This window comes from Centropristis striata, chromosome 12, assembly GCF_030273125.1.
Source record: "Centropristis striata isolate RG_2023a ecotype Rhode Island chromosome 12, C.striata_1.0, whole genome shotgun sequence".
Lineage (NCBI taxonomy): Eukaryota > Metazoa > Chordata > Actinopteri > Perciformes > Serranidae > Centropristis > Centropristis striata.
Window position 1 is genome coordinate 35,480,587 of NC_081528.1, and position 144,179 is coordinate 35,624,765.

Sequence of the window (144,179 nt, forward strand, 5' to 3'; positions counted from 1 at the left end):
GATACATGCCTGGAATTCAGAATGTTCCACAAAAAAACATGTTGTGCAGGCAGACCACATACAACATCGGGACAATTAATAACTCTCCTTCAGGGGAGAAAATTTGGACTGTCCAGCCTCCCAGAAGACTGCACTGCTGCCTTTATTGATATCTGTGGCCAGATAGAGACAGGCCTGCCATCCCTAGGCAGCGTGACTCCACTTGGGCTCCACTGTGACTGGACTGTTATGAGGCCAACTTAGCCAGCCTGCTCCAATCATAGGAGCACAAACAAGCCCCTAACCACACTGAATGCTAAGCCAGATCAGTCTCAGGGGTGGTTTGTCAGGTTTTGCAGGGATAACATAGTATGAGATTATTTTTTCTCTCTCTCTCTCGCTCACTCTTGCCGTCCCTCTCCCTCTATTTCTATCTCTGCGTTTGTTATTTTGAATTCACATCTCTCATCTGAAGAGGAGAATGCCTTTTCGACACATGCTGACACGCACACACACTTGCATCCATACATAGTGGCGAAGACACAAATACGCCTGTGTGCTCCCACCCACACACACTCTCACCTCCTATCTCCTCTCGACACAAGCAGCCAAAGTGATCGAGGTCTCCATTTATACGGTTCAGATGTGGTTCAGCGGTGAAATTAAGATGAGGTGTTGACAAGCTAATGCGGAAATAACTAGAACCTACTAATTTGTGGTGAGCCTTATGGAGCCTGTGCCATCAAATGTTGCTCGAGCCTAGTATTAAGGTGATGAAGTGTACCATTTTAAACTGGCACAATCATAGGGCAAAGTCCTCATTACCATGAGAACACTGGTGGCATATTATGAAAAGCAATAAACATGACCCCCCCCATGCTCCTGCATCCATCATGCAGGCAACATATGGGTGCCTGCAGGAGTGGCTGTGCTTACCCGCCTGGGGTTTGCTAACAACGATGTCATGGTCACTGAAAAAGGAAATGTCATCTTTTTAACCAAAATCACATTTTTTACCAGCAGGATGTTTGTCAGTGTAAGACTATAATCGTTTTAGTTGTATAACCAAGGTTTCTGTCTTAAGTAGAATTGTTCAAAAGTGTTTCTCTAGCTGTGTTAGAGATAGAAAGCAGCAGTGGCAGGAAGAATGTGTGCGTGTGTGTGTGTGTGTGTGTGTGTGTGTGTGTGTGTGTGTGTGTGTGTTATGTGGAGGGAGGTTATCCTCTGTGAATATAACCTCGTTCTCTCATTTTACAGCACGCAGCCTGGTCAGGCTAGTCAGGATTTAGAGTATTACCACGGCTAAATCAGCCACAGCCGCTCAAAAAAAAAAAATCGCATATTAGATTAGACAGACAGATAAGAGAGGGAATAAAAACCCCAACAATATGTTATCCTCTTCTTGGATCCCTAGGTTATGAATACAAAAAAAAAATCACATTTACTTAAAACTGACATATGTTAACAACTTTAAAATGCTGCTAACCATGGCCAAGCATGCACCAATCCAAGAGCTGGGCGAGAGGCAGTGACCACGATGTCTCCGTTCACTGCTCCTCTCTGAGGGGGTGAAAGAGGTACACAGCCGCACTAATTTGTCTTGACGAGAAAACAGCTGTAAACACCCCCAAGGGGGGGCGGCGAGATAAGCACCGTGTTGTGGAGATGGTATCAGATGGCAACAATGTCCCACCCAGGCACCATACTACATTTTCAGGTGTTCTATGCACCATGTTGTGCCTATTAATCAGAGCTGACATTGAATAAACACAGCAACACAAAGCTAATTGACCGTACGCCAGGTGAACAGAAACTTCTGTGTTCACAGATCCTGTCTATTGTCTATTCAGAGCCTGGGGTATGTGGCTTTTTTGTTATTTTCTATTTTCTGCTTCTTTACCAGAACCAGGCCTCTAAACAAAGGCAACTGATTTTGCACAGCAGGATAATTAGATCAAAATGAAATCTCCGGCCTATCATTGTGTCCATGATTACGCCTATTGTGCTTCATGCTATGGAAACAGAGAGGAAATGTGAAATGTGGTGATTTAAACAGTCAAGCATTATAAAACATGCACCTTCAAAATCTGTAATCAATATAGCAGACTGGGTCCAAAACGCCTCAACTCAAAGAACATTTTTTACCAGCATGGGTTGCCTAAAGCATGCATAGCTACTGTAAAATGTTCGATTTCCCAATTCAGGTATATTTAAAAGAATGGTGTTTGGAGGTCAATCCTGTTCAGGGGGAAATGAAATGTGTTAAAAGCAGCTCTTTGGTGATTTGTGAGAAATACAACTGTAAATGGCAAATATCAAGAATGATGTGAGGCTCCAAACAATCTGTAAAGCTCTCTTTAAAATGGAGCCCCTGCAGGCAGAGAAGAGAAAATCAATGAGTGAGCCAAAATTTTCTTGGTGTGCCCTATACTATGGAGTTTTTCTGAATGCACGATTGTCTCATCAATCATGATAATGATTGACCATATTATATTCAGTTTATTCCTCAATGAACTGTTGTGCACAGGGATGCATATCTACATTTATTTTAGAGGAAAAATAAGACATGAAATGAGAAACTAGAAGGGCACTTGGAGAGCACGGACCTCCGCCAAGGCCAATAGTCCAGTCTCCTATGATATGCAAATCTGCAAACACAACCACTGTATATGCCATTAGAATATATATGCCAACTATTGGAATGATTCAAAACATTGTTATGCCTAGCTGAAGCCTCATCATCGCAGCTTTGCATTTTTCCTAGTACTTACACATTGGAAATATACTATAGTATAATGCAGCTATTCTCAACCTTGGGGTCGGGACCCCAATTGGGGTCGCGAGATGATTTCTGGGGGTCGCCAAATCATTTTGGAAGTCAGCTCTGTCTCCACTGTGTTAAAGTGTTCATGTGTTAATGTGTTTTAGTCTTTTTGGTAATTTAATGTCTTTTTTTGGTCATTTTGTGGGGTTTTTTTTGTCATTTTGTGTCTTTTTTTGGTCAGTTTGTGCCTTTTTTTTGATCATTTTGTGGTCAATTTGTGTCTTTTATTGGTCATTTTGTGTCTTTTTTGGTCATTTTGTTTCCTTTTTTTGGTCATTTTGTGTCTTTTTTGGTCATTTTGTTTCCTTTTTTGGTCATTTTGTGTCTTTTTTGGTCATTTTGTTTCTTTTTGGGTCATTTTGTGTATTTTTTTTATCATTTTGTGGTCAATTTGTGTCTTTTTTGGTCATTTTGTTTCCTTTTTTTGGTCATTTTGTGTCTTTTTTGGTCAAAGAGGAAGTACATGTGCCAAATTGATTTGAAATAGATTTCTGGTGACTATGAATATGGATTTTGATTGAATTGATTGAAGCATTGCATTTCTAAATGTAGCTGTTTTGTCACTATTGGACTTTACTACCACCTTCTGGATTTTAAGATCTCTGGCAAATCTCGCCAAGTTAACACAAGTGATAAATAGTTTGTGTATCAGATCCACTCCTAAATTTTATTGGTTCTTTCTTGGCCTGTGACACATTCTTCCACCAACTTGATCATGAAAATCAGGCCGGTAGTTGGTAATCCTGCTGACAAACAAATCAACTAACTAAATAACTAACTAACTAACTAACTAACTAACTAACTTAAAATGTATATATTTATATATTTTTTCTCACAAATGACTTTTAAGAAGAGATTCTATCGCATGATAATTTAAAAATTGAGAAAATGAAACCAGCAGAATTTTGAAAAATGTTCAATAAAGTGAAGTGCTAATGCTCTAAAACAGTAATTCCACTCTAAAGAGAGTACTTTAACAAATAGCCTTTTACAATTCTAATTGCTATTTATCATACAGATATTCAAAGAGAAACAGTGAGAGCATATTTGGCTCTAAACATGAGAGGATTGTACACAAAGTCTGTTAATTGCCATCTAACAGCATAAATAGCTAAACCAATTATGCACAAATACAACAAGCTTCTCTTAAACATGTTTCATTTCAAAAGCAAATGGGTCATTGGGTTACTAATTATTAATTGTTTTAACAACAAACTGCATATTAAATCAATGCAGCTCTTGATGATCAGGAGCCCCACCAACCATGCGACTTCAAACAGCCACATTCAACAATCCTTTCATTCATTTGCATCTGTATGCATCAAGGTCCACATCCATTTTAATACTGCACCATACCCACCCATTTCCTGCAAAGCAAGGCAAGAGCAGAGGGAGGCTATTCAGGAAACCTTTGACATTTCTACTGGAACACATCAAATCAAATCTGTGAAAATCAAGCGTGGCTCTCATGCTGGTAAAAGAAGACACATTTGTGCCCAACAAGTGCATCAGCAGCAGTCATGAGAAAAGTTTTATTCTGTGGTAACTCTCTGATGGATAAAAGAGGAGAAAGCCCCTAATAGGCACAAACACAAATACTTCCTCTTTTTATTTCCACTGACTGATTCACGGAGAAGAGACGGGGAGGAAAGGAAATGTTATTGAGTGGTATTAACACTGATTGAACAACACAAAGCCGAGCTGTACTCTCTCCTCCTCAACTCAACCACGATGGGGGTCCCAGGCCAGTGCTTTGGGGAAATTAGGATTAAAAACAGGATTAAATTAAAAGTAGCACAACAACGACCAAAAAGCACAACAAGAAAAAAAAAGTAGTTTGTTGAAAAATAGTTGAAAAAAGCCAATTTTTGCTGTTGAGTTGCACTTGCAGTCGTGTTGGTGAGGCCAGGGGACTCTGTGAACTCTTAGATGGATGGTGCGAGTTGATACTAATTGATGTATCATGGACAGGCACAGTGTGGAATGGAGTGGAGGGCGTATCGTCATTGACGAGAGGCCCATAGATTAAGCCTGTCAGTTCCCCTTCCTTTTTATGCCTCTGGCAAGGGGTGCTCAGGAGAAATCAATTTTTTGAGAAGCTGTATGGATGAGGACCATAATAATAACGTCATCTTCAGCTCCAGCCAAAATAAGCGTGGCCATCTTGCTCATTCGGAATCAATGTGCCGCTGTCTGTCTCTGCTGTCTTGTGCTAGCTCCTGTAAGTCCGTGTTTGTGCACGGGCCGAGTTCCAGTGCCGGGCAGGACATAGGGGTGATAATGCCAGCATCTGTCAGAGGAGCTTAGATATTCCTTTCCAAGCAAGCAGCAGGGACAGACTACAGACGTGTGCCATTCCTTGGCAGCAAAGAAAAAAATGATATGAAATAAAATCAGTCATTCTCTGTGTACTTTCAACTGCACTGGTTCAAGCTTTCCACCACAAATGCTTCAAAAACACGCTGAAAAAACCAGTGCGAGGTTGTGAAATTCCCATGGACTTAAATAGCCGAGCTCTGCCTGCTGCTGTCTTCAAGTTTAAGAAGGAGCCGCTACACAGCCTTAAAGCACACACAGTACAGGGCTACATGTATGTTAGGAAATACATTGAGACATTCATACATTCACAGTAAAGGAAGACATCTTGTTATGGTGGTAAGGATACATTTCTCTCTAAAATATATGTTGAGTTTGGACAACTAATAATTTACCATACATTTGTTTTGTTTTTTTACCTTTTTTTCTATCAACACCGATATGATCAGGCATGAATTACACAACATGGTCTCACAGGAATCCGTGAAATAGCTACCGGTTTGCTTAACTCAAAATCCGTGGAATAGCCACGGAATCACTCAAATTTCCGTGAAACTGACACGGATTTCGCTACAATGGATGGCTATTCCAACATACAAAGTGATTATGTACATTCACTGAGTGAATATTTAGAAAATAAAAACATATATTTCTCGCTAGAAATGTGATCAAAATCCATTTTTATGCAGAAACAAAGTCAAAATATTGATTTTTTTTTTCACAAAAAATTAGAGAACTGTCCGCCATGTTTTTTGTTCTGACCACCGGGACCTTGAAAGTCACGTGACTTGGAACAAACCAATAGGAACAAATATCCATGGAATAGCCACAGGATATGACTGTCATTGCATTAACTTTCATTGTAGCGAAATCCGTGTCAGTTTCACGGAAATTTGAGTGATTCCGTGGCTATTCCACGGATTTTGAGTTAAGCAAATCCGTGGCTATTTCACGGATTCCTGTGAGACCAGGTTTCGAAATTGCAATAACAACTCCTCAAAGGTTAGGTAAGATAAGATAGTTTATTGTCTCCAAGGGGAATGTCTGCTCAGGTAATAACGCTAATCAACTTAAAACAATATGTTGCCAACAAGACCGTACAGTTTTCAGGTTTGCACATCAGATATCTTGTCTTTGTGCTCTATTAATTGAATGTAGGTCGCAAAGGATTTGCAAATCATTGCATTCTGTTTCCGCTATTAGAGCGACCCTGCTTTTTTTGGTTGTGGAGACAAATATGTAAACACAAAAAATACTTACAGATTATAAAAGATTATCTAATATTGTGTAAAATGCATATGTTACAGTGGTGTTCCAGTAAGCTAAACAGCTCAAATAAATAATTATCGTAGTTCTTCGTTAAACATTAGACAACATCAACAGACATATTACCAAGCAATAAAATGAATCTGTGACAAAATATTATCAAAGAACATAACAAATGATTAATTCAATTGTATATGATTTTGTAGTTTTTACAGTTTATGTAGAATAAAGGGTAACGCTTTATAATAAGGTCCTTAATAACCATTAATTAACAAGTAATAAGGCATTGTTCGCTTTAGATCCGGGAGTTGCAAAAAGCATAGTTAACTTATAGTTAACTTATAATAGATGAGCAATAAAGTATATTTTAATATCAATAAGCAAACAAAATAAGATTAATAAAGGCATGGCAAAGACATAATGGGTGGGTCATGGGTGTTTGTAATGCCATTATTAACACTTATATAAGCTTATAAACACACAATAATGTTAATAAGCATCTTGTAAGGACATACAAGGGCCTTATTACTTGTTAATTAATGGTTTTTACAAGGTCCTTAATATAAAGCGTTACCCAATAATGTAATTCAATGTATTATTTTAACATATGTGACTTTGTTATATACGGTCACCCATAAAGTTAAAATATTTTTTTTTACCTCTTTCCATTGGAATGATTGTGACAATGTGATTTATTCTTGACAAATAAAGTGTCTATCTTTATTATTAACTTATAAATCAATCGCTTAATGAAACTGAAACTGCAATTACCTTGGAAACATTCAGATTGTGTCTGAAAACAAAATTATTCCAACTTTATGGGAGACCATGTAGATTGCTACTGATTATTTTATAAAAAAAATATATTTAAAAAAATCAAAGAATGAAAACCGTGTTGGCCATTGACTCACTTTTTTTTAAAGCAAAATGTAAGTTCTTCCTTGTACACAGGTGTATTTCCGAGCTGGAAATCTGAATCACTCACAAAGGCCCTATATTAAACCAATGCGTTAATGACAGTCATATCCAACGCTCATATCAACGTACAAAGTGATTATGTACATTCACTGAGTGAATATTTAGAAAATAAAACATATATTTCTCGCTAGAAATGTGATCAAAATCCATTTTTATGCAGAAACTAAGTCAAAATATTGATTTTTTCACTTAAAAATGAGAGAACTGTCCGCCATGTTTTTTGTTCTGACCGCAGGGACCTTTTTTTAAGCAAAATGTAAGTTCTTCCTTGTACACAGGTGTATTTCCAAGCTGGAAATCTCAATCACTCACAAAGGCCCTATATTAAACCAATGCGTTGTTTGCCCTCTCTGCGGCCCCCTACTACACCAGCCCCATTGCATCTGTACTGCCTGCCTGTCTATATTTACACCCCTGGTAGCTGTATCAGTGAATGTACTGTATCATGGTGGAAAAACATAATGTGTGGTCAGTCAGACACTCCTCGGCTTGAAGAACTGATACCAATACACAAGTAAACCGTCACTTTTCTTTCACCGACCAAAAATAACGGCAATGTAAATAAACAGTGATGCTAAACATTCAGTGCACCACCACTCATAAGAGGGAATTTAAGGATTTTAACGCAGCTGTAAAATCAATAAAGGACACAAAAGAATGCCAACAGCAGGAAGGATATTTAGATTGTAGCTCATAAATGAAATATGCCACCACTCTCTGAGAGAAAGAAATACATTGTGGCTAAATCACTGCGCCATAGTTTATGATCAACCCTGCAGCTCCGGGCAGTGCTGTTACTTTTCTCCCCACACTGCACTCCTAATAACTACAGGGGTAAAAAAAATCTACATGTTTAACCCTCTTAGCCCTAATCAGGCTCTGTAGAACTGCAAATAGGGCCCAAGGATGTTTAACCCTTCCATTATAGGGTTAACAGCAGCCCAACCCTTTTGACATGAACCAGTTCACTCTCTTAGAAAACAACATTAATCACATAAATACATGAAAAACACAAGGTACAATAATAAAAGCATGCTTTATTCACCATTTCTCATACAAGCAGTCTCTTGATCATTCTCATGCTACAATAAAAGTCACATTTTTTTCCTTTAATTGACACTGTTGCCAAGGAGAACTTTGCAAATCAAGCCGGCAACGCAAGCGTCGGTAACACTGCCTCAGACTGATAGAAATACAAAAAGTACTATGCACTAAGTTGTACATACAGCCATCAGAAAGCCCCGAGGAAAAAGAAAGTCCCCTGCAATTGCCTGCAGTTGTTTAACTCGCTGACATTAAGAATTTATGAGCTTAAAGATTCTTCTGTCGCTCTCCTTATGCGACTGCAACATGTCTTGAAAAGTGTTACGGAAGAGCAAACAAGTTGCTTTGTTGATACTTGCTTGTTTGTCAAGATGTGATTGCATTATGCAAGAGAAGTGGAGATATTTTCACTCAAAAGAATATCAAATCCGAGGCATTTAACAGTGACTCCTTTAGAAGATAGTGTGGCCTCCTCTTTTTTTAAATGTTTTATCTTACTACAGTGTTATTCAGAGATGCTGGTGAGAAGATGTAGCAACAAAGATCTTCATATACATTTATTTAGAATCATATAAACAGTTTTATATCCTTCTAGTAGCCTAAAACTGGCCCAGTGAAGCTGCTACTATTCACCCTCAAGTGTTTAATTGGCTGACACAGTTTAAGTATTGTAATAAATAAAACCATAAATAAATAAGGTGAATTACATGTCCATATTGCACAACAATGACCTTATTCTCCTTCCCATGCGCAGTTCAATCACTCTTTATTGATTAACAATGATTGGATATGGCTCAGAACTAATTCACCTCTTGGACAGCATATTAATTGTGGTCAAACTGCCGACTTCTCTTCCAATATAAAGAGGAAATTGATTTGTCAGTGTGTTTCATTGTTATTCTTGTGGCACGCTTATGTTTTTCATCGAGGGGGTGAAAAAAAAATAGTCTGGGGGTAAAAAGAAAAAGAATAAATGGACAAGCTGGAATCAGAGAATCGAGCGGACGCTAGGTGTCACCCTTGTGACTTTGAAACCGGCCTGCCCTCCACAGGATGTGATGGCGGCTGAGCGCGCTGGTGAGCAGGCAGGCAGGAGGACAGGCTGGCTGCATGGGAGGAGGGCCGGTGTGTGTGTGTGTGTGTGTGTGTGTGTGTGTGTGTGTGTGTGTGTGTGTGTGTGTGTGTGTGTGGCACCGGCTGTGCCGCTTCTATCTGAATGAAAAGAGTGCGATTTCAGGGAGGGGTGCAGACAGAATATGTGCAGAGCAACAAGAGGGAACTTCATATTCAAGCATGAAATGTTCACGTCATAAAGAGCCTCAATATGGTGTCGACCTGAGTTACACGGAGATAAGTGACGACTGAATAACGGCTAATAATTGATTTATTTCTTTTGTCATGATTATTAGCTGCAGGCTGGAGGTCACAGTCCACCCAGCTCATTATTAACCTTTATACATGTGACAAACACAAACGATTTAATTACAGTGAAGGCAATTTAGTATTTTTCATATGATGGAACATTTTTTTTCATTATTATTACACTATATTATAGGCTTGTGTTCATCCAAAAATATATATTTAAAAAAATAAAATCAGTGGTTGTGACGTTAAATAACCTGCAACCAATTATTAACTTAATTATAATTTTTGTATTCATTTTTTATCAGTTATATTTTGATATTATTATTATTATTATTATTATTATTATTATTATTAATTTAAAGGTTTATAGCATTAAAAAAAATCTAATATGTAATTTTTAACTCTGTGTGGCCCAGTATGATTTGATCATTTATAAGCAGGATTTCTTCAATATAATTTTTGTATACTTTTGTATTGGTTTCGCCCATGGCTAGTCTTCCTCCCAGCATGCTGCTACATGAACATCATAATCTATAATATCTATCCGTCATTAGGAATCCTCATCATGTTGTTTAGGTTTAAATGTGGTGCACGTAGCGCATAGGAGCGCCAGGTTAGTGTTTAAGTGATGTAACATAATGCGTACAGTTGCAAGTTAAAATATGCAGCAGAAGGAAGCAGAGGAATCTGTTTGCTTCTTGCTATCTGCTGTGGCACAAACTTTAACGCCTAAATTGTGAAACAGATCCATATGAGTCCACAATCACCTCCAGGGTCCCCATTGAGAAGATCTAAAATACGACTTGTTCCAAATAATTGGCTACAGTCAGAGACAAACGTGTGAAAAGTTATCCTTAGCATCTCCTCTTCGCCTCCGCTGGGAGAAATTATTCTTTTTTTTCCTCCCGTAGCACCCATGGCACCGTCTCAAAGACCCCAATGGGTCCCCAGACCCCACTTTTGGAAACCGCTGCTCTAACGATCATCTAATACACAGCTCCGTGTTTCAACTTGTACGCTGTAATTGCCCGTTGAGTCGTCCATCTGCAGGAGAACAGGTAGTTGGCCGTGTTTCATTGCTGTACTTTGCCCCACCCACCAGCAGCTCCCAGCCCTCCTGTGTAACCCCTGATTGGCTGAGGGGATTGCAGGTCCTGAGACTGAGCGCTCGGCTCGGAGCTGCGCGTCCGCCAGTGTGCACCAGTGAAGCGAGAGGAGCGCTTGTTGGAGTCAACTAGACAGCCTACTGGCAACGAGTGGTGAATTCTTTTTTTTCTGCCTCAACCAGGCTGGATTTAGGCTGCTGTGCTTATACTTTGCTGCAGCCCGACATCAGATGCGTTTGTACATACAGTAGCATCGTTTCCTCCCCACTGGCTTTTGGCTACATTTTCAACGGATTTTTTCTTTTTATGTTGCATGGACTTATTATCGGGATATGTGCAGCCTTTTTTTCCAAGTGAGGAAATTAATTAATAAGTAAAAGCTTCAAGACTTTCGGACGGGATGAGAGATTAAATCTGCTGGAAATAAATAAATAAAGATAATCGGGACTTCAGTGATGTGATGAGACATTCCTGCAATCGCACCCATGTTCTTTAGGCACAGCTATCCGGACTTAAGCTGTTGAATAATTTTGTGACTGCAGATCCTTTTAGCTTTTTAGGTGCAGTTTGAAAGCATATACTGCTTGTTATAGATCTCACAGAGCAAGATGTTTATCCAAAATGCGACTTAAATATTTGCAGGCATCAAGGCGGAGAATTGAACACGGACTTTTTTGAAGCCCATTCACTTAATCTGCAAGGAAGATTTCAACATTTTTGTGGACTTGCTCACAGGAATTCTCCTTTCAGCCCACTTGAAAATGGACAGTTCATCATATGAGTCATGTGTAAGAGCAGTTTGCCGCTTGAGAAGACCTGCACGGATTTACACGGCTAAATCACTGTTGTGAGGAGATTCAGCATGTTTTCACAGATCTGTCGTCCCCAATGTTTCGCCCGCTGCAGTAGACCGGAGGATGTGCTCTGCCTGAGAAGAGTGAAATAGGCTCAAGCACTTGTTACAAATATAGCTTTCACACCATGATATAATTTGCATACACAAAAGCTATTCGTCACCCAACACACTTTTCTGGACATTTGAATGAGATGAATCATTTGGAACATTTTTCCGGTTTTCTCTGACGCGCAATTCCTGTGCGTAATTATCAAGATCTTTATTAAGCAGAGAAAAACTCAACAGGTACAATGCACACCAAGGAAATGGAATTAATACAATTAATTATTGTGTTCCTGTTATTCTGGGTCGGGACTGAGGCTGTGATCAACCTGAAGTATGGAATAAACGAGGAGATGAAGCCCGGGTCAGTGATTGGAAACGTGACAAAGGACGCACTAAAGCAAGGATTTCAGATTGCGCCGCAGCCCCCGTATTTAAGGGTTATTTCCAATTCAGAACCACGATGGGTGGAACTCAGTCCAGCCGGAATCCTTACAACCCAAATGAAAATAGATCGGGACGTAGTTTGTCGACAGAACCCAAAGTGCATTATTTCCCTAGAAGTGATGTCAAACTCTATGGAGATCTGTGTCATCAAAGTTGAAATAGAGGATTTGAACGATAACGCACCCAGATTCCCAACGAGCCACATTGACATTGAGATTTCTGAGAATGCCTCCCCTGGTACCAGGTTTCCCCTAGAGGGGGCAAGCGATCCGGACTCGGGGATCTTTGGAGTGCAATCATATTCCATCACCCCAAATGAGCTTTTCGGACTAGAAATAAAGACCAGAGGGGATGGGTCCAAAATTGCTGAGCTTGTTGTGCAAAAATCGTTAGACAGGGAGACCCAGTCTCACTATACGTATGAAATCAGCGCAGAAGATGGAGGAGACCCTCCTAAGATAGGCGCGGTCCAGTTAAATATCAAGGTAATTGATTCTAATGACAACAACCCTGTGTTTGATGAGCCCGTGTATACTGTTAATGTGATGGAGAATTCCCCCATCAATACATTAGTCATAGACTTGAACGCAACGGATCCCGACGAGGGCACTAATGGAGAGGTTGTGTACTCGTTCAACAGTTACGTCACCGAGAAAACGAGGGACGCGTTTAAAATTGACTCCAGAACCGGGATCATCACCGTCAACGGGGTTTTGGATTATGAAACCACGCAAATATACGAGATTGACGTCCAGGCTAAAGATTTAGGTCCCAACTCGATCCCAGCCCACTGCAAAGTCACAGTGAACGTGATGGACACGAACGATAACCCACCTGTCATCAGTTTACTCTCTCTGAACACAGAGATGGTGGAAGTTAGTGAGAACGCGCAGCGTGGATATGTCATTGCGCTGGTGAGGGTGTCAGATAAGGATTCTGGGGCAAACGGCAAAGTGCAATGCAGGCTGCAGGGCAATGTTCCGTTCAGACTGCAAGAATATGAGAGCTTCTCCACTATACTTGTTGATGGCAGGCTGGACAGAGAGCAGAAGGACACATATAACCTGACTATCCAGGCGGAGGACAGTGGCATGCCTCCTTTACGCGCCACAAAGTCTCTGGTAGTGAAAGTCACAGATGAGAACGACAACCCGCCCCACTTCCTCAAACCGCACTATCAAGAGATGGTGATGGAAAACAACCTCCCCGGTTCGTGTCTGCTGGCGGTGTCAGCAGAAGACCCGGATCTGGGGATGAATGGCACAGTTTCCTACTCCATAGTCCCCGGTGAGATTAAGCACATGGATGTAAACACATATGTCAGCATAAACCCATCAGGCCGCATTTACTCCATGAGATCATTCGACCATGAGTACACAAGGACTTTTGATTTCAAAGTTTTGGCCCGAGACAATGGTAACCCCTCTTTATCCAGCAACGCCACTGTGCGTATTGTTGTCCTGGATGTCAACGACAACACACCTGTCATGACAAACCCTCCTCTAGTGAATGGCACAGCGGAGGTGTCCATCCCACGAAATGCTGGGGTGGGCTACATGGTGACCCAGGTTAAAGCAGACGATTACGATGAGGGGGAGAACGGGCGGCTGACCTACACCATCTCAGAGGGGGACAGGGCTTTCTTTGAAATCGACCAGGTGAACGGTGAGGTGCGCTCCACCCGGATGTTTGGAGAAAACGTCAAATCTACCTACGAGATCACAGTGGTGGCGAGGGACCACGGCAAGCCCTCCCTGTCCGCCTCGGCCTACATCGTGGTCTACCTCTCACCAGACCTGAACGCACAGGAGCCTATTGGACCCGTCAACCTGTCCCTCATCTTCATCATCGCTCTGGGCTCTATCGCAGCCATTCTCTTCGTCACCATGATTTTTGTGGCGGTCAAGTGCAAGAGGGATAACAAGGAGATCCGGACGTACAACTGCAGGTACTGACTCAATCGTGTGTGTGTGTGTGTGTGTGTGTGTGTGCCCGTGCGCGTCCCCGCGATCGTGCCTGAAACTGCGAGTTGTGAGTGCATTGCTTTTGTCATGCAGCATGTAGAGGCCTGAATGTGAGGACTGCAGATTTCTCTCCCCCCCCCCCCCCCCCCCCCCCCCCCAGCAGCTGAAAGTGAGGCAGGCTGCTTTAAATCAGAGCCATTCTGCTGAGGCCCACTGTTCCGTGTTAAGGAAACGTGATTGATTGATTTAATCCTTCCATTGTAACCAATTGACTCATAAATATGACGGTTCAACTGTCATGTTCAATTTGCGGGTGTGCTGCCGGACAATTAACGTCCCACTGGTTCAATAGCAGTTCCAGACATTTATTATTTAACGTCCACCATGGCTGATTGGCTGTTATCAGCTTTAATCCAGTGTGATTATGGACAGTCCTCCAGGATCACTCACATTTCCCTCTGCTTTCTTCTGCACCAAGGAACACTTGCAGCAATAGCATAAAAATGAAAACAAAAAATGTAAAAATATCCTTCAGAATATAAAAAAAGAAAATCATTAGAGTCACATCATTATTAAGTGTTCACCCAGTTTCCTGGAAGGAGCAGATTATTATTATTTTCTGGACCTTGCATATTGAACATTCTGTTTTGTTCATCAATCTGAACATCAGCTCTGGCTTTGATTTCCCTGTGCCACATTACCACTATAAATTTACATATAGATTGGATTTGAGAATTTAACCTGAAGCTATAATCATATTTTGCTCCAAACATAATTTTGTTAATTCGAAGTTAACTTAGGCCATTTTTCAAGCATGTAGTCTTGAAAACATCTTCCAAAACACTCCCAGTAGTGCTCAGATTATTTCTTTTTTTTCATTTGAGATTAGGAATATTTTTTTTAAATATTTAATTAGTATCCTTATGTACTATTTAGTCACCTATTTAGGTGTTTTATTTAACACTTTATTAATACACTTCAATATTAAAATAAATTGTTGTAGTAGAAAAAACACAGCTACTCCATTCACCTTTATGTTGTCAAAAGAAGAAACACATTTCTTCTCATCACCAAGACAATACTCTGAATATGTTTTATTCAAACCAGATTTGCTTCAGAGGGATCCCAATATTTTTGACAGCTTGATCACAGCAGCTACTTTATGCAATATCATATTTTAATGCCAGTTATATGTTTTTTTTTTCAGAGAATAAACAACAGACAACTACAAATTCCAAATTCAAAACTGCTCTCGGTACTTTACTCTCCTAGTGTGAGCCACTCTCCCTGCTGGGTGCTTTAATCAGCACTGATGTGTTCTGCTTCTCAGTCGCCACCTCGAATATGAGGAGCAGTTATCTCCAATTTATTGCTTGTCCTCTGTCACTCTGTCTGACTCTGAAGATTTCCCCTCCCAGATTTCAATTTGGGCACAGAGCAGAGAGACAACATGTTAAAATGATAAATGAAAAAGAGATGGAGTATTTTCTACTCTTGCAGCTGCCTATTTTCTTTCCTCTGAATCAAGGGGGAGCTAGAATGGGGGAGGGAGCTGTTTTGAAGATGCAATCTGAAGGAAAAATGAAAAAGACAAACTACAGTGGTGCGTCTTAGCCAGAGTGATTTTAGAAGCGACAGAGGATTAGAGATGCATTTAAGTGAGGAACAGAGGCCAGTGGGGGCTGAGGCGTTGGAGAAGCAGGAACAGAGACATTCCAGATATTGCAATTTCATGGGTAACTGTAGTTTTGTTGTGGGATTTAACAGAAAATAAACCATATGCTCCACGCTGTGAGGTTAAAAATGGCCTCTTCCAGTTTGAAGCAATGCAGATGGTGAAAAACATCACAAATTATATGGAATCTGTTTAGTGAAGTTTGTAGTCATCACTATAGAGAACGTAGCATCTGTTCTACTGTGGAAAACTGCAAGGCTGTGCGAAGAATGGATATTTCCCCCAGTCTGAGGATCCTTTGATAAAACATGGCTGTGCTGCTCATTTGCTCTTATTAAAGTCAAAATACTCAGTTCAAGTTTGCAGCAGCCACTGAGAGCAGCTAAATGAATTTGAATCTGCAGTTCTCGTGCACTCCGTGCTGCTAGTGGGCTCGCTTGATAATGAAAGAAAAAAATTAGTGTGGGTTGTGTGCTTTGAATATGATTGCATATACCGGTAGTGCTGCTCAGTACCAGTGTGTTCTTTTGCTTTGCCTCTGTGGTTTTGGCATGTTTACATATTGTCTGCCTGTTTGTGACATGTCGATTGTTGAGCATGCAAATGCAAACAAACAAGGGAAAACAGCTCCATTGCAGGCCAGGAGGTGGGGAGGTCACTTAAAGTGTGCTGTTCCACCTCTGGACACAGGCAATGAGCGCTTGTCTGGCACCCATGGTCCAACAGCGGCCTTGCTGATGTGGCTGGCGCTTTTTGACCATGTGGACAGGGGAGGGGAAGGCGGAACACTGCTTTATTGAGTCTGTTCAGTTTCTTCTACTTGCGCAGGGTGGCGGAGTACTCATATGGCAACCAGAAGAAGTCCAGCAAGAAGAAGAAGCTGAGCAAGAACGACATCCGCCTGGTGCCACGTGACGTCGAGGAGACGGACAAGATGAATGTGGTGAGTTGCTCGTCTCTCACCTCCTCGCTCAACTACTTCGACTACCACCAGCAGAGCCTGCCCCTGGGCTGCAGGCGCTCCGAGAGCACCTTCCTCAACGTGGAGAACCAGAACTCACGCAATGCAGCTCCCAACCATGGCTATCAGCACCCGTTCACTGGGCAGGGCCACCAGCAGCCAGACCTCATCATCAACGGCATGCCACTGCCAGAGGTGAGATACAATCCGCTGTGCTCTGTCCTAAATCCTCGGCTGGGCTGCTTTGGGTGTACAGGAAAAGGGGAGGTTTGGTTTGAAAAAAATACCCAGTCAGGTTTATTAGATTTCCTTTTCCATTAATTATTATTAATAGGTCTCCTTGGTCGTGCTGAATCTTAAGAATGAGCTGTAGAGAATCAATGCATCACCTTTCAACACATCTCAAGGTCTTGTGATATTTCACATTCCATCGTGCCACAGATTATAATGTCAGTGAAATGTCTCCCTGTTATTGATGGATAGCTGAGCTATTTAAAATGGCACGTGTGACATTCTGTCAGTCGATCTGAGTGGAATCCTTCAAGGCATTTCAAAGGGCCGAGACATTGAGGCTGACCTGTGACTGGGAGCGCTTTGCCAAGCAGAATTTGGAGGCCTGACAAAGTGGATTATTTGGCCTCTCTTACTCCACTTGTTTTTTTTTGTTTTTTTTTATTTGTCTGTGCTGAGCTACTGCAAAAAGAATATGAGCCTGAGCACCTGCCAGATGTATTGACCCGGCTAATCAGCTCCACCACACGTCATTTCAGGTGCTAGCAGAAAGAATAATCATTGCTTAAATGCTTTATCTGTGTTGTTGTCCATTTGGCTGCAGTATTACTGCATGCCCGCTCTGCACAGCCAGCCATTGAATTAGCCTGACATACCATGCATGGCTCCAGCACAGCATTGACGCTCTGAAGACTATTCAGCCTGACAGAGTGTATGCAGACCAGCTGATCTTTAGTTTATAGATTTTCTTATGTGCGAGCTGGTCTATTGGATTCTTTGGGAAACCTTTCTCTTCACGACCCACTTCTCCTTGATCCCATGGGAGGAAGGGGCATTTATGTTTGTGTGTGTGTGAGAGAGGAAAAAATGTACGTCGGTGTGTGTGTTTGTATAAGAATGTGTATCATGCTCTCTCCTATAGACAACAGCAAATAAGCTCCAGTTCCACACACACACACACACGCTTGTAATTGATGACTCCAATCTCCGTTTGACATTCAGTGCGAAGAAGGGGGGGTGTTTAGGGGGGGTTGGGAGTGCGGGCCTTAAAACAAGAAACACAAGATGGATATTGATGTATTGACTGGATGATCCAGAGAGATCCAGGCACCGGTGGATCCTGAGGGGTCAATGAGACCTACTTACAGGCATGCTGATTTACTGGGCCTGTCTGAGCTGGTTCTGACTGAGTGTGTGTGTGTGTGAGTAACACAGGTGGAAGGAATGAGAAATGTTGTGGGGGTTGTCCTGTGGAGTAATCTGGTCAGTGGAGGCAGAGGTGGGGGATTCAGCAGGTACACGCAGTGACCCGTATGCTGTGATTGTATTGGCTGGTAGGTAGTGCTATGCGGGTCACCACCAGCCTTTTCCCCAGCTCACAAGATAATGTGAGTCTGGCTGCACACAGAAATCAACTAGCGAGCATCCTGTCTCTGTGGCTTAACCATCCAATAAAAGCACATTTGCCGCAGGATTAGGAGAGCCTTTATTTGTTTCAGCTAATGAAAAAGTGGAGAGGGAGACAAATAGGGCTGAAGATTGATTCGGATGATTCCATATGCAAAGCTCGGAGAAGTCTTGATAGAGCTGTGTGAGCGCAGATCGAGAGATAAGCAGCAGAAGAAGAAGTGAGCGAGGGGTGAGTGAGTCTCATGCCAGGTGTCTGAGCTCCGACCACGTTCTCTCATTTGCTTAGAGGCAGTTGATTGGCTTGATAGAAGCCGGGCCTGTTTAGCATGCAGCTTCCATTGCTCTCCGCCTTGCACATGATGTTGACAAACATCTCTTTGACCCGGCCTTTGCATATTTTCCCTGGCCTGAGAAAAGAGAATGTGTGTGTGTGTGATTAAGAAAGTTAGTGAGAGATGGAGGCGGCGGGAGCGTGCCTTATACCCTCCGACAGAGTAACCCCAGCGCAACAACAGTTGTCTTTGTTTTCTTTCCTCCCCATTGTGACATTTGCAAGAGACAGAAGCTCTACAGTACGTACAAATGTTGCTCTTAAATAAAAAATGTTTCAGTGTAATTACAATGCCATTTATAGCACAAACAAACAGCAGTGAAATGACTGATAATTGCTTTGTTACAATGAGCAAGCTTGGGCTTGAAACCACTTGACTCCACAAGTCCTCAACCCATATCCCATTGACTGGCTAGGACACACGAGTGGCTGCACTGTTGTGATTACTAAGGCTGCTTTGTCCCCAAAAAATTGTTTTCATCCTGAGGGCAACCTCATAATTATCCATGATTCATTTATCCTCGGCGGAAGAGCTTTTTGTTTTTACACCAGGGCACCATGATAACTCTGTGTTTGTTTATTTTCCAAACACGTAGATTAAAATTAGCATAGCCATCAGAATGTGGACTCGAGGTCGGGTTAAGTTAGCTAACGGAGGTAAAGAGGATACGTGTCGCTTTGTAAATTATATTTCAGATCGATGTAGAGTTCTCCTCCATTGTTAGTTTTATATGGGGCAGTGAACATCCTGCTTGTGTCAGAGCAGCTGGAGTCGAGCTTTTCCTGCTTCAGACAAAGCACGCTGGCACACACACGTACACACACAAACACAGGCAGACTCGGCCAAGATAACAGTGACAGGTCTCCCCGAAGGCCTCATACCTGCTATTGCATTGTGTATATTGTATTCTCCCTTGTGAGAATGTGTACCAGCATATACCTCCCTGAACAACGCTGTCCATTGTTTTGAAAAGCATCAGCTGTGAGATGTTTGTTAGACCTGCCTGTGGTAGCACTAATATGAACGCTCACAGGAGAATAGAGCTGTCTTCCATGGCTTAATTATGGTGAATCACTTGGTGAGGGAGACAATTATACAGTAAAGGAATGGCCTTTGGCTAGAATGTTTTTTAATTTGTAATGTGTACTAAGGCTTCTCACACCTGTGATTCCAGATAATGAGCATAGCAGGAAAATTAGATATCTTACTTTATTGATCAGGAGATTTTTCTTTTGCACAGGTGGTAAATGATTCAGAAAAGCGTGATGAATGAATTAGAATAAAAGAAGATTCGTCTTTGCACCACATGGTGTAAAATGTTTGGAGAGTGTTCTTCACCAGTTTAGTTAAAAGAATAAAATGTAGAAGTTTTATGCTGAATGAATATAACTATGTTACTTATTTTGAGTTGTGTATTTAACATTATACATAAATGTTTCCAACAAATTTCAAACTTAGAGAAATCTGTCACTTTTGTCATAGACTGCTCTGTGTCTGTCACTTGTCACAGGAGTCATGCACATGCCAGAAGTTGTCATAAATAGACATTTGATCCAGTTTTAAGCCATATTCTTAAGATAACCTTTGTAGATTTTTTGTTGTTTATAACTTTATATGAAGGATGAATGAATTACCTTTGTCTGGATCTTAAATAGGGTTGGGCAATATGACAATCAATACCGTGCAACTGTAGAAATGTGTCGTCTGGTAGAGATTTGGCAATATGTTTTTTTCCGTGGTAGCTATTCTTGCATGATCTAATTTTTCCTCAAATGATTGTTATTTCGACACAGTTTCTTGAACTCGCAGATCCAGCTGTCTACAAGTAACATGATTTAAAAACACAGAGCAGGAGGTGAAAACCTAAAACTTGACAATTTTAGTTTTATTGTTTTGAGTCTTTTTCTTTTAACTTAAGTGTGGTCTAATGGGAGGCAGTTGTTTTTGACAATTCCAAATAAGAAAATAATCAAATTTGAAGTGCAGTATGGCCATATATAATAATTTCTTTATTGAATATATAGAACAAATAATCTACAATAATACTTACTGTTGATCTCAAATTAAATATACTGTTCTAGAAGATTTTGGCCATATCACCCAACCCTAACCATAAAGTTATCACTGAAACGAGCTGCACAATCATTAGTAGCAGTTCGACCGATAATTTGTCTTCCAGTTTAAACTTCCTGACTGCTGAAAACTGAAAGAATCCCAGCAGGGAGAAACTGACTGCACTGTAAAACCCAATGTTGCTTGTTTGTTATTATAACAAAATTTTCCTTTTCAATACAACAAGATTTGTGCAAAAAGTCATTTTAACCTAAAATATTGAGTCAAGTAGCAAGAATCATTTGAGGTAACTTCTTTTCCCTTGTTGTCTTGTCATAAAATTATTTCGCAGCACTGACACTCACATATTTAAGTTGAAACAATAAGTTGGGTTTTACAGTGTGCAGTGACAGCTTTGCTCTCTCTTTTTCTTATTGTTTTGACTGAGAAACCCTAACAGCAGAAAATTACACATTGCATTTTTTAATTGATAATCAATGCGGTCATGCTCCACATGCTCTCTGCACTGTCTCCTTAAAGATACTGCAGCTACATCAGCACTACTGTACTGTAGTGTACGCCACAGTGTCAGGTTCACATGCAGACAAAAGAGAAAAGGATGTACATTCTGTGTTTGTTTATTCACAGTCAATCAAAGGAACCTAAATGAGAAAATGAACATAGCAAAAAAGAAACCTGACATGGTATCTGAGCGCACCAGTCGTGCTGTTTTTCCCTGTTAGTAAGGAAGATGTTTTGATATTGATGTATGAGAGACAACGGGGAGTGGTTCCAGCGAGGCTGCACATCCCTCGCTATCACTTCACATCAGGACAATATGCATGGGAGCATTCAAACGTGTCATATTGAGCATGCAAAGTAGATGTCATGCTGTCAGCGCATACTACACATCTGTTGAAACTGCCAATCTCCCCCCACACACGTACTCGCGAATACACACTCACACACAATATTTCTTATGGAGTGTCACATTTATTTGAAATATGGGCTGTGACATTATCATTTACATCATTATGACCGACTCAGAGATCTCAGAGCAGGAGAAATGAGCGGCATAATCCGACATATTCGATAATCAAACACTGTTGTGATTCTGCATTTAAAGTACTCTTTTAATGTTGTTTTGATATTGTCATCATTCCCTGGTGTTGAAGACATGCACAGCTATAAATGTTGCTAATAAGATTTCCCTGATAGTTTCTGTCTTTGTAACATTAGATTTTATAGAACGGCTCTAATGAAAAACTTACATATTTACTGCAGTTACTAACTGATTTTCCTCAGTGTTGACAGTTTTACAGTATATGAAATAATTAATATTTTACCCTCATCTTAGCAGCTTATTAACTGTAAGAAATGTATTTTAAAGGCCGTTTAAAGAGGATGGTGCAGAAATTCAGTCTGTTAAAAGTCTCAGTCTGTATCTGCCAGAATAATTTAGCTTTTGTTTGTTGACTTGAACATGCTGTGATTGACAGAAAGCAGAGAACATCAACAATTGGTTGAAAGTGTAATTGGAAGATGGCAACACAGAAAGCAGAGAAGCACAAAGTGAAAGTAAAACTCGTCTCAGCTCTCACGTTGCTGCTGAATACACGCATTACCGCAACAGGAGACTGGCTGGAGCTTCTTTCAAAATGTAGAAGTTCATTGCCTGATTTCATTTTTGCAGCTTCTGTTTGTCAGCTTTGTATTCACAGTTTTCAATGCCATTTGGAAGTGAATAGAAGTGAATGAGTCTGACATTTTCAGCAAAACAAACCGAGAGATTTCACCTCTTATGGTCTACGCATTTAAAACAGGATAAATATTAGACTTACATAAAGAAATGAACCCTCCGGTCCTTTACACCTACGTCTACGCCAGTATCTCGAATAAAGGTGTAAAGGTTGCGATTTTGATTTAAAATTTAAAAAAGTAAGATTGACACATGCTCGTCTAAAGAAAAAAAATAATGACACAATGTAGCCTGCAGCTGCTGTTTTCCATAAAACATGGCCGCTATCTGGAGTCACAGATGCCAAAAAAACAACAGAACTGGAAAATTCTCCTCATGTAGGGGTCAGTCCCAGGTTCATTTATGTTAGAATATTGTAACTGGCAGCAAATGAAGGTTAAGGTTTTCACAATAAATAAAAATATTTAATGTACACAAATGTTTTCTCAAATGAGGTGAATTGTGAAAAAAGTCATATTCTGCATTTGTGCCATGCAAGCCCCATGTTGGATCTGCCTGCTCTTCATCCTCCAGTGCTGAAAAAAAAAATCTTGAATTCAGAAATTCAATTGAATTGTGATTTTAAAATCGAATCAAATTGTGGATTTGGAGAATCGTGACACCCCTACTCTAGAAACAAATCTCTCTTTACTTAATTTGCCAAACATTAAACATTAAAATGTGTTAATTTAATGATTAAATGATCCCTTTAATCAACCTAAGACCAGCAGCCAATGTACAATATATAGCCAATTTCTACTTGAAAAGACTTATGGGTAGAAAAAACAGCCAGACTCTCCGATGATGCAACACCTCCTCGGCTCTGAACAGTTTGTCAAAGAGATTGAAAGACTAATCTTGGTGGAAAGGAAACAATAATTGATATCCAGATAGATAGGGGAAATGATACATAACTGCTTGATCTTTAAAGCTGGTGTTTTAAAAAGAAAAAAAAGAAAAAAGTAATGCGTTAAAAGAGTGGGAGGTGTATGTTGCATTCTGAAAACTCTCCTCCTTTCAAAGGATTTGAGAAAGAATCGTTTCATCTCCAAAAGCTTCAGACGCGCGCTGATTGAGTGGCAGATGAACCTCTTAATTATTTAGAGAGGTTATTTGTAAGGCAGGGACTTCAGAAATGCTCTGCTTTTCAAGTGTCAGTGTTTATAAGGTGAAATAAAGCCTTGTCTGTCAGAAATAAATTAACAGTGATGTACTCCGTGCCCTCTTTATTGCGTTCCTCCGCTGGCTCCTCCCCCTCATGTGTAACACACGGCGCTGGTGAAGCTGTAGGCTGATTTTTGTGACATTACTCAACAAGATGGTTTTCACTTCATGCACAACCAGTGCTAGTTTTACACTTGGTTGGGTTTTTATAGCCTTGACCCCAACCCGCAACACCCCATCACTGCACGTCATTCTCGATGTTGCAGAGGTACAATGAAATGACATAACAACCCCAGGCAGCCAGTCAGAAGCAGCCGGGCCCGCCGGGTTGCCACCCTCTCGTTGGGATCAGAGCATCCAGCCAAAGAGCTTAAGAGTCAAAACACATGAGTGATGGCGTCTGATGTACACATGTCACTGTATGTGTCCTTAACCACATTTGACCGGTGAGGAGCATGCAGAGGGAGTAATAGCTGCTGTAGAGAGATGGCAGGGCCCTGGAAAAACCAGGAGAGGCAGAAAGGAAGAGAAGAGAAGAGGGGAGAGAGGTCTATTTATAGAATGCCAATGATTTTCCTCAACCTGTATTGCTGCTGCCTGAAACATGTTATTTTTCTCTGTAAAATGTGGTGTTAGGATGAGGAAGAGATTTTATTGCACAAACCATATCAAGCTCTACAGAAAGCAATAATGTCCCATTTCTATTGTTGGTACGAGATGTTTTTCCCCTGGAAAAAAAAACAAACATTATGATTATTTCAATGTACCTGCAGCATAGACGGCGGTATTAACAAAAGCCAGTGCTTTCAGTCGGCATTTTGCACCGACTCTATTTCCTTAAAATCTTGACAGTCCAGGATAAAACCATCAAATGGCTGAACATCTTGATAAAATCAGCAAAGTATATGAGCTACAGAAGGCGTTTTCAAGCTGTGTTATACACCAGAGACACACAAGCACACAATTACATCAAAATAAAAAAGTCAAATCAGACGGCACTAATCAACTTAATCATTCATCCATCTTTCTGAGATGATTTTACTTGGTTCAAGACGACAGCACTGAAAAGGAAAATATTTTTTAAATTACTTTAAAAGCTCTATCATGTGGAAAGAATTAACTTTCTTGTAAACCTATTAAACATCAAAGGAAGGGGATTTTTTGTGTGGAGACGAAGATAGGCACATAATGGCATTAGTGGTGCAACAATTTATGTTAAAAGATTTTTTTTACACGAGACGTACCTAAATGCAAAAAGGGGTATAATGGCATCGGGCTTATAAGTTGATGGGTCTACACGTAAATGAGAGAAGGCTAAATGGAGTGAAGGAAATGGACACAGTGATGATGTTTATCGCTGGGGAAGGGGACATCATTACGCACCTTGTTAAGCCCTGCAAGCAATGCTGCGTGGACGTAATTACCCATTTAAATGAGTTTCCCGCAGCGTTGTTTTTTTATTTCTCAAATTAAACTCTCAGACACAAATATGCAGCATTCTGTTTTCTGTCACGGAAATCCAAGTCCCAACACGGAGGGAAGTTAAAGTGTGGACCATCAAGAAAAAAATGGATTTATTAAGCCATTTTGAAGCAATCATACACTGTTTTTCACTCATTTTCTCACAAAGTTTGCATGTCAAAGCCCTGCAGTAGTTAATGTAAAGTAAAACTAAGAAGGAGAAAACAAATCTCAGGAAAAGCTACGACAAGGGAAGGCTCCAGGAGAATAAAATATATAACCTCATATCTCATTAATGCAGATTTTGCTGCCTGTGGTTGAAAATGCCTGTAGTTACATTAATATAGGATAGAAAAGGTCATGTTTAAAAACACAAACCCTAAGACTTGTTATGGCCAGGAGTGAAATCTATTTGCAGGGGAAGCTCACAATACTATTTGCTCTGTCATAGCCAGTGTATGTCAAGACAAATGTGTCCGCCTTCGTCCCTCTGGCTCAGAAATATTAAAACAGAATCATTTGTACAACGTGTATTGGCATACAGTGTACAAAAACATCCTTCAGTATATTCCTCACAGATAAGAATAACAAGGGACTCACAATCAGCCTCCTCTGTGGGGATTTTTTTTTTCTGATCTGTCTGCAGAACAACAAAACCAGAATGTTTTTTCGCCGAGTAAACGAGAAAAAAGTAATTATAATTTTCTATTAATGACCATTATGATTTGAGTGTGGCCAAAAACTCATTTCATCCAAATATGTAGAGAGAAAAGGTATTAATTAAAACTCATGGCTATCAGGCTTGTAATTTAGTTTTGCTTTGCTGTCTTAGCTGAACCCCAGGTTACAGGACTTGTTGCCACAGTGTTAAAAGACTTCCCAGGGCTTTTTTTTCACAATGCTTTTTGAATGACAGGGAAACAGAGGAGGGGGGGAGGGGTTTCTGTTAAACGTAACAATACTCATTGTGAAAGGAAACTTTTCCAAGCAGCCAGCTCTGACACCAGGGAAGAATGACCTTTCCAAGTGTCCTGTTTTTTTTTTTTTTTGCCTAAAACAAAGAGGGAGCAGGAGGATGTTAGTTAGCATTTCCCCCATCAGATTAAATGTCAACTTCTGCATGCATAATTGTAGAATGGAAAGGAGGAAGACTTGAAGTGAAGCAATTTGCTGCTGGATAGCCGAATCCTGAGCTTAGTTATTCACTGCATTGCAGATATTGTCACGATACTTTCAGTGACGCCTGCTAACACTTCACACTCTTTACTCCTCATGTGTTTGGAGCTGTACGTTAGCACCTGGCTCCACCGTAATTGCAACATCGGGTGAAACTTAATTCAGCTGGAAACAAAAGAATCCTCCCTTTGTGACATTTCTACCTTTTTTAAAAGAATTTCAAGAAGACTGAGCAGACAAAAGGGAGCAAACATCATTGTATTACACACACAAATGCTGCATTATACCTTTGTTGGGATTGCTCCAGTGGTTGAGCGGTCTTTCCTGTTTCTCCCCTTCCTTTCATTTCAGTAAATTCATACAGCGCTTTTGTTTCTAGACATAAACCTGGATGCGCATTAGGGAGCGCATGTATGGGATGTTTGATGAGCACAGAGGCTGTTGGCAGGCGAGCCACTATAGCAGCAATATCGGCCGCCTCAGAGCCATGCAGCAGTATGGCTAGAGGAGCAGCAGGGTAGCGTAATTGTGCATTGTTCATCCACAGAACAGAGGCAGAGCATGTAATGAGCTGTAGCATTTTCACCCAGCCAGCCTAATGGGCTATGACCGAGTATAGGCCTCTCAGAGCCCTCGTGTTCCCTCTGCCCTGTGCGGCCAGTGTCTTGGGCCTCTTCTTTTCTTTCCTCCCATTCTCTCCCTTTTCTCTTCCCGATCAGCGCCAACCATTCCTTCACCCCTGTTATCCCCCTCCTTTATATCCACTCCCCTTTCCCATTGTCCCCCTGTCTGAGGAGATGGTGGGACCCCTAATGTGTTCAGTGTGTGGCTCCTTTTCTCATTCATGATGTCTGTAAAGCTCTAAGCAGTCAGTCTGATTCAGGCTGACATAAATCAGAATAGCTCATTGATGGAGCACCGTGTGCAGTGTGATTACATTAAAAAACCAAACACAGCATACAAATAAAAGTTCAGGAGGAGAATTTGCTGATGTTAGGTGTAAGGGATTTGTTGTTAGAAGTCGGCTTATTTTTCTATCAAAGACTGTTTTGCATTTTGATTATCTAGTTTTCCTGAAAGCAATTCAGGTGGGCCTGTTTCGCTCAGGTTTGTTTTCCTGGGATTAGGGCTTTTCAGAAAGGGCCCTGGCCTATTATTTATGCCCATATCTAGTTTCTAGGGAGGCGGGAAACCATTTCTTTGCTCGAGTGATACCAGGTCAAGTTGGAAAGACAAGAATGTGTGTCAGGGAATAGATTAGATATCCACTCTGGGCTGGGCTCGGAGGATGAAAACACTACTAATGATAATAGTTATGATTGCCTTCCAAGGGAATTGATAACGACTTCACCCGCCTCTTTGTGCTCTCTTATGGCATCAGAAAACAATATTCGGGGTTCAGTCAGTGTCTGGCTGTGGAGCACAATGGGACGCCCTTTTTGACTTTCCCCTCACGTCCACCGTTTGACATACCACAGCATAGACGGGCCAAGTTAATGAATGAAAAGCACTTGGCCTGTGTCAGACTGCTCCGAGAGCAGTACTTTCCCCAGTAACCTCCTTAGTTCAAGATTACTCTCCTGTACCTGTTCTCCATTTGAGGGCTGTTTCCAGTTCAGTCTTATAGGGAGTCAATGAGAAAGGAAGGCAGTGTGTATATGTTAAAGGGAAGATTGCTTGTGATCTTTGTGCTTTAATAAGAGAGGTTGACTGCTCTGTTGGGGAGCACGGCAGGAGTCACTGAGTCACTGAGTGGCTTATCTAGTGCAGGAATTGTTACATCAAAGCAGGCTGTGGGGGCTGTTAATGCTCCGACATCTATGATACAACGCACACATTCACACATGGGAACACACACAGTTTTGTTTCCTTGAACCCTTAAAGGACTATTAATATGATTCCTAAACACTGCAATAAGAAAATATAGCAAATGTATCCACAATTTTAACAGAATTTTAGGAAAATCAGCAAAATAAAAATTGACTGAGTGCTTGTTTTCATCCACTTGTGATATGAGAGAAGCAGTAGGTGGCATCAGTTCTTCAGTTGGAACACAACTACACCATTGAATAAGAAGAGGGCGCAACAAGATGACATAATTAAATGAGCACCGGTCTCTGCTGCTAGTAGTGTTTCAGTTAACCTTCAGTTGGCAGCTGTAGCAACTGCATGCAGGTCAGTCAGTGCAAACACTAGTATCAGGGGTCACAGTAGGGTCAGTCCCAAAGCAGACCCCCGGTGCTGGGGTCTGTGTTGCTAAGGTCAGAGTCCCCAACCACGTTTATTCCCTGGAAAACATTTATTCACTAACTCTGTTTTGATTGCACTTTTTTTTCACTTCAGGCAAGCATAAATGTTTTTTTTTTGCTTTTTTGTTCCACTCAGGTTTTTTTTAATGCGAATTAAAAATGTGCATAGAAACCTATGGATGTATATGGAACTCATAAGAATTAAGAAATTAACTAATTTGCTTTTTAATGAATCAAGATGACAGGTTGTTCTTTGAGGTTTTTAGCATGGCGTTGCATAAACACTGCTAGCATAGGAAAACAGTTAGCTTCCCAAAACGTTTTTTTAATGCTACGCTACGCTAACTGTCTCTTGTCTCTTGCTTCGTATTTAACTCAAATATATCAATATCACTAGATTTCCTAATGATTATTATAACTATTCTTCTACATTTTTGCTTCGTACATTTTTTTCTTTGTTTCTCTCAGTTTTCAGTGTCCATCCTAAATGTTAATAATATGTGGCTGCCCCCGTTTTGTTTATGTACGATAGGACAGCAGACAAAATATCAAGGGTGGGGAGGGGGGGCAGACATGGGAGTTGGTGTTCTGACTTTTCATTTGTTCGCTACCCAGTAATGATTATTTTAGCCTCTAAGCCCCAGATTTGGCCTTGTTTTTCTGTGGGAAGCAGCATCAATGGGGACAGAGCAGCCTTGCCCTGGCTGAGAAGCTTGTCTGTGGCTAAGCTGGTTGGCAGCGACAGTCAGGTACACAGCACGGAAGACATTTTGAGTGCAGTCACAGGAGGTCAGCTGGGAAGTGAAAGCGGAGAGGAAGGCAGGATATTCAGTTTAGGTGAGGACGAGTTGGGCTTTTGCTTCTGATATTCTGTACATGTTTTCGCCTGGTGGCTGAATGAGAGCATTTTCTAATTATAGACCTCCATCGTTTGCCTTGTTAGTAATGCTGGTAACAAGCCAGTCGCCAGCTTGCATGAGCAACTGCAGAAAGCTGACTTTTGGTTTAATTTGGAGGACTAGCTATAATCCAGACTAAGTCTCTTAAAGCTGAAGCCCCCTCCCTCCACCCCACCACTGTTGGATTACGGGAGTGTCTTTAAAAGGATAAGGACCTGCTTATCACTGCTTCCCTCAACACTTGTTTGGGACTTCAGATGTGGGGGAGGACGCTTCATCGTCACCTAACGTGGCCAGCGCGGATATGAGTCATAGAGATTAGGCATCTGACGACTGAGATCAATGATAATCACAATTTATGGTTTTTAAACCTCCACAGTCACAGAGGCATATGGATCTGAGCTTATGCCTCCACTCCCACCCTGGTGGTTTTCATCAGCAAGTTGAGTCTAACTGAATCAAGCAGCTAAATCAGATGTCCTGCAGCACTTTATGCTTGTTGCCTTTAATCATTTTCACACAGACATTTATGAACTGTTTGACACAGCAGTCCCAGCCTTTGTTGCGGAGAAAATATGGATTAAAGATCATTAGAATATCAGAAATTACATGTCAAAGATAATCTGATCAAAGCTGCAATGTCAGAAACTTGCAGTTTTCCTCTATTGAAAATTATTTTCATCTTTTTCAATTTTCACAAAATAAAATTGACTGCAAATGGACCATCTCAGTTTCTCATGCCAACATGCTCCACTAATAATCACTGAAACATCATCCATCAAAGCATCATACTAACTTATAATATTCATATTTGCATGTTTTTTTTACACCATTAATTTTAAAGGTAATGGTTTGGCATTTTGTTGTTGTTGCCAGGCAATCCACAGAGACTCCAGTCCAACTCGGCTCCGGGCCAACAAATAATTTGGCACATAACCCTCAGTAAAACCACAACTTATCGTTTTTACACTCAAGGTTTTTGAGGTTTTAAGCAAAATGAGAAACAGCATGTTGTTTCATCAGTAAACTTTGGACAGAGGCTCACTGTTTCAGATCTTTCTGCAGAGAATACAGGAGGCCAACTATCTCCTGGCTCAGATGTGAGTTTTATCATCCTCTTCCAAATTTCTGCAAGAAAAACCACCTACTATACTAACAGTATGTACTGATTTTGCAAAAAATGTAACATGTAGTATGCAAACAAAAGAAATAATCTGCACTATGGCAGAAATATAAGGATGTCGTACTTGTTGGGAAAAAATCCCCAGTATGCATCAGGAGGCAGGAGACTGTATCCCACAATGCAACACACCAACAAGCAACAACAGCAGAGGAGAAAACTCTAAGTTAGAACCATTTTCGAAATACTGCTGTTGTTGCATCAAATCTGTAGTCAATATAACATAAAGTACAAACATTTTGCCAAGACAAGCTGATATGCCTAGTATACTCCAAAATACATTCATTTAGCAAATCATGTTTTTTCCAAAACGTCAAACTATGCCTTTCAATGCTGCACTGACAATAAAGCCAAGCTGGAAGCTGCCAGGAAAATATGTGCACAAATCTAACACATAAACAATAATGTTTTAACAGCAATGTCCTTCATTTAATAAATGAGCTAAAACATGCGAAACACTGTTGTGTTAAGCAGCTATCGCACGGTTCAGTTGATATTGACAGGCAAAGACAGCAGCTATAGAAATGGTTTATTCTACCAGTTGCTAATGAAGTGTTGCTGGGAGTTGTGTGTGTGTGGGGGGGGGGGGGTGGAGGGGTCCTTTACTGTTGCAACAGGGAATAGAGACCAATCTAGCACGCAGAAGTATATGTGTTGTTTAAGATGCTATATTTGAGTGTGAGTGTGTTATTTATCTCATCAGGGTGTGATGGTGGTGAGGTGAGGGAGAGGATAGAATTCCTGGTGGATCCAGGCTGTGAACCCTGAGCTCTCATCTCGGGAGCAGTTTGGGAGTTACACAGAGAGCAGAGCCACATGGGGGGAGCGTAGAAATAGAAGCACCTTAGTGTGAGTACTTGTTTACCTCAGTGTCAACAATTTTGACTCAGCTCATTAACCCGTGCACCTGGGTGAAGCAACACATCTCTCTCTTTCTTTCTTTCCGTCTCTTTCTCACAATTAATAATGATAAGTGAGGCTTCCACATTAAACACAAGCTAATCAACAGATGCAACAACAGGGTGACGGGGCAGCTATCACACCTCAAAGGCGGCGAATCGATTTCAGCTGATACCAGTTCACAGATACACCCTGTAGCACTTTCCTCAAATCTAATCATGGATCCATTTAAACTACGTTAGCTGGGAGTCTACTTGCCATTAAAATGGGTTTTCAATTTCTATTTTTTTGAGAGCATTGGTTAAAAATGAACCAAGTGCAGAGGTGAAGTAACGACCATACGTCTTCATCTGTGAAAGATGGAAAAGGAGAAGAGTCTCCACGTTCATCCGAGCTCCTCTTATCGCTCCCCCTCTCTTCCTATTACCCATGCAGCCGGCATCCTCTCTAAATTGTTTTGCATGACCTTTGCTACAGTAGCTCTAATTATTACCATCACACAGGCCCTGTAAGGCACACAGCTAATTATACTGGATTTATCTGAAGGGACATTGGTGCCATTCTTCATAGGCATGTCTTGGCTGCCGTCAGTGCGGGTGATCTAAACCCAGAATAAGGTTAATTTGGGTAATACAGTAATAGTAATTAGAGTCACAATAATTACAAGCATAGTTGTAATAACAATGAAGACCAGGTTATTAGTAATAGGGGTCCAAATTAACTGGCTACACATATGCAATACCTTATGCAATTGAGAAGAACGGCATTGCCAAAAAAAAAGAGAGTGAGGGCGAGAAGTGCAGCGCAATATGCATAATGACGTTATTACAGAGCCAGATTGTTGCTGTTTCCTCTGAATCGATGTTTGACAGTGGTAGTTGAAAGATATATTTTCAAAGGCATTGTGGGATTAGCCGTTAGTGTAGGTACTAGGACCTCTAGTCATTGCATCTCATAAAGAGTTGTTACTAGAGGAAGCGATATTTTTCAAAGCTCCAACATGAATGAAGAGGGGCAGTTGGAGCCGTCTTTTGGCTGGCGGGCAACTCATGTAATGAGCCTAAGAGGGTTCCAATTATTCCACTTGCGATCAAAAAGGAGAAGGAGATTACTTCTCTTGCTTTTTTTTTCTTTGACATTTTACACAGTAACATCTTTTGATAGGGGCTGGGGGAGAGAAGAAAAAAAAAGATTGCTAGTGAGCGGCTGATAGTCTTGAACAGGCTCCAGCAGTACAGTCCTTTCTGTCTAGCAGAGACAAAGCAATGCTTTTGCAGCTTGCACATTTTTTCTTTATTTTTTGGATGTTTTTGTAATAAAACTACTTTTCCAAGTCTACGGTACATTAGCTTTCTCTCAGACCGTGTCACCTGCACAAGACAGAAAGCGAGCTTTCATATGACCGCGGGCTTTGGCTACAGCAGACTTGATGGCTGATCGCTGCCATATTTTTCCACAGAGCTATTGTAAATTGTGAGGAGGCATGTTGAGTACTCACTCACTCACTGCAGTTGTTTTCCTCCCTCTGCTTAACTGTGTAAGTCATGTTCCAGAGAATGCAATTGGGAGTTGAATTATTCGATTGTGTACAGATTTCTTCCTCTTCTTTTCATTTATTAAATTCCCAGATTACAACTAAAAGCACATTAGATGCCTCGCGGTAACTAACAGGATTTCTCCACTATAGGATATCAAACTATATCAGCCTGGAAGAAATAAACGATGAAAAAAAAAAAAAAAAAAAGACAAATAATATTATGTACCACTGCACTGAGACAAAGAGAACTCCAATCTGCATCAGCACAGATAAACATCCACCCCTAAGATATGTTCTTTGTAGATAACAGCTTAGTGTGTGTGTCTGCAACTCTCACACACAAACACAGACACACAAGTGTGCAGAGCAGAGCAGAGCTTTGATAAGCAGGAAAATTACTACATGTTGTTTATGGTGGCAGAACAAAAGGATTCAAGGTCTTCATTTCAAGAAATCAAGCTGTGGAAAGGTGGATGCAGGGTTTAAGATGCATTTCAATTGGATAGATTTGACTTCATAATATAGACATAATTAGGGGGAAACAAGATATGTGCTCGATCGTGTGTGTGTGTGTGTATGTGTGTGTGTGGCTGAGGTCTGGGAATACAGTGGCTTGCATTCCCCTGTGAATCCACTGCAGGGGCAGCAGGCAGAGCTCCGGCTGTTGCTGTTTTCCATGACCCCGTGTATCCCCCCACAGTGAAAAACGATGTTTGCCCCCAAAGACGGCCCTAATACAAATTAAATTAAATGAAGTCAGTGCAGCTAATCCCTGTGTGTTTCAGCTGCTGAACCCCCCCGCCCCTCCCTCACGAATGAGTGGGTCAAGCCCGCTGCATCTGGCCCCCTCTCTCTCTCCACTGGCCCTGCTCTCAAGCTGCTGGGCTCCCAGTCCCTGAGTGAGACGACAGCAGGCCCCGCTCCGACTCTCACCCCCACTGCGACTGTATGTGTGTTTGTGTATGAACACTCTCGCCTCACTGTAAATTTGCGTTGTGCTATTCCCTTTCTGACTCGCACAGTGTTTATTCCCTTTTGCTTGTTTTGCCTTTGCGCCCGCATGTCTGTATGGGAGCATTTCTTCAAGAAAGATTTATTTTTGTTTGCGACTGGCTTACACATTTCACAAATATTTCTTGTTTTGCTGGGGGATTAAAACATTTTTTTGTTTTTTTTTGTAAATTTACAGTTCAATGTAAAATATAGAGGATTCAGATGTCCACATCTCTCAGACAAAGTACTTAACAGCAGCGTAATGGAAAACAAACAGTAGCGTCGGACCACTTAGTGTTAGATGTTGTTTTGTTCTGCCTGTGCCCTGATGGCAGCCTGTCACAGTCCTGTTAACAAGCTGGATTTAAAGATGTGGTGGTGATGTGCGGGCAGCTAATACTCTGCTGTCAATCCCGGTGCTGACAGCTGCCTAGAAAGACCATCCCAAATATTAGCACCAGATGTGCTGCACATTGAAGCCGCAGCAAACAGGATCAAAAAGCTAACTAGGCTTCCATAACTGGATCACTGATAGGAGTAGCCTTGTTGTGACGCGAGCTAAAAGATCTCGTGTGCCCATCTGTTTAATAAAAAGCCCCTTTCTGTGATGCGTACTTTGGCACCGAGCCCGATCGTCCACCCCTGATTTGCGCACCGGCTCTGATTTGCGAGACAAAGTGCACCGACTGAGTTTTAGCAGCTGGTGTACACCGATATTGTGTTTAGGGGGTTGTGGGTTAGGAGGGCGGGTTGCTTTTTGATGAGCTGAAGTCTGGAGTGCATGTTTGTGTGTGTGGCGACAATATGCGCATTTGTGTGTGTGTGTGTGTGTGTGTGTGTGTGTGCGCTGCGGATCTGAGCACCTGCACACATGCCCTTTGAAAAAGCTCCATCACCCCTCCATCCAGCCAACACGCAGTGTAAACATGGTTTGTTTGAGCGAGTGGCCTGGGGTAGTTGGATTAATGAGCGCTGATGAAGTTCCACTTGTATCCTGGGTGCTGCCTCCCTATTTGCTGGAGTGGCTGTGATGTGGTAGTGTGTCTGGAGGCGGTGACTCATTCCCTTTACCCAGTGTCAGATTAAGGCATGTCAATAAACAGACCCACTCAATCCATCTCCGAGTGACTGCATCCGCTCACAGAGCCTCCCAGTCTGTAATGAGCTGCTGCAAATCTCCATCCAACTAAAATGTCTGGAAAGATGCCTTGTCACAGTGAGCGAGAGAAAAAGAGAGAGGGAGGGGAGACAGAGAGACTACAGCAGCAAAGATATGACTGGCAGCCACCTTTAAGCTGCTGAGAGAAAAGCGTAGCGAGCGTCGTGCTCCACCATGTTGCAGAGTGCAATGATCAGCTCTCCTCACACATTCGCAGTTCCTCATTTCTGTCGCCCTCATGTGTATTGAGTTAATCAAAAATTAATTCTAAGTTTACTGATTTCAAAAGTGACTCAAACTTATACTGTTTACTCAGTCACTGCTCTCATGTAAGCATTTAAGGGGAATGTGTTTACATAATCTGCAGTGTCTCTGAATGTTTATTTTCAAGGCCGTGCCCAGGGGAGGAGGGAGAAACCTTTGGGAATTCCTCGTGAAATAATTTAGCGTGCCCCCCCACCCCCTCCTCGTCAACACTAGATAATATAGGCCACAACTGAGAGGAGAAAATGCTATCTAGTAATTCTCTCCTAAAAAAATTAAATGACTGTTAAGAACATATGTTTGTAGTGCGTATTCCCAGAGGCTCCGGAAAACAATAAATCTACCTGGATTAGTCGCTACACTCACACAACCTACTGTACCTCTCTTGTGTGGCGCCGTACACACATTAATGGATTTTGGGATGAGAGGAGTGTGAAAACTTTCGGTCTGACATCCAAATTAAAGAAAATCCCTCAAGACTTGCCTAAAGGGGAAGTGCCTGCTATTTGAGTTTGATTAGGCTCCACAGGCTTTAAGAAAAGTAAGCCGATTTCTTTTAGGAAACAGCCTCGATAGTCAGGTCTTTTTCCTCCCTCCTTCCTTTTTACTATGTAAAACCATGAATCATAATCTCATAGAGATACTCGGGTTTTCTTTCTGACTTGGAGATGGAATAAGTCTGGAGACATGCAGAGCTGAGCGCAGAACAGGTGTTACATGAAACTCTATCCGACATCCTTTACCCGGAGACACGGTAGACCTCTATTCACTCTAAGTGGACACTAAAACTGCCATCTGAAAGGCTTAAAGCACCCGCCTTGTCTCTTAAGACAAAGACAAAACAAAAACAGCGACCCCGGAACCCACACAGCCACCAACAGTTTGAAACATGTTGGTCCTGAGTAGTGATTCTCTGGTAAGACAACAGCTCTGACTTAAGCCTCTTTAGCGTCAGCCGACTCCGCTGGAATGCAGACGTCTGCAGAGGGGCCTATTATTTAAAATCTTTTCATCATGCTGAAAGGGAGGGAAATAGCTTTGACGTTGAGGAGTTCATGAATAATGAATGTTGTTTCTATCAATGTATGTATAATTAATCACATCTCTACTAACTGGACTTGTGTGGAGCCTGTAGGCCTGAGTGACATGGAGACTTGTCTGGACTATTGTCTCTGCTTCAGAATAAAAGACAGCCGCATTATCTGCTGCAGCTTCCTATGGTCAGGGGCGATACACAGGTGGCCTTTTTCCTCACTTTATGAGAGCCGGGGGTTATTGTTTTGGTCGGAATGAGCAAATATTTGTTCGATTTCACACGGAAAGGCAAGAAAAATGAGGAGGAAGTGCAAACAGGAAGTGGTGTTGTGTTTACGAATGTGTTTCATTGTGTTTCAGAAAAGCTGTTATTTAGTTTGCTCAAACTATACTCACAACTAAACACATGTGGTCAAGGACACAATTGACCTCATAACAGCCCTCAATTCACCCAGTTTATTTTTTTTCCTGCACAAAGTCCACAAAGACTGCAGAAATGTACAAGCTGCAGCGGAGCAAGGGAGCTTTTAAAAACCTTTTCAGCACAGAATCACTCACTTTCATAACATGATTGATTCCCAAATGGGCTGCTGGGTTTGGGGTGAATTGATGGGTGATGAAGTGAAATGATGCAGAGAATGTGGCAGGTTATTTGTCACACATGTACCCTTCTGTCACAATTGATTGTGTATAATTTGAGTTTGCAGGGGAGCCAGTTGATATTAAATGGTAACAACTCTCTGTATTCATCACGGCAGGCCCCCTTTAGCAGGCAGAAATAGAAAATGTAATCTCATCCACAGCCATGGCTGTGCCTCAGGCACTCTTTCACCCTTTTTACCGCTGATCCTCCCTTAGGGGCCCTGCCCTCTATAAAGGAAGAGGGAAATCTATAATCTAGCAGATGGCAGAGGATCTATGGGAAATTCTATAATCGGGAAGAAGGTGATGATGAGGATGGTCGTCGGGGTAGAGGGCAGAGGGGTGGAGGGTTACAGCAGCTCAAAGAGCATTTCCTCCTCCGCACATAAATAATAAACAAAACCCACTCCAGGTGCCTCGGTGGTCTGTGTCTTCGTCATGGGTGTCACACGGACTGAATGTGAGCTGCTTAGAGGTGCTGCTGGGTGCAGACCCAGAGGCGAGGTGGTCGGGCGCCAGCTCAGCCCTGCAAGTCAGGGATTGTTGGAGCCGTGCTTTTGTAGGGAAGCAGAAAGAGAGAGTCTGTGTGTGCAAGAATGTGAATGTGCAAGAGGCTCAAAGTGAAGCATTTCTTTTCATAGACGCAGTGTATAGGATGAGAAAGTCACCCGCACAGACACACACACACACACACACACACATTCATCTGCATCGTCACTGCAAAATTACATGAGCTGAATACATGCATCTGTAAACAGGCTGTATCTGACACTGACCATCCTTCATCCGGTGCAGTTTTTGTTCTAATTTCTTCCTCTCTCTTACTTTTTTTCATCACTTACTCTTTTAACTTTATCACAAGCAAAGCTAGCTGGATAATAAAGCCCTTTTATTTTCTAATTGCAGTTGGCTTGCCCTGTAAACCCCCTGGATCTCTCTCGCCTCCTCTCTTCCTTTAGCAATGGGGTATCAATAACAAGGCACATTATGTGTAACATTTCCTTCCTGGGACCAAGGGGAGTCCGTGAGCGGGCTGCAGCAACAACAAACGAAGGCTGAGGCACAACCTCAGACTGCTCAAACACAGAATGAAGCAGCAAAATTCGATCTGACAGTTTTAATTGATTCTGTCTAGTCTGTTGTTCTGTATGTTTAAACAGTGCATTTTGCTGTGGTAGTAAGAGCATTCTTTATCCACAACAAACTTGGCTTGATGTTTTTCGTCAGCCAAATTGACGACATTAAAGTCTTGCATCCATGACAGACATGAAACACCCGCCACTGTAATAAATTTTTCTTTTGCATTTTTTTTAGACACAGTCTGGTAAGCACCCACCCCACCCTGCTTAAATACCTTCTGCTTTTAAACACTTTGCTTTGTATCTGAGGGGTACCTTAAATTAGCTCAAGAGATTGATAGTATGCATCTGTGTTTCAGAAAAGATTAATTCTGTAATTTGATAAATGGCAATTATTCCAGACAGATCTACAGACTGCTTGTCGAAAGTACTCTGCTGTTATGTCATGTTTCTTTCACTGTAAATGGAAAAGAAAAGAAAACAGTCCCTATAAATTAAAATTTTGAGTAACAAACAGATTGCTGATGACATCATGTTATGCATCCCTTTTTCCAAACAGTATGTTATCAGTGCATGTCGCTGCATCTGTCCATATATTTCGAGCTTGCTTCCCTGTTAAAAATGTTTGACTGTGCTTTATCAGCCTCAATAATACATACAGTAGGGCAGCTGTGTGACACATTTTTTTCTCTCTTTTTCTCTCCTATCTGTGTGACATCTGCTGAACTTGTCGGGTGTTTACTGGTGTAACAACTGGTGTCTTCACTCCCCACCCCTCCTCTTCTCTCTGGTGCTCCCCATGCCCCCACACAATGAATACACTTGCATCCAGACTACAGAACCAATTGTCACGCTGGGAGGAAGGCAAATCAAATCTTACGGCAGCAACTAGGCGAGGAGATTGCTTTTTCCTCTCAGTGGCAGAGAAGCGAGCCCATCGTCCCTGTGCCTCAGGTTTTACTGGAGAGAAAGAAGCAAAGGGTGAAAAGGGGAAAGCTACTGGGCTGCAGCAGCTGGACCACAAGTCTCCCGCAGGTCAAGTCTCACCCATTTCCTCCCATCTTCCCCCTCTCTCTCCCTCTGCACTCTCTTTCCACTTCCCTCCCCACTCATCCTGACACTACCTATCAGTCACCCGGCGACACCGGGGACTACATCCCTCCCTCCAGTCCTCCAGATGAAACGGAACAATAATTATGGGGATAGAGTGGCTCTGGCCGCCAAACTGGGGCCGCTCAGATCACAACAACACATTGTCCAACCTGATTAAGTAGCCATTTGTGGCGTCTTCGCTGTAGTTAAGCAGTCCTCATCCTCTTGCATGAAACTTGACCTTCCAGCAAGATATATTGACATGCCCTCTAATTTGAGGTCGCTCAGAAATGTGGGGGAAGACATTACATTTCTTTACAGGAAGCCTGGGCTAATGCATCCGATTCTCCCTCAGAAAAGGCACTCTTGCGACTCGCCGATACCCCAGTTCAGACCCCTATATGTTGGGTGTGTGTTTATTTCCACTCGCAATTTGATAAATAGATGAAATCTTGTTACCTCCACAGAGCCCTTGAATAAGGACCATCTGTAGAGGAGGAAATGGGGCTGCAGACGCATTGAATACTATGAAGAGTCTCCCTTGGTTGTACCTACTACACACTTAAGAGAGCTCTATGTGAAAATCCTGAGAGGGAATTGCATTATGGAGAGTACAGTTCCATTTCTGGACTGGAACAGCTTGAGAGCCGGGGCATACAGCCTTCCTCTCCAGGCCGTGCTTACACAGAACCTGCCATCCAAACCAATTACAGGCTGCAGCCAGAGTGACATTCACAAGAAATGTTCTATCTTGTCTTTTAAATGAAGTTTTCCCCTTGTTACTCATGCCTTGCATTTTCATTAGGCTCTCACTGGATGCGCATCCACTGTAGAAGCTGAGGCAGTTTAATTCATGTTCACTGGGACCAAAGTGGAGCACCAGAGAACACAAAGCACATACATAGTACATGTTTGCTATAGAATAACACGATTGTTCTATAATAGAAGCGTTATAGATCTATAAATCCTTTAACAGCTATGATTATTTGATGAAACTCCACATATAGATGGCATAAGTTAATGAACATTACGTGTTAGTTAATCATCCATTAATAACAAATCAGAGTTGCAGTGTGTTGCCACTGCAGTTACCTTTGATATTTAATGGAGTCAGGCTAAACGGGAGCAAAAGGAGTCAGCGGTAATACAAGTGAACAAACATGGTGTGCTCCAAATTAAGAGCTAATAATAAAATGTTAATTAAATTCCTTTTTATGAATTATCTTCTCTGTATTAATGAGTTAAAGTTTAATTAGGGGTAAATGGTAAAGGGAGACAGAATGATGCTAACCTTCAGCGCAAACACATTGCATCATAATTTAGCAAACTCCAATCAGAGGCCTGCCCTTGCATTGTTGCTCATCATTACACAAACTGCCTGCGAAAATAATTAGGAGTAAAGGAGGTGAGATGGCAAACAACAGCTTATCTCCTAATGATTGAAGGTAGACCTATGCACCTTTGAGAATACTGAGTGATCACTACATCTCTGACATACATGCAAGCTCCTTAAAGTTTACAGCAACTAAGGAGAAAAACAGTGCCGAAGCATCAGTTGGATAATAATGCCGAACAGAATATATATCTTGAAAGCCTAAGAAATGGCATCAATACCGCGCATCTAAACAAACAAGGACACGTATCTGGTAGCATTAACAAGCTCTTACATTTTTCATAGACTGCAAACAGGTCATGGGAGCTATTTGCCGGAGGTAAACACCACACATTGGCTGCTGTGATCTGCCAGCATAACTTTTATTTATTTATGCGTCATATTTTTTTTATTTATTTCTATCAAAAGTGATCCAAGAAGACTGGGACTAATGTTTGACATTTCCACCGCTTCTCCCCCGTCCGCACTGCTCAGACTCGGCAGCATTGTGCTCTCACTTCCACGCAGATGCTGAAAAAGTTCAAAATGTTCAACCCCATTAACATCTAATAAGAGGAGTGTGTGCTTAGTCGCACACTGAGTTTTAATCCAAATGTGTTTGGTCACCGTGTATGACAGCTGTGCGTGGCCGCTGCTGCCTCAACAGCAGGCCTGTGTCAAATGTGTAGCTCACTTGATAATCAGCCACTGTGCTTCAATGCCTGCATTAACCTTTCTTATCATAGGGGTGACTTTTTTTTTTCCTTTGATATGGGTACTGTAGACTTCCTTCGGAAGTCAGCCATTGACTGACTTTTTTTTATCAGGATACAGTATCTGCGCTGTGGAATTTTAAGTGAAGGCTCTGCTTTCTTTCTGCAGAAAACACCTGCATCTTATCAAAGTTTGTCGAAAGGGTCGTATCCTGGCTTTTCGCAGGACTGGGGAAGTCCTTTGAGAGGCTTTGATACCCTTTGGCCCTCTGACATCTTACCAAGTGTGAGTAGAAGCTTGGCAGACGCAGGAGGGCCGACCTGCTCAGTGTACACTAACTCCTCTGTCCATGTGCTCTTACTCGTCACTCTCCTTTTGCTAAACAAATGTTGAAAAAAAAAAAATGAATGTAGGATGCCTTTGAACTGTGTTCTCTAATGTGGGTCAGAGATCTATCGTATGCATATTCTGAAAGCCTTTTCATCTGCAATTGCGGAGTTAAGATTCCCCTGGTACACTCTTAATTTCATCTACTTCTCTTGCAGTTATTTATTTAATATATCTACATTAATGTCTTCTCAAACATGGTAAAAGTGAAGAGTTCAGAGAAGAAAAAAGGGAAACTTTTCTTCTCCTTCTGTCTGCATGATAGTCTGTCCGCCCTAATGACTCCATTTTAAAGACGGTGGGCTGACCGGCAGCGGAGGGAGGGAGCAAGGGATCGAGAGCGGGGAGGGTGAAGAGGAGAAGAGAGGCTGCGCTCACTGCAGCACTCTCCTCAGCTCTCAACTCCCAGTCAGCCTCTCTGTGTGTGTGCTTTGAAAGAGAATAGGATTCAGCCCTTTGAAAGCCGAGGCTGCTCACCGGGGCCTTTGTGTAAAATAACATTTCAACTGAAAGCCAATTACTGCTAACATTATTTTGGTTGCTTCCATTATTAAAAGTACCTCTCTCTGTTGCCCCCCATCATCCCTCAACCACAACCCCCACCCCACCCACTCGCCCCCCCCATCCCCTGCATCTTTCTGTTACAGACGGAGAATTATTCCATTGACTCCAGTTACGTGAACAGCAGAGCCCACCTCATTAAAAGGTATGTCTTGATTAGGAATTGTTACCAGCGCCTCGTTACCATTGTTATCTGTAATTATTTCATCTAATGAGTGCACAGCTACCTTTTGCATGTGTTCCTGCATGTTTCTCATTCAGTATAATTGCAATGGGAGGATAAGATTTTGGGATAAATAGCATTACTCCATAGTGCGTTTAGTAGGCATTTGTTCAAACCAGCCACAAACTCACACTTTCAGATTATTAGATTACACACACAGCAGCAGAATCATCAAGTAATGATTTTCATATTTACAGATAACCTTATTACTCTCCTGTAATTCGCTTCATTAGAAGCACATGTGGCCTGAATCGCATCAGGTTACGACTTAAAACAGCTACTCCATGATTTAATTATATTCAAGGGATTTCTCAAGTGCTTTCCTTGCACTGTTTTTCAAAACACGTATAGCTTCATGAATAGTCAATAATTGTTTTTGTTTTTTTTCCTTGGGTGGAGAATAAATGTTTTCATTGTGCTTTGTATTTCAGTCCACCTGAACCAGGGTATTAGATAGGGTAGCAGGGAATGCAGGGTTGGGGGCTGGGATAGGGGGGTGATATAATAATTCCCCCAGGCCACGGTTTTGTAACCTGGCTCACTTGGAAAACTACACTTCTACCTTTTTTTTTACCTGCAGCTATGTAACATTCCAGCTTTTCTTTTGTTTGAGGCTTTCCCGGCCCTTTTGAAAACCCATTATGGCAATTTCCCCCCCAAAAGATTCCCGGCATTAATGTAAACAAAGAGCATTCAAGTGTGGGCCTCTGCAGCACACTACAAAGAAATCCCCTCAGGAGGCAGTGAGCCTATGGTCTGGGACAGGTGCAATTACAGTGATAACATCAGAGAGCCAGCATTACCTGCAGTCCTCTCTCGCAGGCTGGAGAATGTGAAGCTCGGGCTCAGGAATGCAGCTACCTTGTACTGTCCTTCACTTCCTCTCCCTTTTCTTTTTGTTTGCACACATTTGTTTACTCTCATTTTCTCCTCTGTCTCTTCCTTTCTAACCTCTTCTCTCCCTCCACATGAACTCATCTATATGTTTTTTCTCTCCTGCAAGAACACATGTTCATATATTCACCCCTATTTAGTGTTGTTTGTAAAGCGGAATTTGTTCCAGTGGGATGGAAATCAAATGAAGGGAAATCATGCTGTTACTGTGCAGCTGTTGATTGTGCCCCCCCCACCACCCCATCCTCTTTATTGACTGTGAGCCCCAAACAAGACAGATGCTCAGTTTGTATGCTTCCAGCGTTTCCTACATCCATCTTCCTTCCAGGAATTCCTGATTACTGCAGTATTTGTTTGATTGTAGTGAGTGAGTGCCTCCTGTTTGTTCAATGCGATGTCCTTGAAGTCAGTGCATCCATCCAAAGTGTCCCTGTCTGAGACAAACCCATAGCTGCCGTGCTATCTGTACAGTAAAAAACACTAACTGAATCCAAGAAAAGGCTCTCAAACAGATTTAAACTTCCTTTTTATTTCATGGTTACTGCGAGCGTTTAGAAGCTTGAAGCGAGGCTTTGTTTGTAGTATTTTACTTACAAAAACATTTTAAATCATGGAATTGAATTCACGTACTGTAAAAGGGCAAATGATTCATGGAAAGGACAAAAAAAAGGGACAAGGAGAGAAAGATGGACAGCTCGTCACAAACCATCAGAGACGCGGGGATGAAGGAGCGCATGTGAAAAAAGGTGACGTGACAGTTAATCAACATTTCCCCTCTCCCCCCTCCTGGCCCCCATGTAGCACATCGACGTTCAAGGACCTGGAGGGGAACAGTCTGAAGGACAGCGGCCACGAGGAGAGCGACCAGACCGACAGTGAACATGATGTCCAGAGAGGACACTATGTTGACACGGCTGTCAATGACGTGCTGAACATGACTGTACCCCCTAATGTTTGCCAGCTGCCAGACCAAGGTAAGAAAATCTGTTGCTTGTACGTGGGTGTGTGCGAAGTGTATGCGCTGTGTGTGTGAGGAGCGTGGCAGCATCCTTTGGAGTGTGCCGCCAGCTTCAAGATAAGACCAGTGTGTGTTCATGTGTGCGCCTGAGTATGTTTTTATGTCACAGGAGCATCTGTTAAGGTGCATTATGCCCATTGCGAGCTTCAGATGTGCAAGTATGAAAAACATCGTTTTTTTTTTTTTTTTGTCTTTGATGTCCTGCTCGAGGAGCTAATGTGAGGAATCTCTGACAGCTAAGGCTCCCCTTTGATACAGGCTCAGGCAACATTATTGACTGATAGTAGCCATGTCTGCTCTTGAAGTGGGGGCCGACTTCAGATGTGCTTGAATGGCAGCAATTAGGCTCACAAAGGTAGAAAGGTGGAAATCTACATATCTCCACGTGCCCTCATCCATTATTCAGTGGGATCATTTAGCAGGGAATTAATGTTGATGTTTCATTTCTGACTCACCGTTTAAAAAGACATCCACTTGGTTGGCAGAAGTCAGTGTAAGGGTCATGTTCGTTCTTAACTACTGCCAGTCAGACTGAGGAGGAGAGTGGGTCAGTGAGAGGGAGAGAAAGCAGGAGAGAGCTGTCTGGAGCACACCGGGATGTTACTATATGCACCTGAGGGTATTTACTGATCTCAAAGGTAACACGGCATGCACAGGTGGAAGAGCTCAGCAGAGCTCGAGAGTCAGTGTGTGTGAAAAGACAATTTTAGAAAGACTCACATTAGCAATTTTATTCAGAGCGAGGTAGAAACACTGGACACTTTCTTTTTAAAGCACACTCAGATATGACTCGCAGTATCTGAACTTTACATTTACGCTGCGCTCCAATTTGGGTACTTGTGCCAAATTTAGTTTTTCTTCCCTCAGTTAACGTCGACATCATTTTGGCTCCTTTTTTACTAACACTGCCCCAGTAAGGCTGTCTACGCTCTCACCACTCTATTTTCTTCACTCTCGGCTCATATAGGGAGGACATTTTAATGAGGAGGAGATAACTAAAAAGGAATCCTTGTTTGTGAAAATGCATAAAGGAATGAAGATTATGGGATTTTTTTATTATTATTTACTATTTTTGTCAGTGGACTGTGAAGTGTGTGGGTGTGGTTGGAAAAGCAGTAATAGACGACTGCAGGCTCTTCCTTGTCTGCTCCCTGGCACATTTAACTAACCAGATGCTTCACTTGGAGCAATTTGGCTGTCGATGTTGTCTGACTGGGGAATAATAAGAGTAGGCAACCTACACTTTATGCTAATCCAGGATAGAGGCAAACAAATGAATCTGCCTTAATGGCCAGTCACCTATATACTGAAATGACTGAAGCACAGGTAGACGTATATACATGGATGGACTTCTGAACAGCTCTACCAGGCGCAAGTGTCAGGGATGCAAAAGAGATGCAAAAAAGAAACAAAACAACTACAAAGAGATGCAAAGTAACTGAGGAGAGACACACAATAGTTGCAAAAAGGAGCAAACCAAGCTCAAAGGCACACAAAAACATGCAGCAAAGAGATACAAAATGAATACAAAGAGACAAGGTGACCCCAAAGATACACAAAACATCCACAAGGAGACAAAAAAAGACGACAAGATGATACAAAATGACCACAAACAGACAAATTGACATAGAAGAGACTAAAAAACATACACAATCAGACAAAAAAAGACAAAAAAAGACAGTCAAAATGACTACAAAGAGACAAGGTGACCACAGAGACACACAAAAAAAGAGAATTAAAAAAATCAACCACAAAGAGACACAAAATGACCAAAAGGAGACTTCTGAGTGACAAATGACCACAAAGAGAGACCAAGTGACTCCACAGAGACATAAATTAACCACAAAGAAACACAAAAAAGAGGCGAAACAACCCCAAAGAGACTAAAACAACACACCAAGGGACACAAAATGATCACAGAGACATAAAATGACAAATGAAGGTCACAAATAGATGCAAATAGATCCAAAATGACCACAAGGAGACTGAAAACAACCACAAAGAGAATAAAAAAGGCTGCAAAGAGACACAAAATGACCAAAAGGAGACTTCTGAGTGACAAATGACCACAAAGAGAGACCAAGTGACTCCACAGAGACAGAAATTAACCACAAAGAAACACAAAAAAAGAAACTAAAAAAAACACACCAAGGGACACAAAATTATCACAGACATAAAATGACAAATAGATGCAAAATGACCACAAGGAGACTGAAAACAACCACAAAGAGAATAAAAAAGGCTGCAAAGAGACACAAAATGACCACAAAGTGACCTTAGAGAGACACAAAGAGACAAAAAAGAGACGCGGTGACCACAAAGAGACACAAAGAGACCAAAAAGAAAACAAAGACATTAAGTGACCATAAAGAGACATAAAATACTCACAAAAGGATGCAAAACAACAAAAAATTGGCAAAAGTATCACAAAGTCTGTGCCTTGCTCCTGTGTTTCACATATGTGTACATAAGGTCAGGGAGTATGGTGACCATGACAACCAACGTGTCCCAGGCGTTCCCTCTGCGGCATCAAACAGTAATGAACAATGAAAAGTGAATTTGCTGACTATTGGTTGCCAGCTGTAATTACTTCAGAGCCCGCGAAAAAAAACAAACCCTGTGCCTTAAAAAATGCACACTGACAGGTCCTCTAGTAGTGGGGATCTCATTATTGGAGACAATTAGAAATGATGTACATGAGGAATATTACAAGTGGGGAGAGCTCTCTGAGGCAGTTCTTTTTTCATTAACACCACCAATGATTGTATCTGTTTCAGCAAAATGGATGCATGCCTCCTGAATGTGTAATGCAGCACCACATTGCTGGTAAACAGAACAAGAGGCTATTTCACAGTGCTGTCAATTCTTTTGACCAGAACGAATAGATGATAACAAAGTATCTGTTTGGAATTACAATTAGATGGTTTGTTATTGGCTTTTTCGGTTTCTTTTTTTTTTTTTTTCGTTTTTTATTGCACTCAGCTCCAGACTCACTTTTGGCGAGCAATTTCCCCTCAGTCAGGACTTAACAAAATGGCTTCACTAGACGCTTCCCCCTCTTCCCTTTGTTTTGAAAGTCAGTCAGCAGCAGTGGTCACACCAGAGAGTAATGAGAGGCTGTTCATAATTATTAAATGAATTGACCAAAGATCCTTACACGTGCAGAAATGTAATGACATAGCAAATGAAATCGTCCCTCTATTACCATCTCAGCGGTCTAATTACACAGTTAAAGGGCATGGTGGGCTGACAGAGATGGGCAGATTCAGCATGACGCACAGTTTGAATCCGTCTCTCCTGTTGTATGAGGATTTTACATCATCAGATTTTTTTTTGTGGCGCTCCTCAGGAGAACACTAGCTTCATCTCTTCATTTTCTTCTGTGCAAACTCACTTGGGGACAAAGGCAGAAATAGAACAGTTGAGGTTTGTATAATGTGAGAGGCGCGGTGGTTGCATTCATCTGATGATGTGGTTTCACTTTGAGCTCATCTGTCTTAATTGACAAAAATGGACACTATCTGCCAGCTCTTTTGAGTGAATGGGGGGAATTGTCAGGAAACAAATAGGCATGTTCACTAAACACCCCGCTGCTAAGATGTCTTCTGGGACTAACTGTGTTGTATGGTGTGCCTCTCCTGCCAGCGAAAGCAAAAAAAAACAAGTTGAGAGACTGCAATTGCCAAAGGACAACAACACACACAAGCTGAGGATAGAGGAGCCTTGTTTTGTGTGTGTTTTTATTGTTCTGTTTTCTTGTGTTGATAAGTGCTGAGAACAAAAGGATGCTGTAAGGGGGAAGGAGGAAGGGTTAAACTCTCAGGCTTTTACAGTGCAAATGTTTACCATTCCCAGAGCCATGTAAAGGTGTTGTTTGCCCAGGAGACGAGCCGTTACCTCCGCATAAAGACCCCACGTCCCCGTCATGTCACAGGCTTTCATGTGGGAATCCAATTGTGTGACGAGACTCAGCCGCTAACTAGCCCGGCTCTGAATCGCAGTGGGCATTTTTTCCCTCTCTGTATCAATTTAGGAGTTTGATATTTGGCTTTAGTCCATCAGAGTTATGCTTCTTTTTCTTTTTTTTCCTTCAGTGATGCGGTTTCAACTACAGCTATTCATTATTCCTGCACCAGCCACCACCAAGGTAACTTTCAGCGAAGTGCTTGTGAAGAGATTTCAGACTTAAATCTGAGCGAATGCCTCTTTGTTGAATCCCTGCCAAGAGTCTAAAGAGGCGTGTGTGCTCTTTTTGAAAACCTGACCTGAAATATCCTCACCCAGTGGATTAGATTAGGGAAGTATCTGAAGAACAAATTACATTAAATCTCTTAAAATCTATAAAGGAAGGGCTATCTTTAACATGTAATGGCTCCGTCATATCTGCCAATAGAATAATAATGGATGATATCGCCGGAACTATAAACTGAGAAAGAGAGCTATATAAAATGAATTCGTCTTTATCTTTATAGGCATGTCTGTGAAGTTAGGGGGATTTGGTTGAAATGTGCGACATGCTAGCTTTGGCTCTGTAGAACCATTAGTGTCAAGGGAGAAGCGAGGGAACAGACTCCGAGGGGGCTGGTGACAAAGAGAGCTAAATCTATTTTTTTCCGACTTCCTTTGATTGTCATAGCTCACACTTTAATTCCTCCCGGATATGGATGAGCCATGGTTTTTAAGGATTAAGATTCATGTATTGTTAAATCGCTTGAGTTATCTCCGCGGGAGGGAAGAGGGGGAGCATGATGTCGCTTCACAGTGTCCGATTTGTGGGTTTTAGAGGTTTGTGGTCTTGGTTTTGGAAGTATTTCCAGGTCAATGTGTAAGTGCTCTTCAAAAAAAAAAAAAAAAGCAGCTTTTCCTCTTGGCTTATGAGACTCAAAGGAATCCTAGACTGCTCAATTAGTTAGAGCAGGGAACAGGCCTCTTTTATTTCTGACATATTCCTCGGCCTCCACCTCTGGAGAATATCTCTCATCTATCTGTTAGCTCCCTGTGGGTGTGTGCCTGAAGCTGGAGCCCAGGAATGGAAGCCCCCTACGTGGGCCGCAGACTTCACCATATTCCCTTCTTCCATCAGCAGATCCGCAGGGTTTCACTGCTCCTAATTGATTTCAGCCCCCCCACCCCCCCCTCCAAAAAAACCTGTTCTCTCTCTCTCTCTCTCTCTCTCTCTCTCTCTCTCGCCCTCCCTCCATATGTCTTTCTGTCTTCTGTTTCCATCTACTGACTGCAAACATCCCCTACCCACATCTCCCAACTTTGTGCCAGTCAAGCAGTTCCCTTCCCCTGTTGAATTAAAGAAAGAGTAAAGGCACCTCACATGTTTCTGCTGCAAACTTGCCCTAAATTCAACACGGGAACATTTCTAGTTTGCAGTTCTCTGATCTACTAACGAAAATGCTGACAGGTGTCAGAATCAGGAAGGCAACAGGAACAGGGCTGTGCTGACAACACGAGAGGGAGAGAGAGAGTCTGTGTGTGAGGGAGACAGAGATGGAGAGATGAGCTGAGAGTCTAGTAAGCAGTCTTAGCGAGGGAAAATAAAAAAAGAGGAGAGGAGGAAACAATCTCCCTGACAGGTAGGAGTGAATTTTTTCCAGATTCTCTCACTCCAAGATAACTCTGTGAATGTGCCAGAGGATTTGACTGATTCTCAAACAACATTTGATTGAATTAAGCACCAAAACTCTTCTTGTGATTCCGTCTGGCAACAACACGTGTTGCGTTCGGATATTCTATGATTCGATTAACTTACAAACTCTATACTGGGACCATCCATTTTGATTTTGATTTGCCTAATCTAATGTGTAACCCATGGTGGAGGTAAAATGGCTGACAGTGACAAAGAGCTCAGTGCAATACAAGCATTAAGGAAGATAGAGTGCACACACACACTGCATGCTCAGACACACCAGTGACTGCCGGCTAGCAGGTGTAGTGATGTCTGTAATGAACAACCAGGATGCAGATTTAGCCTCAGAGATGTGGAGACTTGAGGAAGGACTGTATAAGGAAATAAAATGTCATTTCAAGCTGTGCCCATCTGTGCTCGTCTCTTTTATCGTGCTTACATCGCTCTATGAAACTGCGTGACTCAGTAAGGTCTCTGGTTCTGTCTTTTTTTAAATTACACCTAATTTCATGAAGAAAAGAGCTGACCAATATTGCCCCTGGTATAAAAAAAAACTATCCTTTTTTTAGGGATGTGTGCATTTATTCCCCATCTTTGCTTTTGCATATCTCACTGTGTAAAGAAAGCTGCTTTCTGCACAAACTGCACTGCTTTTATGTCTGTTCTAAATTAGAATAATTGGCTGTGGCCTCTTGGTGGTATTTGTTTGCAGTACTTGCATAAGTAAACCAACATATTCTTGAAAAAAAAAATATCATGTGAGCCCATCCCTTCAGTTCTTTAGCTAATTCCACGAGGGAACGAGTTAAGAGATGTGAAGAAGCGCTTAAACAAACTTGACATGTTTTGATTCTGTTAAGTTTTTACAAGCATCGCCTCCAGCTCTTCCTCAACTGCAAACACTTACACAGACACAAGCAAAAACTGCATGCAAAAAGGTCTCCAGCCCAGAGTGAAAACATATAGTAATGTTATAATACTAAAATGGCATCCCCTGAACCCTCATTCTGCCAAAGCTCCCCTGAATATACCCAGTGTATTTAATCAGCTCAAGAGGGGACTGCTTATCTCTCCACACTTGTCATGGATAGCGTATTGAACATATCAGAGAGAGAAATGGGAATAGTTCATTATTTTCTAGGGCTCACAATGAGCCTGATGTATCTCATTGCAGGCCCTCAACTGACAGCTCATTTTCTAGACAATCCTGGCATTCAGTTCACAACGCGGCAGGGCAAGAGAGAGAGAGAGAGAGAGAGACAGAGAGAGACAGAGAGAGGGAGGAATCTCAGAGACAGAGAGAAAATAGGGCTCCGGATCTCCATTGCTTATTCATGACGCTGTGGCATGCTAGGTGTGTTAATAATCTCCGCAGAAACCAAGTGAATCACAGTTGTTTGTTGAACACCTAGCCAAGCTGGGCCTCAATCGACAGCAGATGGGAAAACAGGGGGATCAGGATGATCCCAGACAGAGGGAGGGAGATTAAGAACAGGTAATGTGCTGAAGTTGATGGGGGCCGAGTGTGTATTAAAGCGAGAGGAGAAAGTACCTGAATTTTAAATCTTGTCTGAGAGTGTGTGTACACAGTATATGGAGTGTGTGTGTGTGTCTGCAAGTGTGTGTCTTTATAGGTTAATCAGAGAAGGAAGGGGAATAGAGAGAGAGAGAGATAGAGGGAAGGGAAGGGAGGTGAAGAGATGGCACAAGAGACAAATACGATTGGTTGGAGGAAATAGAGTGAAATTCAAGTAGCAGAACTGTAGCATTGTCTCCAGTCTACTCGCCTATTGTGGCTCCGATTGATTCTGGTTTATGTCTGAGGAACGGAGGCAGCAGCCATTTCTCCTCACCGCATCGTTGTGTTTATAATTCTTTGAGGTCACTGCGTAGGCACAACCCCTTCTCCACTGCAACACAAAGTAATAAGACTCCAGGTTAAAGCAGAGGGCTGTGTGACGGGGGGCTAGCAGCCCCATTCGTATTAAAACATCTTCTCTGGAACGAGGATCTTGCACCTCCGGTTTGATGTGGGCTTGCTGCCATGGATTCTAATCTGAACACCATTTACATTGATAATCTTATCTTCGTGTGATGTAAATTCAACATAATGAGAGGTTAACAAAGCCTCCTCCCCCACGGTGTTCTTTATTTTACGTCCTGCCCACCCACAGACTGTGCGAGTGCAGAGGCTGTCTCACGCAGCCGTATTGTGATAGTGAAGCAGAGGCAAATCATTGTTTCTTCAGAGAGACTGATGCATTCAATGTGCTGTTGCATGTGAAGAAAAGCTAAAGAGGCTGTCCTTCAGTAAGTGCTGCTCTGTGTCCTTGTAGAGGGCACGGGCAAACTACATACAACCATGATTTGAGACAATGAAAAGCTTGAGTAAAAACAGAATGCAGCAAATTCAGAAAAATATATATTGTATTTTTACAAAGTTTCCCAGTTTGAACATTAGATTTATTATCTTTGTATTTTATTCAACTGAAAACAGTTTGAAGGGATTTGTAAAGCATTGCTCTCTGTTTTCATAACATTTTTCATAGCTTTACTACATTTCTGGTACCAGGGTTGCATTTTGTAGGACTTGTTGCAGTGTATCGAAGCCAGTAACTGATATTTACTGAAAATTACACAGTTGTGAATTATGGTCTTATTTGAAATGATGATTCCATGACACTAGGAATGCATCCACACTTACAAAATGTTGCTTTATAAAACAAAAACGATCTCTGTCCTTGTACAGTAGTACAAGTAGTAGATCTGAAATCATTCATCCTCACTGGCCATGCACAGTACAGGGCAGATAATGCCACTGGACTTTGGAATTGTCACAAATCATGATTGCTCAAATAATATCTGGCCTGTTGTCCATGTACGCAGTAGTAGCATTATAAAATAGCTCCGGGCTTGGTTGATAAATGCATTTTTTTTGCAGATTGGCTCTTATAACTGGTCGGGCTGGTTGCATATTAAAAAATCCAGGCTCGCGCATCACTAATAGGGAGGAAAATTAGCCCCAGGACAGGACAAGATGGGCATAAACAACATTGATATCATCATCAATTATGATGTTTCCACTTGACATCATGATATGTAAAAATTTGAAAGAAATCTTGCAAAGTGGATGCCAGGCATAAACATAGCAGAAGTTATGTGTTTAAAAAAAGAAAATATATGATTGTGGATGTAGCCTGTTATGGTATCTCTTTTAGAGGAAATAGGAAGCTAGTAACTCTAATGGCTGCTGGTCAGCTGAGAGACAGATTTCTATGGCACTGGCGGGGGAATTTGTCCCCATCTGATTAGTCATTGTTGTCTGTCTTGTCAGGAATGTAATTTGTGTGCACGCTAGTTGGCCGCCAGCAGCGCTCTGCCCCTCGGACAGAAAATAGCAGAGTTATATGCAGATAGTAAAACTCCAGACCTGCTCTGATACTGCGGTGACAACTTCCTCTCAAGAGTCCCTAATACACTTTTGCCAAAAACACAACTTACCACAGTGTTGTTGCTGAAATGGTTTGACTATAGACTGATACCATGTGGAGTAAACAACTTGATGAGGACATACTATACACATAGACTAACTCAAAGGTGCCCCAGTGTGTGGCTGGAAGTGGGCAGGATAGTCACTGAGTGACTGCCAAAGCAAGGCTTGTATTACAGGGATCCCAGGATATCAGACACCAGGCGGCCTGTGCTCCCTCCAGGCAGGGCAGAGTCTGGCAGCTGGCCCGTAGCCCAGATAGCTATAATCAGCTCCATTACCTGTAGCACTGACTCCCATTTATGAGCCCTCATAGTGGAACCGCAGCTATACTGCGTAGATTAAGGATGCTGTGAAATTTCGGAAGAGTACAAACAGCATGCAGTTGCACATGCTACAGCTACACTTGCTGCAGACACATATGTTGCACACGCAGGAGCACGCTGCACGCCACACAAACGTGTAGTGAATGGGGAGAGATTTTCTGGGCATTATGTGTCTTGGCAAGAGGCATTTGTTTTATCTTCTCCCTCTGTGAAAGGAAAAATTAAGAATATACTCTGCTCTGTTTAAGGGGAAAATCAGCTGTCTTCTGACAAGTACATTGTAGCCCGCAGTTTTCTGTCCAGAATACAAAGAGACATTTATCACTGCAGCTGGGGTAACGGAGGAAGAGAGAGAGGGGGGTCTCCTGTGCTGCGTTTCTTTTTTTAACCCCTATTACTTCCTTTCTGTGGGAAAACACCACACCTCCATCCTCTTTAATCCATCTGAGATTTCCTACGTTCTATTTTTCTTTCATTTCATTGTCTCCCAGAATGCCTTTGTCATCCCCCCACCCCGTTTTTTTTTTTTTATCTTAGTTCTCATCACCTTGTTTCTCCTGACAACATTATAACTCAGATGGAATATGTAGCGGGAATATGTAAAGTTATGTCGTCCTCCTCAGTTGTGGCAACAAAAGGTTACTACCTCAGGCATACTTCTGTAATATTTCCATATTTTGCCCTCCTCATGTATATTCAATGAGAATGATTTATTCTCTAACATTTTATAGCCGTTGAAATGCAGAATTTCTCTCTCACAGACTGCATATGCTGGAAAAAGTAGCATGGCAGAATGTGCTCTTTGGATTTGTACTCAGCAGAAGTTAAGCAGAGGTTAAAGAGAAGTCGTCCAAACCACCTCTATCATTACTATCTTTCATTCACCAATTAGTGTCAGTGATCCCTCGCTGTCCCCTAGATGACCTTGTGGGGATGAGCTCACTATGTTGTAATTCAACATTTTGAGTAGGTCTCAATGGTGGGAGGCACGTTCTGGCTGCCAGTGACCCAGATTATAAAGTATTGATGAGAGAGTAAAGGCACGGTAACAGAGAGGATGTGTGTGTGGACCCAGGGAGCCTCCCCCGGCCCTTTTCTGGCCACCGGTCTCCACAAGACTTCGCTTGGATTTTGTCTTTCAACACATCTTCATATTCAAGAACCTCCCCAGTCTTTCAACCCCTCTTTGCTCTTTTTATTCCTTCTTCAGTGGATTAGCATGCACACTAGTAGTTCAGATTAAGGAAACACACGTTGCTACGGAGCTTAAAGGCACACTATGCTGGAATTGTCGCTAACTGTTTGTAAACACAGCATTCAGATTTGGCCCCTCCTCCTCGGCCCAGAGAAGTAAAAGCAAAACACAGATTTATTCTCATTTTGGAACAAGCTTTGGCGTTTTACCTTGCTGTATTTGTGTGTGTTTTTTCAGTGTTGTGGTGACTATTTTCATAGCTTCATGCTCAAACAGTGATGCCCAGAAACATGTTTCTGGAATACAGAAAAATAAATGAAGAAAGATCTCTGCAGATAAAGACACAGACACACACTATAGTGGCTCATAAGTCATGATTGGTTACTTTTGTATGAGTTGGTAGATCATTGTTGTTATTATTATTATTATTATTTATTCATAATACAAGAAAAAGAAAAATCATGCATATGTAGCAGCTTTGTACTCTCTCTCTCGTGCGTTGTGTAATTTAAGGTTGAGACGAAGACATTCGATCGGCATACAGCCATTTATTCTGGTACAGGAACAGTAAAATCAGTTGCATCCCTCTCATACACACATTCTGAAAAATATAAAATTAAAAGACAGTGCAGGTTAGCTAACTTGTAAATAAAAATAAAAGAAAAACACTGTCAACTTTCTACGAAAATAAAAGAAGGGCTAAACCGTAAGGGAACTATATAACAAACAAACACAACATAAACCACCCATCTGCAGTGAAATTAAATTAATTAATATAAAAAAAGACGGAGCTCATAGCCCGTAAACCATGGAGCCACAAGGTCCGAATGTCGCTGCCCCCGGGGTGCACGACACTAAACCACAGGGGTGCTGCGTTCAATCACCGTGGTTAATCAGAGATGGCAAGTGGAATCAAATTACTCACAAACTGATTAACTATGTTACACATAGTATTCCTTTAATAAAGTACAGGAGTGATAATGAGACACCAACGTAGGATGTTGTATCAACTTGTCATTTGTAAGCACCGTCATCATTTCATGTGTTAATTGTATAAAAGAAACAACAACCTTATTTCAAAGGTAAAAGGAAAAAGTAATACAATATTAACAGTGCATGTTTTGATTAGTAATTCCATATTGGTGTCATATTAAGACAGAATAATTTAATGGTTGTGACAACATTTCATTTATGCATATAGCATGAGTACTATTCATGCATGAGGGTAATCTTAGTTGAGTTAAACTGTAACATGTACTATAACCTTAACAGTGTGAGTTATGCTCATGCTGCTGTCACATCTCTGTCTGTTTCCACTCTGCTCATGTGTGAGAAAGGTCAGCAGCCGAACAGGATGCAGAGCGGTGTTTCGACACAGTGGCGTAGCTGGCGGTGGTGGATAATCAAATTAAAGTAAATTCATCAACATTAAGAACATTATTCACAAAGGCCCTGCGATTTTGTATTGTTCTGCTAATAAGATGTTTCCTTTAGGGCTACCTCTCATCTTTCTGGGCATTAAGCTAATTATCATACCACATTAGTATATTATGTAAAAATAGGTTAGCGTGGAGCGTGAAAAAACTACAGTAACTGTTACATCGTTCTGCTTATTTACAGTGTAAGATTATCGTTTTTTTGCAGAGTATGCAAATGGTGCATTCACAGTTGTTCCCTTTATGCTTTATTAACTAAAGGACAGGATTCAGTCAATGGATCCATCTTGGCAGCCAAATGTGACTTTTCAAAACCCGCTGCCCCCCTCCTTCTTAAAGGGGAGGATAAAAGGTAATGGGAGAGGTCGGCTGTTAACTTTAATAGCAGACAGGAAAGTCTCAGAATGGCTCTTTTTAATGATGTGCCTGCTCTCATGCAGTCCTCGTTAAGGATGAGGCCAGAATGCATGCAGAGGACAGAGAGGAAAGTGTAGCAGCCAGACACTGCACTAACCCCCACATCAACATCTGTAAGGTCTGCAGTGAGGGTCTCCAGCTCCTTTCTGTGTTCTCCGGCACATTGCAGGAACCCAGAGCTCCTTCTATATTCAGCTCACATTAGCATCAGAAAATAAATAAAGCAAGCAATCAGGCCGTGACCTCTTATATCCACGATGCTTCCAGCCCCCCTGCGCTGCCGCTCCTTCTTCTCTTCCTCCTCCTCCTCCTCCTCCTCCTCCTCCGCTGTAGTCTATACAGGTTTAATAGCTTGGATTTGCAACTGAATGTCAAGCTTGGTGTTTGGCTTTACCACAGGGCAGGTTGTTCCTCGGCTGTCTCCAGAGAAAAGGAACTCAAGGATCGAGAGGAGCGAGGGAATTGGATCTTTGACACCTGCCACTTCCACTCTGCTGCACCTTGCTCCCTTGCCACACATAAGGACTTTTTATGTCACAGCTCAGCATGTTATCATGAGTGGGCACAGGGCCTGAGAAATCCAATTACTACTACTGTGTCAGACCCCTGCCATCATCCTTATGCATGCTATAGTCATGTTCCTGAAATCAGAAAAGGTGTGCCTATTAGTTCCTTCTCTTTTCTTCAGACCGGTCTTCCACCTCCATTTCAATCTGTGTGTCTTAGATACGAGCTGCAGCTCTTCTCATGGACTGCCTCACTACTGACAATCCTCTATAGAGTGTAGCACTGGCTGGTGGGTGGCTAATGCTACGGACATTGTTTCTGACTGACTGATATTAAGTGGTATCATGGTGCAGACCTCACTGTGGTGAATAATGGAGAACCGGGGAGAGAGTCAGCCTGCCTCCCAGATGCCAAACTGAATGGCCTTTGTGACAGGAAATAGAAAGTGTTAGAAAGGCCTCCCTCTTGCTTTTCCTCTGCCCAGTTGGTGTAAATCTAATGCATCTCCATGCAGCAAGAGCCTCGCTGTGTTTTTCTTATTTCTTTTATATGCCTCTTGTCCCTGAGTGACACTGTCAATCTGGTTCAGGGGGGAAACAGGGGGCATTGTCTTTTCAAAACCACAATCGGTGTCCCAATGTGGCCGTGCCCCTCTTACTGTATATGTTACTGCACGCTGAGCTAAACCTGCCCATCACACTACATGCCACCACACTCTCCATGTTACAGTGTCCTAGTTCCAGTTGTTAAATTGTCAGGAAAAGGAAGGGAAAAAGCTGAAAAAAGGGAGAAAATGAGAAAGTAGGAACCGTGCTGGTGCTTCTGCGACAAGATAAAATGGAATATAAAACACATAGTCCTGGCTGACACAAAGTGAACATGACTGAATGAGAAGCCACATTATATTAATTATGTAAGGCCACTCTTTTGAGGCAAAGCTGAAGCTCACAGAGAGAGAGAGAGAGACAGGGAGAGGGAGGAAATCCTAAGATATTGGTTTGCTGCCCTGTGGTTCGGAGCTGGACACATTGACAGGCACTGAGGTATTGTGTTTATTTCAGGTGGCTAATAGAAATAGCACTTGAGAAAGGAAAAATAATCTAAAAGGAAAACTACAAGAAATGATTCTTTATGGCAAACTATAATGGTTTCTTACTCCAGGATGGTTATGGGTTATAGATTGTTGAAAACCATTAAATCATAAATCTGTTTCCCCGACACTTGATGGGAAAACTTCACAAATAGAAATCTTTGTGATGGCAAAACATCTTTAATTTGTCATGAATCTGAAGGAAAGATCCATTTCACACAAGGCATTGTTTTCCATCATCCAGTTTTATATCGTCCTGACATCTGCAGTTCCTATTTTCCCTTCTACCCATTAAAATTGCTGAAAACTCACACAATATAGTGTAATATGCTGGAAACACACCTATAGAGTAAGGATGAATGTATAATTGTCTTAACCCTTGTGTGATGTTCATATTGTTGTTGTCTGATGGACCCGTTGCATTTTGTGGCTTTTAATGCCTCACAATCAAACACTTTTATGTTAAAATTCTGAACAGATGTTTACCTTATCCCAATTACAAGCAGTATAAACAATATATATGGTTAATATTTGCCCTTTACCTTTGTTAGGTCACATTTATAACTTATTATTTGTGTAATGTTCATATTGTTGTTACTCAGCCAGTGTTTGTGGGTCTGATGGACCCGTTGCATTTTGTGGCTTTTAATGCCTCACAATCAAATACTTTTATGTTAAAATACTGAACAGATGATGCACAACACAAGCTGAACACATGAACACAGAGTAAACATATCAGTCAAGACAGACTGAACATCAATTTCCACACTTCTAGTAGCCCCGGGTCCAGTGGACCCGGACATCTTATATGTAATAGAAATGTGTAGGGGGGGTGTATGGTGTGTGGTCATTAAATATGTATTCTGATATATGTTCTTCACAGAAAATGAGCCAAAGTCAGTGAGTCTCAGTTTGAAAAATTAATTAATTGTATCATTTTTCTTTTAATAAAAAATGAAAACGGGTCCCACAGACCCGAACACCACACAAGGGTTAAAGAAAGTGACCTCAGTGACATAAACACTGATTTGTTCCTGACAGTCGCTGCCATCGATACGGCCACATCTCCTCTCCATCGCTGCTCCCCGTACAGCTTCCCTCTACCCCCCCAAACCCAATCACAGATGTAATTTAAGAGTCTGTTTCTGTCCCCCTTGCTTCCACCAGACTCAAGGGTTTAGGAGCAAATTAGCTTGCTAGCTCGGTCAAGCTTAAACACAGAAACACTGCGTTTGTGCCAGTGTATTTAAAGATGTCCTCTGCCGATGCATTGTTGAGGAAACGAGCCAAGCAGGCGGGCGGGCGGGCAGGCAGGCGGTCTGGCTGGCTGGCTGGCTGGCTGGCATGGTGGAGTGGGCTGGTCTGTTACTGGGACGCCAGGCGGCGTGCTGTGCTGAGTTTTGGGAGTGCATTGTATTGCTGCTGTGGGCCTGGAGCTCCAGGACACAGGTTAATTTGAAGCCCATCATTAGAGGAGCAATTTGGTGTGCATGAATCGACAGAGGTGACATTTGCTGTATCACTGTAGCAAAATACATCACAATACTTCTTCTAACTTGATGAAAAACAAAGAATGAATATCTATGTCAGTATCAGTGTCTTGCTGCATCCAGCAATGAATTGCAAACCTTTATTATGGTTTATATGATATGTTTATTATCTTTCGCTTATGTAAGTTTTGAATGAAAGTGTTGTCAAGGTCAAGAACCCAGCAGGCTGCAGAGCAACAAACACACCTGCACCTGTATAGTAACTGTAAAGAAAAAGCTCCTTCAATTAAATACAATTCTCTCCTGTTTGCTGTTATCTCACAATTTCCTTTTCTCAGTGGAAATATATCACGTTATGTGAGTAAGATGAGCTCAAGTTGCGGTTTCATTTTGTCTAATTGTGTTCTTTTTCATCCTGTATCTTTCACATTTTAAAATAATTATCCCCTTTAAAACTTCTCCTAACCCAAAGATGATTTTTCTCTGATGAAATTCATCACTGAATTACATCCCTGATTAGTTTTCCTTGGAAATGTTTTATATGGCCACAAAATGATCTAATTTACTGCCACAAAGTTATTAAGATGATTTCTTGTTCCAGTGACAGCGATACGGCTGCAGAGGGAAGCACAGACACGTTCCAAGTTATTTTACAGTTTGTAGTCATTAGCTGTATGTATACAAACATTTAGCCCAAGTGCACTTAATGACCTCATGCGCATCATCATAATGCATTCAGAAATATGAATATATTCCCCAACACGTTTTACTCACAGTTTTTTTTTTGGTTGTTTTTGTGATTTGACATCTAGTATGTCAAATACATCTACAACAATGTGCTTTAATTCTTTTGAGCTGCCCAACATATCCAACTGCATCCCAAAAAACTGTAAAATAACTTTTTTTTTAAAGTGCCAAATTCTTGTCTCACACTGTCTAACTCCTTTTGGCTAGAGTGCTACAAATATTTCACCAGCAGCAATATGAGTAGGTTGCTCCAAGGACAGTGATTTGACATGAACAGTGAAACCTGAACAGAATCATTTTGGTTTGAAAAATCACATGTGTAGTGTGTTACTGTACGGCATAAACTCCTTTCAGCTGGAAGCTGTGTGTGATGCTGTTCTTTGTCATTGCAGCTGAAGTTCTTTCAATGCAGTGTAGCTCCTTGAAGTTCCTTTTCATCAAAAGAATCATGAAGGAACACTTTTTTCCTGCATGTTGCAAGATTGTCGGCATTAGTACACCATTATCTGCATCTTTATCTGTCTCTGTTCAAACAACTAAATTCAGTGTTTTTTTATCAGTACTCAAAATAAGCAGGGTTGATAGGTAATATAAGTGGGTGTGGCCTAATTGAAAGTTGATATTTTAAGCCTGAAACTGTTTATCAGAAGATTCTATATTTATTATTTATTAGAAAACTAAATACAGAACAAACTCAGAGCTTTAGATCGATGTTTTCGATCCCAAGAGTAAGAGAAGTATGTACAGAATGAAGCAACCAAGTGAGGCTTTTCCTTCTTTACAAGTACAGATAATGACACAATTTTTTCTCGTTATAATAAAAGGTGCATTTCCTGTACGGATTACTCATTTCATCTGACTTCTTGGCTCAACTCGAGCAGATTGACAGTGGGCTTGAACATGCTGGCTTTGTTCAGGTAGACATGATACCAGCCGTCCAAGAGGCTTTCTGATATTTCATGTTTAGTGGAGTCCAGCCTATGCAGCCGATCTGAGGTCTCAGAGTTAAATCCAGTCCCTGTTGAGAGAGTTAAAACAGTCACTGGCTCATGTAGTGTATGGAAACCAGGGCATGAATTACAGTCTAAATACCTGTGGATCACACAGGATCTGACCACTGTAAATCCTGCCCCTCCAAGCGATGCACATGTCACGATAGAAGCCAAAGGTAATGCTTCCACAGCCGCTCTGAGACTCTGCATCCTCTAGGGGCGGCTGGTGGTAGGAGCAGGGCACAATAAGGTGAGAGAATCCTCTCAGCATGTATTGTTATATAGTATTTGCTGCCCTGGCATTGAATCCAGCCTACCCATGCATGTCATCATGACAACCAGCTCGCATCGTTTCCACTACATGAAGCAGTCCATTGGCGAGTGGTCCTGAGCTTCAGAGCAAAACAGTGCTCTGCGATGACATAGTGATTTATAAAACAGCATAGCGATTGCTTTTTTTCCTCCCGCTGCTGTTACACAGCTGTTAAACAGATGCTGTTTGTACCAATTTAGAAGCTAGTGCATTGTTTGTCAACACCAGTTTGGAAATTCATTCTTTATACCAGGACTGGCTGCAGAATGCACAGGCCGGGCTGCACGGGCAAGCAGCGAGGGGGGGGGGCGAACACATACCGAGGAAGTAAACATTTGCACAATTTGACTCGAATTGCTTTTAAAACACTTACTGACATGTGCTTATGAAGAGCAGCCGCTGGAAGATGTGCTCAAAATTAAGTTAGCGTGCCATTTTTTGTATCGGCTTTAGGGAGGACAGAGGCTGGCCTGTTGGAAGTGACAAACTGTCAGAGCCTCTCTGCAGCGCTGGATGGATTAGACAGTGAGCTCGTTCCTGATAAATTGACTGGTACTAATGCTCAGAAATAGAACCAGTGCCACATGAACCCCTGGCTTTACCAGCCGTACGACAGAACTAACAAGGCCGCCCAGTGAATCTCATTTCCTCCACAATTAATATTTGACTGGAAGAGTAGAAGGGATTCTGGTCAGATAGGCAGAAATGAGAGATTTTTGGGTGAGAGATTTATTTAATTACTGCAATGTACGTGAGACAGCAGTACTGATGAGATGAAAGAGGAGGACAGAAGGAGGAGAAGCATAAAGGATTGGCTTGTGCAGGGAGCTGCAAGGGATGAATCAGGGGTGTGTCGGGGGGGATAGCTTGATGTGACTGAACCAGATGCTGTGGGGAGAAGGAGAGGACTCAATGCTGTGTAGAGAATGATGGCTTGCGTGGCGCAGTAAGGGTGCCCCTCTACTGTTTGTAAAAACAAGACCATCACACTCCATCTTGCCGCTCCCGCAGGAGCCAGGCCTCCAGGCTGATTTATGGCCCACAGACTGAATTGGCTGGCTGGGATGACAGCAGTGCTTGGACTCTCCCTGGTGAGTAGTGTGGGAGGCTGCCTGGCCGAGCCTCAGCCTCAGCTGGCCGTAGAACTGCCCTCTGCTGTAGTTAGGGCAGACTGGATGTTAAGCTCCATCCCCAGTGTTAGGATCAGGAAGGGCCAAGCGTGTTATGTCTCAAGCATGCTTTAGAGTCTGAGCAGCAAGCGTTAGCAGACAGGCATCCTCTACTCTGCTGGTGCCATATTTTCTGAAATTTGTCCTCCCTTGTGATACTTCCATCAGCTTCTGCATCACAGGCTCCATCAAGACTCTGTAGTAACAATTTAGATTTAATCAATCTTTGCCATGTGACTGCCAGGATGGAAAATTAATATGGAGAGCAATTAGAAAACAGCCATCTCACTGTCAAAGATACAGCAAGATGAGAGCGGAGAAGAGGACGGCATTTTAGCAGCAAATGAAATCCTTCTGTGCAGACATGGAGGGGAGTGCTGGCTGTCCTCAGGCAGGGTCATCAGCACCGCAGGCACATGTGTTTAACTTTCTGTACATCCAATTCCGTCCGATTTTACACCAGTCCTCTCTCACAGCAATAAAAAGAGACTTAAGGCGTAATGTCAGAGCGGCTGTTTGCTCTTTCAATCACCAGAGCTCGATAATTGTCTTCGCAGACTACATAGATAAACTGCATTTGATTGCTTTGTCACAGGGTTCATTATGAGCAGGAGAAATCAGATGGAATCAGTAAAGTCTATGCATGCCACAAGAAAAGCATATCTCGGTTTAAATTGCTCTAAATGATTTGCTTTCACAACACCAACATCACAGTAATATATCTACATTATACTGTCTGGCTGTCTGTTCAGAGGTGTTTTTTTTTTCACATGACTAACAGAATCAGGACTTTTATTGTTACTGCTTCAACACAAATGTCAGCATACAGAGGAAATACAAAAAAGTAGTTTAAGCCAAAAGTGGCAGACATTCTTTGTAAAAATGATTTATCATGCCACGCTGCTGTTCCAAATTCTTTTTAGGGGTTCATCATGCTGTAAAACCAAACTGACTGAATTGTGTCATACAGCAAGTCCCCATCGCCTCGTGGCTCCAGTTAAGCTAAGAAATAGAAAATGAAGATTTTTGTCACCTAAATCTGGTTTCGCATCAACTCAGCCCCCGTCTCCGGCCCTCCAATCTGGCCTTCTGTTTATTCTGGCTGCTTACACTCATTTTATAGGATTACATCATTGTTTTCAACCTTGAGGCTGTGTGCGCTAATTTTGGAGGGAAAAGCGCCTGTGTTTTCCAAGCCAGGCTCCAATGTGTTAGCCAACCAGGACACAAAATCGCTGGCGAAAGCTCAGGGAGTTTTTCGGGGAGTTGCCTCTTCCAGTGAACACATCCCTTCCCTTTGTGTTGAGGGATTTTAGTCTTTTGCTGATTCCTCTTTTTTTGCTACATTAGCAGCAAACAAACAGCACCTCCAGCTGTATGACATGAAGGGATCATTATGTGCCGTGCACAGGGGTAAATTGAGCAATGAGCTTGTCAGGTTATGGGATCCCCACACTGGAGCTGCAGATCTGTCTGCTCTAACTTGAAGTTAAGACGCCCTCATCTGATTGAGGGGAAGAGACAGGATTGAATCGGCTGCTGGCAGGCTGCAGACGCGAGATGAAATGGCAGGGAGCATGTGGGTTTTCTCCCCGTGCTGATGCAAAGTGATGCTTTTCCAGGTAACTACAAACAGAGAAACATGACCAGCATTATCAGGAGAGTTTGGCTTTTGCATTTGAAGTGGCAGTATTTATTATTTTCCAAAACCATGCGCATCAGTACATACATATTTAAAGTGCTCCCTGGTGCTTTGCAGGTGTTTGGACCTTAATTTAGCATTAAACAGCGGTATATATGAGTTGATAGCAGCACTGTGCGGCTTGGTACATGGATTTTTGTTGCCTTCACTACCAATAGACTGTTTGTATTTCAAATTTGGAACACTAAAAAACTCAGGCAGCCTCCACCTCCCGACGGATCTCCCTCAGTAATTAATAGGTATTAAATCCTAGATAGGAAATGTTCCCAATAACATCCTGCTCTGTACTGTAGTTTATGTCTTCTACTGGAACTGATTGGCAAGCTTATTTTCCTGATGACTTTGAATACACATTCACAGCAGGAGGTGCCGTCACTGTTCCATCTGTATGTGTTGACGTGACTGTAAAAGCCATTAATTCATCTCCTACCATTACAGTTTGCTTCTTTTTTTATAGAATAGGAAGAGATTGTGTTTTGTCAGAGGTCGATGGCCTGTCACTTTTTCTATCTAAATTTTCCATTTTCTGTGGGTCTTTTGGAGCAACATCTGCGTTTTATGAAGCTCTGAGCAGCGGCAGGATGTGTGAGTGTTAATGGCACTTGGCTTTCATAACAATGTCATTTACAACCCAGTTGCTCCCCCATAGACCCCTAAAGGAAAGGAGAGAAAATGGTATTCACTGCATATGCATGCACGGCTAAATAGAGAGCGTACAACTTGTGTATATTTCTTTGTGCCTCAAGGCTTTTCATGCTTTAGAAAGTGCTTCGGGCTAAAGAAAAAAGCCAAAGTATTTAGAGGAAATCGCATTCATAACCAAGATGCTTGTAAATCTTTAATCACCGTAGAAAAGATCTGCTTTGTCAAATATGATTTGAGGAGAAATCTCTAAATCTAGTGAAGTCAACTGTGTGCAAGTTTTAAATTTACAATACAACTTTAGTTTTTCACGACCAGCAAGCACTTAAATATACTATTCTCAAATATACTTTACATCATGGCTCAAATATTGGCATAGGTTAAAAAAAAGAATATGGGATTTTAAAGGGCTTTAAAAAAAATGCCGTTGCAGTGGACAATCTAATCCAGTGTGTGGGAATGTTCTGTTGTTTTTTTTTATTCATCGCCCTCCATCATGTCCACAGTACCTGGTAAAGACTTTCATGAAGACTTCTGATTACATTATTACATTCTGATTGGATCCCTTCTCTTTAAACAAAACCCCCAGCTTCGTGGCTTTTGTCTCCCTGATTGCCGCCCGGTTGCCGTCCCTCAGACCAATCAGCATTGAATGCAAATTTAGATACATACAGGAGAGAAAATAGTATTTCAATTTGCTCATTCTTCCTTTTTGGCGTCATAAAAATGATTTTAACTGTATGGAGATTTTATAAAACTGCCTTTTTATGCTGCAGTACGGATAATGTGGATTGTGAGTAATGACATTTTATCAAGTTAATATTTTTAACACCAAAAGAACTCCTGTAAGATGTTAGTTTTATGTTGTATATTTGACGATATTTGAAAGGCTTATTGCACTGATGCCCCTTTTACTGAGAAGGACGTCTTAATCTGCATTTATTGGACAGAAAGCCATGTCTGTGTGATCAAAGGCAGCTGATTCTGTGCCGCCTCTGTCTCACTGTGAAGCATTCATGTGGACATTGGTCACTCATCGGTGCTCATTTTCAGCCTTCAAGCGTGATGATTCCTTCAGAAGTCCACTTCTCATATTTGATACCCTTTACTCATGCATCCAGTCATTTAGCCACCATGTTATCTGTCATTCTCATCAGATTATACTTTATGAGAGACAGCTCTGGCATATCTGCCCCTGAAAAGCCTGTCTGCAATCTTTAAATATTGATCCCCGGGGTCTAAGCAGAGGTGCCTCTCATGAGTGCAGGAAAGAAGGGAGAAAAACAGATCATTAGTGATTTTAATTAGGTGATCTGTCAAGCTGCGATTGCCAGATGTAAGCGTATGCATTTGGGTCGATGGCAATCCCTCTCACAATCCCCTCTTGTCACCTTGGGCCTCTGGAACGGAGGATGGCTCTTGCTAGGAGTGAAACAAGCAGTAGGGGAGTGCAGAAATGTGTCATTGCGCATCTGTGTGGCAGGTTCTTCCTCAAGATGAGAGCAGGTGGAAAACACAACAGCGCAGTGGCATAGAGAGGTTTTGGACTTGTTATGTTTTAGGGGTTAAAGGTTTAGAAAGTGTGCATTAGAAATCTTTCTGTGTGATTTTTTACTGTCAATTTCAGGGGTTTTTTGCTTCCAAAAAATATGAAAGCAATCGATTTTTGTGGCGCGTTCCATTTCACAACAATGCTCTGTTTTTTTTCTTGTGTTATAAAATCAAGCGCACCCCTTTCCTTTATAGCAGTATGTATTCACCCCTTTTCTTTGAGTGACTGACTGCAATATGTTGAATATAGTTTTTGAATATATATTTAGTTGTTTTCAGTACGCTGTGGCACTACAACATATTTGACCCCTTTATTTTGGTTAAATACATTTTTATTTTTTATTTTTAGATAATTTATTTAAAGTATATATATTTCTATGTAGTATTTTATCAATTTATATATTATCATTATTATTGTTTTAAGTCAAAGAGGAATACTTTTAAAGGATCACAATCTCAGTATTCACCAAAATGATCATGATTATGATTTTTACCATAATGTTGCAGGTCTCATTTTTTTTTAGTCCCAAGCTCTTTCTAGCAGTATCCGTATGCATATATGTGAATTAAAACAAAAAGAAAAAACTCAATTACAGCATTTTAGTTTGAGTGAGAGAGCACGACACTTTTTGTTGTTGTAATAACGGATGCAGAAACTGTCTTGAAAGTCCTTCCCTCCAACACAACAAAGTACGGAAGAGTGCAGTTCTACAGACTCAGGCAAATCTTTTTTCACTCCAGCGTTAAACATCATTACATATTTATAACTCGGCGCCAGATGACAGAGACAGAGAGGAAGAGAGAGATGAACCAGGCAACAACACCGCAACTCGTCTGGTGTCTCTCTGTGAGATATCTGATTGCACTGTTTAAACCTGGCTTTCATCTAGTGTTGCTACAGAAAACCCAATTATACAAGAGTTGCAAATGGACTTTTGATTTAACAATACATAATTTAATTGGCACATTAGAAGTGTCCTAAACATCCAGCTCTAGTTATCAGTGAGCAGCATTAACAGGACTGCAGCCTTCAGCAGACGCAGTAGGCATTGCAAGTGAAAGCAAATCATTCAGAAATGTTTTAACTTGGGCTGTTTTAATAAAAACAGAAATGCAGCATTTTCATTATTTATTATTATCATTTTCGTGGCTTAAAAGAGTATGAGATCTGTGTGCAAATGAGAATAAAAGTTGAAATAAAGCCAGTTTTACAGACTAATCTAACAATCCTGTTTTCTCTTTGTGTTGTGTCTTCACAGATCCAAGCGAAGGCTTTCACTGCCAGGACGAGTGTCGCATCCTAGGCCACTCTGACCGATGTTGGATGCCTCGTGTCCCTATCCCGGCGCGTGCCAAGTCACCGGAGCACAGCCGCAATGTCATTGCTCTGTCCATCGAGGCCACCACAGTGGACGTGCCCCACTACGAGGATGGCACCACCAAGAGGACTTTTGCCACCTTCGGCAAGGATGGGCCCGAGGACGTGGAGCGGGGAGAGTTAAAGGGAAAGCGGACTCAGGAGTCTCAGGTGTGTAGCCCCAAGGCCAATGGAGGGGCTGTCCGCGAAGCTGGCAACGGGCGCGAGGCAGCCAGCCCCATCACTTCCCCCGTGCACCTGAAGAGCCCCGTGTCCAAGCCGTCATCTGCCTACAACACGCTGAAATGCCGCGACGCAGAGCGAATCGCCAACCATAGCCTGCTGCGGCAGCCGGAGGGGAAGGACAGTGAGCCAGCTGTCAGGGAGATCAACACGCTTCTCCACGACGGCCGAGACAAGGAGTCCCCCAGCAGCAAGCGCCTGAAGGACATAGTGCTTTAGCGAGCTTCTTGATATGACACGCACCGACATTCACACACACATGCAGTGTAAAACTCACATATATGTACCCCGCAATAGCTGTGTGTACACAGAAGAACGTCAGGCTGTGGAGGTAGAGAGACACACCCATTTGCAGTATACGATCCTCCAGCAGCAGCTCGTGCTGAGGATGATGAACTTTTGTATGCTGCAGCTAGTTGTGTGCTCCAGCCGAGGTAGTGGATGTGGCTTTGTTGTAGTCGCAGTACTTTTTCCTTGTTTGCTTTTTGTTCAGTTTTTCTTTCTATCGGTCTGCAATGAGTGGACAGGCAGGTTACTGTTGACTGCATGGACATGGCCAGTGGACCTCTCCAGCGCTTGCGCCAAAGCAGGACATTGCGTGTTTGGACACCTGAGGTGCCAATTCATAAGTACAGTTATGCCTTTTGAACTACTTTTGTACCACAAACTGATGTTTGCCTTCTTTGGTTTTGCAGTTTGTTCTAGCTGCCAAAATCGCTCTCTGTTCCTTTGTATAGTCAGCTCCATTAATGTAATAAAACAACATACACAGGACTCATCTAAAAATATTCTCAATTTACTCCTTCAACAGTTTTCAGTGCATTCAGGGGAAGGAAAAGAGAGGCCTCCCAGTCTCATTTGCTTCATTCCCTGACTAATAAGAGAAACTTTCTCTGCGTATCCCTGAGGACATCCCAGTGTCATCAGACTGTGAGGTCTTTACAGTATTTATATTTTATCAAGGATGGAGCTAAATGAACTCTCGCTATCTGCCCAGCCGCTCTGAACACTGGAAGTGGGACAGACAGATCCTTGTGTTCAATTTGAGTTGTATGAAAAAAAGACTTACTGCTTTTGAAATCTCCTGTGCCCAACCTTGATTGTAGCCAGTGGAGCACAAATTAGAACTTTGTGCTCTGGTCTTGTACTTTTTTTGACTTTTGACTATGGGGCTAGGATAGAAGGGATCGTCACTCATGTCTTGCTATGTGAAACTCTCTATAGGGTTTACTATTATCATTTTTAATAACCTGTTGTTATGTGACAATCCCTTTAATGTTTTGTTTCAAGAGAAAAAAACAAATAAACATTGGTGTTCAACTGAAGCTACAGTAGCGTTTGTTACACAAACACAAAAATAAAAAAAAACATATATGCCAAAATATATTTTATAAATAATTTAAAAATGTATAATGAGAATATTTAATGCTGTGTAGTTATTTTATGAGTAAGTTATACTTGAAATTAACTTGCTTTGGTTCATTTGTCTTTTGCTTTTATATTGAATCTGATTTGTTTTGGGTTATTTTATTTTCAAAATGAAATTTGGATTATTTTTTTTGTTTACTGTGTGACCCCTGGCAACTGTTGCAGTCTACCTTGTTGTAAAGAGTTTCTTATTGGTCAGTTCTTGTGCCATCAAGTTTCTGTGTGGGCTACTAGAAAATGTAAAAAAAGACAAAAAAAAAGAAAAAAAAGCGATATCAGCACCAACATTAGTGTGTCAGTTCAATGAGCTTAGAGTGAGATAGCAAAAGAAACCAAAAAAGATGCAAACACAACCTTAAAAATTGCAGGATGTTGCTTAATCTTAGTATCTAAGGAGGAGAAAGAACGGCTCCCAGTGTTCTTCAAGCTGGTAACAGGGTTCCACCTATTTTATCTGTCTAACGAGTCGCCTTTCCTATTGGGCCCCAACAAGTTTAAACAAGACTTTTTCAGCCTCAACTGAGGGCATTCGGACGCGAAGACTAGCTTTGCTCAGCACTGCTGTCACCCTGTGCCATCTGTGTTCAGTTGATCTCAAAGATAAGGTTGAGACCAGAGTGGTATAAACAGGGCTCTCCCCTCCGACAAGCGCCACACAACAGACTGGGTGGAATCATGTTTGAATGAACTATGGTCTTGGAAGAACCGTGTTGCACATCAGCAATGTGGTTTTATGTTGCTTTGCAGTAAACTATGTACAATGTGGAAAAATATGAATGAAAAATTGACAAATTGCATACAACAAACTAGATCTTGTAGCTGAATGTTTTGCTGGTCTCACCCATGGCTTCTGGCAACATGAAAATCGGAATAATCACTGAATGTATACAGCAGCTTATAATTAAACTATTAAATGTTCTCTGCTTTGTTTCCTTGTCTTTACTCAACACAGTGTGTAAGGAATTATCAACAATAATCATGCTGGAGTTGTTTCATTTTTCAAAAGAGTGTAAACATATTCTTAGACTCATTTGTGGAAACAGTTTCTAAGTGGTGGGCTACTTCCCTCGGTAACGACTCACTGAACTTGGATTATTTTTTCTGATGGAGATGAGATGTCAACTTTGGTAGTGAACTGCTCACTGGAACGCTTCATGGCCAGACCGTTCTCATTCCCAGATCATCAAATACCGATGCTTTGTCACAGCCCTTGGCTCTCTTACTTATGCACAAAGCGCCCTTTCATATCTGTATGACACTGAAGTCTGAGATGCACCAGGCTTTCAAGCAGAGCTCCTAAAATCATGTGACAATATATAAAAAGTGACACAGTTCACTGAGGGATGGGGTGAACGGATGAGTCAAATGAACATGACTTTCATCCAGACTGCTGATCGCATTTTAAGTGAAAGCAAAAGTCAACAATGACTTATTGACGTTGATTACCTAACTTCTGTAATGTAACTAAACCAAGGCCAACGTAACAAACGTACTTATTTGAACCCCAGACTAAGATCTAATTTTTTAAACCTATCCAAGTTGTTTTGTTGCCTTAACATAATCAAGTAGTTTAGTTTAAATTCACAATGTTAACCGCATGTTTAAAACTGTGACTGGAGTCGAGCAACAAGGTTGGAGGCAAAAGGCTACCCAGTGTGTCTTGACCAAGTTTTAGTTTGTGATGAGTTGGGAATGAGAACGGGTTTACAACATCCAATATTTGAACATTTAAGTTTGTATTCTACATTTAAAGTGGAAATTAGCAAGTCATTTAGCTGCTAAATTGGCACTGCATTGTACTAAACTAGTGTGACCGTGTTTTGAAACCCCCTAACCGGCATATTCATGCACATACACATGTATACCTAGACAAACACCTTAGGTAACGATTCTTCAAACACTATTTCATTTATTACTCTGACTTTAAGGTCACAATTCAAATCTATTTTCAATTTTTTTCAGCACTGAAGATTATTCCATAGTCACACTACTGAGTCTTGAGTGTTGAAGATCGAGAAATCAATGGTTGTATGCCCTGACAACTCTCATTTACATTTTCTAATTATTCTTTAGATTGTATGTGTACATATTTTAAAATGTATATTTGGGAACAAACCGTTCAACAACAAAAAGAATAGCCAGAAGAATCTTTTACAAAAGCTAGTTTGTAAAAACACAGAGTCTCCGAGGTGCACCTGAATGCAACTCAATTCCCCATATGCTTTACCTTAGTTTTTTACATAAACCAAACTTACGAGATGAACACTGGTGTCTTCAGAAGGACTTTGTAGTCACGGTGTTTAGAAAAGTGCAGCTGCAGACTAGCGGTAAGCTCTGAAAGTGGAAGCTAGTTGTGATGGGAAAATAGAAGCTAGCTAGCTAGCTTGTTTCTAACATTGGCACTAGACTTATAACTTTTCGTTCGTGTTATTATTTTAGCATGCGGGGTCATCAGGAGGTCAGTATTGTGGTTATCTCACATTATGCAAAGGAATGGAACTAGCCAGCATTAGTCTTTCTATGTAGTAATGTAGGCTGACCATCGGCACGGCCTCGAGACACAAATTCAGACAGGCTTCTCGGAGGTTGATGAACATGCTTTATTATGCTTCAATGGTGCAAAATTAACTTCTGTAATAAAATAAAATGAAATCTGTAAAAACTCTTTTCAAATAAATGAATAAATAATATGAAATAATGTTCTAAATATGAACTCTTCTGTTAGAAAATCTAGCTTCAACAATATATCTGTTAATAACTGCAATAAGATAAATAGTAGAAGAGTCTCACAAAGATACTAACTTAACAAACAAAAAGGATCTATACTAATAAAACCCGGCCGGACGCCCCGGACAGGACGTAAAAAGTGGACATGTCCGGGCAAAAGAGGACGCTTGGTCACCCTAAGTAATGGAAAATGACCAGTGTAAAAACCCAGTACACTGGTGTTATGGAAGAAGCCACGGTGTTAACCGGTGACTGACGAATGTTCCTGTGATTATCATGCCAGCTGATGAAAACAGAAAAGCATAATGTTACAGTTACTGCCCATTTGTTTTTTATTTTTTATTAACAAAATTGATCTCTGGAGTCTGTTTGAGTGTGCATGTGTCACGTAGATGAACCATTTAGCCCCCTTTTAAACGCTAAAAGGTAAAATGCGGATACATTTAGCTCAAAGTCACCAGTTAAAAGGGTCACTCTTTATTCCGTAACACCAACCTCAGCTTTCTGTATGTTCGTGATTTTAACCATGACCCAGGAGTAACTAACAGCCGGTAGAAATTAAGTGATTTGACAATCTATTTTTAGTACCTGCCCATACAGATATTGCTCCAATCAGTCACAAAAAGACTGTCCATTACAGTTATGACCAATTACATGAGCTGAAACAAAATATGAAATAAAATGTAGACTGTTTTCTTAGCAAAAAATATTCTTATTTTAGTTAAACTTTAACATCTGCATTTGATGTCCACAATAATTAACTTGAATAATCTAAAAGACAGCAATGGAGATACATGTGCAGCCTATGCATCAATTTTTCAGTTTTGAAGTAAATTTAGCCCTGCCATAATACATTTACAATCTGTAATAGGATGTGAGAGTCTGAGAACTGTTGTTGAAAACAGCATGATAACACATGGAGTGATGTCTATTCTATTTGTCATGATAAAAAGGAAATTAACAGTTTGAGGCGAGGCTGGCTCCAACTCCACATTAATATTCCATGCGTTCACTGTTGCTCTTTCCCATTATTTCCAAAGCAGACCTTTGGGAATGGTCCAACAAGTGAGGTGAGTGCACGCTAGTGTCTATTTCTGATGGTAGTGCTCTTTTCATTTGCTAGAGTGGGTCACACATGCCATTTTTGAGACATTTAACATCACCAAATGTCTCTCAAAACACTACAATACAGACGCTGATCAGGACCATGTTGCCTGTCATTGAGACTCACATTCGGCTGGTGGTTAATGTGCTTTCGCAGCCAACAGAGTGATGTCATTACAACACCAGATCCCACTTGAAATATTGATTTATTCGCTGACTTTGAGTAGAAGGGTCTAAATGCAATGAAATAAGTTGAAAGGCAAGAAAGTGCCCGATTCTTCCTCTGCTAGTCTGCAACAATTTCTATGACATTTCCACTCAATAAAGGCTCCACTTTTCACCTCCCCCATACACAGCAGATCTTTCTCTTGAGTAAGTTTGTATAGATTGATGAGGAGAAGCAGAGAGTAGATGTCGAACAGGACACATTCCAGCGCTGTAGACAGAGAAGAAGGGAAACAAGCGAGGGGGGGGGGGGACACACAGCTGCCCTCTATGATAAGAAAAGGAGGTTGGCTTCATTTCTATAATTAATTTGCCATTCCCTTTATACCCTCTGGTGGAGCCAACATGAAAGCTGGTCTGAAAGCGCACTTGCTAACACATCCATTAGTCTATAAGGAGGATCTTGTTTCTTCCAGCAAACTTCTCTTCTCATGGGCAATACCACTATTCTGCCCCACTCATATGAGTTACCCTTTCAGTCGTGTTTAGACCCCTGGGTCTCCATAACAAACCCGCCTGAGCTAAAGGTACTGCCTCCAACTGAAGGGCAAAAAATGCATTTTAAATAAGCCAGACTCATAATCATTAACCCGAAAAACTGACTCCGTAGCACAATATTGTCGTAATTCTTTCACACATATACATAAAAAACTTTACCGTCCATATCAACAGTCTACCCCCCCAGGTCAAAGCTGATTTGCAATTCAGGAACCGTATTTGTAAATCCCCAAAATGGTGCTTGTCCACGCATATTTAATTGCTCCTGATTCATGGTGGTCATGGAGAATATTCTCCATTATGGACGAGATTTATATCAAAGGTTACCAGGACACACATCCTATTAACATCCTATTAATGTTTCAATTATCATTTTGCAAAATGGTGAGAGGGGGAATCAGAGAACAATTAAAATGATTTATTTCTGACACAGACATGCATTGAAAAGAGCAAGAGGAGGGCCTGCAGCCTTGCATTCCTACAATACAAAATAGTTTGTCGTCAGTTCTTTTGAGTAAGACCCCCCCACTCCTGCTACCAACCCCCAATCAGGCGTTCTGATCTCTGTCGCTCTCGTGACCTCATTCTATCAAAAGGGCCTGCAGCTGCTCCTGCCTCATTATGACCAACTCCTTTTCACTAACCTCTGGTGGAGCTTCACCATGGGAGTAGATGACAGCCAACATGTTTGATACAGTGACATAAATGTCGTGCTGTTTTGCCGTTTCTTTGCAGAAGAATTTTGCCAAAATAGGATGATAAAATAATACAGTTTGTAGAACAATTCCCAGATTCAGTTTGGTTGTGGGCTCAAAAGTCCAGCAGCACCATATGAGATTGTTTATTTCAATGACTCTGCCCTCAAAAACACTATCTACAAATAATGATTTTCTCTCCCTGGTCCACTGCAGTTTGCCAAATTCATTTTATTTCAAGTATGCAAATGAGACACTGACTCTGAGCACTTTAGGCTCACAGCTCTTCTCTAATTTGCTTCCACTGGAAAGAAGGTGAAGTGGTCAAGACTTCATTGTCACAAGGTAGAGAAGCTCAGTCAAACATGATACATGTTTTACTTCGACAGCTTTTCGTTGTAACTCCAACTTGCAAACTTAAAACTGCAGTTAGCTTTTTTTTTTAGTCTTTGTAAGACTTTTTATTCTCCCTGGATGAGTTACTAAACAGATAATGGTTTGTTCCACAGATCCACACCTAAAAACAAGACGATTATCATCACTGCTGGAGAGAAATGAAATTGGCCCCAGAGCTGGGCTCACCTCCCCCACACGTGTCCTCACACCACATCTGCACACCTCTCAGTCTGTGCCTGGACAGAGATTTGAGGTCCTTGGTGCAGGCTTGCACCGCACTGTAGATGACAAGTTCAGACTTTGCTGCAGTCACAGTCATTTGAAGGTGGCAAGCTCTAAGAATGAGATATTAGCTTGGAGACTATAGTGTGAAACCAGAAAAAAAAGTTTGTAGAAATTATGAAGACTCTCAAGGATGTATTTTTCCTGGCCTAAAGGCAAGGCTAGCTAAACAAGAAGAATAACCTTTTGTTATAGCTTTATATTGCATTGAAGAGTTTAGTCTTTGTCACAATGAGAAGTGGGCCGGTCATTGCTATCAGTAAAAGACTGATTACCCTCTCCATCTCCCCACCACAACTACATATCTAATAGGCCTGGCCAGTGGCCACTTCCCTTTGTGGTAGTCACAATGGAACTTTGATCGCCACTGCAATGACTCGCATAAACAATGGCCTACATTCACTGAACGATACTGAGCCCTCAGTGAGATGGGGAGCAGCCGCATTCCCCCAGCAAGCTTTAATTGGAAGTGATGCTAGACAGATCATATCATAACCATTAGTGATGCCCTGATAAGACTGACCTGGGAGCTGCTCTGTAAAGCCTCTTTGTCGGAGAAGGGTCCGATGAGCCTCAGGACCCCTCAGTCTGCCATCTCCAGCAGCAATCACAGGCTGACCTCAGCCACCTCTCTCAGCCCTTAATGCCCAGGATGCGGGCTGTGGGGCTGTGGAACAGGGGCAGTTGACCTCCCCTTCTCTGGAGGATAAAAACGCTGATAGCAGGGACTAGAAATTAAAGACTGTGGCCTTTGAAAGCCTCCATTATTGTCAGCCGCCGCACAGCAATGAATCTCGACAGCCCTCTCTCCATGGACATGCATTATCTGAGGGGTGATTATTTGACCTAAACTCTCTGCTTGGCAATGATTTATTTTACCCAGGCACAGGTATGTTTCCTGACCTCTCTGCCCTTTTCGAGGATAGCCAAGTGACAGAAAACGCCAGAATTTTTATTGGACTTTGTATCACAAGTGGTACACATGTTTCAGAAAAGGGTTTGAAACCTTTTTAATCCCATTTGGAAACCATTTTAAATATGCATTTCTGTCTCTGTGGAATTTAGCTTTTTACAGGAATATTCAGGGGACTATAAAGTTTGGATCAATTGTTCCACTGCTGCAGTAATTCAGAAAGATGTATTGCAGTCCAAAGTGAGACCAAAATGTACTGTGAAAAGCTAAACCCAAAAGAGCACATCACTTCAAATGTCAGCTCTCATGGTTACTGAGGTATGCTCTCAGACGAGAGCGATTTTCTAAAATACGCAATATCTTCAAAACCTTTGCAGGACTGAGCGGTCTCTCTTTCTGACGTGTTTTTAGCAGTTGTTCGGTTTCTTGTGATCTTTTAACTCTAACGTGAGTGTAGTTTGAAGATCTTTAGACAAAATGTAAACTGACCTGAAGCGTTTTACAACACTGCATCACCTTTTCCTTTGCCTCAGCGTGACTCATACTGTAACTCAATTTAACCTGCTTTATTGATCATCTACTATGCATTTGATGACATATTGATTTTAACTTCTTTGCCTTTCTGCTACTACACAACATAATGTTTTTAAGCAAGCTGTACAGTTTACACGGTTCACTGCTTGTTTCTTGGCCCTCGGTTTTCATAAGGTGTGCCAGGGGAAATAATGCCTCCAGTGTGTGCAGGTAAAGAAAGAATGCAACAGTGAAAATAAGCTTCTTGGAAGGCAGACGTGTAAAGCTCAATACTCTGCAAGCACTGAACTAATGGTGAATGAAGATGAGCACTTTCGAGCCATCGCACACCAGTTTTGCAGTGTGTCCGACACTGTTGGCTGTAGTTGGCCCTCATCAGCAGTCATTCGACCGATTCAACATGTTGAATTGAACTGTCAGTGGGGGCAGTCAATGAGAGAGAGCTGTCTGACTGGCTAGCAAACCAGTGATTTCCTCCATTCAGTGCCTTTTCTTGTTATTATTGCATCTGCCATTTCTTTTCTGACTCTGAGACCACTGGCTGGGAATGCCATTTGTGTGTGATTAAGCTGACAATTTAGCTGACAATGGTTTCTTGCGATTTAGAGATTAAACATGATCAAAGTGGAGTAGAGGGTTAATTTGTTTAGCTCGTCTTCCCACTATGAGTTTTAAAATTATGTATAGAGACGACTGACCAGTTACAGTATTATCTCTCTTCCCGGAGCAGACAACCCACTCACCAGAATAAATGTTGGTATTTTTCTACAAATCACAGATACATTGAATTTTAACATTCAGAACCATTGCAGCTCAGTTCCTACCTGTAATGCATTGGGTCACTACTCATTTCAAAGGTTACTACACTATTGAATGGGTGTTATCAGCAGTTATCATCCTCATAGGTAGATCCAGAAGGCCAATATCAGCCCCTTCAATGGCCAGTCGCTGTGTCGTTACTTTTCATATTCACCTTGTTGGGTTTAGAAGCCAAAACTAGTGTTAAGGGTTTGGAAATAAAAAGTACATGGTAAGATTTAGGCCAAACTATCACAAAAATAGCTATACATTGTAAATTGTAAATGTGTCTGTCAGTGATTTAAAAAAAAGTGTCATAAAACATATGGCAAAACAAAGTTGTTGCTCTCTCTCCTTGACCTTGCTTACCAGTTAAGAAAGGCTGTTCTCCTCAACTTCAATACTACCGTTTCAATTCTGCTGATATGTTATTGACAAAGTGTTTAGTTTGTGAATTGCACTGTAGCCCTCCATAAAACCAGTTACCTATTGTGAACCACTGTGTGGCTGAAAGACGTTCTTACAAAAGGGCCACAAGGCTTAAAGAAAGATATATTTTACTGCTGGCAGAGCAAACAAACTGATTTAAACAGTGGGAAGATAAAAAGCTGGCAGCTGGAATATAAAAACACTTGTTTTGTCCTGCATGTCACCTAATTAATTTCCCTGTGATGTCCCATTGTGACAGAACAAGGCTGTTTTTTCTAAGCTGCAGCAGAGAACAAAAATGAGTAACATCTGATCCAAAAAATATTGGTTATTAAGTATTATAAATTATTCATTACTGTTTTTATTACTCACAGGAAATGGTGCTTTGAGATAGTAATATTGGCCTTTTATGATGCAGCTCTATTCCTGTGACCAACATAAACAATGAAGATTAATGCTGAACTATAATTTCTAGTAACTCTATAGATCATAATATGATATTTATATTAAAGCAATCTTCAAATATTACTGTAAACAATATTAAAGTATAACCATGTTTATCATGCCGTAGCTGGTTTTAGAGTGCAAGAACAGCTATTGTTAGGAAAGGAAATTCAATATTTTGTCTGTAAGCATTTTGCAGACATGTTTAGAATGAACATTTTTTAAATTATCTTAACAAACATAATTCAGGCAGCATTACATTTCTTTCAAAACATTTTCTTTTGCAAATTACCAGTACGTGAAGGCAGTTTTTAGAGGACAGCTCATTAAAACTTAAGTTTTACTTTACTTTAAATCTGTTATATAGAAGAATAAGAAAGTAACTCTACTTCTCACCTGATTTAAAACATTTTATCAGTCCTTAGTTCCAAGTCTTCTTTAATACAGCATGGTGTTTATTTAGTACATTTTGATCCCATTTAGAGTAATATACAATAAATAAAGCAGGGTATGCTTTATGGCATAGAACTTTCTCCTTTTCGCGGTTAGCTCTTGCTTCCTCAAAGTTAACTGGAACATTTTGGTCGTTAAAAAATGTATTGTTCACGATCAGTTGTACTTAGAGACACTCTTAAGGCTGTGATTGTCAAAGTCTGAGACTGGGGGCCTCCCCTTTGAAAAGCTTGAAAAAAAGAAGTGCCCACATCCTTCCTTTCTTTACTTGCTAAATTTTGCTCACTTCCTGGGGGCCTATAGGGACACGAGAATGCTATTTCAACCTATAGACACTCAACAATTGAGCCAAGATAGCCTACTGTTTGACATAACTTAAAGTTACACCAAAGGCATTTTTTAAAATGTTTTATCCTAAGGTATTTATTTTTTTAATTAGTTTCAGATATGATACTGTGAAAAAAACACTAGAATCCCCCAAACTACTGGAGAAACAAACAAAACTCTTTATCCACTTAATACCACTTCTCACTTCCTAAATCGTCACATAACAAAATTTCATCACAAATCTCTGTGTATGATGTATAACTCCGTCCAGAAGTTGAGTGCAGAAGTAGTTTATAAGCCCGACCCTGTTTGTTTCAGCTAACCTTGGTAACGCTTTATATTAAGGTCCTTGTAATAACCATTAATTAACAAGTAATAAGGCCCTTGTAAGTCCTTACAAGATGCTTATTAACATTATTGTGTGTTTATAAGCTTATATAAGTGTTAATAATGGCATTACAAACACCCATGACCCATCCATTTTGTCTTTGCCATGCCTTTATTAATCTTATTTTGTTTACTTATTGATATTAAAATATACTTTATTGCTCATCTATTATAAGTTAACTATAAGTTAACTATGCTTTTTGCAACTACCGGATCTAAAGAGAGAACAATACCTTATTACTTGTTAATTAATGGTTATTAAGGACCTTATTATAAAGCGTTACCCGAACCTTTGTTACTGGTTTTATTGCACAGCGTTGAGCTAACGGCTTCCTGAAACTTAAGTTTTGATTATGCAAAAATTGTAAAAGTGTCCCCTGACACAAACCAAAACCGAAGCACAGGGTTATCTAGTGCATGCATGAGCTGCTAACACAGTGTCCTATCAGCTGCAACATTTGTTCTGTGCATGCACTGGTTAAAATAACCCCAAGATATATCAAAATGCCAGACTTGTGACTTCAAAAAGTATTTTTTTGTCTGTGGTTAAACCCTTCACTTTAAAAAAAAAAAAGAAAATCAGCATCGATAACCTTATTTTTTAAGGCTATGCCTCAAATGATTCAAACTCATTAAGAACCCTTTCTATGCAAATAAAATGTTAACATATTTACATATGCATAGTATTTACACAACACTGCTGCAAATAAACGCCATTGTGCTCGGTATAAGAGGCAGTGACAAAAAAGAAGGGGTTGAAAGGATTTCACTATTCAGAGAAGAATGAGAGATTACTCAGAGAGCTGAAATTGCAACGGTGTGTAGAGTGCACGCTTCTTATTGTTCTCTATGTTATTTAAATCTCTGAACAAAAGTGAATGGATCGCCTGGAGCTTTGACTACAGGTGTGTGTAGCTTCTAGTGCAGCTGGTGGAAGAAATTGGACATGGTTTTTGTTGAGCCTAAGTTGTAGAAATTGTTCGAGACAGATTTCTCCCCAACACAAAGACAGAACATGAAATAGTGTCTGGAGTAAAAGCACCAGAATAGAGAGAGTGCGCTCTGGCTGAGGTGGCGGGTAGCTGCATCATCACAAATACATCTTCACAGATTTCTTGTGGGTGGTTTATGTAATTTGTTACTCGACACTGAGATAGTCAGCACAGCAGTGTATATATCTCCATGCTGTGAGTATTGTATCGTTAAAATCCTCTGGTTCAGCATACAATAAGTGAAGATTTACCCACACTTGTGGGTAGCTTTTTGATATACCATGCCTGCAAGACATCTCCGCTGCAATTTGTGCTGATGATATTTTTGTTGTCAAATTCCATTCGTGCTGTTCCCAATGGTCTCGTTGAACAGTGCAAACTTCAGTGCTGATGATTGAGTTCAAATTGATGTGCAAAAGTATTTTTATCCTTCTTGGAAAGTTGTGTTGGAACTCATCTAGCCAACACCACTCCTTCTAGCAATGTAATGCTTTTACAAGTAAAAGAAAACCCTGGAGAGTTAGTGTCTTTGTTTAATGTGACCTCATGAAGAATAAGTAGCCTGGTGTGAGGTTTACCCCCCTGAAACACTTTAACAATGGAAGTCCTGGGTATTACCACCAACACTGCAGGAGAGGCAGAGAGGGAAGAATCTACCGTGGATCCACAAAAAGAAACTGTGTGCATTAGAAACTTCCCTCCCCCCGTCTCTAGTGATTCCTTCGGCCTCTCTGCCCGACTCACTTGGGAGCTTATTCTCAAATTCGACAGGATGGCTTCTAATGAACCTGCACCTCAATTTCCAAAGCAAACTAGCATTTTTATGGAACAGTGTGCCACCATTACGAGAAGGTCCTTAAGGGATTTAGTGGAGTCTGTATTACAGCTTCAGTGGTGCAGTTCATCAAGTCCCCAGATCAGCACAGTATATAGCCGGCTATTGCAATGGAAGAGGGAAGTTTACTGGTAGTGCAATGAGGATATAGATATCTCTTTTACCAGTGATCTTTCCCTAGGTATAAACCCAGGGGTTATGCCATAGTATGGCAACTACAAACAATAGCTGCCATGTTGTGTTTTTTTTTTTGTTATTAAACTTTTTATTTGAAGAAAAACAAAACAGCACATACATGTTGCTCTACATCTTGTAAGCATGTCAAGTCTTTTCATCAAAACATACAAAGAAAGAAATGGTTTTAAAAAATAAACAACATAATATAAATAAAATCAAAATCACATCCTTGCAAAAGCATTTAAACTCTATCACAGTACTCTTACAAAGACATACTTATACCTAAATTGATAGGCAACTTGAAAATCAGAAGAAAAAAAAAATAAAGGTAATAATGATAATTCGAAAATCATAATAACAGCCTTAATAATAGTGAGTTTATCTACCTCATGTAAACCTTCCTTCATCCATGTTTCCTTCTGCAAACAGAACCTTATCATGGGGTGATAACATTGATGACAAGAGCAACATCAGCCATGTTGTATTTTAATTTATAATTAGGCAATTAACACTGATTTGCAACTTTCCCCACTCAGGGTCCTCCAGCCTTTGTCAGAGGCTGGATAGCTGTCTTTTGCATGACAGCGAGGTGCTACTAAATGTTTTTTCAACGCATTTGGAGACAGTAATTGAGCCAACAAGGGACAAGAATTGTTTTTGCCAACTCGTATCATGAAAGTGTTATGCTCTATTCAGACAAAAGCTTTTTAGGTTTTAGAGCCACTATCTGTCAGACAGGATGGCATCATAGTTTAACAGTCTGAGACGTACAGAATAAGCAACAATTAAACCTGCCGTATCAAGAAGCCAAAACAGTTTTTTTAAATAATCCAAAAACAATGAATGCATGTGCATGAATAAATTAAACAGGAGATAAAAGGCCAAGCGTAATTTGATGTAATATTTGTCCCATTAGTCTCTCTCCGAGCCGGCGTATGAAGCCTAATAGGAACACTTTATTTCTTACCTACTGCACATCAATTGATATTGCTAAGAAATTGAAAGATAGCTTCTGAGTAATATTCCCATAGAAATAGGATTATTCTAATGATTATAATTCAAGCAGAGACCAGTGTCATGCTGCAATCATGCATATCATTGTTGGAATAGAAAATAAAAACTAGGGGTAGGAAAATCTGGGTTTTATTTTCCTTTCTAGCACCTTAAGAGAGCTAATGGAGTGACAAAACAATCTTTATGATGCCAATACTTTCATTTTATCAAGCAAAAAATAGGTTATTAACATTGTAATACCAATGCTTTGAATTTATGTTTCCTCTCTTGCAATGTGGAAAACAAGTGTGTCTCAATGATTTATTCAATGTTAAAACTGAGCACACTGGCTCATAAATAACTATCAGTGCCAGATTGTATTTTACCACTGCCCTCTCAAATGAGCAAAGATTACAGCCAAGCCTTTTCAGATTTTAATTATTTTTGTTGTACGCAAATACACAAAATAAACCTGGTCAGACAGCGTCGCCTGGATGCCCGCCGCCATAGTTGCAGTGAGGTCAGCAGAGCAAAGGTTGTGACCATGAAATAAAAGAAAATATCATCAGTACAGTTATTTAAAAAAAATCACACACTGGTCCTGCTGCAGAGCCACAGCCTTTTGCCCAGAAACAAAGAGTGTTACTGTGTTGATGCAGGCATTCATTAAAAATGGTATTTGGCATGATTAATGATACTTGCAATTTGCTGGGAAAGGAACAGGCTCTGTTGAGGTTTGGGGAGGAAAATTGCACTGCATTGGGTAAAGGGGTGGGTGGTCCTCACTCCTCTCTGTGGAAACCCACATGCTCTGTCATGTTGCGTTGTGCTGCAATGCCTCTCAGGGACCAACTCACTGGAACACAATGACTTGATTTCCTGCAACGAGAAGTCTCTTAATTTTTTTTTTTTTTTTTGTGGCCTGATCATTATTTCCTCATTTTGCATTCGTTTCATCAGAGATAATTTATCTCTGCCTGCTTTAATGAAGTGATAATTCCATGATAATTAACGTAATCCTGCACCAAAGCAAATTTGCCTAATGACTGTTGTTTTGATAGTCAGAGTTGGTGCATGGGAGAATGTCCACACTGGGAGGAATCGAGGCTCTGTGCCAGGCGGTGGAAATAGGAGACAGCAGAGTCAGGAGCCAGAGGACGGAGAAAAGTCCCCGAGAATTTTACTTTGTGACCTTAACTTTCTGTGGAGGGTTGAAGGGACCCTGGCACTTTTCATTCAGCAGTTCAAATAATGGGGTGCTAATAGGTCAGCTCAGTGAGAGAAAGCCTATTTGGTCTGCCCTCTTATGTCTGACTACAAATATGACTGCCAGGAGATGATGAGGGAGGTGAGGGAGGGCTTTGGCCAAGGTATTGTCCCTGACATTTCATTTGTTCATGGGTACCAACTTTGACATTTCATTTGTTTGATATTTGTTCGACGCACACCACTGCCAAGTTTAACCTTTTCAAATCTTGGATTAAACATCCATAAATACTTCCTTTCCGATCCAAATTAACCAATTAGCATTGGATGAGGTGTCAACCATTGATTGTGGCACAAATATGTGCATGCAAGACCCCATATATATATGAATGAATGCTTTATTTCGGTTACAAAAAACAACAAAAAACAACAACAACAACAAAAAAAAAAAAAAACAACAAAATAAAATCATGTTTTTTACAAAAGAATCCATCAGACAGCAACCGAAAAAGGAATAGGCTGAAGACCCAAGGCTTATTTTTGCCTCTCCTGTACCATCTACATGCATATACATTACATTATATATATTACATGAACTGAGTAATTCACATTGTTACAAAACACATGATACCTTAAACTGAAAAATCTAATTCAATCAAATTTCATTGTAACCCTTGATAATTTTAGATTTTAAAGTCTTCTTGAAAACTAACATAGAATTACACATTTCATCATTTAGTCCATTCCATAATTTTACACCCAAAACTGACACACATCTGTATTTGAGATTAGTTCTATATATATATATATATATATATATATATATATATATATATATATATATATATATATATATATATATATATATAGTGCATGCACCAGATTTCCCAGAGATATGTGATGACAGCAAGTGTAATATATGAAGGACTGGAAGAACTTTTCTCATAAACATGATGCAGCCTGAGAAACTCATAACTACAGCATATGTTTTTCCTGTCAGAAGTGACATTTATGTTTATTAACTTCACAGTATAGTCTGTCCGTCTGCCATATTGGCCATATTTATATTCCGTTTAGACAGATAGATGGATATAGATAGATATGAATAAAGAGAGGCACAACTATAGGACTCCGACTCTAAATACGTTTGGAATATACCTGACTCTTGAACCTGGCTCTTCACACCACTTTACATAAATGGACAACAATGGAGTTTGAGTGCATAACTCATACATATTCACACTTGGCATGAACCTGGAATATAAAACTAGGTTCATTCTTTGCTTCTTTGGCTTAATGTGGTTCTTTTTGATGGGAAAAGACAGAAAATGCATAAAAATACATGCAATTCTGTACCCGCAGACTAATAGATAGAAGTAACTTTTGCTCCTCACTATTAAGGTGCACACTGTGATGTCACCTAACCTGCAAGTTTGACCTCTCTGTCATATTTTTTTGACAACTGGAATTTCGGTACATCCATTTGTGTTTTTGTCATATGAGGGGGCACATACAAGTTGAAGAGAAGATTTGTGATGATAATGGACTGAAATGTTTACAGACGAGCACCAAGCATGTGTGGCTTCAGTGTGACACTGACAGAAGGAGAGAGCACTGTGAAATCCACTATTGAGCAAAACTGACAGAAATATAGCGTTTTGGAACTGCTTACAAATGGAACAGACTGGGATTTTTTTTGTTTAATTTCTGTCAAATAACAACAAAGCAAAAACACAAAGACAGGCCTGGATTAATGGCTTTAAAGTGAAAGTGGACGTGAACATCCAGCTGGCTTGATCCATCCACTGGCTCACCTGGGATGTGGGGAAGACTGGCAGCCAACAAATCACCACCATGTTTGTGTATTTTACATGATTAAGCATATGGAGGGAGCATTAAATCACTCTTACCTTACTTGACAAACTGGCAGCTGCAAGACCTCCTTCACTTCTCTGTGCACGTATTGACAGAGAGTGTTTCAATTCAAAAAATTAAGATTAATTGTCTCTAACAAAAACGTAGCCATTACCGATGATAACAATGAATTAACAGAATCTTTGAGTGAAGTCTCAGACCTCTTAGTGCTGAGTTGATTAGCTGTAGTTTCTCTGTGCAATAAGGTTTGACTTGTAGTTAACATGTAAGGGATAATATACAGCAAGTGGGTCAAAGAACCAATTCAGGGTTATTCAGGTCCTGCATCCCCCTGAAGGGGTTCAATGACCCGCTTTACATTATCCCACTTAAAGGGCTATATAATAAACAAACCATTAATATTGATTATATTGATTAAAAAAATATCTTATTGCTTTAGAAATAGTCCATTACATTCTACAGTCTACGTCCATAGCAAATTAACTCTGTAGCTTTCTAATTTGAACCAATTCATAAACTGTCAGCAGTACTTGATTGAGCCCGTGGCGATAACTGTCAAAGTCTGTTGGCATTTTCTTTGTAATTAGTCTTTAACCCTCACTCATTGAAATACTCCCTAGAGAATATTGGAGGATATTACATACAGCCAGAATGTGTAAAATAAAAAATACAGACCCAGGGGAGGGGGGTAATATTTTGAGAAAAAAAGTTTATGAGATTAAGGTGTCAAATCTACCAGGAAAAATATGCAGGTTTATGAGATTTAAAGTGGTGAATCTGCGAGAAAAAAGTTGTTTTTTCCCCCCACTTTTGTCTTATAAAATACTTTTTCCGAGCAGATTTGCCACTTTAAATCTCTTAAATCTGCACATTTTTTTCTTGTAGATACGGCACTTTAATCTAATCTAGTAAATTTGCAACCCCCCCCCCCAGTTTGTATATTTATTTTTATTCACACTTGGCCTTAATATGCCATCATAGTCAAGTTCTCCTCGTACAAGTCCATGTGGTTCTACGACCAAACACAGAGACATGGGGACCCCATTTAGATATCCACTGAAGTTACCAAATATAGTTCTTCGCCCGATAAAGGGTTAAACCCTGCAATAGGCCATACAGTATTCCTTTAGTGTTTGCTTTCTGTCTGTCTTCTTTGATTTCTATGTCGTTGAGCTCTTTGTGTCTTTTTAACTTCTCTTTTTTCTTCTGAACTATTTCTTTTACTCTTTTTTGTTTTCTCTACTCCGGGCAACTCAGTTTTTGTGCAATTTTGAAATGATTACAAAAATCTTCAGTGGTGTTTTCTGAGGATGTAACAAGACACTTGTGTTTGTTTGTTTTTTAACCCACAGCTGGCTATAAAATAACCATCTTGTCATATACCAATATTTCACACACAGTACAGTACATAACTTTGTACTCATAGATTTAACTGCCAGCTTTAGTTACTTTTCAGGTCGATATTTAGCAAGAAGAAAATATGACCAATTTATAATGATTACGCATTTTTATAAATTAAACCACATAAAAGTATACGAAGTAGTTAAAATTAGCCCAGCAGTAAAATGCTGCTTACATAAATGCATCAAAAATAATAATACAACATTATATTTTATTATTATTATTATTATTATATAAATAACAATCTGAGTCGGGTCATTCTGCATAACGAGTACTTTTACTTTACTGAAGTAAGATTTGCAGGGCTTGTACTTGTAGTGGAGTAATCCTGCAGTGTGGTATTACTACTTTTACTTAAATAGTCCCTTATTTAAGTAAAAGTAGTCTTTAAGTCTGAGTACTTCTTCAACCACTGTTTACATTGCACAAGAACACTGGTCTCCTTGGCCTCCCCTCCCACCCACCCCAAGCGGAAATGAACGCAGTTTATTGTTGGGTTTTATTTACTGTACATCACAGTGAATGGAAAACCTGGTGTATCTCACACACACACTAAGGTTTCTGTGAAGTTTCCCTGTAGACTGTGTGAATGCTGTGACTGAATCAGAAACAAATATTCAACAAAGCTGTGTGATTATACTGGATTAATTTATTAGAATCCATGCAGGATCATACAAACTGTGCATCATTATGAAATGATTTATTCTTGTTCTCCCATGATCATAACCTGATTTTTTCTTTATACTGTATCTACAGATGCTGGGGTCCTGTGACAGACAGATGAGCATTTGTACACGGTGACTTCTGTGAAGAGGTTTATAGAGATTTTGTGGCGTCCATCATACAGACACATATACCAACAAAATGTTTTCCCATGAGACATTTTCAGTTTATACATTGGCTGACAATTTATGCCATTTATTTTTTAACTAATATACACAGTGGCACATGTAAGAAGACAGCAGCAGATGGCCGCTGAGGAGTGAGCATTGAAATGTTAAAGCAATTGGCCCAAGTGTACTATGAAGCTGTATGAACTGGCAAGGAAGACTTAAGTAGCTGTGGTGAAGCAGCTGATGAGATTCGAGTCAAAATTGATTATGGTGGTGGATAAGTAGGAGAAATTGTCCTGGGTCAGAAATAGTTGCATTTTAAGTATTGAAATCCTTCATTCATCCATTATCCTTAACCGATTATCCGAACTCGAGGACTGGACCTAAGAGAGGCAGGGTACACTCTGGACTGGTCACAGGGCAGACACATAGAGACAGACCACCATTTATGCTCTCATTCACTCCTACGGACAATTTTCGAGTCACACATCCTTTAAAGACCCTCTTCCTGTGAGGATGAGTGCTAACTACTACACCACCAGCCCAAGTGTTGAAATACTTCATTGAATAGATAAAAACTTATATCCGACTTTAGAAACTTTCTCAAGTGCTTCAAGTGGTTATAAAGTACAATACAGTGTGAATAGATGAGTGAAGTAGCAACTCAGGTTGTAAGATTTATATATTATCTTCACCAGCAATGTCTACTCTTAAGAAGACAACGGATCCCGTCTCCATGAAATGCCCTTTAAAAACTTACCTGACTCCCATTTTGTGAAAACTAGAGCACAGATGAAAGCTATGACAGCCATCACAACACCCAAACAACAATGTGCACACTGTATTTTTGGCTGAAGTATGATATTTGTGAGCAATTGTCTCTTTAACGACTTAAAGATTATTTTCAAGAAAGTGTAGCAATTATGCTGTTATGTTATTACCTAAGCACCATGGAGCTCTCAAATGGCATTGTGCTCATTGTTGCTTTCTGGTCACTAGTCCTTCAAGTCCTTCAAATGCACTGCAGATACCCCTAGAGGAAAAAAATGGAGTAGAATTGCACCGTGATGTCTGAGGCAACAAAATTGATATGTTATCGATGAGATGATTATTTAGCTCAGCACATTTAGGCTTCTACAGGAGAGCCAAGTTGGACAAAAGGACTACTTTTTTTTTGCAAGGCAGGCATTTAAAGGCATACTATGCAGGAATTGCTGTTTACTGTTTGTAAACACAACATTTAAACTTGACACCTCCTCCTCAGCTCAACATAAGTGTTTACTCTGCACTGTGTTAGCTATTTTTGTGGTTTTTATACCCAAAGGCTGAGGGCAGGGTCTCTGCATATACAAACATTTCTAGTTGTTCATAAGAGAGGATTAACCCTTTATCAGGCGAATAACTATATTTGGTAACTTCAGTGGATATCAAAATGGGGTCGAGAAAAAAGTTGCAAATTTACTACATTAAAGTGGCAGATCTACAAGAAAAAAAGTCGCAGGTTTAAGAGATTTAAAGTGGCAAATCCGTGCGAAAAAAGTCCCAGATTTACGAGATTTAAAGTGGTGAATCTGCGAGAAAAGTTGCTTTTTTCCCACTTCTTTCTCATAAATCTGTGACTTTTTTCCACGCAGATTTGCTATTTTAAATCTCTTATATCTGCGACTTTTTTTCTTGTAGATCTGCCACTTTAACCTAGTAAATTTGCAACTTTTTTCTCAAAATAATTTTATTTTTTATTTTGGATATCAGCTGAAGTTACCAAATACGGTTCTTCGCCTGATAAAGGGTTAAGAAGGATAATTTTCTGAGTCTGTACATTGTTTTTTTTAGGTAACTCCTGCACAGAATACTTTTAATAAAATCTTAAAGGACGGGTCCATTGTCTTTTGTTTTAACATCAGCGGTCAGTACATCCCTTGTTTAGAGAAGCAGAATACAGGATAGAAGCTAAGCAATGTACTACTGTGGAGGCCACATTAGCTCAGGTCCAATACCAAAAGTCACCCGATAACACAAAGAAACTAACAGATGAAGGCATCAGTGGACCAATAACTCCTGTGTTCTGCAAGTTAAAATCGCTGTTTTTGTCCAAAAAGTCTGCTGGCTCACAGTGATATGTACTGCTGGGGCTGCATCAACAACTATTTTAACCACCTAAAAAAGATCAATATCAGTGTATGCTATATTTAGAATATTTTTACTTTATTTATCTTGCCATCAGACAGCAGCACAATTTTACTGTGGGGGCCAAGGAGGGGCCAGTGTTTAATCAGAGGGGCACATTAGCACATGAAAAAATGGCAAAGATGATATTTAAGCATTCAAAATCTTTGAATGTCTTGAAAAAGACACAAAATGACCAAAAAAAGACACAAAATAACCAAAAAAGACACAAAATGAGAAGACAGAATAACAAAAAAAAAACCCACAGCAGACAGAAAAATGACAAAGAAAGACACAAAATGACCAAAAAAAGACACAAAATAACTAAAACAGACTCAGAAAAGACACATAAATGACATCAATGACAAAAAAAGACACAAAATGTCAAAAAAAGACAAAATAACTAAAAATGACACAACAACAGACACAAAATTACCAAAAAAAGACACAAAATAGACACAAATGACCAAAAAAGACACAAAATGACTTACAAAGACATGTAAATACATGAAAAGGATTCAAAAATGGAAAAAATAGACTATCAGACTCCATAGAGTTAAACTAATATACAATGTACATATTCTGGGTTTCTTTTGTGTACAATGAGATATTGTTCGAACAAAAAAAAGGTTAGAATTGTTCCATTGTTCATTGTTATAAATTGATCATTTTATTATTAATTTGACACAGGGGCCACAGCAGGGGCCAAAGGCTTCTTCACAGGGGCAGTGGCCCCTGGAGGCCCCTGTGTAGAACCGCCACTGTCAGACAGCCCATTATGATGAGGGACTGAAGTTATTATCTACACTGTAAAAAAATCTGTTTAATTTACGGTAAAATACCGGCAGCTGTGGTTGCCAGAATTTCACCGTAAAAAATACAGGGAGTTTTCTACTGTAAATTTAAATGTAAAAATCAGCAAAAACTGCAATTTAGACTGAGTAGTGCCTTTATTTTTAGGGTGATTGTGTCCTTGTGACATTATGGTATTTCTCCATTCATTTTACATGAAAAAACTGTGTTTTCTACAGTCTTAAAGTTTTGCATTATTCCTTGATTTACGGTAATTACAAGCATCTACTACGGTGATATTACATTTTTAATTTTACGCCCTATTTCTGATGCAATTTTGTGTTTTACTGTAATTTTTACAAACATTTTTTACAGTGTATGCTTTCCTCAAAGCCACCAGACTCCATTGACAAAAGCAGCAGTTTTACCTTGTAGAACACAAGCGTCATGTGTGACTTTCGGATCCGAACTAACATCCAAACTCAGCTCAGCCAATGTTAACTCAGCTTCTGCTGGTGTTCAAAGCTTACTACATAAACCTACATCACTGATATTTGCTAAGGTTTAGTGAGCGCTTCCATTTCAAAAACCTGTCTGTACACAGAATTCAGAGAGTATTGATTGATTGATACACACAGCTCTCTCATTTGTTGTTGTTTGTTGTCAACAAGGAACAGAGAACCTCGCTTTAGAACACACACAAAGGGACTTTTTCTGGTCAGAACACCATTACAAGGTTCACTGCTATATTAATGATCTGAATGGCGTACACAGCTCCTTTAAGTTAAGCAGTGAAAATGAGACACCTTGTCATTTGTTAGTGCATACATAATGTCATGTGTTAATGTGAATAAATAGATTCCAAGGAAACAGTCTATACATTATTGAATCTAATCAAGAAATGCTGAATTTACCTTTTTTATTCAATTTTCATTAACTATCACATTGTTACATGTGTTGATTGGTAATTCCACATTAGTGTCAATTGAAAGACTGATTATTCGTTGTGACAACTGAGAAGTGTGAGAATTCATAAACCCTATATAAAAATGATTAATGCATTTATATCTACCTTATAAAAACTAAAGCTAATAATAGACTGTCTGCACAAAAGCATTTATTTATCTGTCAATATGCTTTGATGTTTTTCAAGTTTTCAAAGTGCTCTTACTAATGTGAGAGATTTATTGAAGAAGCTATAAGGAAACTTATAATTGAGAACTGATCTGGTACAGAAAGAAAGAATCTATTAAGTCAGTTCATCTCATTTACTGAGAAAACATCATAGAAGGTCTTTCAGACCCTAAAGTCCAGCTGTGGATGTGTGTGCTGCAGACAATGTTGGAGAGGCAGGGTGGTCGCTCATTAAAAACCTCCAATTTGCTGAGAGAAGAATGGCAATGGGCCCAAAAGGCCTTTGCAATGCCGGGGATCTGCACACCCTTTCACAGCAGTGTGTGTGCTTGTGTGTGGGTGTATCAATTAGGGAGGCTTGTTGGGTTTCTCTCTTCAAAGTACCTAAATAATTCAGCCATCAGGGGTCGGATCCTATTAACCAGCGTGACATCAGGTCTACATTGTGCCAGTGTTTATAGAGCTACAAATTATTGGGGAAGCTAAAAAGAAACGGGGTTTGGTAAGTGTGACACAACATGATGCAGCCTTGCACACTTTGTCTGACAGAGAAAGGGTATCACTGCTATAACTACAAGAGTATCTGATACTCACACTCACTTCTAAGGTGGGAGCGCTTTAAATTGGCTCTGCTGATTCTTTAACTGCTTCCATCAAACTAGATTAGGAAGGTGAGCCGGAAGATGGACCCCTGATGGTTAATTGAAGTTTTATTAATGCTGCTGAAATCCAACTGGAAAAAGAGCCGATATGACCGCAGGGCTAGTGGGGCGCCTTCCACATTGCTGTGTTTTAAACCAATTATAGGTATTTTCCAGTGTCTTTATCCTTACATAGTTGGCAAAGAAACCTATTTTCTTTGACCTTGGACGTCCCTGTACGGTTGTCTGCTCTGAGGATACAGGGTAGCTCCCTAGTGAGAATTCTATGTATTATATAATTAATAATTCATCAGCTCATTGCGAGCAGATAGCAGGCTGGTGGAGCGACTGACACATAAGTAGTTTGGGGCAGTGTCTTCACTCAACCTTAATAAGGTGTTTGGAGTTGATGATCTAATAATAATGTATTTAACAATGATATTCTACTACTAGCACTGTCACTTTAGTTTCCTTGACACTGTGTTTAAATGCTGCTCCTGTACAGTGTTTTTGATTTATTGGGAGTAGGGGTGTGCCATATCGTATCGTTTACGATAATATCGGTATATTTCTTTCATGGTTAAAAAAAATGCATATCATGATATTGGCAACATTCCTACTTCTTGATGTAGTGGCGTAAGGTTAACATCAGCTAACAATTAAAGTTGTTTTAATCACAAAAAGCTACCTACTCTCTGTCGCTAAACACATGCAGCTTTCAAAATAAGAGCACAGTGTGTTAACAGAATCCACCACAGAACTTACAAGAAGACTGTCAAAATAAGATGCCTTAAATAAAACATACAAGAACCTTTATTTTCCTTTACAAAATGTCATTAAAATATGCCCCCGAAACCCCTAAATGGTTATTTTTATTATTTTCGCATACATTTTTTATTTTATTTGGCAACTGTCGAGATTTGCACTTCACACAACATTTTAGATTTTTATTTATTTATACAGACTAAAAAAACATATTTTCTATTTTATATAAGTGTTTTGTAATATCGTCAAGAATATCGTTATTGCAAAAATACCCTGAAATATCGTGATATTCTTTTGGGGCCATATTGCCCACCCCTAATTGGGAGCTTTGAACAAGAAGACTGCATTCTAAAGTATCTTTTGAACTTCCTTAAATTTCCTTAAGTTAGAGAAGATGTTCACTCCTCGTTGAAGTAATTTACCTTCTGAAGTTCACATATGTCTCAGCTTCTGAAAACCCCTAACTGCTGCATTTCACATTTGCTCCTTGAAAAATTCAGGCTCTGACTGTAGTTTGGACTGGGAGTACAGAAGCAGTGGGTCTGCACAGCGTGAAACAGACTCATGCTGGATGAATACATGCTTAAGGAATAATTAGACATTTTGGGAAATGCACTTATCCATGTTCTTTTTAGATGAGAAGACCAATGGAGATCATATAAGGTTGTGCTAAGCTATGCTAGCAGGCTTCTGGCTGTTGCTTCGTAATAAATGGACAGATAAGAGTGCTGAGTTATCTTCTTTTATGTGTCACTCAAGAAATCAAATGTCCATTTTTTTCCAAAACCCTTCTGTCAAGTTTCAAAAGACGCAATGCAAAGATTTATACATGAACAATGTTTTTGCATCCTTTCTGCAGGTGTTGCTCCCTGAAGAACAGTTTTTCTTTTCTCATACATACATTGGATTTGGAACGTAATATCATTTTCATAATTTATTAAATTGGAGAAATAGACCGTCTCTCAAAGGAAACCTAATAAATGAATTGTAAGATAAAAGATGAACCAATGTGAGGTTTTTTTTTTTGGAGTTTTTTTTTTTTTGGAGTGCAAAGGTCACATTACTGTGTTCTTGAACATCTTCATTATTATTTGTTCTTCTTGCTCTCCACCTGTTCCCCAGCAGGTACACACATGTGTTTTTGTTCTAGGTCTAGAGGGATCAGGGTCCACTTCTTTATAAAAACATGTCTTTGTTCCTTGATAGCACAGTAGAAAATGTGATTGTATTTGTACTTGATACAAATGTTTCATAATCCTACAAAATCCAATACATTTTTTTTGTTTTTTGAGCATTTATTCTAGGATCTGTGCCTCTTCTACAAATAACTGCTAATAACTCAAAAAAAAAAATCAAAATGTTTTGGAGCTTCTCAGATTTCTCTTCTAATCTGTGTCCTTCTGGCAAGTTCACCAGCTGGAGAAAGACTATGATGCTGCTGTCTGCGGCTGTTTACTCACATCCATGGATGAATTGACACGTCCGCTTGCTGGTGTTACTGGTGTCAAGTAAATTGAAAACAGGCAGCGGTTGCTGTCATAAATGTTACTGTGGTGGTAACTGACACTATTTACTGCCTTTCCAAGATCAAGGTTGCCCACACACACACAAACACACTGTTTTGTCTATTTACCTCACTCTGCACCAGTGGGTTCCATAAATATATATTTACGCTCTCCAAACTTCTTGTATGGAGCCTCTGGGAATTACACATGGAGGTATACCTTGCATATTTAAGTCATATAGTGTCTCCAAGTGATTAAGAGTTGGCAATTGCTTCCATATGTGTCCTGTGATTTGATTAGGGGCACCATGTGTCATAATCCCCCATAGACAGGGAAATAAGGAGTCAACAGCACTTTGCATATTGATAGAGCATGCCTTCCTGCAGGATAGGACCCTCCCGAATAGACCCTATTAAGTACACCCAGAAATCGTCTGTAACAGCCTTTAGACTGACGACCCCCTTCTGCTACTGCAGCTTCCAGTTTGTATGACATTAATATTCATTTTCTTGGTTTTAACGAAGCAGGCAACAGGCATGGGGTGCCCCGGGAGCACTGCGTTTAGCATCAATGGAGATACAGTCAAACAACCAAACACAGAGGCAGGAAGTTGGCTGTCTCCTTCCCCTGGGCTCCATATTAATGAGATAACGCCACACTGCAGCCAATTACAGCCACTCCCAGACAGATGCCTTTGGTCCAAGACAACCTCCCACTGTAGACTCAACCCCCACCTCCTCGCAGTCACCATTCCTTTACATGAGCATACATACATCATTTCCCCCTGACATAAATCCATGCAGGATATGCATTATGCATGCTTCTGCAGCTAAAATAGCCACCAATAATGGACTATTAAAGGCAAAACTCAACTGTTAAAAATGAAAAAGAAAAAGTACTTTTAACCCATATTTAAATCTTATATGTTCAACGATGCATTGTTTGATTCACATGTCAGATATCCATCCATCCATTCTCTAAATCACTCCTGTTCAGAGTTATGGGGTGGGGGTGGGGGGGCGTGGAGCTTCGTCTAGAACACACTGTTCAAAAGGGAGTGTAGGAGGTCACCCATATATCACAGGGCTAACATATACATACAGACAACCACACACTCACATTCACATCCACAAACAATGTCACAGTCTCTAATTTATCTAACCTACATTCTGCAGTCTTTGGCCTCTTGCAAATCCACACAGACAGAGACAGAGAGCAGGGGAGCAGGAGAGAGAGCATGCAAACTCAAAAAACAAAAGCACTCTCACTAGTCGAGCTGGGTTTGAAATGCATGACCGTCTTGCTGCGAGGTGACTGACCTCCGTAGTCAAATATGATTCATCAAAACCTTCCCAACAGAGAACTGTAAGAGTTTGGACCATGGCTTCCAATAAAGATGCCATTACACAGCAGCCCCAAATAGAAAACCTATAAAATTTCCACCTCTTGTTGTCCAGTCTAGCATGACAAAAGACTCCAAATAAGAGTGCTCTTGAAAGTACCTCAGTATTTAAAAGGCCTTGTCTAACCCGCGTGAGATGGCTCATTAATTGTGCATTACAAAGCTGAGGCAGTGGAAAAAAAAGCTACCTGCCTGGCTTCACAGCAGACCCTATATTGGACGGCACAACTACATGGTCCTTGAATAGGCAGGCTTAGTGGTACGGCTGTACTCAGCACAGTGGCAGTGAGCAGCTGCTGTTTGTCTACTGAACTCTGAATTGAGAGAGAGAGCAATAATCATTGCCCAAGCTCCTTACAAAGGGCCTGATGGAATGCACATTTACATTCCTGATGCACAGCTGCTGTAAAACGACCACCGGTCCAACAGGACAAGCTCCCATGTGACCTCATTATAAGAAGTTTCTTATGGTGGACTAAATGTCATGCAGAACAAATATATCGGACAGAAATCATACATTATGTTGCTATAATGGCAGCTTCAAAATGTTTGTGCAGCAATACATCTCTGCTACATGCTGCATACAATAAAAATCTATGAAGAATATGTGCACAAAGATTTTTTATTTTGTATTGTTTAGCATTTCTACATATTATGGTCACATGGATTACCTGGGAGAAGTTAAGCTTGAAATGCAATGTATTGCACTCCACAAAGCCTGCAACACATGTTGTTAAGCAAAGGGAAGATTTACATTCGACATATGTAAGAATGGAAATAAAAAAGCACTGAATCTGCCACAATCTGGCAGCTAAACGTCTGTGCAGACAAAAGACTGGCCCATTTTGAGAGTGGAGGCAGACAGATACCAATAGGGGCCTGGGGACCTGAAAATCGTTGGGCTTGGCTGGTATTCAGGGTGAATCAGGGCCAGTAGTACGATGCATGGGCCCGATACAACTCAGGGGAAGGGGGAGGGAGTGGCATGACTGGAATTAATTCCCTGTGATTGAGGCAATTGCCAAGGTTACTGCAGAGAATCAAACAGTGGAATGTCTCAGGAAGTGTTGTTTTCAGAGGCACAGTATCCTTGGTCACACTCATACCAAGGAGATGCTAATGATAGCTTTATCTTGTATCTCTTTGAAAACTTGGAAAAAGCTTTTCCCACGAGGCAAACCTCATTTTTTAAGGTAAGAACCATCAGAGTCTTAGTTTCAAAGGAGATCTATCCAGCTCAGCCCTCTCAAGCATTTTATAGTTTGGGGTTTTATAGGCACACTGAAAAGACATAAGGAAAGTGAAACATGTATATGTATTAAAACAATTCAAAAATTAAATCACAATTCCTCATTTGCAAACAGATGTGGTCCAACCAAAACTGAGCAACAGTTCTATTTTGCTGATTGAAAACTTTTGTCTCCATGATGCCTCGTTATTGCAGTACAACTATGGATAATTACACCTGGCTCCAGGTTTTAAGGACCTAAGGAATTGAGTGTAATAACCATAAACAAAACCAAGGCAACACAAGTAATTTCAGCCAAATGTAAATCAGATTGTAAAGCTTGTGTAAACCAACTGTAAAGCTTGAGTCAAGTGTAAACACGTCCCATGGGTCTGATCCAGCGGGACAAGGGAGCTGAATGAAGTGATTGTTAAAAAGAACTGTTGTATAATCTGTTTTATATCATCTTTATTAAACTGATGAGGCGCTTAAATTCTTCTGTCCAATGCAGTGGTGAATAACCATTTATATATAGTGTTATGCTGTGTATTTATATGGGAAATGACGAAAGCAATGCAATATTGTTCTGCCATAAATGTGCTTTTATGATGCCAATAAGAATTGTATGTATGTATGTATGTATGTATGTATGTATGTATGTGTGTATGTATGTATGTATGTATGTATGTATGTATGTGTGTGTGAATGTATGTATGTATGTATGTATGTGTGTGTGTGTGTGTGTGTGTGTGTGTGTGTGTATGTGTATGTATGTATGTATGTTTGTATGTATGTATGTATGTGTGTATGTAAAACTAAAACTAAAACTAAAACTAAAACTGGTGGAGGTAGTTAAAAAAAACAACTTCATAGTGCAAATGACTGGATGAATATTAATTGTTTTTTTTTTCATTTTACATTTTTTTCTTTCCATGATGACCTACCTACCTACCTATCTATCTATCTATCTATCTATCTATCTATCTATCTATCTATCTATCTATCTATCTATCTATCTATCTATCTATCTATCTATCAGTTATAGCACTGTTTATTATGCAGCATTTTACATTATTAGGTTTTTACAATAACAAATTATAGCCTCTATTTTGAAGCTAAGACTTGTCTTTTTACTTAAGCAATGAATGCAGAACTTTTACTTTTAGCTGAGTAATTTAACAATGTATTATTCTGCTTAATTAAGGGATCTGAATACTTCTTCCACCAGAGTGGTAGAAAAGTCTCACTTTGAAAGGTAAATGGACTGCACATATATAGAGCTTTTATCCAAAATGCTTTACACTACAGACTGCGCTCATTCACCTGTTTACACACATGTAGAACCTGATGATGTAATAAATTCCCGTTAATGTAATAACCTCTGCAATAAAAATCTGCACTTGAGTCCATTGAAAATATAATAAAACCTGATAATGTAATAACGTCCCGATAATGTAATAAATTGCATTTCCCAATAATGTAATACACTTTTTTTTTACCAATTATTACATCAATTACATTACATCATTATGCACTTTATTACATTATCAGGTTCTACACACACACATTCATACTGGTAGCCTCGGCCACCAGTATGAATGTGTGTGTGTAGAACCTGATAATGTAATAAAGTGCATTTCCCAATAATGTAATACACTTTTACCAATAATGTAATAAAGTATTACATTAATGGGAAGTTATTACATTATCAGGTTTTATTACATTTTCAATGGACTCAAGTGCAGATTTTTTTTTTACATTAACGGGTTATTACATTAACGGGAATTTATTACATTATCAGGTTCTACACACACACATTCATACTGGTGGCCGAGGCTACCAGGGCACACTGGTGCCAGGGCACCCGTCACCATTGGGAGGTCCTTCATACACCGATGAACGCAGCATCAGGAGCTATTTGGTTCAGTATCTTGCCCAAGGATACTTCGACATCTAGGCTGCCATGGTCAGGGATCGAACCACCAACCTTCCAGTCAGTGGGTGACCACTCTACCAACTGAGACTTTCTCACTTCCGAGACTTTGACCTGTCCTCCTGCAGGCTCCTATTGGTGCGCCCAATTGTTCCCAAAGTTTCCGTGTGTGAGTGGAAACACTGGCTTCTCTGTGGGATGATGAGCAACAGGTGCTGTCATCAGTTAGCCCCGCTGCCAGGAGGAGTAGCCACAATCAGACATCAGCAGCAAAGATAGTGGCAATGTTGGAGCAGACACATTAGTCCCACCGCCAGCATCAGGCCTGTCATCAGCAGCCGGAGTAGTGTTTGCTTGGCAGGGATTGTGAACTGACAGCTCTTGTGGGGCAGATAAAGCAAAGGTGAGAGGCCTGTCTGCAGCCAGGACCAGCCTGGAGGATCCAGCCAGCAGCAGCTCTATTAAAAATGGTGATAGACAACTCATCTGCTCCAGTCAGGAATTCAACAAAAGCAACACAGTGTTTATTTGTATAAGAAGAGCTGCAAACTGCACCCAAATAATTTTTGGCATGTAAAATTCTTATCAAAATAGTTGGCTATTATTTTTCTTTTATTAGTCAACTATTTGTTGGAGCTGTAATTCATACTATCTGTGCTGTAAACTATAATATTTCCATTTACTTTTAATTTACTTATTATCGAGGCTGCACAATGAATTCAAAGTTTGTCAAAATTGCAATATGGACCAGTGCAATATCCAAATCACAGGAGCACATATTTCATATTAAAGGTGAAATATGTGTTAAAATACCATTCTGAAACATTGTGGTGTTGCAAGATGTCACGGCCTACAAATCCTTTTGTACAGATTAAAGAAAAACATTTTGTTAAAGGTAGTCTTCCTCACAAAAGAAATGCTCAGACTCCTGTAACTAAGGGCTGAATCTGCATTTGTGAGTCCCTGAACTTCACAAGAAACATTTCCCCTTTGCCAGTTATGGAAGTTAGCACAACAAAGGAAGCCAGTTGTTTGCTCAAAAACAAGTTGGTGAGTTGTTGTTACTTATATCTTTAAGTTGGGGTTCAAAACAAGGGACAATAGTTCTGTTAACTCTTATTTCTTTGTTGTGAAATGCGTGAAAGCGGTTAAATTCGGTCATTAGCGAAAGGTAGCGGCTAACTGATGCTAGCGGCTAACTGATGCTAGCGGCGCTGCTTGTTAAAGCTACAAGAGTAGCCATTAGCGTATCAGTGCTAACTCAAAATTGTGGTTGCAACATTAGCTGACATTCATAGCAGCGTTACAATCATCAAATTGCAGAACTTAGCAGAAGTAAGGATTAAAAGTTATTACCGGTACAATGTTAAATTATAAGTTAGTACAATTTACAGTTGAGTTGACAAAAATCTGAATTCAGAGTTGAGCAGACTCAAAAACAAAACTTAAAATATTTAGTTTAATTGTCCAACTTAAAATTGTATCGAAGTTTGTTGCCTTGAAATTTTGAGTTCACCCAACTTTTCTTTTTTTGCAGTGAAGATGTCATGGCCTACAAATCATATTCTACAGACTAAAGAAAAAAAATCTTGTTACAGGTAATCTTTGGTACAGATCCTCACACACAAAAGAAATGCTGCTGATCAGACTCCTGTAACTCTGCAGGTAAGGGCTGAATCTGCATCTGCAAGTCCCTGACCTTCACATGCAACATTTCCCCTTTTCCATGCAACCTGTTGCATTGCTTCCTCCCAGACAAACTGTACCAAGAGAATAGTTCATTTAATCGCCATCAGGAGGTTTGGCATTGACTCGAGCTGTCATTGGCCCAGAACTGGCTGACTCTGTGCTGTCATTGCTGGCTATGGAGTCCACACTGGTGTGATCGATGGACTTTGAGGACTAGATGGATCACTTTTCACTCACAAAGTCAAGGATGAAGCTCTTCTAAAGGTAAGACTACATTCCATTTACCCTGCACAGTGTGATGATGATACAGTTTTGTGGTTAGATGTTTGTTTGCAGTGTTTAGAGCTTGGATGTTTATCGTGGCTGCTTTGTGTTTGGCTCTGTTGGGCTGCTTGTGATGCTTAATGAACATCACTTCTGCTATGGATTCATCTCCATATGACATTGTTTTTATAAGCTGCACTTTACACTGTCACATCAGGCAGTTGTTGTGCTCAGTGGTTGGTGTTATTGCTCTTTGACATGCTGTTACCTTTTGTTGCTATGAGTGGAGTAGCACGGCTTGGTGCTGAAGTGGTGGTGGGCCGCAGCAGTCATTCAGACGAGCTATCATATCACACCGTAATTATGCAGCTTAACACAAGTTAGCTGTGCATGCTCTTTTGATTCTTTTCTTTTTTTTTTTTTTACATTTCCGCCTAAAGTGGTGTGACTGCAAACCACACAGTAAACCTATGCTATGGGTAAAATTAATACATTTTGTTACAATAAGTCAACAGTAAATCTAGAGCTGTAGATACTGTATGCAAAATTCATACTAGAGCAGTTATTTTGTATTATTAATTAGGCCTGGTCTGCCACTTATTTTCTCAATTAATCATTTGGTCCATTAAAAGTCATAAAATAGTGAAAATTGTCCATCCCAACTTTCTCAAAGTACAAGTTGATATCTGTTTTGTTTGTCCAAACTGAAGATATTCAGTTAAATATTATAAAAATACAGAGAAAAACGGTATATTTCTTTATTTTGGAGACTGAACACAGCAGGTGTTGCCATTATTTGCATGTAAATTTCTTATCAAAATAGTTGGCAATTCTTTTTCTTATATTAGTCAACTATTTGTTGGCGCTGTAATTCATGCCACCTGTGCTGTAAACCATAAAATTTCTATTTAATTTTATTTACTAATTATCAGGGCTGCACAATGAATTGAAAGTTTGTCATAATCGCAATAATTGGAGTGGAATAACAGCTGAAAGGTGCCACGAGTTGGTTGACTCCATCCACACAGATGTGAAGCAGTTATAAAAAACTGTGGTCATACAACTAAATATTAGTTTAGTGATTCACAGGATTGATAAATCCTAGAAACAAAAAAGTTTGTACAAAATAGTTTTGAGTTTGTAAAGTTATATTTTTGAACACACCCCTGTCAACTAATTGCCCAATGTCACAGCCTTAAGAGCTGCATATCATGAATGCTGGGTCTTGTTGGTTTTCTGAGAATCTACTGCACCTACTGGTACCTTGTTAGCCATGTAGCAATAAAAAATATACTAAAAACCTGGATTAATCTGGTTAGTCACATTGGACTGCTATTATTTTGAACACTACTGTATTTCCCCTTTAACGGTGAAATATGTGTTAAAAAAAAAAAGCTTTCTGAATTATTGTGGTGTTGCAAGATGTCAGAGCCTACAAATCAAAAATCTTGGTACCGGTCATCTATGGTGCAGATCCTCGCACAAAAATCACAAAAAATGACCAGAAAAAGACACAAAATGACTAAAAAAAGACACAAAATGACTAAAAAAAGACACAAAATGACCAAAAAAGACACAAAATGACAAAAAAGACAAAAAATGACCAAAAAAAAAGACACAAATTGACCACAAAATGATTAAAAAAAGACACAAAATGACAGAAAAAAGACACAAAATGACAAAAAAAAGACACAAAATGACCAATAAGACTAAACCACATGAATACTTTAACACAGTGGAGACAGAGCTGACTTCCAAAATGATTTGGCGACCCCCAGAAATCATATCGCGACCCCAACTGGGGTCCCGACCCCAAGGTTGAGAATAGCTGCGTTAGAGGAGTTCCAGGTCCAACTGGTAGGAGGCCCCGGGGAAGACCCAGAACACAGTGGCCTGGGAACGCCTCGGGGTCCCCCAGGAGGAGCTGGACGTTGTGGCTGGGGAGAGGGACGTCTGGAATGCCCTGCTGAGCCTGCTGCCCCCGCGACCCGGCCCTGGATAAGCGGAGGAAGATGGATGGATACAGAAAGTGTTATTGAGGCTCATGTCCATTAATGTGACTGTTTGTAACCTTGTAGTTTAGCTTATAGGCTTATTATGTATTTAGGGCCAAACACCAACTGAAGACTGCTCGTTGACCTGAGCAGTGGAGGGCTGGTCGGTGCCGACGTGCCAGAGAAGTGGCTCGTACTGCGGTCGATGTTAGAGAGGCTTACATAAGCAGTTTGATGCATTGGTCATACTCTGTTCAGGAAAAGAGTGGACTGAGAGTGCTGAAACAGACGTCAAAAATTTAGTGAAAAAGAGAGCGCTGAGGGGGCAAGGACAAATGAAATGAAAGTGATAACTCTTATAATTTAAAGAAATTGAGTGAGTTATTTAAGGACATCTCATAATACATCTGTGGAGCACCTGCAGCCATTCTCCTCCTTGAGTTTGTTCAGTTTGCCAAGTTTAATTATCCAATTCTGACAAGTGTGTCTAGAGCTCTGCTGAAGTCACACATCTTTATTCTCCCTCTTGATGAAAGTTTGCCTCACTGCACTCTCAAAAGTTTACTATTATGGATATAAATATGAATTGTCCATTTATTTTAATCCCTAATTTAACTTTCTCATCGTTTCATTGTTGGACTAAACCCATTGGAGGTTGTGATGCTCATCCAAATGTTCAGCTTCTCCTCCAGTTTTCTCACACTTTGCTGAGTTGATGAAGGAGTTTACTTTAATTGAAGCAGAGTCCAGAACAGAGTCTACAGCTGTTATCTGTTGTGTACATATTGTGTTTTATGTATATATACGTGACGTAGTACAACACCGTGATTCCGTGAGTGACAGCCGAGTCGTGTCAGTTGCAGCGTGTTTAAGACAAATGAGAAAAGCAGCAAAAGATGATGAGGCAGCAGCGGCTTGTTAAAAATAAGTTTGACAGCTGCACTGACTGTCTGTAGTCAAGTTTCAAAATATCATCAGGACAAAAGGCTGATTAGACGCACTAGATGGGAGGGGTAAACAAACCATACAGTATACATACTTGTGTTTCTATAATGAAGAAGCAAATTAATCTGACTTGTTTTATGGTTGCTAGGTTTTAAGTCACAGTAGTTATACTACATATAAAACGCAGGGCCTTACTCACATCTGTAGTGTTTATTGGGGCTAAGAAGCTATGATTTTCTTTCAGTTCACTACTATCATGATACTTGGGTGACAATTAGGGTTGCAAAGAAATTTCCGGTAAATGTCCAGAAACTTTCCATGGGAAGTTAAGCTGGGGAATTTGGGAAATATTCCAAATCAGAAAATTTCCATGGGAATCAATGGTACACTGTAAAACCCAACTTTTGTTTCAACTCAAATATTTGAGTTTCCATGCTGTGAAATAATTTTATGTCGAGACAACAAAGACAATGTAGTTAACTCAAATGAATCTTGCTATTTGACTCAATATTTTAAGTTAAAATGACTTTTTGCACAAATCTTTGTTGTATTGAAAAGGAAAAATTTGTTATAATAACAAACAAGCAATGTTGGGTTTTACAGTGTACTTGTGGGTAATTTAAACGAACTGTATCAAATCCAAGCATAAATATTAACATTTTGTGAATTAAAATACTCTTGGTGACTTTCTTCCACCTCCCCATTGACCTAAGAATAAATAAAGTACATCTGAATTTAACCAATTCAGACATAAAAAAACTATTCCAAAATTGTAAAAGGAAAAAAAACGATACCAAATTAATGTTCCACCCCTAGTTGGAACAGATTTTTATTAAACATAATGGACATGTAAGGGACTGCAAATACAAAATAAACAGCAGCACAGACATGACTCTGTAGTGGAGTGCTGCTATGCATTTAAAGCACAGCTCATCTGCTTCAGAGGAAATTACTTGGGAGGTCCGGCCACTGTATCGAGAATTACACTGCAGTAAAATTGGGATTCAGAGATATTGAGAATATGCTTACACCCTCTTTTTATTATAGAGAGGGAGTGAAAATTACCCTCCCTAAGAACTTAATCTGTTTTAGCAAACTGTACAGTAGAGAGAGATGAGAGATTTGGCTCAGAGTGATCAGGAGAGCCCCGGGAGGTCTCAGATCTGCATATTCCTCTAATTGCGTCATATGCCTGCAAAAATACCGTATAGCACAAAAATACTAAACTGCAAAAATACTTGACATATAATATAACGATTGTATTGTAATTTTTCTTTTGAAATCATCCTTAAAAGAAGTTGAGGCAGTGTTTTATAAATAAGAAATATATTTTCTAGACACAAGCTCCCCCTGCAGAACTCCTTCACATCTCAGATCTAATTTAACCTTTCTTGTTCTCCACCTGGTACACCATCTGCATTCCAGCCAAACCACAAATTAACAGTCACATTTATGAGAAGCAAAAGCTGAAAATACTGGCAGTATGACAGTGCATACATGATCATACTTGAATGCTGAGACACTAACAACCAGCTTTAAATGCAATATTAGAAACACTGCAAAAACAAAGAGAAGTAAAGGACTCCTGTTTGACATGAAATATGAGATCAATTGCTAAAAGAAACACTTTAACATGGCTGCATGTGGATACAGTACATGGATATATTAGGAGAAGTGGACAGCATTGGAGGCGGGGTCCTGTTCTTTGCTTTCAAAGCTGCTCAGTGGTGCATGGAGCCAAAAATTTTGACTGCATAAAAATACCCAGATCTTCTATGGCTCTTCTGCATTCATGGGCCCACAGAGCAAGCACACTAGAGACTTCCGCTGGCCGAGCCCACGAGTGTAGTGCTCCACCAACTCAAATGGGAATTCAATTATTTAATCATACGGCTCTTCTACTTTCCAAATGCTATTTGACCACAAGAATCTAATTCTGACGCCATTTTCACAATGTTAGTCTAAGGGAGAAATGCTCAATGGCATCGCATGACAACTGTAGATCACATTCCTTCCTTACCTGTTTAGAAGCCCAGCTGCAATGTAATTTTGATATGAGCATAAAATATAATAATTAGGCTCCAGTGATATCATTGTATGACAGTATTTCAGGGTATTTAGAAATCAAAATGGTAACATTTGGGGTGGATTTACACACAAACATAAATATTATCATACATTGTATAACATGGCAAAATGGCAAATGGCAAAAAGGTGTGACTCTATTGTTTATTGTTTATTGTTAAAAAGATCCCCATTAGCTGTCACCAAAAGTGGGAGGAGCTAGTCTTCCTGGGGTCCACAAGACAAAACAAAAATCACTTAACAATTAAACATTGTAGACATTATTATATACGTCATCAGAAGTCATTCCGAATAAGTTATTACATTCATATCTATTACATTAATTCTCACTTTCATGAGAATTTTTTTTGACTTTCATACAGTAAATATGTTAATTCATTAATCACAAATTTAAATAGTGCATTCTCAAGTAATAACTAAAAGATACTTTACTATTCAGTTCATGTATATTCAGTGGGCAATTATTCCAATAACTGATAGCACGATAAATAACTGTTCTCTTTAAGGCATTTGATTTTGGACATGGCTCTATGAAAAATAGATACCCTCAATCCTAAAAGAAATTGGCCTAAACAAAAATCTGACATAAATATAATCTCAGTGACATATTAAAATTTAGTTTGGATAGTAATTATGCCGACTTGTTAATTATAATTATAAAAGAACCTTCAAATGAGCTGTTTTAGAGATAGCATATACTTGACATCACCTAAAGCAAAATACAGACAACACAAACAGAGCCAGAACATTACTTTAGGCCTTTTCTTCACACCTTTTATTTACTGAGGGGAGGAAAAAAAAAAAAAGAAATACCACATCAGCCGAGATTGTTTTGCCTGGAGACCGTAAACTATGGTACCATTGGAATCAACTCAAAACTCCCCTTTGGCAATGACTGTCCAACCTTGGAGAGGTCGCTTTGCCTCTGTCCCTGAAACATCTCTTTGTGGCTGAGGTGTGTTCCATAGTGACAATTTGCCACGAGGTCTAAGTAATGCGATGTGGGCAGACAGAGGTGCCCTTTGCCCTCCCTGTTGCTTCCCACAAGGCAAAGAGAGGCTCCTGTCTTGTCAAGGTCAACTTCCCTTTCAAGCAGACAGCACTTCAAACTGCAGGGACTGCAGTCACCTCTGAGCCACCTAGGTATCTCACAGAGAGCCTTAGCCCTCTCACTGCTTGCAATTACTGCCGAGAACCACACCACACTGCTGTTGCATCTGCAGGAGCTGTAAAGACAGGAGAGAAGTGTAAACAAAGAGGTGGTTGAGATGTACCACTGACACTTTTGGCCAATTACTCATGTCTGTGGTCTACAATTGGCTGTCTGGAAGGGGGAAAATGGGTCTGAAGTGAAACATCATTGAGGTCCAGCTACAGTAAATCTAATTTTGTTGTTTTTTTTCCTTTCATACCTTCAGTGCAAACAAAGATTTGTCCAGGCTTTGAAGTTTAAAGCTTGATAATTATTTTTAGGTCGATAAATGGGTGATATATCAATCTGTGGAATATAATAAAACACTAAAAAAACAAGCATTTGTAGCTTTTTGTTTTGAAGCGCTGTTCTCTAGATCAGCTTGCAATGTCTTGTCAGGTCTTACATTAGCTGGTTACCAGTGCCAACAAAGTCTGTTCAAAAACAGCGTTGGCGCACCAGGAACAATGCTCTTTTTTTTGCCAGGTTTGTACTTATTGTATTTTTGTTGATCGAAAATCAAACAGAAGCTCAAGCACGACTGCACTTAACAAACAAAAGCATTTTTTGCAATGTTTCTTTTAAGTGAATGCCAGATTGAAACACAAATTTGTCATCGACTCTGTTATCTTTGCTATAAACCTTAAACCACTCAATTCTCCTGAGAATCTAAATTAAATCTGTTTATTGCCAACTGCATGCAAATGCGATAATTCATAATGGAGGGTACCTTTAGCCGATTCAAGGCCAGTTACATGAATGAATGCCGAACCCTAACCCTGTCTACACTGGTACAACTCTTCTATGCACCGAGCTCTATGTACAGTGTACCAAAATATGATGAATAAAAGCTTGCAGAGATAAAAATGTACAGTATGCAGTTCATGCACTGCTGTGCTTTCCTGCACATATTGTAGAGACAGATGTTAATTATAAGGTTAACATCAGCGTACAAACGTAGTTAGTTAAATTTGGCATCAGTCAGTCGTTGGTGAGTCACAGGGGTCTAGATCTGTGCTTCGGGGAGATGTTTCTAAGGGCAGTACTTGTTCTTGGTAGTGCTTGTGTTTGCAGTTCTATAGCATAGTCCAACTGCTCGGAAATGTCCGCTTTTATGAGAGGGGTCAGAGAAGAGATGTGTATTAAAGTGCACTTCTTGATCTTGGTGTAACAGCGGCCTTGGAGGAGGGCAAGTTGCATACCGTGATTTTTTTTTAGTTGATTGGATGATGCACCGAAGCCCGGCACTCTCATATTGCAGAAATGGTCAGTTACAGTGAGCGATGGAATGGACTCGGGGATGGCAGTTATATTTGTGTCAGCTCTCATCAACTACTACAAGCCTGAGTCTTGGGGATGTTACTTTTCCTCGCCTGTGATGCTGAATGTCTGCTTGTTGATGCTCCTGCACACAATTTGCTTGTTATTAAGGTGAATCAGTGTGGTTTGGTGCCACTGATGACCAGTCAAATCAGCTATTTTTCCTTCCCTTCAGAAGCAGTCAGTCGCTCCTCCAAAAAACCCACTCAGCTCATTGTGACACTTGTGTGTCAAAAGATGTCTACTATGGAAAATACAGTATCTTTTTCCTGCTTGAGGGGTTTGTATCAAAGATGAAAAAAGCCGACATATCCACAAATGCTTAGTGGGCTTTTAAAAGGATCATGTGGTAAAGCACAGATGTGACTACATCTAGCACCCTTGAACCTGGCCTGAACATGTGGGCCATTTAAGAGCAAATCTTTTTCATCTTTAATATAAAATATTACTGTCCGGTCTGATCATACCTGATACTCTCCTTTCTGTTCCTTTTCTTACACATTGGCCTCAATTCTATAGGTAGTCACCTAAATAGCAAATGCGTGATCACACCACTTCTATCATATAATCCTGTTTCCACAAAGTTGTGATGCTCTATAAAACACAAATAAAAATGCATCAAATTCAGAGTGAGAAAAATGAGGAAAAAAATTATCCTGTCAGGATAATTAAAATTTTGACTTTTCGCATGATATGTGGACGTGACCACCATCACTTTAGCTGACCTGGACATCAGTTGTTGTGTTTACATGCAGGTTTGATTACTTAATAATGCCACTGTCACTTTAGCCAACATGATGCCACACAAACGGCAAGCTTCTAACAGCCTATTATAAGACCTGGGTGCAGTGTGTCAGTCAACTGAACAGAAATTAAAAAAAATACTCACACATTTTGCTGTTTTTTCCATTTTATTGTTCTATTTATTGAGGATATTTTAATGTTTTTAAAATTCACGTATGAATATTCTCAAGAATTAAAAGGTAATTGCTCTAGTTGCATTTTAGTCCTGTTATATTATCATGTCAGTGGCAGAAATTGGTCTTAAAATGACAATAATATTGTTTTTTTTATTATATTGTGTAACAGAAATAGTTAGCGTGACTGGCATTCAATAGTTTCCCAGTTTGAGCATTAGATATCTTGTTTTTGCAACCTGCGTTCAATTAAATAGAGTACAAAGGATTTGCAAATCGATACATTTTCCACATCGTTCCCACTTTTTTGGGAACTAGTTCAGCAAACTCACAATATGTTATTGGAAGTGGATAAACAATCCAGATGAATTACCACCAGACCACGTTTAATCGATATACCATTTGGTCTATAGAATGTCAGTAGAATGTCAGATAATTGTAAAAAAAAAAAATGCCCAGTGCAATTTCCTGCAGCTCAAGTGGATGTCATCAGATTGCTTTTTTTGTCAAGCAAACACTCCAAACAGCAGACATATTCAGTCCAGTTCTGACAGAAGACAATATAAGCAGTAAGTCTTCACACTGAGAAGCTGAAACTCAGGACTGTTTGGTATTTTGCTTTGAATAATTACTGGAACAATGAATCCATCAGCAAAATAGTTGCTGATTATTTCACTGAAAATCTATTAATCCTTTCAGCTCTTAACCCAAAGGCATGTTGTGTTTTTTTTCTCCATAAGGTACGAGTTAATCTATTTTTTTTTATTCAAAAAGTTAGTGAAGTCTGAGCTTGTTTGTGGCATATTTGAAATAGTGCAGAATCTTCAGTTATTTTATGATGATGCTCATATGTGAGTTTGGCAAAGCTTCCCATTTTTAAATCACTGTTTGAGTATATGCATTCTGAACAGCAAATGAATGGTACTGCAAAATGAAAGAAACAAGAGAAAGGTTGACAAAGTAAGATAGAAAACCCATTACTGTTCTCCTTCACGGTTCCCTCCATACCTCCTGTGTTCTTGTGAATTAACTTTCAAGGGCACAGAGTTTCAGCAAATATTTCATTTCCCAAGATGGCCATCACTCAAGCTATCACTTGAACAACTCAAATCCGTCTTTTGTGAAGGAAAAAGGGAAAAAGATAGAGGCTATATAGAAAGTGGAAGATGACTGAGATTACTTTGTGGTGTTTTTTCCAGGGTCAATATCTGGAGAAAGAAGTTGGAAAAGTGAAGATTGGAACCCGACAGATTTCTTTGTTATCACTGAGCAATATATTTTTGAACATGTCTATAGGTGACATTGAAAAGAAATTTAATTCAAATTACTGAAAGCACACCTTTGCATGTAATTTCAAAGATGTAACTTCTGATAATTAGGATAAGTCAGACCTATTTTGAGGATAAGAAGAAAATTGCCTGTGACATTGTGTTAAATGTTATTTTTTGCTGACTTCAAATGTGTCTATTTTTAATTGATTTGGTCTTTTCTCTGCTAGTTTGTCCGTTGATCATTTGATTGTGTGAGCAACATGGCAGTTACCAGAAGTGATGTAAATTGGGCTTCAAAGAGAAGGTCTATTTTTAAAATCAGAGCGCTAGCAGCTCTTCTTATTCAGGTTGATTATGTCTACATACAAAGGCTTGACGATGAGTATTAAAGAACAAGCGGCGGCGTGTGGAATCAATGCATTCCATTTCCTTTACACATGTTGGACTCTTTGTGCTCAAAGGAAACATCTTGATGGGCCTCATCATAGCGCTTTGAAGAGTAATGGTCTGTTTTCATGAAGCATATTGGCAAACTGATAACACGGTGTCAGCATTTCCTCGGCTGAATTAGGTTTGTTGACAACAAACAGGAGTGAAACAAAAGGAGCTGCATGCTTAGCATTTAAAAAAATGGGAGGGCAGCCAAACATGTATCATACTTTGTTTCTCACTGTATTTGAATATCATCTGATTCTTTATTTGTATTTTGAGGCAACCTGGTCTCACAGAAATCCGTGAAATAGCCACGGATTTCGCTTAACTCAAAATCCGTGGAATAGCCACGGAATCGCTCAAATTTCCGTGAAACTGACACGGATTTCGCTACAATGCAAGTTAATGACAGTCATATCCCGTGGCTATTGGTTTGTTCCAAGTCATGTGACTTTCAAGGTCCCAGCAGTCAGAACAAAAAACATGGCGGACAGTTCTCTCATTTTTAGTGAAAAATCAATATTTTGACTTAGTTTCTGCATAAAAATGGATTTTGATCACATTTCTAGCGAGAAATATATGTTTTATTTTCTAAATCTTCACTCAGTGAATGTACATAATCACTTTGTGGTGAAGATCTCGCCAGAAAAGTATGACTGTCATTAACTTGCATTGTAGCGTAATCCGTGTCAGTTTCACGGAAATTTGAGCGATTCCGTGGCTATTCCACGGATTTTGAGTTAAGCGAAATCCGTGGCTATTTCACGGATTTCTGTGAGACCATGTTGGTATTTGAATATCATCTGATTCTTTATTTGTATTTTGAGGAGGAGTAAAAAGTCAGTGCATGTGCCCGTCGGGGGTTGGGGTGGCGTTGAGGACGAGGCTCCAGAGGTCAACATCTTACTGCCGCTGCTTTCACCATGTTGAAACAAGAGGCAGAAGGTCAGATTACCCCCACCAGGATATGAAAAGAGAAAACAGTGCATTAGCCTGCCTTTGTTCCTCCAGCATGCATGGACTTTTCCCACTGGTGCTGCTGGTACTTTGTCCCAAGGGTCTCAACGGGTCACAGGCTTTTAGGGTAGAAAGGACAGGGGGTCGTCATCCTGCTTTCCAAAGGTCAGTGTCTACGTCCGTCATACCCCTAAGCCATCAATGGGAAACAACTGTTGCCGCGTTATCTCAACACAGGGATATTAAAGCTATTCATCTAGATGCCCTGCCTCTGCAGAGACAGCTCCGAGGGGCTCTGATGCATGCTTAATGCACTAATCACGCTCTCTCCCCAGGACCCCTACTTGCTGCCCTAATCTCTTCCTCTCTCCGTTTCTCTTTTTCTCATAACTTTGATAACCCATACCATGCAAACACAAATTGACAAGTATACACTCTGAAAAGTGCAGACAACTTGTGCACAAACACATCACTGACGCCTGTGCTGTCTTCTCCCGTCTTGTGCACAGAAACACTGGCAGTGGGATGCCTTCAGGGACTTGTTTGTTTTTCAAATGAAGATGGCGTCCTATGAGAGCTGTTTTGGTGCAATATTCCCATTTTACACCTCCTTCGACATGGTCATTTGGGGTGTGCATATCAGATTATCTGGCTTGAGTGTGCATGTTGCTGCTGCTGCTCTGCATTATCTAACAGACCTGCTGATGTAACTGACATGATACTATTATCTAAGCCTGGACATTCTCAAAAGCGGTTATCGTTTGTTTTGTTTTTTGTTAAATATGTTTCTTGTAAGGCTGAAGCAAACAGTTACTGTACTATTGATGAATGTCCTGCTCCTTTTTTTTTTCATTATTTATCAATTTATCTTTCGTCCATAAACGGTCACAAAGAAGAAGCAGCCACTGGCAATGTTTAGCAGCTTTAACATAAACAATAAATCAATTATTAATTTTTTTTTTTTACAGATTGATCTACCATCCATTGACCAAAGAAATGATCATTTCAATTCCAGTTTTATACATCAGCAATTAGGTAACAGCCTTTTAAAGTGTAATCAATATAATTATTATTAGAATTATTCTTTTGTTGGTAACACTTTACAATAACCATCATTTATAAATGGTAAACAGATAGTTTATTAATGTTTAATTATCGTTTATAAACCGTATATAGGCCATTTACAATGGTGAATAGAAAATGTAATAATGTTGAACTATAATTTATAAATGCCAAATAGATTTCTTTACCATAAACAAACATAATTATTACTTTATTAATAGCTTTACACTCATTGTAACATTTTTAACACCATATCAAGTATGTAAATGATTTCAAAATGATTCATATGCCTTTAAGAAATTGCTTGAAAACATTTAAAGATTAAATATGCATATAATTTTGTAAATGGTTAATAATAATTGGTTTATAAACCATCTATAAACATACACTTGGATGGTTATTGTAAAGTGTCCCATTTTTTTATTCAATATGTGTCAGTAGATATACATATTGTTTCTGACAAATTCAAAAAATGTTGGCTGTAATCCAAAAATAATAGAGATTTTACTGTCTAAGGTGATACTACCCAGAAAACAGTCTTTTTATACCAGAACTGACTAAATGAATGTTGACACACAAACAGTGACAGTAATGACTTGGCAGGTGCTCCGGGAGAAAGCCACATTCGTAAACATCTCTCAGTTCAACTTGATTGTACTGATGCTCAGTTTGCAGCAAAATGCAGGTTGATGGATCAATTTCTGAGGCAATTTTCATTTGAAGCTGCACAGCGGCTGTCATGAATCGATTGCTTTTAATGATGGGAGGAGCTTTGTCTTCTTGGTTATTGCTGTTAGATCTTTTATTTTTAAAAGAATGTGACAGTGTAATGGTTGGTTGCCACTAACCAGTTGTTGTACTATAGCACAGTGTACCACTCAAACTCTTTTTCCAGACATTTAAACACTTTAAAGTTAGTAAAATTAAATATCAATACTGAATAATGGCACGTCATGTCTTCAGACTTTTTTTTTCTCTCGTTTTAGTCTTCTTCTATAAAGGTCCACTAACCGATTTCTCATTTTAAATAGAATTAACCACTTCCAATTATTTATTTTTTAATCTGCTGTAGTATTGGAGCTTTATGTTGCTGATACAATTCTCCTTGTGTTGCTTCTCCCATACCACACGCTATAATAACCCTTTACTTTCATACACATTTCTTAGTGCTGAAAAATGCATGTGTTCTCTGATGTGAAAATGAAAGGCATACATTTGTAACGTCTGCACTGACAGTTTGCAGAAATTGCATTGTGCTAAAAAGCCACTCAAGCCTTTGGTCATGGTAATTCACCTGCAACACTATTTACAAAACCTTTTATGTGGAATAAATTCAAATGCATCACGCTAAACTGTGAGTGAATGCTTGTACTTTGCTACACTTCCATGGTGACTTATTGTTGGTTGATGGAAATGCTGATTTAGCTTTGATGTTTTGGGGTCATAGCTTCACGATAAGTTACGCTGGCAAATACGTTGGAACTAATTTTGTCTCTGTTTCTTGGCAACGTTTCGAGTTATGATCACAATTAAATAATAGAAACAAAGTACAACGACAATTTAAACTCTGAAGCTGAGTGGGACTGAGAAGGCAGAGGTAAGTAACAGGGTTAAATTATTGAACCACCCTTTTAATTTGCATAGCTGCCACATCCATTGTCGATCTGTTGTGTTGTCTCTGAAATAAATGCACATTGAGGTTTTATGATACAATGGCCACTTATACAGACTGTCCTTGCCCTTGAAATATCCCCTCATACGTTTGTTGTTCAGCGGCAACATTGAATAACCTTGAGTATGATGGAAGGCTCCTGTTGAGAGCAAGGGAGGATAGTATTTTCTATAATGACTGTTAAAATCTCTGGACAAAGGAGGTCTGTTTATTTTTTTTACCGACATTTACGAACAAGGAAATTAACCCATAAGAACCTATGGTGACACCTGTGTAACAAACGCTTTACATCTTCTAGAATCTCCCATATTCTGCTTTATGCTTCACCTTAACCCTCTATGGCAGCTATTCTCAACCTTGGGGTCGGGACCCCAATTGGGGTCGCGAGATGACTTCTGGGGGTCGCCAAATCATTTTGGAGGTCAGCTCTGTCTCCACTGTGTTAAAGTGTTCATGTGTTAATGTGTTTTTGGTCACTTAATGTCTTTTTTTGGTCATTTTGTGTTTGTTTTTTTGTAATTTTGTGTCTTTTTTTGGTCATTTTATGTTTGTTTTTTTGTCATTTTGTGTCTTTTTTTGGTCATTATGTGTCTTTTGGTCATTTTGTGTCTTTTTTTGATCATTTTGTGTCTTTTTTTGGTCATTATGTGTCTTTTGGTCATTTTGTGTCTTTTTTTGATCATTTTGTGTCTTTTTTTGATCATTTTGTGGTCAATTTGTGTCTTTTTGGTCATTTTTTTTCATTTTTTGGTCATTTTCTGTCTTTTCTGATCATTTTGTGTCTTTTTTGGTCATTTTGTTTCCTTTTTTTGGTCATTTTGTTTCTTTTTTGGGTGATCCGAACTGTGCATGTGAGATTCTGGGGGTCGCGGACAACATACATGTTAAATTGGGGGTCGCAACTCAAAAAGGTTGAGAACTACTACTCTATGGTACGGTGTTGCCCTCAGACAACATACCAATTTTTGGCCTGTCAAATTTCTACAATACATCTTTTTGAGTGATGCAATACTTTAAAGAGGGAAGAGTATAGGGAACCAATAGCAATGCTTTAATTTGTCACATGACCTCCAGGAGGCCATGTTGAAACCCTATTTTCTAAAGGAAACAGCTTTGCGCCACAAAAAAACAAACAAAAAACCCTCAAATGTAATTTCCTGGCCCTTTTCCATCTGGAAAAAAAATCTACTCCTACTTATAGTTGAGCAAACCTTCATTTTTTAATAGTTTCATACACAAGACAATAATTTCAATGGGTCGTTGGTTCGATGTTTCCTACAGGCAACATTCAGACAAGAAACCAGTTTAAAAAAGTTCCTTTTATAATGTTTTTAAATTTAAACTGTTATGTATTGTACCTGTTGAAGCTACTGAAGCTTTTACACATGTTAAATAAATGTTAAAATTAATTTTAAAAATTGTTTCACTTGTGCACCGTTATGGTACAATGTTGAAAATTTCCACAAAAAATAAATAAATAAATAAATAAAATTTCTTCAGATTATGTTTATTTAGTCTATTTTAAGACAAAAAAACTCCAAACATTTTTTTCCTAACTGGCATCATAATGTGTACCATAGAGGGTTAACTCATTAAATCCCTAAGCGATGTAAACTCAACACCCTGGTGTGGTGGTCATGTGACTGTGACAAGAAGTGACTTCTCCAAAATGTGTGTGTGACTAGAAACAGAAATGTGAAAAAGTAGCTAATTTCAAAATGCGTATTTTTGTTACGAGGCTAAGTTTAAACCCATTTAACAATTCTAATCCGTTAATAGGGTGTCCTGTATTGTATTTAACTTGTTCTGACCATATTTCCTGAACAAATTAAAGTCACAAGAATGATATGTTATTGAGATGCAAACAAAAGTGCAAATGGTTATTTGTTTTTATTTATTATTGCAAAGATGCAAAGTAAAAAGGCAATTTTGTGTTTCTGTAAGCAGAAAATGTGTCTAGTTTTTTTCTAAATACCATAAATGCCCATTGTATTGTACATGTCACATCACAGATCTTTGACATTTAGGGGTTGTATTTTTTTTTTAAAACATACATTTTTTTCAAACACATCCTTTAAGGATAACTGGGTCTGGGTTCTTAAGGGTTAATGTAACTATTCATGGTCTTCTACGCTATATGCATATGCTATATGCATGTCTTGTAGTTGTTTGCAGAAATAAAGTTACACAACAAATAAACTTATTTAACCCAAATCAAAGGCTTTTCATAAAACTAACCATGTCATTTTGTTGCCTATACCTAACAAACTGTTACCACAATGAATGTTTAAAGGGACAGTTTAAAAAAATGCATATTTTATTAAAATTCACCTCAATCTAAACTGTTTTGGTGTGAGTTGCTGATTGTTGGAGATATCGCCCATAGAGATGTATGACTTCTCTCAAATCCAGTACAATGGAAGTATATGGTACTTCGCTTGTGCTGCTCAAAGCGCCAAAAAAAAACCCATTTAGGTATAGAAATATTATATACACTACCGGTCAAAAGTTTTAGAACACCCCAATTTTTCCAGTTTTTTATTGAAATTCAAGCAGTTCAAGTCAAATGAACAGCTTGAAAGGGTACAAAGGTAAGTGGTGAACTGCCAGAGGTAAATAAAAAAAGGTAAGGTTAACAAAAACTGAAAAATAATGTACATTTCAGAATTATACAAGTAGGCCTTTTTCAGGGAACAAGAAATGGGTTAACAACTTAACTCTATGGAGTCTTTGGCTATTCTGTCCATTTTTGAATTCTTTTCATGTCTTTGTAAGTAATTTTGTGTCTTTTTTAAGTAATTTTGTGTCTTTTTTAAGTCATTTTATGTCTTTTTTAAGTCATTTTGTGTCTTTTGGTGTCTTTTTTTTGTCATTTTGTGTCTTTTTTTGGTCATTTTGTGTCTTTTTTTAGTCCTTTAGTCCAACATAAAATGTGATTTTGAATCTTTTTTTTACTTTCAAAACACTATCATGCTCAATAAAGAATTTTAAATGTTGCAAATGTGCATTAATTTTAGAGTACACTGAGACATTAAACTGCATCATTTTCAATTAAATTCTGAAAAAGTTGGTTTGTTATAAAACTTTTGACCAGTAGTGTATGTTGATTTATTGGGATTGCTGAGCCCATCTTGACAACTTGTACCAGTACATGCACGTTTCAGTGCATGCTTTTCAAAAGTGAATGGGTAAGCCTATATTGCCGTTTGGATGTTTGGATGTGCAGCACTTTTTTTATTGACAACATTTCAGTTTGCTGCAATGATCCATTAAACTGTAAAGCATAGCAAGATAGATAACAACCTACAAGCAGGCAGTGCAGTTCTCCTCACACGGCTCAACTTTCCACTTCTTCATCTCTTTTCTTGGCTTTCTTGAATTTGTTGCCCAAACTGCTATCATGGAAGTCCTAGTATTAAATTAATAAATGTGTAAATATTTTTCTTAGTGCCCAAAGCAAACAAACGTAGGGCTGCTCTGGTAAATAGGTCACTGCTACCAGCAGGAATGGGACAATCAACCATGCCCCTAGTGTGGGACTCTATTTCTGTTATTTATTAAGAAGTTATCATCAAATGATGCATGTTACTGTATTCAGAATGTCCACCAAGCATGTTGGATAAGAAAGGCACAGTAAGTGAGTCATTTAGTGTTTCTTTCCAGAGTTTAAATTATTTTTGTTTGTTTTATACCGTTTAAGTGTGATTACCTGTACTCCGAGCAAATTAGAGACTTTATTTAAAGCATTTTGTCACTGTTTTAATTTCTGTTTGAAGCTATATTTTTCCTGTAAAACCAGATTTTAATTGTATGTCAGTTCCATTTCCATTTAGTCATAGCGAGAGAAAGTGGCAACAGATCAAGGCTATAATAGTCCTAGATGCTGAGAGTTACTCAATGACTGCTTGCCAGGCATGTTGTGAAATTTAAAATCCAAAACCATGACAGGCCTATATAGCTTTATACCTTCTACAGAGAGTAGCAGGTCTTGGCAAGAGATGGTTAAGTATAAATATAGTTTCTTTGTGGCGCAGGTGCAGGTTTGGACCTTGAAAGTTGCGAGCAGCTGAGATAGTGTACACTTTTAAAAACGCAAAGAAGCATTTTGTAAGCTGGTAATCATCATATACACATGTTTTTGTAACTCTACGCTTAATATTCAATGACTCTGAAGTCTTCAAGTGAAACCCAGGCCTTGAAAGACAGTATCTGTAGAAAAAATATTAAGCAGAGATAATTGAGTGATTAAGAGACAAAATATTTCAATGGGAGGGAACTGAATGTACTAATGATAGAGCCAACCTCTTTATACTTATTGAGTGAGGTTCAAGGTCACTCACTGAGGCTGACATAGCTATTCATCACAGCCATAACATATTTCCACTTGCTCACACTGACTCATCACCACCAGCCCACCTCGACAGAAGATTACTTCCGTGCCCTCTGGCTCAGCCCACTTATCCAAAACTTCTGGTCAGAGGTCACGAGAGAGCTATCTGAGATTTAGAGTCGGAACCTCCCTCGCTGGATGTTCCATTGTTGCAGCACTTAGACCCAAAGCCTTCCTCTAAACTCAATAAGCACAGGTGAAAACATGTAGATGTTGAATTGAACATGTGATGGAGGAATGCACAGTGCATGTAGGGGGCGTGGCCTCATGCTATGTGCATGTGATTGAGGAATAGCAGATATTCAAGTGGACTTGCATGAAATCTGGTTGTTTTAGTCAAGTTTATGACAAGTAAAACATATTTTTATTACACATTTTGTTAATTTACAAACGGTGAACAACATAGAACAAGAAGGCACATACAAGAAAAATAATGACAATAATGATAGCAATAATTATGATTTTTTAAAAAATGAATAAATAAATAACTGGGGAAAGAAAGAGAGAGAGAAAAAAAAAAGGGGGGGGGGGGGGGCTTTATAACCACAAAATAAATTAATGGGGGAAAAAAAGTAAATAAATATATACATACATATATCCATACACACACACAGATACATATACATGTTCGTAAAGCTCTAAATGTGTATGCTAAATCAAGATAAAATAAAAAGATAAATAAATCTTCAGTTCAGCTCATAATAATAATAATTATTATTATTATTAAAATTAATATTTTCCACAACTATATTTACGCTCCCTGTTAAGGGTCAACCTTCAATTCTGTAATTCCTGGTTTACTCCCATTTATTCCCATAAATTCCCAAGAAAAGATTTGAACTTTGAAAATTCCTGGAATTTTGCAACCCTATTTATTATACATACAGATATTTGGCTGCTTGGGATTATTTATAAGGCTTCTTAGTGTGGTCTTTGCTATTTACCTTTGAAAATGAATAGAGATTTATTTCAAAAGACTTCTGACTGATTCTCTAATGCTGAATCAACTCTGCATTACATCTTTGCTTGACCTCGTGGCCTTCTGAAGTAACAAAGATATGTTTATGTTTCCATTTGAACTTCAAGAGGTCAGCTCAACCAAGGGAAAACATCACTGCTCCCACTGCTGCTTCAAGGATAATGCATTAACAATACTTCACCATGAGAAGAATCTCAAACAGATTATTGATAACCAGCTGAATGAATGCGGCTGTATCTGCTACCAGCAGTGAATCTCCACTACGGTCCATGCTTTGCTACTGAAATAGCTAATAGGTGACAAAGACCAGAAAGTGCTGTATGCCATTATGGGTAATTGTCCCTCATCAATATTACATTACTTAGTTAGCCTAAGCTTGATACCATCAGTTAAATGCTCTGGGCAATGCCTTCAGTTAGTGTGGAGCCATTGAAAGAATCCCTAGATCCTCATTTAACAAAAAAATTTCAATAAAAAATTTGATGTGAAAAAGATAATTTTGCTCCAGTGGGAGATTTTGTCTGAATAATCCTAATATATTTGAAAGGGAATGGTTTCCTTGAAATGAACTGCTTATTGTTTCCTTGTCAGTGAATGTCACCCTCCAATTACATACGGTAATATTTTGTATAAAACGCCACAGCAACCCATTCAGTAGCGACCAACATTAATCTGTATATGACAGATGTGCTTGAGAGGTTTGACTCTCGAAGATGATTAAAAACCAAACCTAGACACCCTTTTTCTCCCCAGAAAGCTCATTTATATGTGAAATGAAGATGATGCATGTGTATTCAATTCTGTGTTCTAGTAAACAAAAACTTAATTTGCTTTCTGGTGGACTGCTAATCATGAATTCATCAAAAATTCACATCAGAATGATCAGATAGCGACTTTATTTTATCATCTGTGTCTGTGTTACTTTGTGAGAAATGCTGTTCGGCAATAAATAGTTATATCCCTGGTACTGTAATACAAACTAAATTTGCAAAAGAGCAAATTACAAGTCCTTCTGACATTAGGGAAAGACTTGTAAAGTCCCACAATAGTTGACTTACAACTCAGTGTTAAAAACCCTTGAGATTGTCTCCTGAAGGAATGTTAGGGGTGGCTTTATGCACCACCAGAGAAGGGTAACAACAGCATGCCATAAGAAATTGATACAACACAAAAGAAACTCTGCCTCCAAGAAATGTTCCCTCTGGCTCTTTATGTTCCTGAAATGGCCTTTTTCAAAACACCACTGGGCTAAACATTTCCAGAATTATTTTACTTCACTATTGTTGAAGCCATCAAATGTGCAAAGCCAGGCCAAGTGGTGCAGCTCACCATACATACAGTACTGCATACAGCTGAATAATAAGCTGTAGCTTCACAACACAAACAGCGAAGAACACTCATCTATTCTAGATTACATTTTCAAGTATATCATACATTACCTTCTTAACAGCCTCATCTCATCACTTGAGAATAACGAACACTGTATAATCAAACAGCAGTGATTGTATTTTATTTATTGATGAGAGTAAATCAAAGTGTAACACCACTAAGCAATTACAATGCTGGTCTTAATGAGTGCCTCAATTTACACTGGTTGATTGCCAAAGAGAAAAGCAATGTTTTGCTTTACCCCTCAATTGATCATTGAAATTAATTCCCCGTAAATGTGCATGATAAACAAACAATAAACTAAGTTTATGATAATTTACTAACAACGCCCATAATGCACTGCTTTCCACACAACATGTTGCCTCAATCCCTGTAAATTTCTAACAAGCATTTTAATATGTAAAACAGGCAATAAATGACTTTTGAAGACAGTCTTAATTTGGTTTTGGTTGACACTGAATGATTAAAGATGCAGAGGCCGGCATCAAATGATTTAATCACAAATTAGCTGAAACGGAACATGCAATATTATGTTTTATCAGCCGATCACATGCTAGATTTGCTGTGCACTGTGTCCCACCTACTGCTGCACGGCACTGACACTACAGCTTTCAATCAGTGAACTCGAATCACCCACTGACTGCAGCACAGTAAAGTGATTGCTCGCAGTCTGAACACAGAAATGGTGCAAAGCTGAAAACATAGCTGCTTACAGCAGTGCTCCTAAATTGGCAACTGCATCACTAGATTTAATAACTTCTTAGACCTTCTTGGTGACTGTGTTTCTTAAAAGCTGACAGTGACAAATTTTTCCAAGTATCTGCAAAAATGGTGGAGTGTACATTATAATACATTTTTCTACAATTGACACATCTGTTTTAACCAAAGTAGTTCTCAGCCGTTTGCCAGCCAAAGGAAAAGCTGCACTCCCACCCGGAAGGAAAAAAAAAAGTGGAGCAGGTGTGTTCTTGATCTCCAGTGACCTTGCCACTGGTCTCAGGTGAGCTGAACATTTTTGCTGCCGATTGAGCTGCAGGCCAGGGAAGAAGAAAGCAGATAAAAAAGACCTGCCAGCAGGGGAATTATAGGTGCAACAGAAGCTAACACACAAACAAAATACCTTGCCAGTAATAATAAAGCAATTATTATTATTATTAGTTTATTTAAAAGTGGACAGTGCAATTTCATAAAACACATGATTATACATGGTTAAAAAAGCCAGAGTTAGCCAGAAGGCTAGTTTTCATCTGTAGTCCCCTGGCCATGATGTAAAAAAGCAGAGAATTACGAAACAAAAAACAAACAAAAAAAACAAAAAAAATAAAAAAAAATAAATAAAAAATAAAAAATACGAACAATATACAAAATACATATACAAACACTTACGATACGATTAAGAAAAAATACAACATCACATACAACATCACAACATAACATTTTATCATAACATCAAAACAACACAACAGGCTTATCTGTGAATAAAGTATCAGTTGTTCCAGTAAATTAAAAAATAATGACTTAACCCTTTGCACTGTCATTTTGTGCCATCTCTATATTTACTTTGTCAGTAAACCTTGGAATGCATTATCGGATTTAAAGCATGGCCACACACCAAATATGGCAAAAACAGAGAAAACTACAAGTGTGCTCAGAAGGGGTAGGCCTTTCCCAAGGCCATAGCCTGGAGCCCTGCATGGGAGGATCTCCTTAGTGCCGCTCCCACTCACACTTGCAAACATTTGGGCCATGCTGCACACATGGCCTTGGCCCTACACAACAGAGTACATCATTAAAATATGATGTTTATATTCCCCCCACTGGTTTCGGTGATATTTCTAGTTTTGCTAAAACACATGAGCAACACTTCAGGTGGAGAGTGGTACTGCAGGCGCCACAAAATTATAATAAATTCTCATGAAGTTCAGTGATAGGCTGATGATGGAACAACTGCTAAAATCCAGAAGAAACCACCACGGCTGTATCGCTTTTCCTTTCTGTGCATTTCTGAGAAACACGTTGGTGTTTGGTGGCCATTAAAACAATATAACATGCTCAATGGGGGATTATGTGTTTGCAGAATAACAGGATATGCTTAAAGAAACAAAGAAAAGACAGTGCATATAATTTAATTGGTACATTTTGCTGACAATTCAACCTGGGTTGTTATTTTCCTTGTTTTTTTAAATGAAGTTCTGCTAATAACAGACACCAGCTCAGAGTAGAAAAGTGCAGGCGGCTTATGACCTGTTTTAATCTTCTCTTCAATTTAATTTGTTAATTTTGTCCTTGTAGTTAGCACGGGCCAAACAGGTCAGATGAATACGTCCATCCGCCTCTTCAAGTTGTTGATCTTACAGTCACGGTCATCTATTGTAACTCAAAGCTACATCTGTAAAGCCTTAACATTTTTACTTTCAGCCATTAAAGAAAGTGGTGAGCAAGGAGCCTTTTTCTTGTGACAAATATACTTTTCTGATATATTTTAGGTACAAAAGAGTTTATAAAGGATATTTTAACTCAACTCAACATCATCAAATCATGCTGGCTGCCCAACATCTTTCTATCATTTCCTGTCATCGCTTTTGAGGGCAAGAACTGGTGAATTTACAGATTTCATCTTGATGCAGAACTAATAACTCTGCTCCAGAGCTGGGCCAGATACTTTATAAAGGGCCATTACCAGGCATCTGGCAATGAATAATAATGTTCTGCAACACAGCTAAGTTGTTGCTATAAGTGCAGTATGGCACTATTTAATGCAATTTACTGCTGTATCATGTTACTACCCTGCAGAAAAGAGACAGTGCATAACACTGTGACGCCTTGGTTACGTGATGAGCAGTAAACTAGATTTCCTTATTTTCTTTGCTGATATATTGATTATTCATTGGTTATATTTAGTGTCGTTTAGTGTGTGTTTAGTCCTTTACAAATCTAGTGTGCACTGTGTAATGAATTACATAATTACCATTGCAGCGAGTGAGCCAGCAGCTCTTATTTCTTCAAAGTTATCTTGTTACCCTTGATTTCCTGTAATTCCACAGATGCCACTTTGTCTGGGCTTCTCCCCTGAGACGCCAGTCATGAGGGATCGGGCCTAGATGACTGAAACTGAAGCTCGGGGAAAAGGACTCGGTCCCCTGTGAACTGACGGTGTATCAGAGTTTAGGACCCTTGTGACAGTACAGCAGCACTGTGAGAATGATAATACTGGGAAACCCTGAACGAAGAAAGGGGGAAGAGAGGGACAGACAGATGTTTCTGTTACATCGACTATATCCATCCATCCGTTTCCTATATCCACTTATTCTGTTCATTGTCACGGCGGGCTGGAGAGATCCCAGCATGCATCGGGAGTAAGGCACGGTACAACCTTGGCAGGTCTTCAGTTTATTACAGGGAAAATGCACTTTAGAGTTTCCACTTCACTTAAGCAACAAGTACTGTCCATAATGTTTTACTTGCCTTGAACCAGCCACATGACCCTTGTGTTATTTCACCGGTCAGGGTTGGGGGATATGGCCGTATATAGCACGCCACGGTAGAAATGGATCCTGCATTCAGTGGCGGTTCTACACAGGGGCCTCCAGGGGCCACTGCCCCTGTGAAGAAGCCCTTGGCCCCTGCTGTGGCCCCTGTGTCAAATTAATAATAAAATGATCAATTTATAACAATGAACAATGGAACAATTCTAACCTTTTTTTTGTTCAAACAATATCTCATTGTACACAAAAGGAACCCAGAATGTTACATTGTATAATAGTTTAACTCCATGGAGTCTATTTTGTCCATTTTTGAATCCTTTTCATGTCTTTACGTGTCTTTGTAAGTAATTTTGTGTCTCTTTTGGTCATTTGTGTCTTTTTTTTGGTGGTCATTTTGTGTCTGTTGTTGTGTCTTTTTTAGTTATTTTGTGTCTTTTTTTGTCATTTTGTCTTTTTTGTCATTGGTGTCATTTATGTGTCTGTTTTAGTTATTTTGTGGGGTTTTTTGGTCATTTTGTGTCTTTTTTTGTCATTTTTATGTCTTCTCTGGGTTGTTTTTTGGTTATTCTGTCTTCTCATTTTGTGTATTTTTTTGGTCATTTTGTGTCGTTTTCAAGACATTCAAAGATTTTGAATGCTTAAATATCATCTTTGCCATTTTTTTCATGTGCCAATGCCCCACTGATTAAACACTGGCCCCTCCTTGGCCCCCACAGTAAAACTGGTCTAGAACCGCCACTGCCTGCATTCTGTATCTGTAAGGATTTTTTCCACAATAGTTATTCTTATTCGGTAACGCTTTATATTAAGGTCCTTGTACACTGTAAAAACGGACAAATAATAGCTACTCAATAAAATTGAGGCAACAGATTGCACGCAATATTATTAATTAAATCTAACAACTTAACAGGAAGTGCCTGTCAATTAAAAACAGACTAATTCTATTGTGTTGGATTCATTCAAAATTCTCTTGATTTAGAATTACATACACATAAATATTATATTTAATGTGATCAAATTAAGTAGATTCTATCTCAACATTTTTATATTAAAGTTACTTAAACAACTGCATCAAAATCAAGGACGCATTTATATTTAATACATTTTATCAAATATATTAAGTAAAATGAAATGACTACAGAATAATTTATAACAGTGTAATAACCATTAATTAACAAGTAATAAGGCATTGTTCTCGCTTTAGATCCCTTTAGCTGCAAAAAGCATAGTTAACTGTTAACAAGTGCATAGTTAACTTATAATAGATGAGCAATAAAGTATATTTTAATATCAATAAGCAAACAAAAGATTAATAAAGGCATGGCAAAGACATAACTATGAAGCGAAAATAAAATTTGTAGAAATAAATTATTCAGATTTGTGAAATAGTAGATAAAAAAACTAATTTTTAGCTTTCTCAATTGATAATTACAAATTAATTAAATGCCTGTTTTGTGCCACTAATAAGAACTAAGCATCAGAAATAATAGATTTAGTTGTTTTCCAGTGCTGACTCCTCAGACTTAAGGGTGAATTGAAGTTTCTAAATCCAAATTTTGTTGCTGTGGTTTCTCTCCCTGTTTTTGTCTTGATTGCAAATTGTTATCCTAAAAACATTTATCAATATTGAACTGCGGACAGAAGAGTTTCATCACTGAATTTGATTTTGAATCTTCTAAAAAACAAACAAAAAGTCAAGACTCACCTCTTCATGACAGCCTACAAAACCTGACACCCACTGCCAAACCTCAACTGTCATAACATCTTGTTTTTATTATCTGTTTTTCTTCTATGTATTCTGTCTTTGTATCTGTTCATGCATGCTATTTAAAACGACTTTGTTGACAGTTTTAAAAAGCGCTATACAAATCCAATCAATTATTATTAAAACTAGATAAAAAAGCAAAGAAAAGATCTGTAATTGGTATTGCCAGACTACCTGATAAATGACTATGTATAAAGTTATGATAGTTATTCCTAAACATTTAATCCAAATGGCTATAATTTAATGGTTTGATTCTGCAAACTGTCTTTTTAATTTAGAATTATTTAGGAAATTCTAAATTAAAAAGACAGTTTGCAGAATCAAACCATTAAATTATAGCCATTTGGATTAAATGTTTAGGAATAATTGGTCAACACTGAGCAGTTTTTTATATAGTATCCAGCATTTGGCTTAAACACATCCATGTCCCTGTTACAAGGGTTAAATGTACATGTTACATATTGGAAGAGTCTAAATAATTTACCATAAAATCTAAATTATGGTTTAAATTTTGACTTAATTGGTCGCAAATTGGTTTATTGCTGTATTTCCATCCACAGATGGTCAAACTCCAAGTCAGGAAGCAGACTGTTTCTAATCCTAATGAGGACTATTACTTCACTGGACTGATAAGGCACTAGTCTGTGACACTCAATTTTCAAGACCCAAACCCTATCAAGGAACTATCAAGTGATGGGATAGCTGCAGGACCAGTAAGTGAATGTCTAATTAACTTATTATAAGGCATTTCTGAGCTGGCTATCAAATCCCTCCTCCAGGCACCAATGCATCCATCTGACCTGATTTGATTGCACCGTCACATTAATGAGCTCTGTGATGTCCCACATACAGGCTCACCTCGCTTCCCAGCTGCAGCCAACAGCAGAGGGGTGTCGGGGGGTGGGGGGTTGATTGTGTTGTAGACAGCGAGATACCAGCACTTTAATGCCACTACTGGTATTTAAAGGTTAATTTGTTTGTTTCTGTGATTAAATGGGTCTCCATTAACTTTTTGTGTCAAGGAGATGTTCGATAAGTAGGCTAATGCTGAATGCTGTCAAGAATATATGAGTGTTAGTGTCTGTCAGATGTTGGTGGGGTTATTGAATGGGTGGGGGTGGGGTGGGGGTGGGGTGGAAGAGTCTAGCAGCGGGGATATTCCAAAACACTTCATTTAGAGACAGACGACCCGCCCTCGCAGCTTAGAGGAGCAACATTGTGTGGAATCAAACCCCATTTTCTGTCTATGGGTGTCATGTGTCTGTGCTGGTGGGAGAGAAGAGAAGAAAAGGGGAATTTATTTTCATGCAAAATGAAAAAGATTTGCATAACACGCGTGAAACTCATTTGCAAGACTCCCCCCAAACTTTGCATGAAAACAACATGGAAAACAAGCAGAAGGAGAAAGTTAGGAGTCAATCGAATACGGAATCAACCGGCAGCTGTGTGGAATTCTTGACATAATAGTAGTTCTTTACTCACCTACCGTCGTATATTGAGACTTCTCTCAGTGTTTTAAACCTTTGAATTTTGCCTCCACCTATCGATTAAGTTGCTTGTTTAACACATCCTTGACTACAGAGTATGTGACCGAAAGTATAAGCAGAGGTCCTCTCTTTAAGTTGATTGTGAAGGATACGGGAGGGAGATTTTGTTAGGATTATGGTCTCTGTGTGCATAAGCCCTGGGTTTAAACTTTCACTTTATCCATCTACTGTTCTCTCTCTGAATCCCTCAGCTGGCTGAAGTGAGAGAGGTTCACTGCACTGCCCCCTCCTGTATGGGAACGACTATGAATATAAATAGGTGAGCTCCTCAAGGTATTACAACTCATCCATGCTTGGCAGCTGGTTGAGAATGTCAATACCTGCATAATACAGAAATTGTAATTTCCCTCACTTTCTAAAGGTTACAATGGCTGAAGTTTTCACCTCCAGTTTAATTTAAATTGGCACCATAATTTGCCACTGTAAGGGTCGATAATATGGTTAATCTATACTCTAAATGTACCACTTATTAAATCTTATATTTTACATATTTAAGGAGAAATTACTGCTTTTGAAGCTGTCAGGGGGGAAGCAAGATACATTCAAATAATGATGATGTTTAGGGAATACAAAAATGCCCATTTTAGCCATATGCATTATCATGTGTTTTTCATAGATTTTCCTGTAATTAACATTTTTCTTCACAGGAAATACAGATTTCTTCTCAGCCTCAGGGCGTGCTCTAATAATCAATCAAATTAACAACCTGAAATGGAAAAATCCCTCCTGGATTAAACTGCTCAGCTCTGCATATGTAGCCTGATATCTGGAGTTTTGCAAATACAGTGCTTGTCATTTAAACAGGTTAAAATCCAAAAAGCACAATAAGACTTCCAGGACAAGCACAAGGATCTGAGCAACGGCACACCTGGCATGAAACGAGTAAGCAAACAGCAGAAAGAACACACGGAGCATTATCAGGCAGGAGACAAATCCGAAGACAAACAGGAGAACACACAATGATACTGTTTTAGGAGAGTAGATGCCATTTAAAACTCCATTTGAATCGTAGCAATGTGCAAAAGTGGAAAAACAAAAAAAAGCTGGGTAACACATAGAGCCTGATGCTGGGACTGTGTGACTCAATCCTCTCCTGAATTCAAAAATGTTGCTCCTTCCTGTGATCAGTCAGCCCGGGGCAAAACTGGCACTGCTGGACTGTGCCTGAGTGAGAGAGAAAGGGAGAGCAAGACGGAGTGAGAAAAAGGGAAGGAGAGAGGAGAGAGATGCTGGTGTGTGTTTGTGAGTCGGGCTCTGGGCCATGATACCAAACTTCCTTTGAACCAGGCAGCTGTGGGCTGCAGGACTGATATAATATTTAATGAAATAATTACATATACAGAGAAAAATGCATTGGTTAGGGAGTGTACCTTTCATGCTGGGGATCTGGGAAAATGCGCTACTAATAGACATGATTTGGCTTATTGCCCTTTTTCTCTCTCTCCGTCTCTCTGCGGCGCAGCGCTGATAATAAAATGTGTGCATTAATCCTGAATTTTAAGTGTGTGTTTTAATATAAACCTTCCATAACTGTATTTATATCTGTAGGCAAAGTCTCACTGTCAGCAGCATTACAGAAACAGCATTAAATTCACTGTGTTTGCATTCACCTTTATATTATAGAAGACTATTTCAATTAAAACTTGGTAACATATCATGTCTAAATCAAACATAATAAGTTCATGTCATGTTTATTTGAAAGCAGGAAAGCAGAGTTGAGATATAGAAGCGTTAAATCTTATTTTCTGTTAATTTTTGCCTGTGTTGGTTTTCTTTTCATGATAATATTTGGATAAGTGTTTAATTTAATTAATGCAGTAATGCAAATATACTACATGTTGTTACATATTTTAGTTTTCAAGCTGAATATTTGTCGTAATAGACATAAAGTAGGCATTTAATTTGAAATAGATTCTTTGGGCTGTTACGACTTCCCATGTGATGTATGCCAACGTGTCAACACTCTCATCATTTCTGCTTACGCCGCATCCTCTGCCAAGCGGTGCATATATCAAATCCTCCCAGAAACCCATAGCTCATCTTTCCTTTAGCAAACTACAACACACTATGCACTGTTACCTGGAATTTCACATAAGATTAATCGCTAAAATCGGAGACGTCGGACAACTAAGAAGCCGCTGATAAATCTGTGCAGGCTTAAAATGTGCTGTTTCTCCATAGCTTTCACTTTTATACACAGAGTCGTATTATCATGTTTCTCCTGATTGGAAATGTATTTACATTACTGGATGATACTCGGTCTGAGGTGATCAATTTCAGACGCACTTGAGAAAATAAATCAAACCACACATTCTCTTTTTTTTTTTTTTCATGTGCCCCACCTTATCTGAAGTGCAGAGATTACCAGTGATTTATACATATAATAGCCATACCCACAACAAGTTTGCTCAATAACAGATAGATGGTGTTGCCTAGCAACTGCTGAGTGCCATAACAGCGACTAGTACCTGCTCCCGGAGGCAGACTCCATCTTGTAGGTTTCTCTGTCTTCTAATTGGCCAGGTGGGTAAACACTGATCCCTTGCTCCTCCATACTCCCATTTTCAGCCCGGGTCTTAAGTGACAGATAGCAGCGGCATTATGCTAACCTTGTGACTGTGGGAAGGTGCACAAATGCACTGCTACTGGCATGAATTGACAACATGAAATACGGAGGACATTTGCTCCCCAACTGAGAAGCCCATAAATTCACCGCCTGAAAGTATCCTCATATTCCAACAATGCATCAATGTGTGTTGTCCCTCATTCCCAATCAATTAGAAATTATTCAGGAGGTAAATTGCATGAAATGTGCTTGTGGCACTTCAAGCGCACAGAAGTTAACAGGCTGCAGGGAGAGATTGGTAATTATAAACAAGTAAACAGGAGAGCTGAGCTGGATGCAAAACATAATGTCTGCTGTACACCTTGTCCTACTTTTCAAAGATGGACAGTGTTTTTATTCTTGTCTGGCAGAACAACAAAAGAATGTATCAAAGAGTAACTCCACGCTCAAAGGCAGATAGTGAAGTCTGTTGCATCTTTGTGGTCACTAGTGTCTCATGCTGAACGTCTGATCACACCCGAAAGTCACGTCACGCCGCATTTCACCCTGTGGTACACGTCTGCATCACTGCAGCAGAGTGCAGGTAAAATCACATGATGGTGTGACATCACACACACTGTCGTCACGTTTCCATCAACATACACTACCAGTCAAAAGTTTTAGAACACCCCAATTTTTCCATTTTTTAATTGAAATTCAAGCAGTTCAAGTCAAATGAACAGCTTGAAAGGGTACAAAGGTAAGTGGTGAACTGCCAGAGGTAAATAAAAAAAAGGTAAGGTTAACCAAAACTGAAAAATAATGTACATTTCAGAATTATACAAGTAGGCCTTTTTCAGGGAACAAGAAATGGGTTAACAACGTAACTCTATGGAGTCTTGGGCTATTGTGTCCATTTTTGAATTATTTTCATGTCTTTGTAAGTCATTTTGTGTCTTTTTTTGGTCATTTTGTGTCTTTTTTTAGTCCTTTAGTCCAACATAAAACGTGATTTTGAATCTTTTTTTTACTTTCAAAACACGATCATGCTCAATAAAGAATTTTAAATGTTGCAAATGTGCATTCATTTCAGAGTACACTGAGACATTAAACTGCATCATTTTCAATTAAATTCTGGAAAAGTTGGTGTGTTCTAAAACTTTTGACCAGTAGTGTATTTCTATGCGCATTTTGAAGATTCACATTAGAAAAGCTTGATGGAGAAGCCAAAAATCGCTAATAATTTTAACAATGCACATAATAGTTTTTATGCTCGCTTGAGGTGGTTTTTGTCTTTTTCAAAAAATAGTTGTCAGCTGTTTCCGTTCTGATGGAAAACACGAAAGAAGAAGAAACCGAAGCTGTTTTCGCTGTCGGTGTCTTCCTCATTACTCTCCATTTTCTCTCGTTGTCTGATTTTTTTTTATCTAGCGCACAATCTCGACTACGACAACACATTACACTGCCATCTTCTGACCAAAATAAAGTATGTTTATGCAGCTTTGTTTATTTACTCTAAACTAGTTGATGGAAAAATCCCTAATTCACATTTTCTTTAATGTGACATTTCCAAATTTCACTTAAAGTTTGTTTAGACTTTTCCCATTAAGTCTAAGGACACACACACACACACACACTCAACATGTACATGACACACACTGTCAGCTGCAGCACAAAGTAGAACATGAAGTTTTTCAGCGTGAAAGGAGGAGACAAACAGCTCCAAGTTCCAATTAAGCCGCAGAGAAACAACCTCAGACAAAGTGTGATGCACTGCAATTCATTTTCAGTTTGATGCTATTTGTCCAGTAACCTGGAGCACTTTTTTTTCTGTGAGATTTGTTTGTGAGTGGGAGAAGGTCCTGTAACCTGCTGTTTTGGAGAAAGTGTAAGTTATTTGGCAGTACTTGTTTGTCTTTTCATGAGAGGAAAGTTAGAAATTTTTTTGTGTGTGCTGTTGGTTCTAGTTTTCAGAAAGGAATGAAAAGTAGAAGCTGCAAAAATAACTATTGACAAGTCAGATTTTTAAAAAAATCGGACATCGGAATTGGCCAAGAAAATTGCATCAGTGCATCTTTAGCGATTTCAATGTGTCAGATACATGTTTGATTCATATTTAAGTAACTATAGTATTAGATCGGGCTAATTTTGTTCTTATTAACCCTTTATTGGGCAAAGAACTATATTTGGTAACTTCAGTGGATATCTAAACGAGGTCCCCATGTCTCTCTGTTTGGTCGTAGAACCACATGGATTTCTTCCAGCTAACCAGCAAAGATCAGATTACATCACAGACAGTAACACCATGACATCTGACCAATCAGTACGATAATAATATAATAATAAATGTACTGACCTTGACCTCCAATGTAAAAATGAAAAATTTAGAAAAAAAACTCTGAAAGAAAGTCGTGTTATTCTTCAATGACTTGTACGAGGAGAACTTGACTATGACGGCATATTAGGGCCAAGTATGAATAAAAATAAAAATACAAACCTGGGGGGGAGGTAATATTTCGAGAAAAAAGTTGCAAATTTAATAGATTAAAGTGGCAAATCTACAACAAAAAAGTTGCAGATTTAAGGGATTTAAAGTGGCAAATCTGCGCGAAAAAAGTAGCAGATTTTTTTTTTCAGATTCACCACTTTAAATCTCATAAATATGTGCATTTTTTCTCAAAATATTACCCCTCTCCCCCAGGTCTGTATGTTTTTTTACACATTCTGGCTGTATGTAATATCCTCCAATATTCTCTAGGGTTGAAATTTGGAATTTGCAAGTATTTCAATGAGTGTCCTATTAAGGGTTAAAGGACTGGAAGTGGGATTGGGGCCCAAAAACTTGGTCAGGACTTCCCTAATTGAATTAATTCTGTGCTCCAATTAGCTATAATTGTGCAGTTTGCCATTATTCCCGTATCATAACTGATTACATTTGTTTATGTAATTTATTACAAACACCTTTGTTTAGAGTCAAAAAAAATAATCATACTTATGTGTAAAGTAATATGTCTAATGTCAGTCAGTATTCTGTTGCAGGCCTTGATCACTAGACTTTAACTGTGGAAACATCTTACACAGTCATACACACAGTTGTGACAAGCAGCTCTTTTTTAAAATGTATCATCTGTTCACTCTTAAAGGTGTGTCACCTCACATCACTGTCGTAGTAGCCACAATTAAGCCTGGAACAAGCTACAAATAGTAGGGCAAAATAGAACACTTAATTATCTTTCTCTCCAAGCTGTTTTCAGCCCTAGAAGGGAAATGCAATGCTAATTAGCTCGTCCTTAACATAGCCTGCATTTTTCCACTACCTTTCATCAACAGGTTCTGAGAAACAATTTGCTCTCAGCTGCTGAAACATAAGAAGTTTAGTGAATATGAGGTATTCTCCAGTGTCATGTACTGTACATCGACAATGTGGTAAACAGAAGATTTTACAACATCCCCTCCCCACCAAACCCTGCTTCAAATGGAACCTCCATTTAATCAATAATTCAAAGTACTCATGAAAAAGTGGTAGATCCTCACACTGAGATGTTGAACTACTTATTGGTTGAAATTAGCAGCCCCAATGTTTACAGGTTTGCCAGTGCATATTAGTATTCACATCCGGATGAGACTGCAATAATAATTGGCATCTAATAAGCACATTTCTCTTCTAAGAAAACACTTATTGTGAATGCATATTAATCAGCTTTTTTTGTGCACACATAGATACATATACTGCCCTACAAAGCAAAAAGGCAGTAACTGCATTTTGGGTCAAAAATGAGTTATTATCATTTTCATGACATTCAAGGCATCTTTTGTTATATGACAAAACATCTTATCTCAAATGTGTGTCGTTTTGGAGAAAAATGGTAGTGGTTTGTACAGTAACTGCAAAAAGCCCTATGAAACAAAGCAAGAGTACAGTAACATCCATTACTGTATTCTTCTTATGTTTTACCTAACAAAAAAATAACTAAGTTACTGTTTCCATGGTGAACACACACAGCTGATTTCGCGGCATCCTCCCGAAAAACTATTTTGTTTATTGTTTGTTTTATTTTGGAGAATTTACTGCCTTTTTCCTTGGTATGGTGCCACTTTTTTGGTAAGTAATACAAAGCAAGAATACAGAAACTGCAAAATAGGGTTAAATTATAAAATTAAATATGAGGATTGATATGTACAAAGAATAAGATAATATAAAGTAACAAAACAGCCACATGTCTACCTAATCTACCTACAACTACTGAGGCTGGATTACAGGATAACTTTAAAGTCATTTTTCTCAGTTCTGCACTGCAAAAAAAAAGAAAAGTTGGGTGAACTCAAAATTTCAAGGCAACAAACTTCGATAAAATTTTAAGTTGGACAATTAAACTAAATATTTTAAGGTTAATTTTTTAGTTTGCTCAACTCTGAATTTCTCTGGCACGATTGTAAAGCCGCTATGAAATGTCAGCTAATGTTGTGACCACAATTTTGAGTTAGCATTGATACGCTAATGGCTACTCTTGTAGCTGTAACAAGCAGCGCCGCTAGCATCAGTTAGCCTCTAGCATCAGTTAGCCGCTAGCATCAGTTAGCCGCTAGCTTTCGCTAATGACCAAATTTCACAACAAAGAAATAAGAGTTATCAGAACTATTGTCCCTTGTTGTGAACCCCAACTTAAAGATATAAGTAACAACAACTCACCAACTTGTTTTTGAGCAGACAACTGGCTTCCTTTGTTGTGCTAACTTACATTATTGCCCTAAATGTCAATAATTTATATTTCCAAGTTTTACCAAATTAAATCACTGTTTTAGGCCAAAAAATACAAGTTGGCTTTTTTGCAGTGTGCACTAGTGCCTAGTGCCTAGTTACTGCCTTTTTGCTTTGCAGGGCAGTATACATCACATGTATATGTATGTATACATCATTGTATATGTATACATCATTGTATACATCATTTGTTGCTGCAGAGAAGACATACATACAGTTCCGAGGCTGCATAATGTTATGATTCACCGTCATGTATTTCCCATGGCGATCACATGACATTTACGTCTTATCAGTCTTCTGCATATCTCCAACACATGCAGTAATTGCTACGGATAGCCTTTGAGGCTATCATAACCTTGCTGATTCTCCCCCAGTGCCACAGTCTCTGTCCACATGCATGATCCGTCATGTCTCACCATTTATCATTGGGCCTGTGGCGTGCATCAGCGTAAGTGAGAAGAACTTAGATAGCCATGTGTCACTGTAAAAACACGAACGAGTGAGTTGGTGGCCATCTCGGGAGACTTGAAGGAGAGTAAATTCATTTGGCGTGGTGCTGCCGATGATGCAGGTCATCTGTACACTGCACACAGACTGCATGGCAGTCCCTCTAGGAGAGGAGAGCAGAGGAGAGGAAAAAGGGGGAGAAATGGAGCATGGGAAAGGAGGGGGGGGGTGAGAAGGGTGCATCCAAGCCCCTCTCACACTGAGCTGGGAGGCGAGAAGGAGAAAAAAGCCATAGTGGCTGATAAAAGAGCCATTCAGCTGAGAACACCAAGGACCTAATCGCCAAAAACAGCCTTGAGATTGAGCCAGATCCCAGAGGAGTGAAGAATGGGGAGATAGAGGGATTTCTGTAACCCCTTCATTAATAGCATTTATTTATTTATTTGTCCGCATGACTTGTATCCAAAGATATTAGAATCAAATTCAATTACGGTTTATCTGAGTGGGAAAATATTTGATGGAGAGTGAAAAGACTGACTGTGGGAGAAGGAGGGAAAGAAGTGGAGCAACCAGTTGAATGTATTAGGGATTAGATGATGCCTGTAGACATGTCATGAGTTGCAACATTGCTGCGATTTCTGTGGCGCAACAAAGTGTGTTTACATTTTTAAATCAAATCCAGATGGAAATGGGATTTTTAGCCTTCAGTGCTGTTAGCCACTCTGAGCAGCTTTAACTCTTCACATTTGACTGCCTCTCATGCAGCAACCTGGAAAAGGCTTTTCACAGCACTTTGTTGCGCGCAGGAGATTAGCGTTGTATTTTAGCCTTCATATATTATTTGTTTGCCTCAGAGAAAGTCTGCATTGGAGAACATTTACCTTGCTCACTCATAGATTGTCTTCAAGAAATACAGTGTGTTTTGGTGGTTTTGTTTATCTGTGATGAAAAGTGTAATCTTAAGTCTAATAAATACAAGGTTTACGGCTACAGGGAAGTATTAAAGGCTAAATATATATTAAGATGAGTTCATAAGGACTAGTGTTTGTATTATCACTTTCTCTATATAATATAATGAAGAAAACCTGTGTTGGAGAAATACTCAAGGGAAATGGACAACCATATGCTATTGAAAGCCTGGAAGTTTTGTATGAAATGCTCAGAGAAGGCACAAAGTTTTTCTCTAAAATCGTTTTTCACAAAAGCAAAATGGTGGAGGCAATAAGCCCTGGTGTTGGTTGAACTGAAAAGCTGCAGACTATTGACCCCTCAGGGCAGATGATTTCCCAGCACTATTTTAGGTTCTCAGTGAAAGTCTACTCTGTTTGTTTCTCTGATTGGTAAAAACATGAACATTATGTGTAAAAAGTGTGTGGTATGCATAATGGTTGTTGTTGTTTGGCAGCAAAGGTTTAGTAATTAGAATTTTTTTCCATCATTTGATGAAAACTTTTTCAGGCTGATTGTCGTTTTTGAAATAGTTTCCAATGAGATGTGATAGTTGTGCGAGACGTAAGCAATTACATGCCCGCCAAGTTTCTTTTTTCAGAGAACTCCCCTGGTTGGTGTGCATGTTGAAAAAAGCTATCTAAAACAAATAGATATTAGCCTAAACAAATAAAAAACATACTTGAAAATAGACTGGTGTTCAGCAATAAGCCTGTCATGATGACTACATTTTGTTGTAAATTTTAAGACAATTTAAATTAGATCATCGCAGACTTAATTGAATAACATAATATCTATTAGGCCTGCAAACAATGAGATTTATATTTCAATTATACATTTATATTTCTGTCAATTCACATAAAGCAACTAAAATATGATTAAGACATTTTTCTACTGAGCTCTTCCAGACATTTAAATGAAAAACATTTCCTTTTAAATGATAACATTCAAAGAATAAAGTGGGGAATTTCAAAATAAAGGTGTGTCTTAAAGATGCTGTGTATATATCGAGCCAGATCGAAGAATAATTACACCACTACTACTGGTAACACTTTACAATAATCCTCATTTATAAATGGTAAACATAGTTTATTAATGTTTAATCATCATTTATAAACTGTATATAGGCCATTTAGAATGGGAAATACATAATTTATTAAAGTTTAACTAACTACATCATTTATACATGACAAATAGATGGTATATTAAAGTAAGTTTATAGTTACTTTACCATTAACAAACATTATCAATTATAATTAATAGTTCATTAATAGTTTTGGTAACACTTTACAATAACCAAGTAAGTGATGTTTATAGTTGGTTTATAAACCAATTATGGTGTTAAACTGTTAAAATGAGTGCAACTAAAACTATTAATAAACTAATAATTATAATTTAATTGTTTGTTAATGGTAAAGTAACTATAAATTTACATTAATATACCATCTATTTGTCATTTATAAATGATGTAGTTAGTTAAACATTAATAAATGATGTATATACCATTCTAAATGGTCTATATACAGTTTATAAATGATGATTAAACATTAATAAACTGTCGGTTTACCATTTATAAATGAGGGTTATTGTAAAGTGTTACCCTACTATTTATATTACTATTATTATATTAAGCCTCACCCACAGTGAAACTCTGACACAGAGTGTAGAGGAGAGGAGAGAAGCAAGAGTGACGAGAAATTACATTTCTCAGCGTAGGTTTTCTCTTTATTGTGGTTCATGTGCTGTTAAAAAATGCTCACACTTGAGTCTGATAATGGTCATAATGTATGAATGAATGTTGGAGACATTCTTAAACAAACACTTAAACACAAAAGGCGATATCGATATATGGACACGACCTCAATAACCGTTGCAGAGCTTGAAGAGTAGATATTGTAATTATTGTGACAGAATGATTAGAGAGGTGATATGTTGTCAAGATGTTTTTGATGAAGAACTCCCCAGCGCCATGCCACCTTTTCTCTGCCGGAGAAAAAGGTTATATAGACACTCGCCCTAAGAGGGCTTTCAAGCTCGTATTTCCAAGCGGGGAGACTGAAAGTTTGTGTGCACGTGCTTAACCAAACAGGGTTAGAGCTCATCTCTGCTGATGGAAAGTCTGTGATTCTGTTATTTATCCATTATGTCGGCAGCAAATAATGGAAAAGGCAGAAAAGCTAGTTAAAGGGCTCTCCCTGTGTTTGTGGAACTGGGGTTATAATACATAATGGTTGCTCTATTTCACACAAGCTTTGCCCTTTAATGAGGTTGTTTTGGCAGAGGGAGTGAAGCCTGATAACTTGCTTTTTTGTAAAGCACTTAGTAAGACTATTAGGCTCTTCATGAGCTTCAATTTAGTGCTACTCTCGGGTCAAGTTGTCAAGTTTGTACACAAGGAAAATTAAACCACTCTCGTGTGATTTTTTTCCATCAATTTTTTTGTTGTTGCAGTATTAACATCAAAAAACGAAAGATGTCGTGCAGTTCAATTTGTGCTTAATAGTTAATAGTATACATTTCAAGGATGATAGAGGCTATTATCAATGTGAATTCAGTGAGGCTGCAACTACTGATTATTTTCATTATTTTTTAATATGCTGATTATTTTATTGGTTAATAGTTTTGACTATAAAATGATCGGAAATAGAGAAAATTACTATAACTTCCCAGAGCAAAGAGTGGCAACTTTAAATTGTTTCCTGCATGTCTTCCCCTTTCACTCTCAATATCTCTCCTGTCAATAAAGCTACAAAATGCTCCAAAAATATCTTTAAAAATGTTTTAAAAATTGTCGAAACCCCAAAAATACTCAGTTTATGATCATATATGACAAAGAACTGCAGCTGCTCTTCACGTATGAAACCTGTTAGTGTTGGGAAAAGTGTTTGTGCCCTCGACATGCACGGCGTCTTCATATTTTGATGAAAATCGGGTCTTTAACGTTGCACCGAGAATCAACATTTTTAACACGTCACTCAGCTGATAATTATGTGATTCCATCCAGGATTCCATCGACTAGCACAAATTAAATGTGTGATGTGAATGCACAGCGACTGCAGAAGACGCTTCATAATGTGAACACCAGCCCTTCCTAGGCATTCACCAAGGTTGACACATTTAGATCAGCAGCAAAAATCCAGTAAAAAAGTGAATACTATTTGTAAGTGATTCTTTCTAGTATGTGTTATCAGCAAAGGCTTGTAGATGAAAGCTCTCTCCTTCTGTTTATTACATCACTGCAGTCATTTGAGGTGAGGCAGCAGGACTGATATGCTTTTTCCACCTGCAGCCTCTAATTTGAAAAGTGCTGCCAAACAGCAGTGACACCATTACATAAAATGATTCATTGTGATTAAATCTTTCTCAGCTAACACCAGGCTGCAAAATAACCACACAAACTTCTGTGCTTCTGCTCACTAAACCAGTTGGATATAACTCTGTATCCTTACAGTTTATTTACTGGACAAACCATCAGACTTGTGGCATGGACATTGTTTTTAACTTGACTGGTAAAAGCAGTGTTGCATTTTTTAGTTCATGAAATTTGCAGCCTGTCCTCTTGTCAAAACGTTGATATAGGATGTGTGTACAGGCAGCAGTTCTCTGTCACTCGGATCTCTCAGTTTCGCGAGAAGATCCAGTTGGAACAGATCCTCTGGTGACACCAGAACTTATAGATGTTCCCGGGTCATCCAGGGGTCAAAGGTGACTTTGTTGGTATAACTACTCAACCTGCGCGAGATGGAATACCCAGTGCTTAAAGCACCGCCTCCGGCGGTAATCCAGAATTCATAGAACCGTAGTTACATACATAACTCTTGACTTTCACCCAGAAGAGCAGGGTTTGTGTCCCGTGTGAAAACAAAAGTAAACCATTTTTAACTTAAGTTCTTTATGTGATGTTACATTTATTTACTGTTTATAACAATGTCTTTTATAATGCCTTACCAGAAATGTTTTGCCCTAAACCTAAGGTCAGTGGTTTTTCAACATAAATCCACAGAAACTGCAGTCTATTTTACGACCACTGCCCTGAAACGCGAACCGCGATACGTGCCTACGTGCCATAATTTGTGGTACTGACGCATGATTGTTGAATAATGTGATATAGCAGTATTTTGACGACTACTACCACTACAACTTGATGATTACATACAGGGATAATTTCAGATTTATTTAAGTAGGGTAAATGGTAAATAGAGTGCACTTATATATCGCTTTTATCCAAAGCGCTTTACACTCATTCACCCATTCACACACACATTCATACTGTATTCATACGTATATTACCATTCTGCTATGGACAGCGGCAGGAACAAAACATATTATAAGGGCCACCTAAAAAAAATCTTAATTGATTTAAACACACAGCTTATTTTGAATATTTTCACTATTTTACTGTGAGATGAGATAAGTCCTGTTTAATTTTACAAGGGTGAAACTGAAGCTGTACTATGCTCTTATTAAAGCCACCAGACTCCATTGACAAAAACTGTATTTTTTCTTTGTAGCACAGAGGAGTTGCTGGTCCACCACTGCCTAAATCATTCAGAATTTATTTTTGTGTGACTTTAAATTCAAACTAACCCTTTTTAAAAGGAGTTTGGTGGCTTTGCCAAGAGAACAGGACTGTCTGACAGCAAAGAGGTGAATAAAAAAATTAATATATTACTGATATTACACTGATAATGTATTTTTTAGGCTGCTAAAATACATTTGGATGCTCCTTTCATCCTTTCTCTTTGCACATTCACATGGTCCTGCAGATGCAATTAGGATGTTTTTAACTTGCTGGAACAGAAGCATGAATTTTCTCAGGTCCCTGTCTCTCTGGGCTGTGAATGATTTATTTGCCTCTGAAATGCCTGAACTATGACAACTTGTCAATTAAAGTCAGGATCATGGCTGCTGACACTTTTCATTTAATTCACTGCCACGCTGGGGCACCACTTCATATTTAACCACAACTGTCCATGGGAACCTTGAAATGTTTTTTTAATTGTGCTGTGCCATTATGTGGCATGCCATTTTGCCTTGTTCGTACAAACGTCCTTTTTGAAGCCTCAGTTTGACTGGGCCTCAGGGGCTGAACCCAGATTCATCCCTTGGGTGAAACTTTATCCCTATTTTATTACAGCTGACACTTTCAAGGTCCTTAATCTGTAAATGTTACAGGAAGAGGAAGCAATAGCAAGCATTCACTGCTCACTGTCCTCTTCCAGTGGTATCAGAGCTAGGCACATGTTTGCTCCTGCAACATGCACATAAAGGGATAATAAATGCATGTTAGACCTGAGTCTTTTATGTGATGTACAATATGAGATGCAGCCCTCGAACAAGATTGTATGTCATCAAAGCAGAAGGTTTACACTGGTATTTTTTCAGGGCATGTAACAGATAAAATGTATCCAGCACATTTACCCTTCTACAGGCTGAAACACTGAAGCATCGTTTGACGTGTTAATTCAGTCCACGGAAGAAAACCAAACAGTAGAAATCGAGGTCGACCCAATTCACCACCAGTTTACACTGTGACAGAGTTTATCGTCAAGGGTAAACTCTGTCAACTGCACCTACATTGAATTATGCAGGAAGTAGGCAGGGGATCATTATGTGACATCTGCAGTGCCACCAAGTGCTGGCAAAATTATAGCCTGGAGTACTGTGTGATTGGCACTTAATGAGCAAATGTGAGTGACAATGAGCCTTAGCCTGGG

The 144,179-nt window shown here is 39.6% G+C and overlaps 1 protein-coding gene and 1 long non-coding RNA gene across 5 annotated transcripts; both read left to right on the top strand.

Annotated features, from left to right (window-relative positions):
- Positions 1-10,970: 10,970 nt before the first annotated feature.
- pcdh19 (protocadherin 19) lies at positions 10,971-71,236 on the top strand. 4 transcript variants are annotated; one of them, XM_059345545.1, is made up of 5 exons: positions 10,971-14,171; positions 16,673-17,018; positions 42,537-42,595; positions 44,369-44,541; positions 68,550-71,236. In XM_059345545.1, exons 1-5 carry the CDS (start codon positions 12,025-12,027, stop codon positions 69,107-69,109), a joined length of 3,285 nt encoding a protein of 1,094 aa, XP_059201528.1. In that variant the 5' UTR covers positions 10,971-12,024; the 3' UTR covers positions 69,110-71,236. The 4 variants fall into 4 exon arrangements, with proteins under 4 accessions (XP_059201528.1, XP_059201530.1, XP_059201529.1 ...); XM_059345547.1 differs by having other exon boundaries at positions 16,673-16,805; XM_059345546.1 differs by having other exon boundaries at positions 16,691-17,018.
- A 30,549-nt stretch (positions 71,237-101,785) lies between these two features.
- Positions 101,786-128,914, top strand: LOC131981313 (uncharacterized). The gene is made up of 3 exons (XR_009395298.1): positions 101,786-102,073; positions 102,164-102,361; positions 128,777-128,914. It is a non-coding gene; the product is annotated as an uncharacterized LOC131981313 (long non-coding RNA).
- The last annotated feature ends 15,265 nt before the right edge of the window (positions 128,915-144,179 follow it).

Bases quoted from the DNA above. Each gene is read 5' to 3' on its own strand.
- pcdh19 (XM_059345545.1), top strand. From the start codon at position 12,025: ATGCACACCAAGGAAATGGAATTAATACAATTAATTATTGTGTTCCTG. The intron at 14,172-16,672 runs GTACTGACTCAA...GAGTCTGTTCAG, and splicing joins ATCCGGACGTACAACTGCAG to TTTCTTCTACTTGCGCAGGG. The intron at 42,596-44,368 runs GTATGTCTTGAT...GCCCCCATGTAG, and splicing joins AGAGCCCACCTCATTAAAAG to CACATCGACGTTCAAGGACC.